Below are 144179 nucleotides of genomic sequence, written 5' to 3' on the forward strand. Positions count from 1 at the left end.
CTTCTATCACCAGTCACATCCACAACTGGGTATTGTTTTTGTTTTGACTCCATCCCTTCATTCTTTCTGGAGTTATTTCTCCACTCATCTCCAGTAGCATATTGGGCACCTAATGACCTGGGGAGTTCTTCTTTCGGTATCCTATCATTTTGCCTTTTCATACTGTTCATGGGGTTTTCAAGGCAAGAATACTGAAGTGGTTTGCCATTCCTTTCTCCTGTGGACCACATTCTGTCAGACCTCTCCGCCATGACCCACCTGTCTTGGGATGCCCCGCAGGCATGGCTTGGTTTCATGAGTTAGTTAGACAAGGCTGTGGTCCTAGTGTGATTAGATTGACTAGTTTTCTGTGAGTATGGTTTCAGTGTGTCTGCCCTCTAATGCCCTCTTACAACACCTACCATCTTACTTGGGTTCCTCTTACCTTGGGCGTGGGGTATCTCTTCATGGCTGCTCCAGCAAAGCACAGCCACTGCTCCTTACCTTGAACGAAGGGTATCTCCTTACCGCCGCCGGCTTCTGTTAACTTGGCTAGACATTGTGCTGGGTTTCATCTAGTTTTTTCTATTTTTTTTCCCTGGAACTTATCAAAGTTGACAGCTTTATGCCCTACCTTTTGAAGGCCTGCAATGAGGCAAGCAGTCATATGATTATGACTGGTCTCCCTGCCTGATAATCCCTGTTGGGATCATCTCCAGGGACAGCCCCTCCAGGGACAGCTCCAGGGACTTAGTGTTATCTGTCCTGTGTATCTCATCAGCATGCCTTGAGAGGCTTGCCATCCTCATTCCTTCTCTTCTGGGAGAAGAGTGGAGGAAGGTATGATGTAAATATCATGCCAGGTTAACTTGTAAGACTGGATAAGATACTTGAATTCTTTTAGATAATTATCAGGGTCTGAGGAAAAACAGCCAAGACGCTTTTCAATCTGAGATAGATCCATGAGGAAGAATGGGACATCAACCCAAACAATGCCTTCTGCTCCAGCTACTTCCCATAAAAGGAGCAGTGGAGCAGGGGGAGGAGCAGGATCTTGCAATGAGGTTTCCTGTTTTGTTAGGGGAGGGGATCGAGGGACCCTCAGGGTAGAGGGTGGGGCTGAGGTCTCAGAGCTTGCCTCAGGCACAGGCTGAGGATGGGGTTGGGAGCTGTGGCCTGCACTTGAGAAGGAGGGAGGGAGGATGGGGACTTAAGGTGGAGGCTGTGGAACTGGATCTGGAATGGGATTGGGAGTGATAGGGGGTGGGCTGTGGTCTCAAAGGTCAAGGAAGAAGAAAAGTCTGAACAGGGATCAGGAGGCATTGTATTAGGGGGATGTGACCCAGAGTGGGCTAAGAGAATTTGAAAAGTAGAACAGGACTCACAGAGAGAGGGCTGAAAGCAAAGAGGAAAGAAAGCCTGAACATAAGGGATCTCTAACCACTTGCTGTTGCAGCGGCATAAGTTACCGAGGTCCTGTAGAGTATTATAACCAAGAGCTCCGTTTTCTGGCCACTGGGACCTGTTATCAAGTCTGTATTGTGGCCAGAGTGTGTTAGAACAGTAAATAAGTCTTTTTGGTCTTAACTCTCCTTGAAAAACCAAGGTTTCGGAGAAGGCATCCTAGAGGAGTAGTAGATTTTGAGGGCTGGGATTGAGAATTTCCCATTGCAGCTGAATAGCGAAGTTAGACAAGGGTGAGAGAAAGGAGGAGAAAGGTCTGAGAGAAAAGGCGTCCCTGTTCTCAGACCTTTCTCAGAGTGTAATAATAGTCTGCTTTGAAATGGGGGTCCCTTACTTCAAAGTTAGACACGGGCACAAGGCCAAGGGCCCAAGCACCTTGGGGATCCTTCCGCCTAGCGCTAGGACTTGGAAATGAGGTGTGTGTGCCAGAGAGGATCCAAAAGAATGGGATTTCACTTGCCCTTCTAACTGATGGATGAAATGTGGGCCAGTGTGTGGGTGTCAGTCCAGCAAGGCAAGTGGATAGTCTTGTCCTGGAGCACAGTCAGTTTCTCGGCAAGGTCCAAGGGAGGGACCACTGGAGGTGGGCTCCTGAGAGGAGCCCACCCAGTTGTGGTGCTCTTCCTTCCCAGGTTTCAGCACCAGAATGTAAGGCGAGTGCAGAGAAAAGACAGCGAGCCCAGCAGTCTGGCAAGAAAAGGGAAATTTATTAAAGGGAAAAGAGAGGGTGACTGGCCCTTAAGAACCAGCACCCTCCCTTTCTGTTGGGGCCTTTCTTATATCCCATCAATGAAAAATTCTCTGAAGGGATGGTCACGTAGCCAGAGGTCTGGAATCTGGTGGTCTCACAGCTTTGAGAAGATAGGCACCAGTGAGAAAATATCATGCCATTTGGGCAATTTGGTCAGTCTCACAGATCACTGTGATTTTATTCTTTGTTTGTGAGGTTGACCTAATGAGCCAACTTATCAATGAGACCCCATGTGGGCCCTATCAGCATGGTAATGTTCAAAATTCCCCAAGCTAGGCTTCAAAAGTACATGAATCAAGAAATTCCACATGTTCAAGCTGGATTTAGAAAAGGCAGAAGAACCAGAGATCAAATTGCCAACATCCATTGGACCACAGGAAAAAACAAGAGAATTCCAGAAAAAACATCTACTTCTTCTTCACTGACTATGCTAAAGCCTTTGACAGTGTGGATCACAACAAATTGTGGAAAATTCTTAAAGAAATGGGAATACCAGACCACCTTATCTGCCTCCTGAGAAACCTGTATGCAGGTCAAGAAGCAACAGTTAGAACTGGACATGGAACAACAGACTGGTTCCAAATTGGGAAAGGAGTCCATCAAGGCTGTATATTGTCACCCTGCTTATTTAACTTATATGCAGAGTACATCATGTGAAACCAGGGTGGAAGAAGCAAAAGCTGGAATCAAGACTGCCAGGAGAAATATCAATAACCTCAGATATGCAAATGACACCACCCTTATGGCAGAAAGCAAAGATAAACTAGAGAGCCTCTTGATAAAAGTGAAAGAAGAGAGTGAAAAAGCTTGCTTAAAACTCAACATTCAAAAAATTAACATCATGGTATCCGGTCCCATCACTTCATGGCAAATAGATGGGGAAACAACAGAAACAGTGACAGACTTTCTTTTTTGGGCTCCAAAATCACTGCAGATGGTGACTGCAACCAAGAAAAGCTATGACCAACCTTGACAGCATATTAAAAAGTAGAGACATTACTTTGCCAACAAAGGTCTCTCTAGTCAAAGATATGGCTTTTCCAGTAGCCATGTACGGATGTGAGAGTTGAACCATAAGGCTGAGTGTTGAAGAATTGATGCTTTTGAACTGTGGTGTTGGAGAAGACTCTTGAGAGTCCTTTGGACTGCAAGGAGATCAAACCAGTCAATCCTAAAGGAAAACAGTCCTGAATATTCATTAGAAGGACTGATGCTGAAGCTGAAATTCCAATACTTGACCACTTGATGTGAAGAACTGACTCATTGGAAACCTTTCCCTGATTCTGGGAAAGATTGAAGGCAGGAGGAGAAGGAGATGATGGGGATGAGATGATTGGATGGCATCACCAACTCAATGGACATGAGCTTGAGCAAGCTCTGGGTGTTGGTGATGGACAGGAAAGCCTGGCATTCTGCAGTCCATGGGGTCACAAAGAGTCAGACATGACTGAGTGACTGAACTGAACTGAAGTTTTCAACAACATTGGGAAAATACTACAAAGGACAGATGCTGTATTATACAGAGTATGTTTGCAAGCATGCATACTCAGTTGTGTCTGACTCTTTGTGACTCCATAGACTGTAACCTGCCAGTCTCCTCTGTCCATGGGATTTCCCAGGCAAGAATATTGGAGTAAGTTGTCTTTTCTTTCTCCAGGGGATCTCCCCAACCTAGGGATCGAATGCACATCTCCTGCATTGGTAGGCAGATTCTTTACCAATGAGCCACCTGGGAAACCCAAAGAGAGTTCATACATGTGAACAAATCTCATCACCCCAGTAATATCTAGCTAGAGTTTTGGTTTTTGTCCGACTTAAGAGACTAATACAATTTCCATAAGTACATACTACTCAGCTGAAGCAACTGAGAAAGTTCAACAAAGGAAAAGAGCAGATGCACAGACAGCAAAAACATGAGGGGCTTAAACCGCAGCAAGGAACAAAAGAAAATAATGCAACACAGAATTAAACACACATTTCTTGACTTCATAGGAAGAGAATGAGAGCAAATAGTTTTCTTGGCTGAATTCTGTTTAATCATAAGGGAGAACGAAGTGTGATTCTTTTGCTTGTTTGTTTTTAAACTGTTTTTTATTTATTTATTTATTTTTGCCATACCATGAGGCACTGAACTGAACCCTGGCCATGACAGCAAGAGGACTGAGTCCTAACCACTGGACGACAGGGAATTCCCTGAATGTGATTCTTAAAGAAGAAATGGATGAGAAAATTAAAACTCTCAAATATCTATTTCTTTTTCTAACCGTGGGCACAAGCAGGCTGTAGGACCATCACCAACAGAACACCATGAAAATCAAAGGTTTGAAATACTCCCTTCATATTTGTATGGCATGTGGCTGGAGTTGGAAACAGGAAGGAAATTTCAAACCTTACACAGAGGCTGGTTACTTTGAAAGATAAAAAAAATTTTTTTTTTAAGATTATCACTGCTGTAGGATTTCTTGGTGATACTCAGAAGGGAGAGAGTAGAATAGTTGGAACCTCACACATTAATCCCACAGAATGCAATGGCACCCCACTCCAGTACTCTTGCCTGGATAATCCCATGGACAGAGGAGCTTGGTAGGCTGCAGTCCATGGGGTCTTGAAGAGTTGGACACAACTGAGTGACTTCACTTTCACTTTGCACTTTCATGCATTGGAGAAGGAAATGACAACCCACTCCAATGTTCTTGCCTGGAGAATCCCAGGGACAGGGGAGCCTGGTGGGCTGCCATCTATGGGCTTGCACAGAGTCAGACACGACTGAAGTGACTTAGCAGCACACTTTAATTTTGAGTGCTTCCCTGGTGGCTCAGCAGTGAAGTACTTGCTTGCTAATGTAGGAGACCTGGGTTTGAGCTCTGGGTTGGGAAGATCTCCTGGAGGAGGAAAATGACAACCCACTCCAGTATTCTTGTCTGGGAAATCCCATGGACAGAAGAGCCTAGAGGGTTACAGTCTGTTGGGTTGTTAAGAGTCAAACATGGCTTAGCAACCAAACCACTACACATTGTCTTAGGGACTTGGGTGTACACAAAGCTCCACCACTTGGTGACCACCCTCAAATGGATGGATTTCTTTTTTGAGACTCAGGTTTTTCATTTGTCAAATGGCTGAGTTATTATTTCATTTAACTGCCACATATTGTTAACACTGAACAAGCAAATGCCTCACAGAGTGAGTGCTCAGGGTATAAATTTTATATCATGATGAAGTGGCGGGGTTAATTTCAAGGGTGAATCAAGACTGTACATTCTGAGTTAAGAGATATCCAGGTGCCAACATCCCCTCCCTTCCTTAATGTTCCCTCTTGTGAGAAGACAACATTGGCCCTGTGGGGGAGTTTCTGGCACAGGCTTGAGGGCCATTCCCAGCCTCTGCCCCATGATTAATGAAGTGCTACTGGTACAGGAACACCAAGATCAAGTTGTGCCGGAAGGTATCCTTGTGGGTGAAAGTAAACTGCAGAATTTGAATGGGCAGACTCTAGAGATGGTATCACATCCTTTCCTGGTTTCAGAAGAAAGGCACAATGAATATCCAGCTATTTGAAATATTAATATGACCCTGGCTCCCAGTACTTGATGGTCCATGAATAGCTCCTAGTTCCAGGTGACTCTGGGGCTTTTAAGCCTTGGGTTAGCTATACCAGAGAGCCAAAGAAGCTCAAATTCAGGAAAACAGGAATTTTAGTAGAATATTTGTTCAGTTCTGATAAACTCGTATTTATCATCTGTAAATTAAGTGCAGCAATAATGTCATGATAAATTACAATCAGCTTCTTAAATTGCTATTTATTGAGTACTAACAACATACAAGCTCTGGTACTCTTAGACTCCACGGGGGACGTGTGAATGTTCACCAACGTCTCTGTTTTCAAAAGGCTCACACATACATCAGGAGATAAGGTGAAAATTATACTAGTGATCTCTATCATTGCAGATATTTGAGAGCAGTGATAGGCACAGGATAACTCAAACCTTGTCGTTGTTCTGTTGCTAAGTCATGTCTGACTCTGCCACCCATGGACTGCAACACACCAGGCTTCCCTGTCCTTCACCATCTCTCAGAGTTTGCTCACGCTCAAGTCCTTTGAGTCAATGATGCTATCTAACCATCTCATCCTCTGCCACCTTCTTCTCCTTTTGTCTTCAATCTTTCCAGCATCAGGATCTTTTCCAGTGAGTCAGCTCTTCACGTCAGATGACCAAAGTATTGGAGCTTCAGCATCAGTCCTTCCAATGAATATTCAGGGTTGATTTCCTTTAGGATTGATTGGTTTGGTCTCCTCACAGTGCAAGCAACTCTCAAGAGTCTTCTCCAGCACCACAATTCCAAAACATCAATTCTTAAACACTCAGCTTTCTTTATGGTCCAACTCTCATTTTACTTTATTAAGATATAAACAAGAAAGCTCACTCAATACTGCAGGCTCCATTATATTAAGTCTATTATAACAAGCAGAGAAGAAAGATTCACTCAAAGATGCTTACATACCAATATGCCAACTGTACACCAGAGCTAGGCAGGGTTTTAGGAATCACGGGAAGGAAGGACCAGTGTGTGCTATGGTGGCTAACAGAAATATCATGAAGAATATGTTACTAGATGGGTTGGGTTTGGGGAAGGTGGGCAGGGTGGCCCCTCACTGAGAGTTTTTATTATATTTGTCAAACTGGAGGCAAAGAATAGCATGAAATGAAGAATACGATGAAACCACAAAAGACTGACAAGTATACTCTGAGTTCTATTTAACCAACCTTGAAAAAGATGTTTCTGTAGGCAGATGAAAGGGTGGCCAACTGTACAGGAGAACTCACGCGGGCGTACCGATGAAAGGAGCAGGGGCACCAAGAACTGAACAGGCCAACCAACCGAACAATCACTCAAAGTAAAGTTCCACCTCTCTTTTAGCTGATGATCTTAAAATACTGTGCAAACAGTGGCTAGCTAGAATAACATATGTCTCCTTACATTTGACCATTCGTGCTACTAAGAAGGGCCTCCCAGGTAGCACTAGTGGTACAGTAACTGCCCGTCAATGCAGGAGACGTAAGGGAGTAACTTAAAGAGAGAATGAAGAATAAGAACAGGAATTATTGAAAACTCCTTGAGAGGATTTTGTTATAAAGGGATCAGAAAAAGATCGAGGTTGCTGGAAGGGCATGAGAGATCAAGAAAGTTACTATAATTTATTAAAACATGACTATTACAGTTTGTTGAGAAGTGAGGTGAATGTGTGTCACCGCTCTGTAGGAACTGGACTTATGGATAGGATCACGAATGCTGCCACTTATCCAGCTGGAGAAAACAATTACATTTCATTTCACACCTTGTCACCCATTGACTTTAAGTCTATGTTGTTTAAACATTTTGACCTCACTGAAGTTAAAGTATTTCCTCTACTGTTGTGAAGTAGAGTTAAATTGAAGGTGAGGAATAATGTCAACCCTTCAACGAAATTGCGAGTAGTATGTGTGCTATGTATTAGTACTCGTCATTAATGATCTTACTTAATCTACACAGTGACCTGGTATAGGAAGCACTATTACCTTTAATTTGCCATGAAGAAACCAAAACTCTAGGAATATTAAGTAATTTGTTCAATGTCATTAGCTAAGTAATTTGATTATCAAAATTAAAGGGTGAAATGTCTATGCACTCTTTTTATTCAGGATCTGCTATTCCCCACAAATAACTTTTTTTTTTTTTGCATGGCAAAGTAAGTCAATTTTTTTATCATTCTTGTGGCATCTATATCATGACATTTACTGTGTATATCAATTCATAGACAGTAGGATTCACTAGAAAATACCTTAATCCTGAGAAAGATTGAGGACAAGAGGAGAAGGGGGTGACATAGGATGAGATGGTTGGATGGCACAGCTGACTCAGTGGACATGAGTTTGAGCAAACTCTGGGAGATGGTGAAGGACAGGGAAGCCTGGCATGCTGCAGTTCATGGAGTCGCAGAAATATGACTTGGCAACTGAACAACAACAAAAAAGGATAGTGAGGAAAAAAAATTCAAACGTCGTTATTCTAACAAGTCAAAATTTCTATTTACAATGAAGAGGTCTTAGAAAAGGAAATTCAGTAAAAGCATGGAAACACAGCACCTTGATGTTTAAAAAAAAAAAAAAAAAAAGATCTTAGAGATCAAACAATCTAATATCCCTAACTTATACATGAAGCACTGGGGCCAAGAAAATAAATGATTTGCCAAAGAAAGAATAATTACTCACAGGTGAACATAGAGTTCTTTATTTTGAATCTAGTGTTCTTTTCAATGCACTGAAAAACAATTAATGGGCTGAAATTAGCTTCTACAAAAAGAATTGCAAGTTCCTTTTAATGAATGTGACTTTGGAGTACTTTATAATGATATTTCTTTTAAAGTCAGATAGAAAATGCTAATCTTTCATCCAGTATTTCTGTGCTTAGTTTTTGCCATTGCTATTGTAATTTGGATAAGATTTTCTTTATTCATTTAATTTATTGCCCCTTTTCCCATGCTTCTCTTTGCGAAGGATAGAAGACAATAAGCTGTTTGAGTCTGCATAGTGGACCGCCTCTTGTTTCTGACTTAGAGTGTATTCTTTATCACCTGTCACACTTCCTGGGCCTCCACGATTGTGAACTCACTCTAAGTCTTTAAGAAGGGTTGAGGACTTGCTCTCTAAGTTGCTAGCTCAGAGAGAGGGAGCAAGACTGAGGAAAAGAAAGGGAGAAGGAATCTCAAGGGGAAACCTGAAGGGGTACGTGGATTGTGACGGAGGTCAAAGGGAGAAAGCAGACATGCTCTTATCAAAGCTAGGAGGCCCCGAGACACATACTCCTGCCTAACTTAAAGGGTTGATCCTAGCATCCATAAGGATTGGACACAAGAATCTAAAATCTCAGGATTTCCCTGGTGGTCAAGTGGTTAAGACTCCATGCTTCCAATGCAGGGGACGTGGGTTCAATCCCTGGTCAGGGGACTAAGATCCCACAAGTCATGTGACACAGCCAAAAAACCAAATACAAATCATTGAAATAATAATAATAATAATAAAAGAACCTACAACCTCCAAAACCCTCACTGAAACCAAGATAGGAGCAGATTTGAGAACCTCCTATGAGAGGTTGCTCCACAAATTTGCAGCAGAGAAATAAGGAGGAAACAGAATATTCTCATATTTGTTTAATCCTTAAAATCTGCTTTTGTACGATAATTGGACTTCCCAGAGCCACTTTCATTGAAATCTGCTTCAGGGTTAATCGTTTGTTTGTTTTTAAAGCTTTATATACTTTAGTGATGCTGTTATTTTGAAAACAGAAAGCTGTGACTTGAGAGTGAAAAAAAAAAATAAACTAGCTATAATATTTCATTGTGCTACTCTAGTCACTTGGTAGGGTTCAGAATTGAAGTATAATATTCTCCAGGTTTGAATGCTTGATTATAGAGTGATTATGGGAAAGTAAAGCTTGTTTCTATGTCCAAAAAACCACTAGCATATAAAAAGAACATGGGGTCAGGAAGAAATTTTAATGCCTGCTTTCCCCTTATTGATTATGGGGCCTGATTAAGTTACAAAAATTTTTCTTCTTTGAAAGTTCTGGGTTGTTTCACCTGGATTAACTGTGGATAATGCCATATCTCTAATATTTTAGACATGCTGGAAAGTTAGCTCAGCCATAGCTAAAGGCATCAGACAAACGCCTTTAAGCCTTATCATTTAACATGACACCATAAATAATTAGGATTCAACAACTGGTATTTAATTTTTTTTTCTATTTTTACTGTAATAAAGGGAACTTCAATATGGTTCCTACTTATCACCCAATTTAAAATGCTGTCTGTAACCATCACTGTGAATGAAGCTGGTAAGTTCCATCTGATATGTGGATGAATATTTGTTTGATGACAGGTCGGATATATTAAGTATGCCCTTTGATCTTCAACTATCTCTTGTATTGACCTGAAACAAACTCTGCTGGTAGAAGTGATCACTTAAAGTTATTCCAATTACGTTCAACATTTCGAGAAACACATGAAGATGGAAGCAGATCCTATTCATACTGCAAATTAGTTTTATTGCATTCAACAAATTTATATTGAATACACTGTCTATATGCAAGACATTTTTACATTTATGGTTCCAGAGTAAGAAAAAGCAAGCAGAGTTTGCTTTCTGGAAGTTATATTTTGTTTCAGGAAACAGATAAGCAATTGGATGAATAAGTTTGTGATAAACTAACAACTTTTCAGAAAAGATAAGTGTATCTTGTTTCAACAAGAAGCTTGTTCTAGACCTTGAAGTTAGAGAAGTCTTTCTTGAGAGAGTGACCCTTGAACTAAGAATTGAAGCATGAGGAATTAATCTGGCCACAGAGAGGCAGAGAAACAAGTGTATCCAGAGGTTCTTGGATAGGAGAAAACAGCATGTTGGGGTAAAGAAAGGAAGCCAGAGCTCCTGAGTCTCAGGGAAGGAGAGGAAGATGAGAAGTGGATAAAATCAGTACAGAAAAAATAATAAAAGCAAAATTCAACATTTATGTAGTTCTTTAAAAAAAATCATCACTTATCTAGCCTTTAATATGTAGTAGGTACCGCTTTTAAGTGATTCAGTTAAATTAACCCCATTTAAACCTGGTTATTAACTCTACCCTCCTCTAGGGGATCTTTCCAACCTAGGGATTAGCTCCTGCATTGTAGGCAGATTCTTTACCATTTGAACTAGCAGAGAACCCCCAAGATACTGTTGTTATACTTATTTTGGGAGAAAAGAAAACTGAGGTATGGAGAGGTCAGACCTTGTCCATGGTTTGTAGGTAGGAAAAATAAGTGCTGAGAATAGAACCCAGGTGGTTTGGATCTAAATGTCTACTTTTATTTACTGTATTATAAAACCTCATCCTAGTTAAGTTAAATAATTATAGTCTACTTTTATTGGGTGATTACTATTACTGAGTATTTTTCCAAACTCTTCAATATGTGTGCTCAGTTGCTCAGTCATGTCTCTTTTGCGACCCCAGGAATGTAGCCTGCCAGGCTCCTCTGTCCATGGGATTCACCAGGCAAGAATACTGAAGTGGGTAGACATTCCCTTCTCCAGGGGATCTTCCTGACCCAGGAATTGAACCTGGGTCTCCTGCATTGCAGGCATTTTCTTTACCATCTGAACCACCAGGGAAGCCCATTAATTGGCTATACCCCAATACAAAATAAAGAGTTAAAGAAAACTTCCAGTTATGGTAGACTGGTTCAGTTTATGGGAATATTATGGGGATACTCAATAATGGAGATAGTGGAGGGATAGAATCCCAAGCAGATATGGGGTTATATTACAAAGGTATATCTCTTCTAATATAATGAGCAAACACCTGCATATAGAAGGGTTTGTACAGGTCCTTTGCATGTTTCCCCATTAATGTTTTCTTTTTGTATTGATTTGAAAGAGTTCTATATTATCAGGATCTATGCCCTCACATTTTATTATATATGTTGTATGTATTTTGGGAGTTTTTATTTGCCTTTTTTTGAAATTAATTTGTGATTTATAGCATAAATGAGTTTTCATAAATAAGTTTAGATGAAAGTGATCTATCCTAGCTATCAGACCAATAAGTACTAGGGATATAATGTACAACATGATGACTGTAGTGAACAGGGCTAGGTGGTATATTTAAAGTTGTTAAGACAATAGATCTTTAGAGTTCTCATCAAAAAGAGGAAAAAAAGGGGGGGTTGGTGTCTATATGACATGAACCATTTCATAATATATACTGTCAAATCTGTATGACATATACCTTAATCTGCTGTCAATTATATCTTAATAAAACCAGGGAGAAAAGGGAAAGTTATTTCCCTTCATCTCTCCCTCTTGCCCTAGTGACTGGATTCTTTTATCAAGGTGGGGATGAAATATGGATCCATATCTTTAGTTTCATTTAGTACCGTAAACATCATTATCCTCATGTCCTACATGGTCCAGGCCTTTATTTGGCTAAGAAAATAAAAGTTCTTGATATTGCTATCTACTTTATTTTATCAAATTTTCCTTGACAGTTCTTACATGTGGCTTTCAGCATAGATGACTTTCTTCCACCACAGTTTATATGAACATGTTTCAGTAATTTTTTCCAAGACAAATGTGATGTTTTCACTTTAAAAATAATTTAGTACATCTGGAGTCATATTTATAACAGGTATAATATAGGGATCTCTGCCCAGCCCACTTCTTCCACCACCACCCTCTCACTGGTTACTTTTAATTAGTACATGACGTCCACCCTCCAGGTTTTAGCCTAAAGCACCTCACAAATTGTGTAACACGATAAGGAACACTTCCTTGTGCTGGATCAAAACTGCCTGTCTGTCTGCTAGGGTCTTCATCCTCTCTGTGGCAGCAAGGACCAAGAACAGTGCACGTCTTTTCTCAAACACATGTACCCCAGTTTGCCAGAATCATTCAGAATGTTTCCCGGGACTTTATGTTTCATGATTTTACTCATTTTTCAGATTAAAGGTATGTGTTAATCTTTTTATGATAGTTTTCTTAGTATGCTATGAGGCAACATCTCTTTTGTCACCAAGTTTAAATTGTAAATGATAAAATATTAATATTCACTGATTTTGCTGAGAACATAGCATAGAATTTGGACTAGATTATGGTTAATCTTGAGATTCAATTGTTCTATAAAACGCTGTATTAATCTTAAGTACTCTGATAGATGGTGAGAAGGATTTTACTGAATATCTGCAAGGCAGTAAACACCATGTTTGAGCAAGCTCCGGGACTTGGTGATGGACAGGGAAGCCTGGTATGCTGTAGCCCATGGAGTCGCAAAGAATCGGACATGACTGAATGACTGAACTGGAACTGAGACAACATGTTAGCCATTAGCCACTTTGTGTATTAGCATGCTTAAAATTCTATATTATCTCCATTTAGCAGTAAGAAAATTGAGATTAATATCTGTAGATCAGAGAGATTAGACGTATTACTCATGGTCATGTATGTGTGTTCAGTTGCTCAGTCATGTCCAACTCTTTGCAATCCCATGGACTGTAGCCCACCAGGCTCCTCTGTCCATGGAATTTCCCAGAAAAATGGAGTGGGTTGCCATTTTCTCCTCTAGGATATCTTCCTAACCCAGAGATCAAACCCACATCTCTTATGTCTCCTGCATTGGCAGGCAGATTCTTTACCACTGCACCACTTGGGAAACCCCACTCATAGTCATACTGCTAATAAACCAGTAAAACTCTGGTTCCAATAAGAACAGATTCCAAAAGCCTATGCTCTTTCCTCTACATAGTGGGGTTGGCAGGGCTCACCTGACAGATGATTACCAATCTGATAGGTAATGTAGAGATTATTTTAGCACTGATTCAAACTATCTAAAATCCCTTTCACATAGGAAAGTCTTATATTTAACTATGAGAGTTGACTTCAAATACAAATGCCCCATAGAGATAAAATCAGTAATTTCCATTGAAACAAACTATTGCAGTGACTGGCTTCAATAGGAGGCAGGATCCAGAGACAGGCAGGAGAAGAAGACAAAGGTTACACCTGCAGAATAAAGTGAAAAGATGTAAGAAACTGAAGTACCCCAATCTGTTTGCCTACTTTCCAGTGGAATTCTCCAGGCAAGAATATTGGAGTGGGTAGCCATTCCCTTCTCCAGGGAGTCTTCTCAACCCAAGGATCGAACCTGGGTCTCTCACATTGCAAGCAGATTCTTTAGTGTCTGAGCCACCAAGGAAGTCCATATTTTCCTTAGATATATCAGTCTCAATTTCCATACTTGTAAAGTGGGGATGCTCTTCCACCTGGCTGCTAATTGGGAGCAAATGAACTCCATGAGAATAATTCTGTTATCCAATTACCATGGAGGGATGTTAATGCCAAATATATCTCCCCCCTTCCCTGCCCCGGCCCCCCACTTATGTTCCCTTTTAGGAAAGGTCATCCTTGGAGTAGAGGGTCAAGAACTGGTTCATCCTAAAAGGCTTCCTCTGATTCAGAAGCGAAATGTTTGGCACATCCATGAGGATGACATACAGGTATGGGCTTTGATTTAATAAATGAAATGCATTGTTTCACAGGTATGAAGAAAGCAAACAAGTGCTGTATCTTGTCTTTTCTGAGGATTCTTACTCCTCTTAACACATATGCTTGGGTGGAGAGTGGAGTAGAGGTTGGGTGGCGGGGGACGGGGGGGACCAAGCCTTTTATGGATTAGAAAACAAACAAACAAAAAAAGTTCAGGTTTGTTGGTGGGTGGGGGAGTATTTAAAATTCTCCAGTTTATGTGAGGAGTTCCACTAACAGTTTTCCAGGCTGATCCAAGACAGCCACATTTGTTCTGAGCTGATGGCCATGGAGTGTCACCCTTGAGCATTTTGCTCTCCCAGTGATCTGATCTGCAGGTTTATTGACCTCACAGAATCTACAGCATGGCTGAACAACTTTCACAGGAATACAAAGGCCTGCTGCTGAGAAGAGTGTTTAATTCAAGTGTTAAAATTTTAAAATATTTAAAATGTTAATCCTGAAAATAATAAATATTTATGTAGAAAATGCACAATACTCCTACTGGGGAGAAAGCTTCAAAATTAGGTTCTTTTCAATGCCCACTATTGTCAAAGAGGACTTCTCTGGTGGCTCAGACTATAAAGAAGGCTGAGTGCCAAAGAACTGATGCTTTTAAACTGTGGTGCTGGAGAAGACTCTTGAGAGTCCCTTGGACAGCAAGGACATCAAACCAGTCAATCCTAAAGGAAATCATCCCTGAATATTCAGTGGAAGGACTGATGCTGAAGTCAAAGCCCCAATACTTTTGCCTGATATGAAGAGCTGACTCATTGGAAAAGAAACTGATGCTGGGAAAGATTAAAGGCAGGAGGAGAAGGGAGTGACAGAGGATGCGATGGTTGGATGTCATCACCGACTCAATGGACATGAGTTTGAGCAAACTCTGGAGATGGTGAGAGACAGGGAAGCCTGGCTTGCTGCAGTCCATGGGGTTGTAAAGAGTTGGAGATGACTTAGCAACTCAGCAACACTGCATTGTCAAAGACATTCAATGATTGTTTTTATTTTTATTTTTAAATTATTTTGTTTAAATTTTTTTTTTTTTTTGTATTAGGGTATAGTTGATTAACAAACAATGTTGTGATAGTTTCAGGTGAACTGCAAAGTGACTCAGCCATACATATACATGTCAATGACTGGTTTTAGATACTTATTACAGGCATTTTCATTTTGAGACTTAGGTTTTTCATTTGACCCATGGAGCATCCCGACTGTCACTTTGCCCCTGCACTCCTTGAGAAAGCAGACTTTTCAAATGCAATGACTTGTTCTCCCTCCACCGTAACAGGAGCCAGCTTTCAAGGCTCTAACTTTTTAGGTTTCTCGGTCACAAGTAAGACACAGTTCAACTTTCCAAATCGTCCTATAAGGCCTCTCTCCCATGGCTTAAGATGATTAAAAAAGTATCTCTCCATCTACCGCCATATGGAAATAAAGTCTAACTATTTTTTTCTTTGATAATCTCCTTGCAAATAGTTTTTCTCTTGATCTTCAATTCTTTCCTCATCTTCTCAGACCTTTTAATGGTTGGATGTTGGTGCTTACCCAAGAGGTCAAAACCTGCTTTCTACTATCCGTTGTGCAAAAGCTGGTGGGCTCTTCAGGTATCTATTGTCTGAAGACTTAATCCAGAATAAGGTGAAAAGTTCCAGGATGAACCTACAAAACAAGCCTGGACAGGGCAGGAAATATGAGTTTGGAGCATCTTGCAGCTGTAGAAAGTAAGGAGGTTCCCAAACAAACCCAACCTCACATTGATGGGAATGTGTCAAGCAAACAGAGGGATCAACAGAAGCATCTCCCAGTTTCCAAAAGAAAAATTTGAGCAACAAAGTCAATAACGTGGTTTTAGACCATAGCAGAAAGTATCAGTTAATATCCAGAAGCCCATGTTTACGTAAAAAGTGATTGAACAAGGAAATTAATGCGGGAGAATAGACAAATCTCTCTTAAAGAAGAATCAGAAACTTGATGCAGAAATTCACCCCCCTCCCCAGGAGGTAGAGCATAGCACCCCACCTTTGAGCATGGGCTGTACTTCATGACTTTCTTCCCAAGAGTAGATAGAATAATATGGAAGAAAGAAAAAAAAAAATAACTTACAGTGAAGAAGGCTGAAAAATGTTTCCTCGGTGAGATGGTCCAGGTTAACATCAGTAATCAGTCATACTGACAGTATGTTCTTCTGATATGATGCTATGAAAAATGACATTTGATTTTGTTGTTTTCTATCAATTCTTCATAACTCCAGCCTAAACATGAGAAAAACATCAGATAAACCTAAACTGAGAGACATCCCACAAAAAATCTGACCAGTATTTTTGACCAGTACTCTTCAAAACTATCAAGGTCATCAGAAATAAGGGAAGTCTGAAAAATTATCACAATTTAGAGGAGCCTCAGAAGAAATGACAATCCCATGGACAGAGGAGCCTGACAGACTATAGCCCATGAGGTCACAAAGAGTCAGACACGACTTAGTGACTGAAAAACAACAACAAAAAAAGGATATAAATTGAAAAGTCATATACAAATAAAAGGAAAATATCAATTTCAAAAGTAATCAAAAAGAATAATTTATCACAATGTTATCATTTCATTATTCAAAAGACTTTTATTAGCAACAATATCTAAGGCAAGGAAACAAGAATGACTATAAATTTCTGTTGAAATTCTAATTTTGAACTTCCTTTATTCAAAGCTATCTGGTAATATTTACCAAAAGCTTTACCTCCCCCCCCCCACATTGTTAATAGTGAAATTCTAACAGTAGTGAATATCCCAAGTGAAATTTCTAACATAAATGTAGATTAAATAAGTTCCTTTTGTGTCTTCCAGGAAAAAAAATTAAAATATATACTGTAAAAGAAGATATATTAGAACAGGAAATGCTCATGGTCATGATTTATTTTTATGTGAAGATGTACAGTATAGGACAGTGTATACCAACTGTTAATAATACATAAACAGAAGATCCAGGGCAGTAAAACTATAAGGATATATAGTAACTTGTATACCTCTGAATAAGGGGAAAGAAGGGAAAGTATGCATTTTTTTCAATTAATTTCATTTTATAACTGGAGAAAAAGTCCACCAAAATTAAAAAAAAATAACTTGACAATTATCCTGCAATTAAAATAAATAAAATTTAAAAACTATACTCCAATATAAAATAAAATTAAAAAAATAACTTGAGGGGACTTCCCTGGCAGTCCAAGAAAGACTTCACTTTCCAGTGTGGGGAGGCTGGTTGGGTCCCTGGTTGGTGATCTAAGCTCCCGCAGGCCGAGATCTTTGGATCTTGGCCAAAAAAATAAAATACAAAACAGAAGCAATATTGTAATAAATTGAATAAAGATTGTTTAAATGGTCTATGTGAAAAAAAACTTGAAAAATAACTTGAAAGCAAAATTTTTCATAGAAATTCAGCTTTATCAGTATTTATTATTTTGCCTGAAAGGACTTTTGGGTTGCTGGGTAGAATGTGAAAGATCTGTAATTTTCCCCTCTACCTACCCCTCTACCCACCACCAACACACACTCAATGGGCACACATTTAAGTCACATGACGAATACTGTTTTTCAGGAAGCTTATGAAGAAGAATTGTTGTATCAACTAAACCTAAACAGAAAAATCTTAATAATTCACCTTCTAAAATCAAGGTAAGTTCTATGATAATTCAATACGTTATAGATGTATTAGTCTATAGTATCCTAGTTTTCATAAAAAACTTCTGGTAAAGTGCAGTCCTTAAGCCCTTCTTATGTATATGTAATCTGAATTCTAACTCTTCTAAAATAAGCTTGTATCATTTCAACAATTTAATAACATTTAACAACAATTATATACACTTCTCTCCTGTTCCTAAATTACTTCCTAGCTGGGGCACCTGGAGTATGCTCACTTGAAGAGCTCATATATTAATGCTTTGTGAATCAGTGGAACAAAAGAAACTTGAAAACTAAATTTTTTAAAGTGACTTTTAAATTGTTGAAAATAGACATTAAATAGAGTTCTGCTAGAGAGGACTCTAAGGGATGGGAAGAATTTAGTTTATCAAGTTACTTTGTGTACCTTAAATAATTCTAATGCATTAAACTTTCTTCATTAACTCTCTTCACAACTGTTGCTGCTGTTTTTGTTGAATTTCCACTTCTTTTCTGTTGGTCCTACACACAATAGCTCTTCCTCTCAGACTCAAACATTGAAATCATGAAGAACTGTCAAATGAGTAAAATATAACTCATGAAGAATTGTCAAATGAATAAAATATAAGGATAACTCCACTGAAGAATTGAGACTCTGGCCTATTAGCTAAAAAAATTAAGTAAATTAAATAAACAACAACAAAATCTCCTTCCACTTTGAGTCTCCCACTGGACAAATGTACAGAAATATGAACCTAATAACATACTTATATTGATAATTTGTTCAAACTCTGCATATTCTAACATCCTCAGGATGGAAGGAAGCTAACATTTATTGAGAAATTTCTATGTGCCTTTCCTCAAAGTTCTCTTTTAGTCCCCTAAAGTTCTGAAAGTGTTAACCTCTGCATCCATTGAAATGTCCACATGGTAATTTACACTGATTGATATTTGAATGTTAAACCATACTTGCATCCTTATGATAAAACCCTCTTTGCTGTATTCAGTTCACTTAGATTTTGTTAAAGGTTTTTGAAACCATGTTAATGACGAATATTATTAAGCATTTCTACATTTTTGTGGTTTGTCACTTTTTTATATTAACATTATGTTGGCCTCAAAAATGAGTTAGGAAGTATTCTCTCTTCCTATATTTCCCAAAAGATGTCAGTTTTAGAATGTTTGATGGAATTTATGAATGAAACTACCTGTGCCTTGAGGATTTGTGTATGTGGGGGGGGAGTGGTTTTATTATTACAAATTCAATTTTATTCAGAGAGGGTTATTCAAATTTTTTACTTCACTTTGTATCAGTTTTAAATTGTAATTCACAAGAAAAATGTACATTCATGTAAGATGTCAAATTTTTGGTATAAAGTGTTCTTTATAATATTCTTTTATTATTCCTTTAATATCTATAGTATCTGATAACACTTTTATAATTTCTAATGCTGGTAATCTGAGTTCCCCATCCTTTTCTCTTGACAAATATGAAGAGGTTTATCAATTAGTTCATCTTTTCAAATAGCCAAAATTTGGATTTGTTCATTATTGCTCTAATCTATTTATTTCACAGAATCCATCTATTATCTTTATTATTTAATTTTTCTACTTATCTAGGGTTTACTTTTCTCTTTTTATGGAAACATTTCATCTTTTATGTCATAAGCATTTAAACTATTTTAAGCCATAATATTTCCTTCAAGTATTAATTTACATGCATCTAAAAAACCTTGACATGTTTTATTTTTATTATCATTCTTTACAAAATATTTTCTAATTTCTTTTGAGACTTCTTCTTTGACTCATGGATTACTTAAGCGTGTGTTATTTACTTGATGCCAATATCTGATAGTCTATGGTATAACTTTTGTCAAGATTTGTATGATATCATTTTTTTAATAAAAATTTATTGCAATTTGTTTTATAGCCAAACCTATGTTCTAACTCGTTAAACATATCATATGCCCTTGGGAAAAAAAAATATTTTTCAGTTACTGGATGAAGAGTTTCTAGGTTAATAGAATTATTTAGATCTTTTATTTTTACTTACATTACTCTTTTATTTGTTCTGTCAATTGCCAAGGGATGAGTATTAAAACATCCAATTATGATTGGAATTTTTATTCTTTGAATTTTTTAAATAACTGCTCTATGTATTCTGAAGCTTAGCAGTTAGATTCATTCATACGTATTATTGTTTTTTCTTTATGGTGGACTGACTCTTTTCTCATTATGTCATTATAAAATGTCACTCTTGCTGGGAAGTGTATTTTACCTGATATTAATACAGTTTAGCTCTGTCTTCACATGTTTACTGTTTCCATAATGTACGGTTTTTCATCCATTTTCTTCAACCTACCTGTGCTTTAACATTTAAAATGTGTCTCCTGTAAGATGGCAAGTGGTTGATTGCTGCCTTTTAGTGACTTCTGACACTATTTCTAATTGGAAAGTCTGATTGCTAATTGGAAAGTTTAAGCCATTAACATTTAATGTAATGAATGATACATTATAATGTTATGAATCAATGATTTGGTTGTATTTAATTTCTGTTTGTCTCTGTTTTTGTTTCTCTGGCTTTCTTTTCCTACTCTTCTTTGGATCTTTGAATTATTTGACTTCTTTTTTACTTTATCTACTGGCTTTTTGTTTATCTATTGTCTTTTTAGCAATATCTCTCTGCTTTAACTTAAAGTTTTTATTTTAGAGATTAAAATATATATTTACAGTTAATATTGTATGAAAGTGAAGTGAAAGTCTCTCAGTTGTGTCTGACTCTTTGCGACCCCATGGACTGTAGTACATGGAATCCTCCAGGCCAGAATACTGGAGTGGGTAGCCTTTCCCTTCTCCAGGGGTTCTTCCTAACCCTGGGATCGAACCCAGGTCTCCCACATTGCAGGCGGATTCTTTACCTTCTTTATCAGCTGAGGAACAAGGGAATATTGCATGATTTTTTATAAAATGTAAAAACTGCAATCATTTTAAGTCCATGTGTCATATGTACATGATACATATATCTTAATGCACATTAACCCAACAAGTACATAATTTGATAAAATATATGCTATACATATACATGTATCGGAGAAGGCAATGGCACCCCACTCCAGTATTCTTGCCTGGAAAATCCCATGGATGGAGGAGACTGGTAGGCTGCAGTCCATGGGGTCGCTAAGAGTCAGACAGGACTGAGCAACTTCACTTTCACTTTTCACTTTCGTGCATTGGAGAGGGAAATGGCAACCCACTCCAGTGTTCTTGCCTGGAGAATCCCAGGGATGGTGGAGCCTGATGGGCTGCTGTCTATGGGGTCGCACAGAGTTGGACACGACTGAAGCGACTTAGCAGCAGCAGCAGCATATACATGTATATCATATATACATATATGATATATAATATCACAAATATTTTGCATTAATTTTGGCACTTAAGGCAAGAGATTTTTCCTTAGATAATATTTTTCCTAGGTTCTTCTCAAAATGATGCAGTTTTAGAACTTCCAGGATTGTTTCTGTTTCTTTTGCTGCCTGTACCACACCCTGAAATCTAGATAGAGAGTCTTCTCATGTGACTGGGATTGATTTTGCTTATCTTTAGCATAAGAGGATCTTGCTGAGAATTGAAAGCAGCCTAGAGGCATCCAGAAATGGTATAGACCTAACAGAAGCAGAAGATATTAAGAAGAGGTGGCAAGAATACACAGAAGAACTGTACAAAAAAGATCTTCACAACCCAGATAATCATGATGATGTGATCACTAATCTAGAGCCAGAGATCTTGGAATGTGAAGTCAAGTGGGCTTTACAAACAAAGCTAGTGGAAGTGATGGAATTCCAGTTGAGCTATTTCAAATCCTGAAAGATGATGCTGTGAAAGTGCCGCACTCAATATGCCAGCAAATTTGGAAAACTCAGCAATGGTCACAGGACTGGAAAAGGTCAGTTTTCATTCCAATTCCAAAGAAAGGCAATGCAAAAGAATACTCAAACTACTGCACAATTGCACTCATCTCACATGCTAGTAAAGTAATGCTCCAAATTCTCCAAGCCAGGCTTCAGCAATACGTGAACCATGAATTCCCTGATATTCAAGCTGGTTTTAGAAAAGGCAGAAGAACCAGAGATCAAATTGCCAACATCCACTGGATCATGGAAAAAGCAAGAGAATTCCAGAAAAACATCTATTTCTGCTTTATTGACTATGCCAAAGCCTTTGACTGTGTGGATCACAATAAACTGTGGAAAATTCTGAAAGAGATGGGAATACCAGACCACCTAACCTGCCTCTTGAGAAATCTGTATGCAGGTCAGGAAGCAACAGTTAGAACTGGACATGGAACAACAGACTGGTTCCAAATAGGAAAAGGAGTCCGTCAAGACTGTATATTGTCACCCAGCTTATTTAACTTCTATGCAGAGTACATCATGAGAAATGCTGGACTGGAAGAAACACAAGCTGGAATCAAGATTACCGGGAGAAATATCAATAACCTCAGATATGCAGATGATACCACCCTTATAGCAGAAAGTGAAGAGGAGCCAAAAAGCCTCTTGATGAAAGTGAAAGAGGAGAGTGAAAAAGTTGGCTTAAAGCTCAACATTCAGAAAACGAAGATCATGGCATCTGGTCCCATCACTTCATGGGAAATAGATGGGGAAACAGTGGAAACAGTGTCAGACTTTATTTTTTTGGGCTCCAAAATCACTGCAGATGGTGACTGCAGCCATGAAATTAAAAGACGCTTACTCCTTGGAAGAAAAGTTATGACCAATCTAGATAGTATATTCAATAGCAGAGACATTACTTTGCCGACTAAGGTCCATCTAGTCAAGGCTATGGTTTTCCTGTGGTCATGTATGGATGTGAGAGTTGGACTGTGAAGAAGGCTGAGCACCGAAAAATTGATGCTTTTGAACTGTGGTGTTGGAGAAGACTCTTGAGAGTCCCTTGGACGGCAAGGAGATCCAACCAGTCCATTCTGAAGGAGATCAACCCTGGGATTTCTTTGGAAGGAATGATGCTAAAGCTGAAGCTCCAGTACTTTGGCCACCTCATGCGAAAAGACTCATTGGAAAAGACACTGATGCTGGGAGGGATTAGGGGCAGGAGGAGAAGGGGACGACAGAGGATGAGATGGCTGGATGGCATCACAGACTCGATGGACATGAGTCTGAGTGAACTCCGGGAGATGGTGATGGACAGGGAGGCCTGGCGTGCTGCGATTCACGGGGTTGCAAAGAATCGGACACAACTGAGCGACTGTACTGAACTAGAGGCATCTCTCTCACATAGTAAGTTTTATCTGTTCTCTTATTAGAATAAATGAATCTCACCATCTCCCTGTCCTGTTTTCCAGGGAGCTTTTAGCCTTAAATTACAGTGAGACGTACTACTCCACAAAAGGAGAGGAAATCACCAAACATCCTCAGATCACGGTATCTTACAGGACCTTCCTCTATCTCTTCTTTGAAAATATTATTTCCTTGCATAACTTTGAAACCATTCTAGCTTTACAAGTAGTTGCAGAAAGTGTTACATCAGAATCAGAAAGTTGTGGGAAGTGTTAGTTAAGAAATAATAATCATAAATAATTTTTAAAAATTTTAAAAACTGAAGAGTTAATTTGGTTCTATCAGCTCATGAGATCTTCTAAGCATTACTGTTCACTTGCTCTTCCCACTAATACTGGTCAAAGAGTGTGGGAAATAAATACAGTAAGTATAAAATTTAAAAAAAGAAATTAATCTTGCCTTGGCTACCATCGCTGAATGATCCTAGAATAGAAGCTATGATCCTCTGAATGCTAAAGGAGGCTGATTACTGCCTAACAAGCAAATCAATGACTGCTAATGTATCTTATTGATTTTTCTGTACCCAAAATGGTGTTAACTCTGGAAGAAGGGTAAAGCAGGACACCAAAGAAGTATGAGGTACCCTGATGGAGTAGTAGTTAAGCTAAAGGATAAAACTTAAAGATCTGAAACTATTTTAAAACCTCCATCTATTTGACTCTTATGTAAATCCAATCCCCTTGCCTGGTGCTTCTGATGCACCAACACTGAGTCCTCTCTTTCATTCTCTAAATGAGTTTTGGTTCATTTATTATAGCATTATTTCAGTGGATACAACTTCTGTTTTTATATTTATTTTCCATTTCAGAAGATGCCCACTGCAGCCTTCTAGCCAAGAATGACTTTATTCTCTCTACCAAATGTATACTTTTTAAACCATATCACCTCTATTGAAGGCAGTTATCAGCTATGAAATCTAAGTCATCATGCACTCTTTGCAAAATAGAACAGTAAGAAAGCTGGGTTACATTCTTCTACAAAGGGAGTGGATATTAGTCTGTGAGGGTCTGAGGTCTAGGGCCATAAAAATTGTCACATATAGACAGGAAGTGAACAGAAGGAATTGATGGAAAGAGAAATTATCGGTGGAATCACCATGAATGGAGCACCAAGGACGAAGTAATAAAGATACCAAATGATCGAAGCAGAGAGGCAGGGAAGTCATGAAGGAACCTGGTTAGCGACTGAGACCTAATTTTTGTGATCATCAAAAACTTTGATTTGCTTTCATATGCAACAGGGGGAAATGGATAATGATAGCACAGGGAGGGTAGTTTGATAGAGGTATGAAGATGGATTAAGGGATAATATTTCTAAGGAAAAGGGTCACATTCTGAGGTTAGCATCAACTCATAGACTATTAAAATTGTGAGGGAAGAATTTATATACTCTTTTAAACAAAATAATCAAGCAATTAAAAGGATTCTAAAGTAGCTTTAAAATCTTCCAACACAAGAATGCAATGAACAAATGCATTCATGAAAATAAGTGTAATTTCTGAAAATAAAATAATGATTTTTGTGAATATAAATGTATTATGAATATAAAATGTGTAGATATTAATATTTATATAATACCCAAACATGTACTTATGTCAACAGCCTCTTCATCTCTTTTAGGACCACTGTTTTTACCAAGGATCTATCTTACATGAGTTTGATTCTGCTGTCAGCATCAGCACATGTCATGGTCTGAGGTATGCACCATATCTTTCTACTTAAATGAGTTATTCTACAAATTTTCAAAGACATTCTCTTTTATTTTTTTAAAGACACTTCATACAGAAATATTAATGGCAAAAAATACTGTATATTTTTGGCATGAATATCCAATCTAGCACATTATTTATGTTCATTTTAGACAAAAAGATACAACATGCTCTAAACAAGACTGATTTTTCAATATATGATCAAGGAATTCAGAGCTGGAAGATAACTGAGATTCATCCAGCCTGGCCTCTCATGTTATCGATCAGGATACTGACATCAGAGATTTGTTCCTGAACATTCATTTCGCTGGTGGTTGAACTCTGCCCAAAAATGGGCCTTCTACTTCCTAATCCTATACATTCCTAACACATCACAGCACAATGCTTCACAACTTTTTACTAAATTAGGCAGTGTTTCCAGTCTCTGGAAAATAAAAAAGTCAGAAGTAAAGCCGATATAAGTTGTCTCTAGATCTTGGGCTCAAGGACAAAGGAAGATGTTGGGAGGCAAAGTAGAAAAACAAGAAACTTGAGTCTTCATTAATGAGGATTTTATGTGTTCAGTTTTCAGTATTTCCAAGAATAAAAAACCCTTTAACAACACAAATAACACATAGCACTGTCTGTACCTTCATATATTTACTCTTTAATTAATACATACAAATTCACAAAATTTTTGCATGAACTCAGACTTGCCAGGGGTCCTCAACCATGAGTGGGAATTGCTACTCTACTCATGCTTCAGAGGAAAGATGGAGCTGTCAAACTTCTGAAATCCAGATGAGTTGTCTCTTAGCAAGGAGTCACATGCCATATCACCTCTTGTTGTTGTTCAGTCTCTGAGTCATGTCTGACTCTTTGGTGATCCCATGGACTACAGCATACCAGGCTTCCCTGTCCTTCACTTATCTTCAAGGATTTGCTCAAACTCATGTCCGTTGAGTCAGTGATGCCATCCAATCATCTCATCAGTATATCACCTCTTATTCACTCAGAATACCTGGCTACCTGCTGACATGAGGCCTTGACTCCACTGTTTCCCTTTCTTACTTTTTAAATTTTATTTAATTGGAGGATAATTGCTTTATAATATGTTTCCCTTTCTTAAAAAGGCAAACTCCATAAAGTGGAACAGAGAGATACTGTCCTAGAAATATCAATAACCTCAGATATGCAGATGACACCACCCTTATGGCACAAAGTGAAGAGGAACTAAAAAGCCTCTTGATGAAAGTGAAAGAGGAGAGTGAAAAAGTTGGCTTAAAGCTCAACATTCAGAAAACTAAGGTCATGGCATCCAGTCCCATCACTTCATGGGAAATAGATGTGGAAACAGTGGCTGATTTTATTTTGGGGGGATCCAAAACCACCACAGATGGTGCTGCAGGATGAAATTAAAAGACTCTTACTCCTTGGAAGTTATGACCAACATAGATAGCATATTGAAAAGCAGAGACATTACTTTGCCAACAAAGGTCTGTCTAGTCAAGGCTATGGTTTTTCCAGTGGTCATGTATGGATGTGAGAGTTGGACTGTGAAGAAAGCTGAGCACCAAAGAATTGATGCTTTTGAACTGTGGTGTTGGAGAAGACTCTTGAGAGTCCCTTGGACTGCAAGGAGATCCAACCAGTCCATCCTAAAGGAGATCAGTCCTGAATATTTATTGGAAGGACTGATGTTGGAGCTGAAACTCCAATACTTTGGCCACCTCATGCGAAAAGTTGACCCATTGGGAAAGGCCCTGATGCTGGGAGGGATTGGGGGCAAGAAGAGAAGGGGACGACAGAGGATGAGATGGCTGGATGGCATCACTGACTCGATGCACATGAGTCTGAGTGAACTCCGGAGTTGGTGATGAACAGGGAGGCCTGGCATTCTGTGATTCATGGGGTTGCAATGAGTCGGACACAACTGAGCGACTGAACTGAACTGAACTGAAAGTAGCAGTAAAATGAGAGAGATTGTAAATAGATATTGTATTCCCAATTTCCACAGGGGGTTCTTCAGGGTGAGAGATCAAAGATATCTCATTGAACCAGTGAAATATTCAGATGAGGGAGAACATTTGGTGTTCAAATATGACCCCTTGATTCAGCAGCCTGCCAATTATTCTTGTACAGAGCTCAACTTTACCAGGACAACTATTCCAAAGGATAATACTAAATCCCTGGAAGATTCCAAAATGGAAGTGAGTGCTTTATTTTAAAATCATTTTTATCCCACATCAAATGCCTCTTATTTTCCTTCTCATACAATGAAAGCAGTGTATATGCTACCTGAATCTGACTCTTCACTGTTTGAAATCTGAAATGTCAAATTTTGTTGTTCTTATCTTTATAGAAAGTGTTCATTTCCTATAGCAAATCTTAGTTTGTCTCACCAATTTCAAAGAAGGTGGATATCTACAACCCTAAATATATAGATTTATAGTATTAGAGCTAAACGTGGTTGGAAGGAATGAAATTTACATCTTGAAATCTTTCCTAAATATTCTTTTCTTTCCTTGTCTTTCTTGCCACAGTTTTTGGGGTAGGAGTTGTTGATGATAAATCAGATTATCTCCCTCACATCAAGCCAAATAGTCTAATTGTTAAGGTGGAATTTCTAGTGGAATGACACTACAATGATAGTCTTCTGTGTTTTAGGCTTTTCTATACTAGCTCATTGGAGAAGGTGATTTCACCCCACTCCAGTACTTTTGCCTGGAAAATCCCATGGGCGGAGGAGCCTGCTAGGCTGCAGTCCATGGGGTTGCGAAGAGTCGGACAAGACTGAGCGACTTCACTTTCACTTTTCACTTTCATGCATTGGAGAAGGAAATGGCAACCCACTCCAGTGTTCTTGCCTGGAGAATCCCAGGGACAGGGGAGCCTGGTGGCTGCCGTCTATGGGGTCACACAGAGTCGGACACGACTGAAGCAACTTAGCAGCAGCAGCAGTAGCAGCATCCTAGCTCATCTTAAATCTCCGCGAGGTGTTAGCCTTAAGATCTGTGAGTATTTGTCTTCTTCACATATCCATGGTTTAGGCTGTGTCTGAAACTTTCTAGATGCCTAAGAGGGGTTTTCTGATTAAATCAATCAATTAATAAATGATTAGTTAGCTCAGAAAAGAATAACTTAGTCAAATAGGTGAATGATATGCCTCTGGTTTATACTCAAGAGAATATGCATGTACCTAGCACCTGATACTGAAGGCTGAAAACTTAGAATTCCCTGGAACTGTGTTTTATAAAATAAAGATCTATAATTTGCAATGTTTTACAAGTTTCCTTGGAATTGAATTTCAACAAAGGGAGATTGGGAGACAGAGGAGTAGAAGGAATACAGTCAATCCTATTGACTGGTTACATGTCCTGCTCTCAACTATAGATGGCCTTTTTTTTTTTTTAATTAATTTTATTTTATTTTTTTTAAAATCTTTAATTCTTACATGCGTTCCCAACCATGAACCCCCCTCCCACCTCCCTCCCCACAACATCTCTCTGGGTCATCCCCATGCACCAGCCCCAAGCATGCTGCACCCTGCGTCAGACATAGACTGGCGATTCAATTCTTACATGACACTTAGTAAGTGTTTACTTTATAAAAGAAAAAAAAAACTAAATGTTGAAAACTGTATTCATGATTATTTACTTATAACTCTTATTTTACCTGAAAGACTAAACAAAGAAATGAAGGAAAATAAAATATGGAATGTTGTTTCAGTTTCACTAAAACCTGATGAATAGAGCCACATGTTTTAATAACATAATGGGTTTTATTTACCTAAATTTCTAGAATTATTCGATATACTCTTGGACCTCACCTTACATAATACCAACGTTTTTCACCTTGAAAATTTTAACTTAAAATGTTAAGATAAGAAATATTAACCATACTTCATTCAATTTTGCATTCATTTCCAGAGCAAGGAAAAAGAAAAGCATATTGAACTATTCATTGTTGCCGATGATAACGTGGTAAGTTTTCACTTAAACATTTGCTCTCTATTGTAGTTGTGATTTTTTAGCAAAGAGAAAGTAGTATTTTCATCAGAATTTAATTCCAGGTTCAAAGTTCTGTTTTTAGCTTCCCTGGACATATATAAGAGACTGCAAAGAGTTGACTCATTGGAAAAAAACTCTGATGCTGGGAGGGATTGGGGGCAGGAGAAGGGGACGACAGAGGATGAGATGGCTGGATGGCATCACCGACTCTATGGACGTGAGTCTGAGTGAACTCTGGGAGTTGGTGATGAACAGGGAGGCCTGGGGTGCTGTGGTTCATGGGGTCGCAAAGAGTTGGACACAACTGAGAGACTGAACTGAACTGAACTGATAAGGTCCTTTGGGTAAACAGCAGACTAAGCCAAAGTAGAACCCTCCCTCTTCATTATAAACATAAGGAAATGATAAACAACTTACAAAAAAATTGAAAACATGTTTACAGTCTGTACGTGGGTTTGTGCTCAATTGCTCTGTCGTGTTTGACTCTTTGCCACCCCATGGACTGTAGCCCGCCAGGCTCCTCTGTCCTTCCCAGGAAAGAATGTTGCAATGTGCTGCCATTTCCTTCTTCAAAGGCTCTTCTTGACCCAGAATTGAACCTGTGTGTCCTGCATTACTGGCAGTCTCCTGTATCACAAGCAGATTCTTTACTGCTAAGTCACCAGGGAAGCCCAAGTGGAAAGAAGTGGGGTGGACCAGTTTCCTGTCCTTCTCCATCATATCTCTGGCTCCAAAATCCTTGATTATATGCTCCTGAGCCTGTGGCCACCATGGATACAGGAGGGCTGATAAAGTTGTTGTTTTTTGCAATATAGTGGTTGCTATGCAGCTTTAATAAGTCTTGTTATAAATACGGACTCTAAAGCAGCAGTCCGCAACCCATTTTGGCACCAGGAATTGGTATCTTGGAAGACAGTTTTTCCATGGACCAGGAAATGGGGAGATGGTTTCAAGTGCATTACACTTATTGGGCACTTTATTTCTATTATTATTACTTTAGCTCCACCTCAGATCATCAGGCATTTGATCTCAGAGGTTGGGGACCCCTGCTTTAAAGAACAATTATCGGTTGGCTTAATAAATAAGTATAATGTTATATAATGTAATGTGAAGAGGGAACAGAGTTATAAAGAAACACCTTAAAATAGTGCCAAGTTAAAGCTGCCTTTAGAAACTGCTATATCTGGTTATTTTATATTAAAAGTGTATTTCTGCATAAGTTGTCTAGATTTTTCAGCTCATTGGAAGGAAAGCCAATGAATTTTTTCTTTGAAATATACTATGATGGGAATAATTTTGTTGAAATTGCATTCAGTTTCTATGATCGATGAATGTTAATTGAATGTCTATTTTTCCAGTATCGCAGAAATAGTCAACCTCACAGTAGACTGAGGAACCGAGTTTGGGGAATGGTCAATTTTGTCAACATGGTAAGATTTGACACAGTTTGAATCAAGCCAAAAACACAAATGAAAGAAACTTTTAGGCTAGATCTCTGCTGGATTTTTGTAGTAATCCTGATACTGATACAGCCCAAAATACAATTCACCAAGGCGGCTAATTAACAAAATTCCATTGGGGAAAAAAAAAATCAACTGCAAGTTTTAAGTTTTCTAAGTAAATGACATTTAATATTTAGATAAGTTTCAAACATTCATTACTAAGCACAAAATTTACAAGGCAGTGTACAAAGACTTGACTACCCACCGTGAATAATAAAACCCATTCTTTCAAATTACTGTTCCGTGACCATGCATTGTATAGCAAAAGGGCTTTCAAGCACTAATTTATAGTCCATCTTCAGACAGAGAGATCAGGGGAAATATTTCTATAAAAAGAAGCAGAATGATTACTTTGTCTAACTTAGAATGAACTAGAACCCTTTTAAATAAATAATACTGTGAGTTTTACACATCTTTTAAAAACTGACTCCTTCTGAGTTAGCCAGCTCCTTTACTAGGATAAAGAGGGCCCCCCCAAAAAACACTGTAGAAATCACCCCTTTTGGTCAGTGATTTTTTTCATTCATCAGCTGATCTGTTTCTAGTTTTTCACTAGAATGTTTGGGAACCTGAACCAGCCCTAACTGTGCACTGAATTCCCAGGTTAAGTGAGGCCACCAGTTTTGCTCTGCAGATAGGGGAAGTCATGAGCTGACCTCTATTCAAATTCTACTGGGCCTAGGGCTGTTGAATGGGCTATGAAGATTCCATGGTGAGGGTCCCTGGTCAGACAGATTGAAGTCTATATTTAGCAATGAGCGGGGCTGCAAATCAGATTCCCTGCTTGGGCACAGCAGGAGAAGCAGCTCTGAAACTGGTAAAGCTCTGTTGGCTGTCTTAAATCAAGTTGACCCCCTTTCCTAGCTGAACAGGATCACTGACTTGGCTTGAAGACTATTAGCTCTGTCTGCCCATCTCTTAGGCTGAGCACTGCTGGGATGCCCATCTTTCAGGGGTTTTCACCAGTCCAGAAGGGGCTTTGCTCTGGGGGAATGTCAAGGGCTGCTTCTCCTATTTCTTGCAGTTATCTTTATTACTCCCCTAACATGGATCCAAATATAACACAGATCTATCTCTCTCCTTGAGTTCCCATCCCTAAACTGTTGCACATTGCTGAATTTGTACTAAATATTCTCAGTTCAGTTCAGTGATATTTTCTTACTGGAAGAGAATATATCCAGAGAATGGCAAATATTGTTTCCATTTGCACTCGATTACAATTTTATGAACCTGAAGTCCACCCAAGAAGGTAGAGAGTCCAAAGAATCAGATTAAGAAAAAATCTTACGGGACCTAACTCATCAAGAAAGACAAAGGAGTGGACATCTAGTTAGGTTTGAGATCATGGTTTAGCTAAAGATCTAACTTTATAAGAGTTTATGAAAACCATAGTTCTTCATGGTTACGAAATGACCATGAATCATGATTATTGTGTCAGCACATGAAATTCTATATAGTCATATTATGCAGGTTAAAAAAAAGTGAAAAGTTAATACACAATTATTAGTATAGCAATGATGTGAATATTAAACTTATTAATAATCAGTTACATCTTCTATGAATATTATCAAGTTGACCTCTCTATTTCTGTTCTTAACTCAGTGTCTATAGTTTATCATCCACTCCTCCTTTCAACTGACTTGTACTGGCTATTTTGAGATATAAAATTAATTTATCACATAGTTCTTTGTCTCAAAATCTTCATAATATTTGCTTTAATTCTTTCTGTCCTGGCATCAAAGTATCTATCAACTATGTGTTTACAAAAGCAGATGGGAATAAGGGTGAGAAGGCTTGAGCTACAACTATTTTTGTCTGCTTTGAAGCTTTGAACAATTCCCAATAAGTTTTCTTACACAACAAAGTAATTCCAAAAATCAAACATGGAGCACAAACATGACACCTAGGTTACTATTTTTTTTTCTTTTTAATTTCTACAACTTTTTATTGGTGGAAAATTTTAATTATATACAAAGTAAGCAGAACAGTATAATGAACCTCTACATATCCATCATCCAATTTCAACAATTATCATCATTCTACTCTTTGTCAATATCACTAGCCAATGCCTACCACTTGCATTATTATTATTGTACTTTTACAAGTTTGGGGAGGTAAATTCAATACTTTGAAATACATAAGTCTGCATTCTTATTATTATTATTTTACAGGTTTGAGAGTGGTAAGTTCAATAGTTTGAAATGCACAAGTCTTAGCTATAAAAATTTGAATAATGAATCCACCTATGTGAGCCACACTCCTATGACCATAATAGAATCCATTTCCCACAAAATTCCTGTATCCCTAGGAGTAACCTGCTGGCTCTCCACACCACTTTTCTGAAAGATTTCACTGTAGATTAAGTCTAAGAGCTTCACACAAATGGAATTACACCATGTGTCCTCGTCTGTGTTTGACTTCTCTTGCTTAGCACAATGCCTGAGATGCATTCATGTTGCTGTGTGTGTATTGGTGGTATGTTCTCTGACATTTCCAGGTAGTTTTCTAGGGTATGCAAATCACAGTTTGTTCACTCATTTTCCCATTGATATTCATTTGAGTAGTTTCCAATCTAGGCTACTGTGAATGAAGCTGTTATGAACATTTTTGCACAAATCCCTTTGCAGACAATGCAATATCAACATTCTAGTCTACTTCCAAACCAACTCATGACCTCAGTAGAGAGATGGATAAGGAATATTCATTCCATTGTGTGCCAGGATTCATAAATTCATTTTTTCAATCCAGGTATTATCTCAGAGCTTTACTTATGTATTTATTTTAGACATATCCTGAGCCCAGTGCCTATCAGAATTATAATTCAAAGAGAATCTGATGTTTTTAGTCAAGTTTCTTGGTTGGCCATGGCGGTTCACCCAATATTCTGGATGACTCAACCTCATATTCTGTTTCAATACAACTATTTATAAACTGAGGCCTGAACTTTTGACTATGTACTTCACACATCAAAATTACTTTTTTAATATAAAGAAATATAGTCACAATAAAGGATCCTTCTGCAGTTTGACATTGTGAAAAATTGTTTCTCCTTTGAACAGATTTATAAAACCTTGAACATTCATGTGACATTAGCTGGCCTTGAAATATGGACAAATGGAGACAAAATAGAGGTAGATTCAAACATAGAAACTACCTTACTGCGTTTTTCAGCTTGGCAAGAAATAATCCTTAAAAAAAGGAAAAAATTTGATCACAGTATGTTACTCAGGTATGTAACTGCTCTATTTTTCTGCATATTAGATGGATTATTTTCAAAAAGAAAATAATACAAACAAAACTAAAATATTTTTAAAGCAGTTGACTTTTGGATAAAAGCCACAGGAATAAAATATTATGTGTGGTTATAGAAAATTTCCAAATGACCTTGTAAATGATCTTTTCCCTAATAATGGTCTTTCAGCATCTCTTTTGATGTCCTTACAGCTACTATGTAAGGGTGGTACCAGCTTTACCTATTCCATCTACCTGTAATCGCAGTATTTCTCTTAAGGCCTACAAAACAGCCCACAAATACACTTTCTAGAGATTTCTTCAAGAAAATTGGAGCTATCAAGGGAACATTTCATGAAAGGATAAGCATGATAAAGGACAGAAAACAATAAGGACCTAACAGAAGCAGCAGAGATTAAGAAGAGGTGGCAAGAATACACAGAAGAACTATGCAAAAAAGGTCTTCATAACCCAGATAACCATGATGGTGTGATCTCAACTAGAGTCAAGCGTCCTGGAGTGTGAAGTCAACTGGGCCTTAGGAAGCATTACTACAAACAAAGCTGGTGGAGGTGATGGAATTCCAGCTGAGCTATTTCAAATCCTAAAAGATGATGCTGTTGAAGTGTTGCACTCAATATGCCAGTAAATTTGGAAAACTCAGCAGTGGCCACAGGACTGGAAAAAGTCAGTTTTCATTCCAATCCCAAAGAGGCAATTTCAAAGAATGTTCAAATTACAGTACAGTTGTGCTCATTTCACATGCTGTTAAGATTATGCTCAAAATCCTTCATGCTAGGTTTTAGCAGTATATGAACAGAGAGCTTCCAGATGTATAAGCTGGATTTAGAAAAGGCAGAGGAACCAGAGATCAAATTATCAACACTCATTGGATCATAAAGAAAGCAAGGGAATTTGAGAAAAACATCTACTTCTTCTTCATTGAATATGCTGTATAGATCACAACAGACTCTGAAAAATTCTAAAAGAGATGGAAGTATCAGCCCACCTTGCCTGTCTCCTGTGAAACCTGTATGCAAGTCAAGAAGCAACAGTCAGAACCTTACATGGAACAACTGACTGGTTTAAAATTGGGAAAGAAGTACAACAAAGCTGTATATTGTCACCCTGCCTGTCACATGCAGAGTACATCATGCCAAATGCCAGGCTGGATGAATCACAAGCTGGAATCAAGATTTCCAGGAGAACTATCAACAACTTCAGATATGCAGATGTGTATGTGTGCTAAGTTGCTTCAGTTGTGTCCAGTTCTTTGCTACCTTGTGGACTGTAGCCCATCAGGCTCCTCCTCTATCCATGGGATTCTCCAGGCAAGGAGAGTGGAGTGGGTTGCTTTGCCCTCCTCGAGGTGATCTTCTTGATTCAGGGATAGAACCTACATCTCTTGGGTCTCCTGAATTGGCAAGTGGCTTCTGTACCACTCACACCACCTAGAAGCCCAGATATGCAGATGATACCACGCTAACGGCAGAAAGTGAAGAGAAACTAAAGAGCTTTTTGATGAGGGTGAAACAGGAGAGTTAAAATGCTGGCTTAAAACTCAACATTCAAAAAGTAAGATTATGGCATCTGGTCCTATCACTTCATGGCAAGTAGAGGGGAAAAAGTGAAAGCAGCAGCATATTTTCTTTTCTTGGATTCCCAAGTAACTGTGGACGGTGACTGCAGCCATGAAATTAAAAGACTTGTTCTCCTTGGAAGGAAAGCTATGACAAACTTAGACAGTGTATTAAAAACTATAGAGACATCATTTTTCCAACAAAGATGTGTATAGTCAAAGCTATGGTTTTTCCAGTAGTCATGTAAGGATGTGAGAGTTGGATCATGAAGAAGGCTGAGTGCCAAAGAATTGATGCTTTTGAATTGCAGTCTTGGAAAAGACTCTTGAGAGTCCCTTGGACTGAAAGAAGATCAAACCAGTCAATTCTAAAGGAAATTAACCCTGAATGTTGGAAGGACTGATGCTGAAGCTGAAGCTCCAATACTTTGGCCACCTGATGCAAAGAGTTGACTCATTGGAAAAGACCCTGATTCTGGGAGGACAGGAGGAGATGGGGGCAACAAAGGCTGAGATGATTGGATGGCATCATTGACTCAAAGGACATAAGTTTGAGCAAACTCCAGGAAATAGTGAAAGACAGGGAAGTCTAGCGTGCTCTAGTCCATGGGGTCACAAAGACTCAGACATGACTTGGTGACTGAACAACAATAACCACAGCATTATCTCAATGTTAACTTTCAGTCTGAGCTCAGAACTAGGAAGCTTGCAAGTTGCATAATCAGAGCTTAGGTCTAGTTATTTGGCAGATTGATGAGCAAACCAGAACTCCAGATATCATTTCTGGTATCACAATGACTGTAACACATAGTTCCAGGGGAATAACTGTATCTGGTTTAGTTTTACACATTCAGGTACTACTGTGTCCCAAAATCATGGGGGGTAAACTGAGATATCATCATGACCTTCATAGCAGGCAAGGACCATGCCTAATCCATTGATGTATGTCTTAAAATACTTAATAAGTTAGTCTAGGAATATTAATTTGTTTTATGTAGACAAATTTTTACTTCCACAAATGTCTCTTATTCTGAGCAGTAGCTTCACACACTAATAGTATGTCTACAAATAGGAATATGGGGAAGGGAATGCTAAATGTTTAACTGACCATCATATTTGGAACTTATATGTTGGGTTTCTTATATCTCTTCCTTCTATATTCACATAGATCTAGAAGTGATTGGATACCATCTATGACATTATCATCCTGTGACTTTTGGTTTTCAGTGACGATGAGCTAAGTTAGAATCCAGATGGTGCTTTCTCTGGTGGTTCATCTCCATAGCTGATATTCTCTCAAGATCCCCAGAGTCTGGAAAGATCAGAATCCTAAATTCTTCCAAGATGGATAGTCAAATACTAAGACTTTTAAATATAGGGAGAAAAATATTTCAGTAGTAAGACAGAAAAATAGTATCTCTTCTTGATGAAAAAATTTGAAGACTGAGAGTGATCACCTGACCTGACAACCTTTTTTGTATTTGAACTCTCCGTATTATACTCTGAGTTTCCTTGGTGGCTCAGACGGTAAAGAATCCGCCTGCGATTCAGGAAACCTGGGTTCAATCCCTGGGTTGGGAAGGATCCCTGGAGAGGTAACAGCTACCCACTCCAGTAATGTGGCCTAGAGAATTCCATGGACTGTATAGTCCATGGCATAGCAAACAGTTGGACATGACTGAGTGACTTTACTTTCACTTTATTACACGCTAAGAATGGCCCTCCAACCTATGATGGTTCTTTTTAGAGTGGTAAAACTCTAAATGTTCTTCTTGAAAGCATATGAGATTTGGGCCCCTTTAGAAAACGCATCTACATCTGTCTTTTTAGGCAATCCAGGAATAGGCCTTTTTTACATGACAAGTGTTTTTAAAATATCTGATAATAGTTATCAAATTCTCTATGAGTTTCTATGGTTAATTATTTTTGTTTTAATTTTCAAGCACAGCAAACTAACCATGATGCTGAGTGTGTTCATGATGCTACATTTTCCCCTCTGAACCCTTTTAAATATTTCTGTCTTTTAAGTGACCTTATCCAAAGTTGAGTGTAGGGCAAACTAAAGTTAAGTCAAATGCACTCTGACCTTATTATTATTTTTTTTGGAAAGGGCATTTTTATAATTTAATTTCAAGATTACATTGACTTTCTCAATGCCTCTAAAATGCCACAGGTTTAAAATGAGCTTGATATCAACTAAGGTCATCCTCCATTCCAGAACTCCAGGAAAAAGAAAAGGCACTTTTCATGTACCAGGGTACTAGCACTGGGGGGTTCACTTCACTTCAGTCTTTGTGTTAATTGAACTACGAGTTTATTTGTATCTTGTTCATAGTGGAAAGTGGCTCTACGCACAGGCGCATGGAACTTCTTATCCAGGGGGGATGTGCCTGCCCTATTATTCCTCCAGTGTTGTTAAGGTGAGCTGTGTTTTATTTATGTTACATTACTTAATTAGAACGTTTACCTTAAATTACTGTAATTTTCTGTATTCAATTGAAAGGAACCACGTATGCATCTTATCATATATTCCCATCAAAATATGTCATGATGAAGCTGTCTTGTTTCTTTCTTAAGTGGGAAATGTATTATAAAAACTATAGATACATAATGAAGATAAACCAGTGCTTTTCAGAATCTAAAAGAACATTGGATTTTGGATGATTCTTCCTGCCTTTGAAACCTTCTCTAGCATGATAAAAATAATCACACTGATAGAGTTTTGGTATATATTTCTATTTTTTTACAAAGTCAAATATGAAATCTGAAGATTTCAGTAGCAACTTTCTGTCAAACTCCTATTAATGGTATAAGCCTACTTAAAGGTTCTTACATATGAAATGAGTATTCAATACTTATGTTAATATATGAATTAACATACAAAAACTAGGGAAGCTCTTTTGCCTATTACATATAGTTATTTATAAAGACGTGATGTACATAAAACTTGATGGCTGGTTTAGCAAGTCAACATAATTGCTTTTATTCAGGAAATGTATAAACTACTTCAAATATCATATCTAGATGGCCTTACCGTTCAATTTTAGCAAGCCTACCACCTACAAACTGCCAACACCTCTTGTTTACCTGATCCCTTCCCAAGTCACTAGGCTTCCAGTAAATTCTGTCCAAGTAACCCTAAGATAAGCTTTAAAATATCAAAGTTGATTTCCTTTAGTGTCTTTACCTAGTTGTTGCTATGCTCAAGACAGTCTTGTAAGACCTTGAACTTAAAAGCTAGTACTTATTAAGATGACTATCTGATTTTTCATTCCCATGGTTCTTTTAATGATTATGATTTTGCCTATAGTATTTCAGAAATAAAATTTTGTATAATGGAGTCAAATTAATCTAATATAGGCTGTGCACTCCAATTATGACATTATAACCCATCCAGGATACATTTAAATGTCATATGAGTACGATGAAATTACCAAATTAGGGGTGTTTCTCCTTTATAGTAACCTGATTCCCACCCCTCTTCAGAAATTAAAATTTTCCACTAACATAGAAATTAAAATATAAAATAGAACTAAGAAATGTGATAGTAATCAATGCTGCCTTTGACTTTCCATTACTGATCTTCTGACTTTTTTCACAGTAGTAACTCTCTCCTCATGATTGTATCACATTATTGCTTAATGTGAGATTATAAATGGAAAACCCTAAACTCACATATTTTTATTTTTATGCCCTTTGAATATCTAGTAATAGGAGATAATCAATAATGTTTATTTTATTGTTAGGATGTTAATTAATAAGTTTGAGCTATTTGTAAGAATGAGTCTATATAAAATCAATAATGACTATTGCTTCACACACACAAAAAATACAAATGTTAGAGTTAGAGACCATAAAAAGGTTTTGTCCAACTTCATTATATAAGTGAGGATATTAAGGTGCAAGAATGGAAGATAATTAAGTTCTTAATCTCTCAGATAAGATACTAATTAGCCAGAAGCTAGAAACCAGATCTTAGTGACTACTTCAAAGCTTATGTACTGTAGTGTGCTATTTTCTAGAAGCTTTTAATGTAAGATTTTTTTGGCCTCAGGATCTTTTACCTGACGTCAGTGCAATTGCAAGCAGAATGGCGCACCAGTTGGGACATAACCTTGGGATGAGTCATGATGATTACCCGTGTACCTGTGCTTTGGAAAAATGTGTGATGAACAGTGGTGGAAGGTGAGATTCCAACAATATAGAGAAAATATTTCGATATCGGAGGAATGACTTTGATTAAAACTCAGTGTTATAGGGCTATATGGTTATTATAAGGCTATGGTTTCCCTGGTGGCTTAGAGGGTAAAGAATCTGCCTACAATGCAGGCGGCCCAGGTTTGATCCCTGGGTCAGTAAGGTCCTCTGGAAAAGGGAATGGCAACCCACTCTAGTATTGCCTGGAGAATCCCATGGACAGGAGGAGCATGATGGGCTATAGTCTATGGGGTCACAACGAGTCTGACACAACTGAATGACTAGCACTATGGTTATTATCTGGAATTTTCCTAATATATCCTGGGTAAGAACTTAGTAACTGATATCTAATTTTACATCATTATCTACATAATTAGTAATACTTGGGAGGGAAACACACCATCTCCCTCAAATGTCTTCAAGACTTTAAAAATCCATCTATAGTTAATCATTGTATCAATAACAATGAGCAGGGAGTCAAAACCAGAGGAAGATAGAAGGGAGGTGAGTTTCAATTTAAAAAGAAGTATATCGCATTCCTAGGATGTTTATGAAAATAAGTTGCTTCAAGAAACGTTATGGAGAACAGTTTTCGCCAGGTATCCTGTTAGCTAGTGCTTACTTTTTAAAAACTTGAACATGATTCAGTTCCTCTATTGAGAAGCTAGTAATCTTGCACACGTGATAGACAAAAATATAGATTATTTCAAGTGGAACAATAAGAAGTGACATGGAAACAGCAGGTACAGTTGGCCTAGATGTAGGCTTCAGGGGGCTTCCCAGGTAGGACTAATGGTAAAGAGCCTGTCTACCATTGCAGCAAACACGAGAGACGTGGGTTCAATACCCGGGTTGGGAAAATTCCCTGGAGGAAGGCATGGTGACCCACTCCAGTATTCTTGCCTGGAAAATTCCATGGACAGAGAAGCCTGGTGGGCTACAGTCCATAGGGTCGCAGAGGTGAACAGGGCTGAGGTGACTTAGCACGTACACACACAGGCTTCAGGAAGCATATTCTGGAAGATACATAGTCTGAATGTTTTCACTAAACTAGCCAGTGTTGGCTGTATTTCAAAAAGACATTTCATATAATAAAGAGCCCAGTTCCTGCTCTGCTGTAACAGTAAGGCAAGAATAAGAAAGGTAAATGGACTTTGAGTCCATCATTTCTATTTGTTTTGTTTTGGCTGCTCTGGGTCTTTGTTGCTGCCTGGGGGCTTTTCTCTAGCTGAGACGAGCGGGGACTACTCTCTAGGTGTGGTGCATGGGCTTCTCATTGCAGTGGCTTCTCTTCTTGTGGGGTACGGGCTCTAGAGCATGAGTTCAGTAGTTGTGGCACATGGACTTTGTTGGCCTGAGGTATGTGGACTATTCCTGGATCAGGAATCGAACCCACGTCCCCTGCATTGGCAGGCAGACTCCCAACTATTGGACCAACAGAGAAGTCCTCTCTTTGTTTTTTGTTCTCATTTCTTCATAGAATTTTCACAGCTGTTCTACCACTATGCATTGATATAATTAATCTTTATTTTCAACTTGTCCTATCTCTAGCATTCCTGCACTGAAATTCAGTAAATGCAGCAAAACCCAGTACCAGCAATTTCTCAAGGACTACAGGCCAACGTGCATGTTCAATGTTCCATTTTCTGACAAGTTTTCTGATTACCCATATTGTGGAAACAACAGGTTGGATGATGGAGAGGAGTGTGATTGTGGCCTTGTTCAGGTATTTGCCAACAATGCTGTCTTTCAATTTACAAAGTGTCAACTCAGCTAGAACCTAGGCAGGGATGTAGCCATTAATCAACCATGGTAATCCTTGTAAAGCTTTAATAAGTATGATTAAAAAAAAAAAAAAGAATTGGAAACATGCTGTTGGGTAGCCTCTTTGCAAACTTCTTCCCAAGTCATGAATTGTGTGCAGTGATCTTGCCTCAGGTCCAAAGCATCTCATTAGCCTGGTTTATATGCTAATTGGCTCTTCTAGTGTGAAGGGCCCATAGGTCTCCTTAAGTCCGATCTGTCTTGCACTGTAGGATTTGTTCTACAAAATCCCTCACAGTCAGTTGAGTTTGACTCAGGGCCTTATGATGCTAGTCTATATCCCTGTTGACCAGTTGACATTATTAGAAAATTTAATTGAGCAGAAACCTTCCAAATGTACACAGATTTATAGCAGTCTTTGGAACATTTAGAATAAGCCTTGCAGGCATATTTTAAATTAATTCTTAATCTGCTTTTCTCCTACATAGAAGCTCTTTCTTTCAAGAGCTCATCACATAGGTATGTGTCCTAGATAACGACTTCTCACATTATCAAGTGCTCATCATCATGTTGTTAGAATGTGGACTCTGATTCAGTGTGTCTGGAGTAGAACTGAGATCCTATTCCTACCAACCTGTGACATTGTGATGATGCTGGAAGTCCAAGGACCACATTTTTAGTAGCTATGCTGTAGACGTTGCACAATTCAAAAGAAGTGTAGTAAGATGGCCACAAAGAGATTCCATGATCAGAGTGGAGACTGTGACAGGTCCAGAGGTTACAGCTTCTAGTTTTCAAATGTCTAGGATTAAATGTGAAGAAAATCTTAACTTCGGAAACAGATGCTTTTGCCCGTGTGCATTGCTTGGAATACTGCTACAGCTTCATTCTAACACTTGAAATACCTTACTTCGGGGTTCCTAATTCAGGCCATGGACCAGTCTGTAGCCTGTTAGGAACTGGTCTGCACATCAGCAGGTGAGAAGTGCGAGAGTGAGCAAAGCTTCATCTGTATTTACAGCCGCTCCCATTGTTCACATTACCACCTGAGCTCCGCCTCCCATCGTATCATTGGAGGTATAATAAATATAATGCACTTAAATCATCCTGAAACCATCCCTCAAACTCTCAGTCCATAAAAAAAGTGTCTTCTATAAAACTGGCCCCTGGTGCCAAAAAGGTCACAAACTTTGGGCTTGTGAGAATTCACTAGCTGTGGAGTACTGAACAGCTCCAAGGGAAGGAAACGAAATAAAAGTCCCAGACACTAGTTGTAAGCAGTAGCCTTTATACACATATCATAGTCAAGGACCATGCATTTAAATTGAACTCTGAAAAACAACTAAGGCTAAGTTCCACAGAAACACAGTGAATGAACTCTTTAAACAGGAGCCAAAGTACAAAACACTTCTGATCTTTCATTTCTGATGATTGCCAGGACTGCACTAATCCTTGCTGTGATGCACGCAAATGTATGTTGAAGCCAGGGTTTACTTGTGCTGAAGGAGAATGCTGTGAATATTGCCAGGTAAGAGACTCTGCTAGGACTGGTTTCTCTATTTTCAGTTTATTAAGTATACATAGAACCAAAGAGTTGTCTGATCACTGAGTGACCTTACATTACCAATCCCAGATTGCAGCCAGATATGCTGGTACTCAATAGAGCCTCTTCTGAAATGCTCTGAGTTTTAAACCCTGATCTGTGCTGTGGTTTGGGAAGTGGAGAAGTGGGTAAGCAGTGCTTAGAATTTTAGAAGTGGAGTCATACAACCAACATTATTTTTGGTCTTTTTTCAATGACCACTAGCTGATTTCACCTTAGCTGAGGGGGGAAATGGCACCCCAACTGCAGTGAACTAACAGGGAAAACAGTTATACTGGAAGCCAGCAGCAGCAGTAACTAGTACCTAGAGATAGATCCCTAAGAAAGATTATCAGAAACCCAAATGCTTCTGTCCAAGGTTTCACTGACTCTTCCTTAATGCCACTGGATCATGAACTAAAAAAGGAAAGAAAGTGTGTTTAATTCATCTTCAAATCTCTGAAAACCCCAGCAAAATCAAATACATATTGATTTCTTGGGAGTGGAGATTTCTCATTATAGTCAGGGGTTCCCAGTCTTGTGTGTATGGTGGGCTGGGGGAGAGGGACGAAGGAATGGAGAAGGCAAGATGAGAAGAACACAAGCTCATTTCCCCATTTTATAACCATTCCAACTCTGCCCCAAGGCTGTTCTAATACCAAATTTCATTACCACCAGCTTGTCATTCCTAAAATTATATACAAGCCAAAAAAGAGTAATTCTCAGTGGAAAGGAGAAGGAAGTCATGATCTCATGACCCATCCTTAAAACTTCTTTTAGTTAAATTAAATGGGTCAACCTACTTACTTCCTCCTACCAACTGACCCTTCCTTGCCTGCCTAAGGTTGCCCAAGAATTAATCTCTTCATTTTTCTTCCACAGATGAAAAAAGCAGGGTCTATATGCAGACCAGCAAAAACTGAATGTGATTTCCCTGAGAGGTGCACTGGCCACTCTTCGGGGTGTCCTAAGGACCAATTCCAAGTAAATGGATTTCCTTGCAAGAATGCAAAAGGCTACTGCTTCATGGGGAACTGTCCCACCCATGATGATCAGTGCTCTGAATTGTTTGATCATGGTAAGAGACAATAACAGTGAACGATAGATAAAGATAATAGCCGCTATTTCCCTGTTACTGTCCTTTAGGAATTTGGGGGCAAGATTGGAGATAATGTCATTTATGGCAGATATGGCCTGGCACCTTTATAAATAATACCTTTAACATTCATTGATTTTACCTCTAATATTAATTGACTGGCTTCCCAGGTGGCTCAGTGGTAAAGAACCCACCTGTCAATGCAGGAGATGTAGGAGACACAGGTTCAATCCCTGGGTTGGGAAGATACCCTGGAGGAGGAAATGGCAATCCACTCCAGTATTCTTGCCTGGAGAATCCCATGGACAGAGGAGCCTGGCAGGCTATGGTCCATGGAGTCACAAAGTGTCAGACACAATTGAGCAACTGAGAACACACACACACATTAATTGACTATCTAAGTATGTGGGTTAAGGTATGTTTGTTTCTTTTTTATACTCATATTCCTTCCTAAAATATCCTCCTGAGGCAATAAGACAGTTTTAAAATTATTTATTTATCCCATCTGTTTCACTACTATGTAAGTGATAATGAAATTTCAATGATACTAGAAAAGTAAAGCATTTATGATTTTTCACATTCACGTTGTCATTGTTTTGCTTTCACCATACTGCTTTGGATCCCAGAAGCGAAATCCAGTTCTGATATTTGCTATAAGATGAATACAATTGGAAATAAATTTGGATACTGCAAAAACAAGGGACGCATATTAATTCCTTGTGAAGAAAAGTAAGTACCTTGTAAAGAAAAGCATGTGCCCTCTCAAAGCATTTTGCAAAATCAGAACAGCTTTTACTCTGACAGCTGATAGTCTCTCTTTTTCACTCAGGAGATTAGGAAGACAGGGCTTCCCTGGTGGCTCAAGTGGTAAAGAATCTGCAAGCAATGCAGGTGACCTGGGTTTGATCCCTGGGTCGGAAAGATCCTGTGGAGTAGGGATGGTGACCTACTTTAGAATTATTGCCTGGAGAATTCCACAGACAGAGGAGACTGGTGGGCTACAGTCCACGGTGGCAAAGAGTTGGACATGACTGAGCGACTAAAACTTTTGCTTTTTAGAAAGAAAGGGGAGCAAGAAGGGAGAGAGCACACATCCCTGATGGAATTAACTGGTTTTATGTTCTGTATTTTGTAACTGAAAATCATGGAATGCAGGAAAGAAGGATGGGAAAGATGTAAGATTCTTAGAAAGAAAAGGAGGTGAAGAAACAGCAGAAAAAGAAAGAGATAGAAGGAAAGAGGAGGAGGAAATAGGTAGAAAAGAGGAAAAGAAAAAGAAAGGAAAGTCATCAGAAGAAAGAATGATAGACGCTGACATTGAAGACAGAATGGGAGAATTGAATATTAGACCCAATTTCTATAACACATGTGCTAAACCCATCTTATGGGTTTGTTACTGATGTATGACATGGTTTCTGTGTTCTCCCAAACAGGATCTGTACTGAATGCAATGATAAAAACCTAGAGTCAAGTTCAACTTTGCTTCTAAATATACTTCTAAATATGGGCAGTCACTTAATTTGCTTTATTTCCAACTATTGTGTCATCTGTGAAAAGGGGGTTATGATAATAGCAATCTCATATAATTTTTTAAATGAGAATCATCTGATGTGCTCTATGCAAGCAAGAAAAAAATTTACTGTCCTGACTCACATTTAATCAGTTCAGTTCAGTCACTCGGTCATGTCCCACTTTTTGCAACCCCATAAAGGGCTGCAGCATGCCAGGCTTCCCTGTCCAACACCATCTCCCAGAGTTTACGCAAACTCATGTCCATTGAGTCAGTGATGCCATCAAACCATCTCATCCTCTGTCGTTCCCTTCTCCTCCTGCCTTTAATCTTTCCCAGCATCAGGGTCTTTTCAAATGAGTCAGTTTTTCGCATTAGGTGGCCAAAGTATTGGAGTTTCAGCTTCAGCATCAGTCCTTCCAATGAATATTCAGGACTGATTTCCTTTAGGATGGACTAGATGGATCTCCTACCTGTCTAAGGGACTCTCAAGAGTCTTCTCCAATACCACAGTTAAAAAGCATCGATTCTTTGGCACTCAGCTTTCTTTATAGTCCAAATCTCACATCCACACATGACTACTGGAAAAACCATAGCCTTGACTAGACAGACCTTTGTTGGCAAAATAATGTCTCTGCTTTTCAACATGCTGTCTAGGTTGGTCATAACTTTCCTTCCAAGGAGTATGCGTCTTTTAATTTCATGGCTGCAGTCACCATCTGCAGTGATTTTGGAGTCCCTAAAAATAAAGTCCGCCACTTTTTCCATTGTTTCCCCATCTATTTGCCTTGAAATGATGGGACCAGATACCATGATCTTAGTTTTCTGAATATTGAGCTTTAAGCCAACTTTTTCACTCTCCTCTTTCACTTTCATCAAGAAACATTTTAGTTCCTCTTCACTATCTGCCATAAGGGTGGTGTCATCTGCGTATCTGAGGTTATTGATATTTCTCCCAGCAATCTTGATTCCAGCTTGTGCTTCATCCAGCCCAGCATTTCTCATGATGTACTCTGCATATAAGTTAAGTAAGCAGAGTGATAATATAGAGCCTTGACATACCCCTTTCCTGATTTGGAACCAGTCTATTGTTCCATGTCGAGTTCTAACTATCGCTTCCTGACCTGCACACGTATTTCTCAGGAGGCAGGTCAGGTAATCTGGTATTCTCATCTCTTGAAGAATTGTCCACAGTTCGTTGAGATCCACACAGTCAAAGGCTTTGGCACAGTCAATAAAGAAGAAGTAGATGTTTTTCTGGAACTCCCTTGCTTTGTCAATGATCCAATGGATGTTGGCAATTTGATCTCTGGTTCCTCTACCTTTTCTAAATCCAGCTTGAACATCTGGAAGTTCACAGTTCACATCCTGTTGAAGCCTTGCTTAGAGAATTTTGAGCATTACTTTACTAGTGTGTGAGATGAGTACAATTGTGTGCTAGTTTGGACATTCTTTGGCATTGCCTTTCTTTGGAATTGGAATGAAAACTGACCTTTTCCAGTTCTGTGGCCACTGCTGAGTTTTCCAAATTTGCTGGCATATAGAGTGCACCACTTTCACAGCATCATCTTTTAGATTTGAGATAGCTCAACTGGAATTCCATCACCTCCACTAACTTTGTTCCTAGTGATGCTTCCTAAGGCCCACTTGACTTCTCATTCCAGAATGTCTGGCTCTAGGTGAGTGATCATACCATTGTGATTATCTGGGTCATGAAGATCTTTTTTGCACAGTTCTGTGTATTCTTGCCACCTCTTAATATTCTTGCCGCCTCTTCTGCTTCTGTTAGGTCCATACAATTTCTGTCCTTTATCGAGCCCATCTTTGCATGAAATGTTCCCTTGTTTCTTTAGTTTTCTTGAAGAGATCTCTATTCTTTCCCATTCTGTTGTTTTCCTCTATTTCTTTGCACTGATCTTTTCCTCTATTTCTTTACGCTGATCACTGAGGAAGGTTTCCTTATCTCTCCTTGCTATTCTTTGCAACTCTGCATTAAAATGGGTATATATTTCCTCTTCTTTGCTTTTCACTTCCCTTCTTTTCACAGCTGTTTGTAAGGCCTCCTCAGACAGCCATTTTGCTTTTTTGCCTTTCTTTTTCTTGGGGATGGTCTTGATCCCTGTCTTCTGTACAATGTCATGAACCTCCATCCTTAGTTCCTCAGGCACTCTGTCTATCAGATCTAATTCCATGAATCCATTTGTCACTTCTACTGTATAATCATAAGGGATTTGATTTAGGTCATACTTGAATTGTCTAGTGGTTTTCCCTACTTTCTTCAATTTAAGTCTGAATTTGGTAATAAGGAGTTCATGATCTGAGCCACAGTCAGCTCCCAGTCTTGTTTTTGCTGACTGTATAGAGCATCTCCATCTTTGGCTGCAAAGAATATAATCAATCTGATTTCGGTGTTAACCATCTGATGATGTCCATGTGTAGAGTCTTCTCTTGTGTTGTTGGAAGAGGGTGTTTGCTATGACAAGTGTGTTCTCTTGGCAAAATTCTATCAGCCTTTGCCCTGCTTCATTCTGTACTCCAAGGCCAAATTTGCCTGTTACTCCAGGTGTTTCTTGACTTCCTACTTTTGCATTCCAGTCCCCTCTAATGAAAAGGACATCTTTTTTGGGTGTTAGTTCTATAAGGTCTTGTAGGTCTTTATAGAACTATTCAACTTCAGCATTCTTGGTCAGGGAATAGACTTAGATTACTGTGATATTGAATGGTTTGCCTTGGAAATGAATAGAGATCATTCTGTCTTTTTTGAGATTGCATCCAAGTACTGCATTTCAGACTCTTTTGTTGACCATGATGGCTACTCCATTTCTTCTGAGGGATTCTTGCCCACAGTAGTAGATATAATGGTCATCTGAGTTAAATTCACCCATTCCACTCCATTTTAGCTCACAGATTCCTAAAACATCACCGTTCACTCTTGCCATCTCCTGTTGGAGAAAGGAACAGTGATCCCACAAGAGACTGACCCAGAGTTGCCCGAGAGTGTCCAGGAGTCTCCAGTGGAGGTGTGGGTTGGTGGTGGCCAGCTGCAGGGTTGTGGGCACTGAGTGTAGCTGTACGTGCATTGGATCTTTTGAAGGAAGTCATCATTATCTTCATTACCTCCACCATAGTTTGGCCCCAGGTAAATAACAGGAAGGCAACACAGCTCCACTGGTCAACAAAAAATTGGATTAAAGATTTACTGAGCATATCCCCACCTATCAGACCAAGACCCAGTTTCCCCCTCAGTCAGTCTCTCCCATCAGGAAGCTTCCATAAGCCTCTTATCCTTCTCTATCAGAAGGCAGACAGACTGAAAACCACAATCACAGAAAACTAACCAATCTTATCACATAGACCACAGCCTTGTCTAACTCAATGAAACTATGAGCCATGCCAAATAGGGCCACCCAAGACAGACGAGTCATGGTGGACAGTTCTGACAAAATGTAATCCACTGGAAAAGGGACTGGCAAACCACTTCAGTATTCTTGCCTTGAGAAACCATGAACAGTATGAAAAGGCAAAAAGATAGGACACTGAAAGATGAACTCCCTAGGTTGATAGGTGCCCAGTATGCTACTGATTCAAGTTATGCTCATCCAAGTTACTATTAATATTCTCCTGTAATGTTGAGCTAATATTGCTTTATGAGAATTACCTAGGTATCATAAAGAAATATAGTCATTTAGCATCTTTGTCTGCTCATCTCAGTTTTCAGGGTCAAGACTTTGTCCAGAGGCTTACCTGGCCTCTCCTAGGCTCTAACAAGCCTAGGTTTAGAAAAAAAAAAAGCAGGCCACTCCACTGCCAGCCTAGTTTCTAAAGTTCTATTTCTTGTCCCAAGTGTGAGAATATATTCTTGCTTCCCTTCAGAGATATCAAATGCGGAAAGATATTTTGCACAGGTGGGCATCACTCTTCTGTCCTTGGAGAAGAGAAGATCTACCACCTGAAGAAACATCTGAAACAGAATACCAGTGAATGCAAAACCTTCTATTTATACCATGATTCTAAGGACTTTGGCCTGGTGGCACCTGGCACAAAATGTGGTGATGGAATGGTAAGATGAATGCCCTTTGTTTTATTAAAACTTCTTGTTCAGTCACTTAAAACTTCATTGGATCCTGTAATTGGCCCCAGAGGGCCCATCTATGGGAACACAGAAAAAAATATGGAACATTTTTTAAATGAGCAGAGTAGCAATAACACTATAGTAAATATTCATCTTAATATTTTTATACCAATTATGTAAATGTTACAAATGTGCTTAATTAGTGTCTTACAGTAGATGCTTAATGAAATTATAGACTTAATGTTTTGAATTTAATTGACTATGAAGTAGCCATACAGTCTTCATTTATTTTATTCATTCAGATGTATTTACTGGGCATGCACTACGATACCAGTATCTGTGCAGGACACAGATGATGTAAAGATGTGTGTACTTGAGAATTTCTTAGATTAAATCGAGTGTATCACTACAATTCAACTCAGTTGCTTTCACTGTGACATAATCAATGTGTGTGAGTCCAAAGGAAGTGACTGACGTTTCTTAGAGAACATGGAATGGCATCTCCTGATGCCATTAAATGAGAGACATTTCAGTTTCAACTTTACAAACATTTTTCAACATGCAGAGGAAGAGAAAAGACATGTTTCTATGTTTTAACTAACTTTTATTGGCGTATAGTTGCTTTATAATGTTGCATTAGCTTCTACTGTACAGTAAAATGAATCAGCTGTATGTCTACATATATCCCCTCTATTTTGGATTCCCTTCCCATTTATATCACCACAGAGCACCGAGTAGAGGTCCCTGCGCTATACAGTGGGCTCTCATCAGTTATCTATTTTATATATTGTATCAATATTGTATCAATATTGTATACACGTCAATCCCAATCTCCCAATTCATTCCACTCCTTCCTTTCCCCCTTGGTGTCCATGTGTTTGAGCTCTACATCTGTGTCTGCTTCTGCTTTGCAAATAAGATCATTTTTCTCAATTCTACATATATGCATTAATATATATTTGTCTTCCTTTTTCTGACTTGCTTCACTCTGTATGGTAGACCCCTGGTCTATCCACATCTCTACAAATGACCCAATTTTGTTCCTTTTAAATATTATTCTGAATAATATTTCATTGTATATATGTATCACATCTTCTTTATCCATTCTTCTGTCTATGAACATTCAGGTTGATTCCATGTCCTGGCTATTGTAAATAGTGCTGTTATAAATATTGGAGTGCATGTGTCTTTTTGAATTATGGTTTTCTCTGTGTATATACCCAGTAGTAGGATTGCTGGACCATGTGATAGCTCTATTTTTAGTTTTTTTATGGAATCTACATACAGTTCTCTATAGTGACTGTATCAATTTACATTCCCACCAATAGTGCAAGAAGGTTCCCTTTTCTCCACACCCTCTCCAGCATTTATTATTTGTATGTATTTAGGTGATATCATTGTAATTTTGATTTGCTTTTCCCTAATAATTAGTGATGATGCGCATATTTTCATGTGTATGTTGGTCATCTGTATGTCCTCTTTGGAAAAATGTCGGTTTAGGTCTTCTGCTCTTTTTTTAAATTGGGTGCTTGTTTTTTGATATTTGAATAGCATGAGTTGTTGATATATTTTGACGATTAATCCCTTGTCCATTGCTTCATTTGCAAATATTTTCTCCTATACTGAGGGTTGTTTTTTCATCTTATTCATGGTTTGAGGAAATACTTTTTTTTTTAAAGGCATACCTACATAACATACAAAGGTACAAAGCATAATATATGGCATATCCAGGTAACTGACAGTTTTAGTGTGATTGGAGTTTTGGTGAAATGGTAGAAAACTAAGTTGAACAGGTAGAATGAAGCTAGATTTGGAAAGTTTTTATCACTCTGAGATGAAAACTTGAGAATGTATACTAAAAACAATAACCAGTGCATCAAGGTTTATAAGCACCAGAGTATTTGAAAAATATAATACTATATTAAAATCAGCAACTTTGAAACTGAAAAGTATCTATGATATGGCTCCCCCTCTCTACACCACCACCCACAAACATTACAGTATCATTCGTATAATGAGATAGAAAAATTAATTGGAAAGTAAAAATTCAGCATATAAAAAAGGAATCAGAAGTTAATAATTTCATAGAGATCTATATTTCAAGTGCATAATTTTAACTACAGAGGGACAGAGGAGCCTGGCAGGCTACAGTCCGTGGGTCACAGAGTCGGACACAAGTGAGCTACACACCTCATGAAAATGACTAAATAAATATAAAAATGGTGAGGAGTCAATAGTTATGAAAATTTGTTTGTGTACCAACCACAATCTAGAAAGGTGGAGAGCTTTCAATAACAGAGTGTGTGAGGCATCGGTTCAAAGAAACTACCAAATAATTTTCTGTTCATTTCAGGTAAGGAAAATCAGCCAGAGGTATCAAGCAAAAGTATGAGGTCCCCTTCATAGAGTGACTGGGATTAAACAGAGGTTGAAAGGGGAGCAATGGTTAAGGAACATTTGGTGACGGTGCAAACACACTGTGACTAGGCACCAGCACCGCACAGAGTACCTGCTTCCGTCAAGAGAAAGCTTAGTGCAGAAGCGCACTGCTCATAACGCTGTCGGTTCTTAAACCAGTTCCTCATAAGGGAAGCCGTGCATAGCAAACGCCAGTCTATAGAGATACCACAAAGACACTACCTACAGAATTTGCCATTTTCATATTTATACTGAGTTACTAGTTTTTGAGACATGAGGAACTTTAAATGCCTTAAAAGCGTTTTAGTTTCTCTTAGCAGTTATTCTTTCTTGGTCAATTTAAATACCTAAGTGCCCTTTTCCTTAGTCATACTACAGAATTTACAACATAGATAAGAAAAAAAAACACAAAAAAATTAAAGGGAAGAGAAGGTAAGATAGAAAGATAGTAGACTGCAGAGAGAACAAGAGAAAAGAGGAAATTCGTTGGTTCATTCTCTCATACAGAATTGCTCAAAATTGGTCTCTGTAGCTATCTCTTTAGTAAACATTCAGAATTGTAAAATAAAAATAAGGAACATCTCAGTATTTTCCTTTGGTTGAGCCTGAAATCCTTGAAAAGAGGTCAGCATGGGTTTTAAGACAAAGTTTCTCAGTGTTTAATCATGTATATAGAAAACCCATTCCGTAAACATAGGAAAGAAGACTAGAAAACAGCCATGAAAGAAACCAGCATGGTGAACAAAGGAGACAGTCTGAGCAATCAGAGATGATAGTTCCTATGGAACGGACACACTTTTAGAAAGAGGAAAATCCTTTAGAAATAAATTAAATGTATATTTTAATGGCTATATAACATTATACAGCAACATAGAAGAAACATAACATATATATTATATATAACATATAATAAATATAACACTATAAAGCAACTATGTGCCACTAAAGTTAATTAAAAAAAAAAGATGCTATTATTTAAAAATTTTTAAAAGGGTACTAAATTTACAAAAATGATACAATTTGAAATCCAGAAGCACTGCCTTCAGAGTACAAAATGAATCACAATTGCTTTTATGCAATTTATGCCGTAAGCCATGGAATCAAAATTATAAAAAATCAGTAAATTGAAAGCTATTCTTCTTAAAAAAGAAAATTAAGATGAAGTTTCTAAAAAGAAAAGAAAGTGAATTAAAGTAAGAAATGCAGTTCTAAGAAATCTGAGACAGATTTAATAGGAATTCTAGATAGAGAAACTGTTTGTTTAGTCCCTTAATCGTGTCTGACTCTTTGCAAATAAATGAGCTAAGATGAGCCAGGTAATAACCAAGAGCAATAGCAGTAATTTGGTCATAAAACTTACCCCCCCAAAAGCATAATTTAAAACAAAATAATAAGTATAAATCATAATGATAAGATTAATGGATATTGACAAAATGCCCAGCTAGCAACTATGATATAACAAACATGGATCCTTATCAAATTAGAAGAATATGTGGTAGAAATAATAGAAGAAATTGCTGCAATTACAATGGTAGAATCGTTGATAGGTTAACATTTGAAGAAGTCATGAGGACATAGACATTATAATGATTAATGTATTTGTATAAAACAATATTTGACTGTACAGTGGTTTTTTTTCAAATACCCACTTAACATTTATAGATTTCCTCTTCAACAGAAGACTCTACATTTGGTTTTTCATTAGGACAAATAATGCAAATTCTGAGTGAGTAATTCTAATTGATCTTGGTGACTTCATTTCTAGGTGTGCAGCAATGGTGAATGCGTGACTATTGAAAAGGCCTACAATTCAACTGATTGCTCTGCTCAGTGCAATGAAAATTCTGTAAGGTTTGACTCCTTTTTAAATTGATGTCTTACCAGTCACTTGTTTGCACAAGACTTCATTCCCAAGCCTGTGTATAAGTACAGGTGCACCCATGAGTGTGTGTATATATATGTATATATGTATGCTTGGTGATTTTTAAATCAAATATGCATTTGGGGTCCATACTTTTTGATGCATTAATAATACTGAACCAAAGAGCCAAACCAAGTGTTATACATAGATAATGCCAATACTGCACGTATATGTCTTATTGGACTGGTAATCTAGAAACCCAGTAATTTATGTATGTATGAAGTTTAAACCAAAAGTTTAAAGTTGGGTCTATTGGGACTTCCTTGGCAGCCTATGGCTAAGACCTTAAGACGTCACCTTCCAATACAAGAGATGCAGGTTCAATCCCTCATCAGGGAACTGAGATCCCACATGCCTCTTGGCCCAAAACCCAAAACATAAAACAGAAGCAATATTGTAACAAATTCTTTTTTTTTTTTTCAATAAAGACTTTAAAAATGATCTACTTCCGAAAAAATCTTTTTAAAAAGTTGTATCTATCATAATTTCTCTTACAGTTAAATTATACCAGTATTAACGTTCAGTTCAGTTCAGTTCAGTAGCTCAGTCGTGTCCGACTCTTTGCGACCCCATGAATCGCAGCACGCCAGGCCTCCCTGTCCATCACCAAACATTAGCCCAAAGCTTTTGAGAAAAACAGACAAACAACAAACAAAAAAAGCAACAATTTTTTCACTCATTTTGATGCTGTTCAATATTAGCAGTATCTAGCAGTTTGCTTTTGTGGGTAACATCTTTCCTAAATCAAATTAATCAGTAACGCTTATATAGAACTGTACTCTTTCAAGAGTTTTATGTATATATTAAATTTTAAAAGTTTCATAATCACATTAAAAGATAAGTACTATTCCTATGCCCTCTTTTAGAGATTGTGAAGCAATCACACTGATATTCTATGAAAGGAAAAGCTCAGCTTTCAGTATAGAAACAGTGTATGTCCTTAACCATTACACGATGCTTTTGGATGAAGTAAACATTTATGCCACTGCTTTTTTTTTTTCTTACATTAATGTCATCTCACTAAATCTAGTTGAAGTCTTCTTTTTGTCTATGATATGCCCAACTTTAGCAAGAGCTATTCATTCAATAGGACTGATGGCTTCTGGAAAGATAAGCCAAACCATCTGGTTCATTCAGTTTCAAATTTGTCAGAATCCTTCTCTTGCTCCAAGGCCATCTTCAAAGATAGCTGCTCCTTGTATTTTATTGTCTTATTTTTCCCAACCTTGATTTTGGATTAGTTAATTAATAAAAAGTTCATGAGTGTGTGGGTGTGTGTATTTTGGGTGTGTGAACACTAAGCTGAATGAGGTGGAAAATACAAGTTTTATGTCAGTCATGTGATGAATTATTTGATTGATGGCTCTTCCAGGTGGATGATGGTGAACTTGAGTGTCAGTGCGAGGGAATTCAGGCATCTACGGAATGGGAGGAAACCTTAAATATTACCAGTGAGTATCCCGGAATAATATACTATCTTAGAACGTCCTGGTGGTCCTGTGGCTAAGACTCTGTGCTTCCACTGAAAGGGGCATAGGTTCGATCCTTGGTCAGGGAAGTTCTGCATTCTGTGAACTGTGACCAAAAAATAAATAAATAATAATCATTCAAAAATATATAGAGGCTTGCCTGGTGGCTGGGTGGTAAAGATTTCACCTGCCAATGCAGGAGACATGGGTTTGATCCCTGCATTGGGAAGATCCCCTGGGGTAGGAAATGGCAACTGACTCCAGTATTTTTGCCTGGGAAATCCCATGCACAGAGGAGCCTGGCAGGCTACAGTCCATGGGGTCACAAAGGGTTGGACACGACTTAGCGACTAAACAATAAAACAACAAAGTATGTATTCATAATATCTTGCATATATCAGAAACCTCACCAGTGAAAATACTTTCTGCTTATATACCAGGTCTGCTACACATGTGTTGTATTTCTGTATGGATTTGTATGATATTTTTCTTATTGTTAATGTTTAAATACCCAAGTTTGAATTTACTACAATTGATCTGGAATAAATGTATCTTCTTCCACTTAAATGTGGATTAGTTCCTCTAAGAACCCTTAACCCAGTAAGGCCTTTTCTATAGTCAGTTAATCACTGATAACCCAAGTTTTCCCACTAACTGGGATTCTCTTAAACATAATGGAATCTTGGGTGGAGTGTCCATTCCTAATACAGATAATAATTTGTACAATGTCCTGGTCTTTGACTTTATTTAAAAAAAAAAGAGGAGGGTAGAATTAAAGTCCTTCAAGGAAGACAGAAACATAACTGTAACTTCTCAGTTAAATGTTAAGATTCCATTGTTCCAAGGTTGATGTCTTGGTTGAAGCTCATGTGTTTTAATGTTACAGATATCTCCATCCTGGTGGTCGTGCTTGTCCTGGTTATTTTTGGTGTTGTGGTTGTCATATTACTAATTCGTTACAAAAAATGTATTAGGTTGAAGCAAGTTCAAAGGTAGGTCTGTATTCTTCATGTGTTGAAGGGGACCATTACCAAGACAATATAAACTTTGTGGCCACAAAGAATATTTGATGGGAAGAAGGTATAAGCCTCTTACTGAAGACCAAGTAAAAGTGTAACAAGTTGAGCCTTTACCCACTTCATTCTCATTCAGATGTTAGCCCCATGGTTCCCAACTTCTCTGCACATCAGAATTACAAGTTGTTGTTGTTGTTGTTTTTAACACTAGATTTGGTTCCTCCTTCAGATGTAATTGTTATAGAGTGGCACATGAGTATGAATCAGTCTTTTAAAAATCTCCTAGATGATTTACTATTAACCACAGGCTTATCCCATACTATAGCTGGTATCAATATTCAGTTCCTTCTTGACAGCCCACCTCGAGAAACCCTAGGAGTGGAGAATAAAGGATACTTTGGTGATGAGCAGCAGACAAGGAATGAGCCAATCTTACCTGATATTCATCCTCTACATGTAAGAAAATACTGATTGCAGTAGTTTTAATCAATTACAAAAGTAGCTATATGTATGTTTGAAGTGAACTATCCCTAAGCTAAGTGAAGTGGGAAATGTTGAAGAATAGCTAACATGATTCCACATCAATGATCTTCTATTGACACGTAGGGAAAGAAAGAATGGCAAGACTCAAATAAATCAAGACATTATTTCTGAACAGAATATATTGGTTAAATAAAATACTAATTTGTGCACAGCTGGAAAATATTACAAATATAAACCACCACTGAGATATAAGACAAGTCTTAATAAATCTGAAAGAGTTGATATCATACAAAATATGTCCTCAAAATAAAATTCTGTTAGAAATCAGTGGCAGAAAAACATTGGGAAAAGTCTTTTTCTCATAAAAATTAAAAATGTACAGTGTATAGTGTTGAGAGATAAATATTCAGGTGTAAAAGTATAATTGTATGCAAGGAGGAGGTCATTACTTTAAGTTTGGAAAGTGGTTAATTTAGAGGGGTAGGAAGTGAGTGGCAGTAACAATGGGAAACTTGAAATTTCTTAATCAGTTTAGTAATTACAAGGGTATTTACCTTAAATGTTTCATTAAGCCATGAATCTGTTTTGCGTATGTTTCTTAATCTGTATTGTATTTTCTCATGAAATGACTAGAGATGAATAAGGATGATAATGCCAATTATTAGTGGGGATATATAGAGTGTATGGCCTAAAACTGATCATGCACATTCCCTGTAATCTAGCAGTTTCGGTCATATGAATACACTCAACAGAAAGCGGTACATGTGCATATCAGAAAACATCAACAATAATGTTCCAACAGCATTATTTGCAAAAATCAAAAATAATACAAATATCTAGTAACAAAAAATAGTTCACTATACATTCATACAATGGAACACTACAGAGAAGGAAAAATGGGCAAACTACTGATGTTTACAACATATTATTGTAGGTGATGTATTACTACCACAAACATACTGCTGGACAACATGTTAAACTCAAAGGCAAACTGTACAATTCAACTTATATAAGTTCGAACTGACAAAACCACTCTGTGATATTAGATGTCAGGGTTGTTGTTATCACAGGGAAGAGTGGATTGGGGGGAGGGGTAAGGGGTGGCAATAAAGTTCTTTTTTTGATCTTGGTGGGGCTTGGTTACCCAGATGTGATCATTTGTGAAAATTCACCCATCTCAACACTTTCTATTCATATATTTCTTTGTGTATCTTTTTACTTTAAAGGGAAAGCTTATTAAAATAATACCCATGGGGGGTGGGGGGGAGAAGATGACAATCCTGGAGAAATCCCAGCAAGTCATGGCTTGTTTAGTACCTTTAACAATAGTTATGATTACCAATGTACTTGGCTCAGTAGGGGAAAACAAGTGTGAGTGCTGATTAGGAAGCTACAAAAGCATTCTTAAAAAAAATAAAATAAAATAACCAATGAAGAAAACTTGGTGACAAGATTATACCAATGAAACTGCCCACAAGGACCTATTTCTTGAAGGAAGTATGAACTGATTATTGATAGATGCAAATGCCAATGAAAATATAATGGTGTTAGTGTTTTAAAATTAGGAATTTTTTTTTGGTTAGTGATCTTGCCCCAACTCTCCCTTTCCCATAAGTCCTGTGTATTATAGAACAAGCTCCCACCATACCCCAGGGACATATCTATGACATAGCAGAAAGGCTTTTACTGAACTTCTCTTACTTAGAATTGTATATTCCTTCTGTGGTAATAAGATGATTTATCATTTTTATCCATTCTTACTTTTTATTATGATAAGAGTGACCCCAAGAAACAAGTCTTCATTGTCCACTCAGATGAAGAGAAAATATTGTGTGGTAATTTTTTAAGCTTACACTGAGATTTTCTGATATGGAAACACAGGATGCCAATGTCAGGGTTAAATAAGAAACTGTATGTAACTGCACTTAGCCCCGTGTTTGTATATATTTAGCACTAATGTCTGTTAATTATCTACTATGCTCATGCACCGTTGCAGTAACTTTCCCAATTGCATTTGCTTTAAATTAACATGCAAACCAGTTTCACTCTCAGAGAAGGTAGTTGGGAGAAGGTAGTCTGACTATATGTTGCTGTTGTTCAGTCACTATGCCATGTCTGATTCTTTGCAGTCCCATGGACTGCAGCACATCAGTTTCCTCTGTCTTTCACTAACTCCTGTTGTTAGTGTTAGTCACTCAGTTGTGTCCAAATTTTGCAGTCCCATGGACTATAGCCCACCAGTGTCCTCTCTCCATGGAATTCTCCAGGCAAGAATACTGGAGTGGGTAGCCATTCCCTTCTCTAGGGGATCTTCCCGACCCAGGAATTGAACCAGGGTCTCTGCATTACAGGCAGATTCTTTGCTATCTGAGCCACCAGGGAAGCTCCTATCTCCCAGAGTTTGCTCAGATTCATGTCCATTGAGTCGGTGATGCTATCCAACCATCTCATCCTCTGACCACATGATCAATGATAAATAGTTACCAGAGGTTCAGATAGAGCCTGGGGCATATTTGTTGCACTTCTAGAATACAAAATCCCTAAGAGCTATCCAAAATTTTAGTTAAACGGGGGAACTTAGAAGAAGAGCTTAATAAATATTTGATTGAATTTAACCATATAGAATAATATGAGGCTTCCCAGGTAGCACAGTGGTAAAGAATCTTCTTGCCAGTGAAACAGACTTAAGAGACGCAGGTTCGATCCATGATTCATGCAGATCCCCAGGAGGAAGAAATGACAACCCCTCCAGTGTTCTTGCCTGGAGAATCCCATGGACAGAGAAGCCTGGCGGGCTACAGTCCATGGCGTCACAAAGAGTCAGATATGATTAAGCGACTGAGCACACACATGCACATAGCATGATACATTTAAGTGTAGATTGTACAGGACTGGAGAAGGCAATGGCAACCCACTCTGGTCCTCTTGCCTGGAAAATTCCATGGACCGAGGAGCCAGGTGGGCTGCAGTCCATGGGGTCGCTAAGAGTTGGACATGACTGAACAACTTCACTTTCACTTTTCACTTTCACTTTTTACTTTCATGCATTGGAGAAGGAAATGGCAACCCACTCCAGTGTTCTTGCCTGGAGAATCCCAGGGGACAGAGGTATCTGTCGGGCTGCCGTTTATGGAGTCGCACAGAGTCGGACATGACTGAAGCGACTTAGCAGCAGCAGCAGCAGATTTTATAGGACAGTTTGAGTCCTTGCATCTCTTGTTTAGGCTTTATTATCTGTCATAAAATTATATAAATAATAATGATTCAACTGATGCCTGTTTGATACATTAGTTACCCATCAAAAGGCTAGTTCTTAGGAAAACTGTGATTTGGGGAAAGATGGTGTTTGGGATCCTTTTTCAGTTACATTAATGATGCTTGGTTAGATTTTTGGGACCCAGGGCCTCTCCCTAGTTCTGTTTCCACTGAACCATTCTTTCTGATTGTATTATAAAAACCACTGAGGGTTAAGAGACAGCACTTAACAAAGGGTAACTTAGGCCAGAACGTAAAGAAACTCCTGGGCTTCCCAGGTGGCACTAGTGGTAAAGAACCTGCCTGCAATGCAGGAGACATACAGAGATATGGGTTCAATCCCTGGGTCGGGGAGATCCCCTGGAGGAAGGCATGGCAACGCATTCTAGTTAAACTTGTCTGGAGAATCTCACGGACAGAGGAGCCTGGTGGGCTGCAGTCCATGGGGTCTCAAAGAGTCTGAAATAACTTCGCACTAACACATGCAAAGAAACTCCCACTCTTTAAAGTATGATTGCTTTATAGGTAGGTTCTTAGACTCATCCTTCACAAGAGAACAACAGATGCAAGAATGTTATCTCTATGCTTCAACGTTTGTACATTTACTAAGACTATATTCTAGGGAGGACTCGAAAATTGATTTTGTAGGCATGGGAAATAGTCCTATTTGAGCATTAACTGAAGGCTTAAGAGTATCTCTTTTCAGCAGCAGCGAAGAACCACAGAGTCCTTGGAGAAACTTCCAACCAGCTTCTCCAGTCCGCACTACATCACTTTGGTATGTCCCCCCTCTCTATTAGTTGTGCTAATCTGTGTCCATGTCACTAATTATCTTGGTGCCACTTAACCACTCATCAGTCCCTTGAAAAGGTCCAGTGATATAACACAGCCCTCTGACTCTGGGCAGAAATAGGAACTTCTTGGCAAGGCTGGGATTACGGTGATAGGAGTACAATGACTCCTGTTAAGTACACAGATGCTGTCTTTATTTAAAACACTGACTGTCTTATCATGAATTCTTGGGAATTAGTTCTGATTTTTTTGTGAAAAAACACAGTAACATGTTATTTACTGTGATCACAGAGTTTGTCTGTAGCCCTTAAATGTTATTCCCGGGACAAACGCCTTGCTCACCCTGCTCCAGACCCAGCCCTGCTTCTCAGGGGTCAAGTTGAATGATGGCTTCCAGAGAGGCCCTGAGCAGCAGAGGGCTTTCCACTAACTGAGGAGGTGTATTTCCCGAATCAGTATTGATGACAGAGAAACCAGTTAGCTAAATCAGCACACACGTGCATGAGAGACATGGAGCCAAAACAGAGACATTACTTTCCTCAAGTAGGAAAGCAGAGAAGTAAAATACATCTTTCTTTAAGATAAATGAGCCCAGATATTTTTCCTTAGCTCAGATTTATAGGTTTCCATTATAATTTTTACCACCTTATTGTTACTCAGTCGCTCAGCCGTGTCTGACTCTTTGCTACTCCATGGATTGCAGCATGCCAGTCTTCCCTGTTCTTCGCTATCTCCCGGAGCTTGCTCAAACTCATGTCCATTAAGTCAGTGATGCCATCTTACCATCTCACCCTCTTCTTCCCCTTCTCATTATGCCCTCAGTCTTTCCCAGCATCAGGGTCTTTTCCGGTGAGTCAGCTCTGTGCATCAGGTGTCCAAAGTATTGGAGCTTCAGCATCAGTCTTTCCAATGTTCAGGGTTGATTTCCTTTAGGATTGACTGGTTGGATCTCCTTGCAGTTCAAGGGACTCTCAAGAATCTTCTCCAGCACCACAGTTCAAAAGCATCAATTCTTCAGTGCTAAGCCTTCTTTAGGAGATGATTATTCATGACAGGAAATTTGAGTGAATCATGCAGTCTCTGAATATGCACCAATATCTCATAATCTCCAGTGTCTTTGATGGGCTTACTTCCTGAAGTCATCATTTACTTAGATTCAAAAAGAAGAGAGAGATTACAGGGTCTCTAAGATCACCTGAACCACTGGAGTCTTTATCTGCACCTGTATCCTCAAGTACACATAAACATGTATTATTTAGAGCTGGGTGCTAATCACCAAGATGCTCAACTATATCTCTATAAAATCAGCAATTCTCATTATACATTCTTTAATGGATAGAAGGGGGTGACCAAGATAGTGTTCAGTCTGTGGCTTCACAGAATCCTCATATCACACAAAAGGGTCTCAGAGAGTGCTGGACAGGCAGGGTGGCACTGTCTGTTGGAGCTACAGCAAGGCTAAGAAGAAAACATGGTTTCTGATAAAACGTCACTTAACCAGTACTACCCCCACCCTCACCCACTTTTGCCCACTTCATTCCTACACAGGCTTAGTTTTCCATGGATCAAAAAGGGGTGGTCTGAGTGTGTATGTGTTTCTGTGCATGATATCTTCTGGTTCAGTTCCTGACACAACAAAATGTTTATTATAGAAATCTGCAAATAAAGAGCACAGAGGAATGGCAAATTCCAATTCAAGCGCCCAAATGGTAAGTTCCCACATCAAATCGTCCCCTCCTTTTCAAATGCTAGCTTATTTTTGTGGGTTTTTTTTTATTTTTATTTTTTGCCTACTCATTGATTGGAGAGATTCTCTGTTCTTATCAAAAGATTGAGGTGATTAAAATTGTTTTCCGTGATGTGCTTAAATGTCTCACAGATAATTCAGCAGTGCTCATTTTAGTCCAGGAGTTTTCAACCTTACCAAAGGAGCAAGCTAGAATTTAACAATGTCAGAGTCTAAATACATTTTGGAAATAATAACAAAAACAAAATAAAGATATGATAGTACTGGTAATCATAGAAAATGGGCTCCCCTGGTGGTTCAGTGGTAAAGAATCTGCCTGCCAACACAGGAGATGAGAGTTTGATCCCTGGTTCAAGAAGATCCCCTGGAGGAGGAAATGGCAACCCACTCCAGTATTCTTGCCTGGGAAATCTCATGGACAGAGGAGCCTGGTGGACTACTGTCCATGGGGTTGCAAAGAGTCCAACATGACTGAGCAACTAAACAATTATAGAAAAGTTATCCTTTCTAATGCAACAGTTTGCTTCATGATTGCTTTGCTAAAGCTTTCACTTAAAAATCAATAATTCACTAAACCTGATGGATAATTTTATTTTGAATGACTATGTCTAATGATAGAAAATTAATCAAAAATTTGTATTTTTTGCCAAAGGGAGACAAAAGAGCATTGTGTGACTGACTACATTTTAGAGTTTTTGTTTTCATTCCCTCATTCATCCATTCATTGACTTTTCTTGAGTCTCTACTGGGTTAATAAGAGGGTTTTCCCTAGAAAGCATTCTTACTGGAAATCCTGCCCATTACACTTTCCCTTTTGGGATGGAGAAGGAAATGCTTTTTAGAAATTTGCTCTTTTTTTAAATATAATTTTATTTATTTTAATTTTGGCTGTGCTAGGTCTTTGAGGCTGTGCAGGCTTTTCTCTAGCTGCGGCTAGCGGGGGCTCCTCTCTAGTTGGGGTGTGTGGGCTTCTCATTGCAGTGACTTCTCTTGTTGCAGAGCATGGGCTCTAGAGCACGGGCTCAGTAGTTGAGGTGCACAGTCTTAGTTGCCCCGCTGCATGTGGGATCTTCCCTGGGCCAGGGATCAAACCCATGTCTCCTGCATTGGCAGGCAGATTCTTTACCACTGAGCCACCAGAAATGTTTTCAAGCGGTCCTTCCACTCCACAAAGATGAAGCGGCCTCATATTGGAGAGCGGAGAGAGACGGTCCTTAGGGCAAGCAGACTGTTTGCCTTTCTGTATTAAAAAACAAAATGGCTTTCTTTCTTCTGTGACAGACTGATCAATTTTACAATAACTGCTTAATCAGCCATGGCTAAGGAGATCTGGGAAAGCAGGATAAATGTAGTACAAACAGAATGTGAAAAGGTTACTGTAATTAGCAGATATAAATGAGTCACTGAAATATAACATGCTTATAGATTTTGCAGAAAATAATTCATTTTTAACCATCTCTTTTTATTTAGAGCTTGAAATTGGATATCCAAAATGGCTGTGCGAGGCTAGGCTGAGGATCCTGGAAGCAAGATCTTCTTAACCTTCCCTAGATATTTGCTACACAAATTCTGATAGTTTCTCAGCTGTTCTTTATCCAGACAGAACACGCTAAAGAGAAACCGCATCTTTCTATAACATTTACTTGTAGAATTCACAACCTGTGGCTTAGACATATGCTAATATACAAAAAAAATCTATCCTTTTTCACATGCTCCTTTAGCTTCATACAGCAATAAGTACTCTTCTTGCGCTAGTATGTTCTTACAAAATATTAATCTAATTACTTAAAACATGAGTCAAAACTTGGAAGTAAATTACAATGTTGAGTCTAAGAAGGAAAACATCTTTTATTACAGGTTATTTCTTTGGGAACATAAAAGTACTTCATAATTACCACTAATTATGGTTTAAATAAAGTTCTCTCCTGCAGAGATGCCAAGGAAATCCATGCAGGAAGCATCAGATTCCACTACCTAATTAAAAGGTCAATGGCTGTTCTGATCATTCCCTATCGGTGAAGGAGGAAAAAGAATAGTCACTTCAGCTACCATATCTTTCTTAAACTTGTGAGGGTGGCCAAAGAGAACATGAAGCTCTCCTGGTCATTCAAAAAGCCAAGAAGTCAATTCTAACTTCCTTAATATTTTAGACTTCTTTAAGAACTAGCCAGAAAACTCATAGACGTACAAAATTTTCAAAAAATTGACTCCAGCAGAGAGCAAATACAATTTCCCTTGAAGGCTTTTGAGATCCTTGCAATATATGGGTTTGAGCACTCCAGTGTGGCATTTCTGTGCTGTTTCCATTTGATTTTGGTATGTGGGATTGTCCTGGGAATGATTTCAGCTCTTTCTTATAAGGGTGCATCTCATCATTTTCTCCTATGTTCTCTATTTTCTTTTTTCTTAACTGCTCAAGCTATCTACAATCATTTTTTCATTTACTGAAATAAAGTTTTTAAGTGCTAAATGCAAATTTTCCGATTCAATGAAATAAAAGCTGCAAATGAAAGAAGAAAGCTGGTTGTTCCTGGTGAATTTCTGTTGCAATGTTGACTGGTTGATGGGAGGAGCTAGTTAAATCAGCAAAGGATAGCAGTGATTCAGCACTTTATACCTAGTGTGCTTTCAGTGAGCATCTGTTCTTATTAAAGCCATTCCTTGAGACAGAATACTGATAAATGCATGCTTAAAGCAAAACATGCTAATTGAAACATTTTATGTAAATTTTTGAAAAAAAGAAAAATTCTGTATCATATACACTAGCCTCATTAAAGCAAGCAATAATCTTTATGTCCAAGACAAATATCATGTGATACTGCTTATATGTGAAGTCTAAAAAAATGGTATAAATGAGCTTATTTACAGAAATAGATTCACAGATGTAGAAAACAAACATGGTTACGGGGCTGGGGGGAAGGATAAATCGGGAGATTGGAATTGACATATACACACATATCTATATAAAAATTGATAACTGTTCAATACTCTGTAATGACTTATATGGGAAAAATATAAAAAAGTGGATATATGTATATGTACAACTGATTCACTTTGCTGTACATCTGAAACTAACACAACATTTGTATATCAACTATAAATTTTTTTTTTTTCATGGACAAAATGGAGAGATGTTCACATATTCCAGTCCCTTGAACAATGCATGTGTTGATGAACAATATACATTTTGGTGATATCTTATTCTCCCTTTAAAATAATCATATTTTGTTTTTGATTTGTTACTTCCCTTATTGTTCCCACATCTCTTTCAGGAAACTCTCCATCATCACTCATTTCCTCTGTCCTGGGCTCCACATTCAACTAACTACCAATTTCTAGTGATTTTTTTTTTTTTTTTTTTCAAATTTCTCTCTCTCTCCAATTATAAATGTTTGGAATTCTTTAAGTCCTCCCACTTCATTGCTTCCTGCCTAGATAATCATTCTAGACTTCTAATCTGCTGCCCTGTTTCTCAAACAACCCCAGGAGCCTTCTGACAATTAAGCTTCTTTTTAATTTTAAGTAATATTCATCATGCTCGTCCGTATCACTCACCCTAGGCCTTCAAGACTTTACATTCGTTTCAAATGCCTCTCTCTGCTCTATTTCCTAGGGATCTTCTTCTAATACTGTCTACAGACTCAGAAGCATTTTCACAGCTACCTCTAACCAGTGGTCCCCTTGTAGACAGCGTTCTGTCTCTGGCTGCGGATCAGTTACTATTTTATAGCCCTAATATTTCTGGCTCTTGTCATTTCCCCAGAGTTTGAATCCTATCCCTTGAATCCACAAGCACTGTCAAGGCTCCTTCTTGGAATGGACACACCTACTATCTTAGCAACTCTGCCCTTCACTTCAGCCCCCTGAAGATCTTGCTGTCCAGTCATGAATAAACAACCCTTATTAATGCCTCAGCTTAGACTGAACTTGCTACCAGCTTGGAATGTTGTGTCTTGAGATGCTGGACTGGTTCTCTGCACTTAGGTCAAGTGCCCTCTGCCCTGGACAGAGGTGGATTTATCTGGAAGCTAATGAATCTGGGGCTCTTCAGGGCCCATCACATGTGCCGCTAAGACCTTTTATCTAATTTTGCATTTATATTTTTTTAAATGACATTCAGTGGGCCATTGTGGGTTGGGAAGAAGAAATTCAAACCATATATCAGCCATGAGAACCTATTGTATAACACAGGGAACACACTCCTCAGTGTGTGTATATAGCACAGTACTCTACTCAGTGCTCTGTGGTGACTTAATGGGAAGGAAATCCCCCAAAGGAGGGATATGTGTATGCATATGGCTGATTCACTTTGTTGTACAGCAGAAACTGACACAGCCATGTAAAGCAACTATATTCCACTTATAAGACTTAATTAATTATTAATTAATTTTTCATTAATTAATTTTTAAAAGTGTCAATAGGAAACAAACAGGACAAAGATGCACCTTAGTTAGACTGAAGTTGTAATCACGAGGAGGGTGAGAGTGGACCAGCCTGAAATGGTACAAAAAGGATGTGGGCATAGGAGAAGCATGGTAGGTTTGATGATCCTCCCACATCCTCCCAGATAACTGGGGAAAGACCTGCCTGGGCATTGAGTACTCAGGAGAACACCACAAAGAGGAAACTCCAAGACTGGAGCGAAACCCAGCTGAACCCTGACTATGCTCCCCAGCCCACATGCAGATCAGTGGCTGAGGGCCAAAGGTTTATAGGCTCCCAGCGTTTGGACAAAACCAGTGCCCAAATCTCCAGCCCCTGAGTGATGCAGGATCAGGGAACCCCATAGGAAAAACAATATAAAATATAAAAAGAAGTCAAATTGATGAGAGATACTAGCGGCTGTACATCTCAAAGGGTGAAGGATGGGCAGGGGATGAATTCTGCAATGTAAGTTTCTGCAAGTCATTTTAAAATATCCTCTGAAAAAATAAATTAAAATCTATATTTGTTACACTATATTATCTAAATGTTATGGTGCCAAGGAATATCAAGTATATTTTTACATCAGTCCTGCCAGGACTGCAGTGAGCAATTCCCTTCTCCAGGGGACCTTCCCAACTCAGGTATAGAGCCCAGGTCTCCTGAATTGCACACAGATTTTTTACCTTCTAAGCCACCAGGGAAGTCTAGGACTGCAGTGATAACAACACAAACTAAAACAAATGCAACATTCCCAGTAGCATCCATTACAGTCCTCCTTGGGTATCAACGGACGATTAGTTCCAGGCTCCCCCGGGAGACTAACCTCCTCCCAAGCTCAAGTAGCTTACGTAAAATGGTGAAGTTGTTCCTTTTTTTTTTTTTTTTCTATTATTTGCATGCAACCTATGGGCTTCCCTGGTGGTTCAGATGGTAAAGAATTCACCTGCTATGCAGGACACTTGGGTTCCAGCTCTGGATCTGGAAGATCCCATAGAAAAGGGAATAGCTACCCACTCCAGTATTCCTGCCTGGGAAATTCCATGGACAGAGGCTCCTGGCAGGCTACAGTCTGTAGGGTCGCAAAGGATCAGACAAGACTAAGCAACTAACAAGACTGAGCGACTAACAAGACTGAGCGACTAACAAGACTGAGCGTCTAAGACTTATGCAATGCAAATGTATACTTTAAATCATTTCTATGTTACTTATAATACTTAATGCAAAGAAAATAATACCTTTGTTAATAGTTATAAATACAATGTAAATGCTATATAAATAATAGCTGAGATGTGGCAAATTCAATTTTTGCCTTTTGGAACTTTCGAATTTATTTTTTCAATGTTTTTTCATCCACAGTTGGTTGAATTCCTGGATGCGAACTGTGATTACAGAGAATTGACTGACTGTCTTCTCAAATATCAATCAGATATAGAGCCACTCTGCCTCTTTATCAATGCATCTGGACTGATAGGTGATTGTGGAATTTAGAAAATGGACTTTGGATGTGCTAAAATTGTGAAATCATTCTGAGGAAAGCGAAACATTTCCCTGCCACTTCTGTGGCAGGTCTCTCGGTACCTGATAACCCATCAATGAAGTTCCTAGAAAGGGTCACTAGGAGGCGACATAGAAAACTAAATCGAGCAGGTAGCCTGATTCCATTCCTTTGTTAGACACCAGTCGTAGGAAACAGTGACTTTAAACTAACTCACTAAGAATTTTGTTAAAGTCCTCTTCCTGATTATTAAGGAAGTAGCTCTTGGTGAATTTTGACAGACAAAACTTCCCTGTCTGCCAGGATCGTGGGTTGAGGGAGAAAATACAGAGCATTTCGCTGAAAAGAAAGGAGAGCCGGGTTGGCAGCCTGAAAGGTTTGATTGGAGATTCTAACTGGAAAGACAAATCCTATTTGCTCTGTTTTGAAGTCCAGTCTTCTTGAAGCTGACTTGTCAATAGCCCCAAATAACCCAGTGTCCTGAAGACTCTTGTGAGTTTTGCTTTTGTTTTTAAATTTTGTAGTATCTTGTTTACTTATTTTTTGGAGTCCATCAGATTGGCCACTGAGGCCAGGGATGCTTGAAGGTACTACCCCCCTCCCCCAACCAGGTACACCTAATGCATTTTAAATGTCAGGAGAAGCCACAGCCTGTGTGACTGTGGGACTCAATGGTGGACCCTCGATGACAATGGATCATCACCAAAGACTGAGAAATAATTGGAAGACTGAGCTGATTGGCAGCTTCCTGATCACTTTCTGACTGAAGGTCAGGCTTTTAGGAAACTCAGAAGCCATTATGTAAGGAAGTGGCTGCCTCAAGGCTTTGACAGAATGCATTAACATCTTTCTCCAGGAAAAGCTATCCTGAGCTATACATAATGGATATCGATTGCTCAGAAAAGAAGATATAACTTTAAACCTTCGGGGGTCTCCAGAGACGAAAGACATAGAAAAAAGAGGGCTAGTTTGGAAGAAACCATGCCAGAGCTATCTTAGAGAATCCTAGATAAGTGACTGCAAAAGCCACGGGCACCAGCGATTTGCTACCAGGAGAGCAAAGACGGCGTTTACGGAGGGCATGCTCTTTGTTAAGCATTAAGCTAAGCACTTAATAGCATAATTTCATTTTTAAATTGAAACAACTCTGTGAGTATTGTTCAGTCAGTAAGTCGAGTCCAATTCTTTGTGATCTCATGGACTGTATTCTATGTGATCTCATGGAGTCCTCTGTCTTCCACTATCTCTTGCAGGTTGCTCAAATTCATGTCCATCGTGGTGGTAATGCTATCTAACCACCCCATCCTGTCGTCCCCTTCTCCTCCCACCCTCAGTCTTTCCCAGGACCAAGGTCTTTTCCAATGAGTCAGCTCTTCGCATCAGGTGGCCAAAATATTGGAGCTTCAGCTTCAGCATCAGTCCTTCCAATGACTATTCAGGGTTGCTTTCCTTTAGGATTGACTGGTTTGATCTCATTGCTGTCCAAGAGATTCTCAAGAGTCTTCTTCAGCACCACAATTCAAAAACACCAGTTGTTCAGTGCTCATCTTTATTTATGGTCTCACTCTTACATTCATACATATGAGCTAATATTATCCTCATTTTACAGTTTGAGAAAAATTAAGATCAAGGGTCAAATAATCCACTGAGAGAGAGCTAGCTGATTAAATATCATAGTCAGGACATCAACCCAGGAAGTCTAACTCCAAAGAGTATGCTTTCAATCACTCCCATGCTTCTCGGGTAAATATAATTTTGACAAGGAAAAGGCAGACTCCTTCAATTTCAGACTCCTAGAAAGGAAATGAATATATCTCACTCCCACTTTCATTTTCCATCCAGCAAACTTCCTAACCTTTGGAGCCACAGGGACAATGATTCATAGGTTTACACAGCCAGGAAAGACAAGAGAATCCACCCAGTAGTGACCCCCCGATTTAGGCAATCGCTAGTTGAGATGCTGTTGTTCACAGAGGGCTGTGTTTGGGGATACAGCTGAGGCTTCAATTCCTTTTACCATTCTGTTGGCCACTCCCTAGGGGGTGCTTGTGATCCTGGAATCTTTTCTGTGTTTTACAACTACTTTAGGTTCTGGCTTCCCTGGGGGCTCAGATGGTAAGGAATCTGCCTGCAGTGCGGGAAACCTGGGTTCTATCACTGTGTCAGGAAGATCCCCTGGAAAAGGCAATGAAAATCCACTCCAATATTCTAGCCTAGAGAAACCCATGGGCGGAAATGCCTAGCAGGCTACATTTCATGGGATCACAAAGAGTCCAACACTCTGAGCAACTAACACTTTCACTTCCTAGGTTCTGGAAGATGCTTTCTCAACAGGACAGGGCTCTCTCTGGGTGATGTTTTACTTCAGTTTAGCATGCCTAGGAAAGCTGTCTGATGCTGCCCCACCATCTGTGCAGAGAAGGAAGACCAGCAGAATTATTGACACTCGAAAGGAGGCAATGCAAGGGGGGATGGTAGGCATCAATACAGAGGCAGAGTCTCTAATGAAAGCTTCTTCCTTGCTTGAATAAAGAATGCACCAGATGAATGGTCATGTTTAATAGGTAACGAAAGAGAGGACATTTGTACTGCACCCTTTTAGACTCCAGGTCTAAACTTCCAGACTTTTATACACTCACTGTGGGATGTCCACTGCAAAGCTTTGTGACCAGTATTATTTTACAGATGAGAAAACTAAGCATAACCGGTCCCCATATATGCAGCTTTAAATGGCAAAACAAAAAAATCTGATCATATGCTTCAGACCAAAGCCACAATCTGAACTCTTCTCCACTCCAGTTTTGAGGCTGACTGGTCATGCCAGGTGGCTCAGTGGTAAAGAATCTGCCTGCCAATGCAGGAGATGCGGGTTCCATCCCTGGGTCAGGAAGAGCCCCTGCAGGAGGAAATAGTAACACACTCTAGTGTCAGACTTTATTTTTTGGGGCTACAAAATCACTGCAGATGGTGACTGCAGCCATGAAATTAACAGATGCTTACTCCTTGAAAGAAAAGTTATGACCAACCTAGATAGCATATTCAAAAGCAGAGACATTACTTTGCCAACAAAGGTCCATCTAGTCAAGGCTATGGTTTTTCCAGTGGTCATGTATGGATATGAGAGTTGGACTCTGAAGAAAGCTGAGCACCGAAGAATTGATTCTTTTGAGCTGTGGTGTTGGAGAAGACTGTTGAGAGTCCCTTGGACTGCAAGGAGATCCAACTAGTCCATTCTGAAGGAGATCAGCCCTGGGATTTCTTTGGAAGGAATGATGCTAAAGCTGAAACTCCAGTACTTTGGCCACCTCATGCGAAGAGTTGACTCATTGGAAAAGACTCTGATGCTGGGAGGGATTGGGGGCAGGAGGAGAAGGGGACGACAGAGGATGAGATGGCTGGATGGCATCACTGACTCGATGGGTGTGAGTCTGAGTGAACTCCGGGAGTTGGTGATGGACAGGGAGGCCCGGTGTGCTAAGATGCATGGGGTCATAAAGAGTCGGACATGACTGAGCAACTGAACTGAACTGAACTGAACTAGTATTCTTGACTGGGAAATCCCATGGACTGGGGAGCCTGGTGGGCTACAGTCCATGGGGTTTCAAAGAACTAGACACAACTTAGTTACTGACTGCTGAGTCATGCCCCAAGATGACAACAGCATCACAGGTGGTCACAGAATGACTTAAGAGTTTATTCTTGGAGAAGGCAACATTGATCTAGAAAGTGGTTTGCCACCCAGGTGCAGTGAGTGGGCCTGTGTCTTTGCCATAAAGCAGCAGATATCAATTTCATTTTCACATCTTCTGCAGGTTCTTCAAGCTAATGATTAGAGGGAAGGAAACGTTCAAAGGTCTGTCATCATTCCAGCTGGACTCAAAAAAGGTTCATTGGATAGAAAAACAAATGATTTTAGGCAAATCATCCAGCATTTAAAAATCATTCTTGGGACTTCCCTGGAACTCTGGTTGTTAAGACTCTGAGCTTCCCCTTCAGGGGGCAAGCGTTTGATTCCTGATCAGGGAACTGAGATTCTGCATGCTGCGTGGCACAGCCAAAATATATATTTTTAATATTTTTTAAAAAGATAACAATGTCCCATTTATTTCAATAAATAAAGAAATAATAAAAATTATTCTCATCTCATATTTAAACTCTTCTATTCTCTTACCTTATCAGCATCAGGCTTTTGATATAATAGCTTATACTGATGACCCAGGAATGGTGAAATTAAAAAAATTTTTTTAAAAACCTGAGGTCCTGACTCAGGGACATGCTCATTCAGGTCCAGGGAAAGTAAATGGAGATGAGTTTGATCTCAGAAATGTGTGTGGTGCTCTCTCTGAAGAGACACTTGGATTTAGATATTGTTACCTACTAGAGTGTTTATGCTACTGAAGGAATGACAGAAATATCTTCCAAGTAGCACACAGAGCACATTTGATGCCACAGTACTGAGGCCGTGCTGGTCAATCCAGAGTAGAAATCAATTCATTCCATCTCATTAATGCTGCCTTGGTGGCGTAACAGGTTCTATGCTGAAAATAACACCAGCTGGACACTTGACACACAATATCCCACCTTCAGAAATGAATTAGCAGTCATAAGTCCAGTGTAATGCCAGTTGCACCCTGGGTTCACTTGGATATTCAACTCTCAGAAGAAGAGTGAGAGATCTAAAAGGGAGAGAATATATGTACACATACAGGGCTGCCCCTGTAGCTCAGCAGGTAAAAAAAATATCCACCTGCAAAGCAGGAGACCCAGGAGATGAGAGTTCAATCCCTGGGTCGGGAAGATCCCCTGGAGGAGGAAATGGCAACCCACTCCAGTATTCTTGCCTGGGAAATCCCACTGAACAGAAGAGCCTGTCAGACTACAGTCCAAAGCATCCCAAAGAGTCAGACAGGACTGAGCGACTGACTGAGAATGCATGTATACAATACATACAGCTGATTCACTTTGCTGTACAGTAGAAACCAATGCAACATTGTAAAGCAGCTATACTCCAATAAAAGTTAATTTAAAAAAGAGAGTGTTACAATGAAAATCATTCCCAGGATCACAGAATAGCCAAAACATGATCTTTTTCACTAGGAACTCCCTCACTTAAAGTAACTCTTTAAGCAAACAAGAAAAACCTAGAAATAGAGACCAATAATCCTTATACATTTCAGAGGGGAAAAATGGCTTAAAATAACTAAATATATAGCAAATATGGATCAATACCATTTAGGTTCTGCTTCTTTAATTATCCATTTACTCCATTATTCAGCATGGATTCATTGCATACTTGCTGTATTGGAGGTTATTATTCTAGGTACAGCAGATGTCACCACCCTAATGGCAGAAAGTGAAGAACTAAAGAGCCTCTTGATGAAGGTGAAAGAGGAGAGTGAAAAAGCTGGCTTAAAACTCAATGTTCAAAAAACAAAGATCATGGCATAACCAGTCCCATCACATCTGGCAAACAGATGGGGAAACAGTGGCAGACTTTATTTTCTTGGGCTCCAAAGTCACTGCAGATGATGATGACAGCCATGAAATTAAGAGGTTTGCTCCTTGAAACAAAAGCTATGACCAACAGAGGCAGAATATTAAAGAGCAGAGACAATACTTTGCCAACAAATTCCATATAGTCAAAGCTATGGTTTTTCCATTAGTCATGTACAGATGTGAGAGTTGGACCATAAAGAAGGCTGAGCACCAAAGAATTGATGCTTTTGAACTGTGGTGTTGGAAAAGACTCTTGAGAGTCCCTTGGACTGCAAGGAGATCCAACCTGTCAATCCTAAAGGAAATCAGTCCTGAATATTCATTGGAATGACTGATGCTAAAGCTGAAACTCCAATACTTTGGCCACCTGATGTGAAAAGCCAACTTATTAGAAAAGACCCTGATGCTGGGAAAGATTGAAGGCAGGAGGAGAAGAAAATGACAGATGATGAGATGGTTGGATGGCATCACCCACTCGATGGACATGAGTTTGAGCAAGCTGTGGGTGATGGTGAAGGACAGGGAAGCCTGGCGTGCTGCAGTCCATGGAGTCGCAAAGAGTTAGACACAATTGAGTGACTGAACAACAATGAAAATTCAAAGTGAAAGTGTGAAGGTGTCAGTTGCTCAGTAATGCCCAACTCTTTGAGAAACCATGGGCTGTAGCCCACCAGGGTGCTCTGTCCATCATTTTTCCCAGGCAAAAATGCTGGAATGGATTGCCATTCCCTTCTCCAGGAGATCTTCCTGACCCAGGGATTGAACCTGAGCGTCCTGCATTGCAGATTCTCTACCATCTGAGCCACCAGGAAAGCCCAAGGAACCCAAGCCTCATGGAAAGGCAAAACAGGTGATGAAAGGCACAAAGGGGGAAGGTAATAGACGGGGTTGCCCAGGTTAATGAAGAGGAGGTGTACACTTTGTTAGAGTGGAGGAGCCTTCAAGAAGGCACATTTTCATTAAGATCTTAGCAAATGTGCAAAGGTTTACCAAGCAGAAAATGAGGACTACAAGGAAAACTGGGAAGTCCGTGGACACCAGGGTTTAATGGGTCCATTCATAGTGAGTAGTTACTGTAGCTGAATTATAATGTGTATAGGAAAACATGTATTATCAGCACATGTTGAAGGTGACTGTAGAGGGTATTCTATGTGAGTTTACCTTAAAGGATGTGAGACTTATTAAAGGTATTTCAGGGACAGCAGCATGATCAAACTTGTCTTTAAAGGAAAAAAAAGACACTAATTAATATGGATTAGAGAGAAACTCATGAATTGTCCAGATTAGAAGATGCCATGCTTTATAGAGACCGAGGATGATAAAGACAGACAGAAGAGGGTGGCTTCACAAAGCTTGTTTTCTGAGTGAGGAGAGAGGAATGGGGCAGAGGGGAAGTTGATATTGGCTTCTAGGGTTCTGTTTTATATAGACAAGGCTTCATCAGGTCTTTCACCAAGAGAGAGGATGAGTCAGCTTAGACTAGAGGCAATAGTAAGTTGGAGGTATTTTAAATTGACTTTTATGTAGATAGTGTAGTGAATTAATATGATAGCAAAGTAAAACTAGGGAAAATTACTCAGAAAAGTTTTATTACTTTTTTTTAAAAGGTGACTTGAAAATATTTATTCCGTTCCCTCTTTAGCTCAGATGGTAAAGAATCCACGTGCAATACAGGAAATCCGGGTTAGATCCCTGGGTCGGGAAGATACCCTAGAGAAAGAAATGATAACCCTCTCCAGTATTTTTGCCCAGAGAATTCCATGGACAGAGGAGCCTGGGGGCTACAGTTCATAAGATCACAAAGAGTCAGACACGACTGAGCAACTAACACTTTTCACTTTTTCTTCACTTCCTCAATTATTGTGCTAAAAGCTGACTACCTCCAGCAGATCCTTGGATCAGTGGCACAGGGTTGAATACAAGATGGGTTCATTACCTACTGTTTAGATTTAAAATAAATGTGTTACTTTTTAAAATAATTAAAATAAAGCCCAATGAAGTCAGATACTTAGTGGAAAATAACTGAGATATTGATAATTCTTGGCATAGGACTCAATTCCCCTAGATGTTGGTACAGTACATAGTTCCTCCCCATCCTCAGATTGATGGCTGGATCGGGTGAGACAGACTGGGACCTGGGACCTGAGACCTTTGCTGCAGTGTTTGCACCTGGACAAATACTTCCTCAAGCAACAAAACACCAAGTAACTATTAATACAAGGGACTAAAAATAAATGTGTGCATGTGCAGCTGTGGCAAATTATGGACAGCAAGATACATAAAGACCAAAACCCAGCTGCCATTTCCAAGGAGCCAGAAACAAAAGCAGGTTCACAGCTAGAGAGAAATTTCATCTTAGGTTGAGTGATACATTGAGTCTCACCCATACCTGATTTAGAGCATATTTAGATGAAAGTTTGGGCTTTTAGAATGAGTTAAGACATTTAGGGCTGTTGTGATAGGGTGAATGTGTTCTGCATGCATGAAGGACATGAATATGGAGAAGCCAGAGGGAGGTGTGTTATGGGCTGCATTGATTCCCCATCTGCAAATTCATATGCTGAAGTCCTAATAGCTAGTACCTCAGAATTTTACTGTATTTGGAGATTATGCTTCTAAAGATATAATTAAGTTAAATGAGGTCATTAGGGTGGGCTCTTCTACAGTAAGTCCCCTAAATACAAGTTTCATTCCAAGAGCCTGTTCATAAATCCAGTTTGTTTGTAAGTCCAACGAAGTTAACCTTGGTACCCAACTAACACAATTGGCTATATAGTAGTGTACTGTCATAGTTTATAAAACTTTTCACACAAATAATGCATGAAAAATAAAAGCAAAAAAAAAAAACAAACATTTTTAATCTTGCTGTGCAGTACCTTGAAAAGTACAGTAGTACAGTACAACAGCTGGCATATAGGGGCTGGCGTTGAGTGAACAGGCAAGAAGAGTTACTGACTGGAGGAGAGAGAGGAGGAGCTGAAGGAAAGGGGAAGTTTTAGTTGCTTAGTCATGTCTGACTCTTTGCAATCCTGTGGACTGTAGCCTCTGTCCCTGGAATTCTCCAGGCCAGAATACTGAAGTGGGTAGCCATTCCTTTCTTCAAGGCATCTTCCCAACCCAGGGACTGAACCCGATTCTTCTTCATTGCAAGCAGATTCTTTACAGTCTGAGCCACCAGAGAAGCAAAGGAAATTCTGTGAATTCAGAAACCATGGGAAACATGAATTCAGAGATGCAAGCTAAATAAATGCCACTTTAATCACAATTTCAATTTTTATCTCATAGTAAGGATTAAATGAACAGCATACTACATTTTAGAAAATTTCAAAGCAGAATTGAAATGAAATCATTAGAAGTGAGAATTAGTAGGGAAAAAACAACAGACTAAAATTCACAAATATAATTAACGTTGGAATTAGCAGTTTCAAAGATAAGAAATGAGTACATAATTACTTTTAAAGAGTTAAAAGTTGACCAGAAAAAGAAATAAGGAATAAAAATAACTTGTAGATTAAAAAATAGATAAAATATAATTAAAAATTAAAATGCAATGGATGTGCTGAGCAGCATGTTAGACATAGCCAAAGAGAGAACTAATTTTTATGACAGGTCTAAAGAAGGTATCTAGTTATGTAGCATTGTGAGATATAGCTGAAGGGAAGCATAGGAGACTTATTTAGAAATATTGAGATAGTGGAAATAACTTATAGTATTGATTGCTTGGTGTATAGTGGGTGGAAACCAGGAATGAGGAAGTATGCTGCAGAAGCCCTTATCTTTCATTATAAATCTTGAATATTATTGGATATTTTAAACTATATGTATTTCATGAAAAATTATTTTATTTATTTTTAAAAATTTTATTCTATATTGGTTTATAGTTGATCAATAATGTGTTAGTTTCAGGTGTACAGCAAAGTGTTTTGGTGTTACATATGCATGCATCTATTCTTTAAAAAAAAAAAACTTTTAAAAGAGATAAGACAGCTGTCCTTTATGAGACTCAGTAATTAATTTAGACATCAAAGTTCTGGTTCGCATAAATAAGAAAATAATGTAGGCAATTGTGATGAAAATTTAATATATTTATTTTCTGGATGAAAATCAAAAGATGTCATTTTCTGATCTTCACAATCATTTTTCCCCTATATTACAAGTTGATTTCCCCTATTACTCTTGCCTGGAAAATCCCATGGGCGGAGGAGCCTGCTAGGCTGCAGTCCATGGGGTCGCTAAGAGTCAGACACGACTGAGTGACTTCACTTTCACTTTCACTTTTCACTTTCATGCATTGGAGAAGGAAATGGCAACCCACTCCAGTGTTCTTGCCTGGAGAATCCCAGGGACAGGGGAGCCTGGTGGGCTGCTGTCTCTAGGGCTGCATAGAGTCGGACATGACTGAAGCGACTTAGCAGCCGCAGCAGCAGCAGCAGTGGAGAGTTTAGGCAGGGCAGACTAAATCCCGGCGTTGATTCAACAAGCACCACGACTGTGCCATCATCATTCTGCCAGAGAGACAATGTAAAACTGACTAATAGATAAAACTGAGGCTGATCTAAAGAGACATGTACAAAGTGGGTCCTTAAAATGCAGTAGAAAAAGTGTCAAGAAATTGCATATTGAAAATTAACTGGAATTGGAGAGCTAGGCAATTTATGGAAAATTTGTTGGAATGAGTAGAATAGGAGGTGGTCTGGAATAATTAGAGAGATGGGAGTCTGTGCCTGCCACTAGGCTTGTGTGAATTCCTCATATACATTGGCATCTGTGAGTTCAACCAATAAAGAGGATAGAGGGGACAAGAAATCAGACTGTCCTATGAAGTTAATGAGTGAGTGATAGTTGCTCAGTCATGTCCAACTCTTTGCGACTCCATGGACTGTAGCCTGTCAGGCTCCTCTGTCCATGGATTTCTCCAGGACAGAATTCCTGGAGAGGTTTGCTGTTTCCTTCTCCAGGGAATCTTCCCAACCCAGGGATCAAACCCAGGTCTCCTGCATTGCAGGTAGATTCTTTACTATTTGAGCCACCAGGGAAGCTCAGTCCTAGGAAAAGACTCATAAATTAAACAAACACACGTAAGAATACAAAGGGTAAATGGCTCTCTTGTGAAATTCAATGCATGTCTCCTGTAAATCAATGAGGTTACCAGTCTTTGAGTGATCAAGACGGAATCCAGCTTGGCTGTAATGCTAAAACAGCATCATAAGATGTCAGTGCCACTAGAAATCTGACTGACTTGACAAAGCATCCTGCTTTTGACTAAGGAGTCTGGCACTGAGGGCTGATATCTTCTGGGTAATGGGTTTACTTAACCTCTTTAAGGGGCACTGCTAATATAGGACTGTTGTAATCAAATCTTCATAATACAGAAGGATTTTAAAAAGTGATTTACTATTTTAATTAGATGTGGTGGTGATCAGACTGCCTTACATTACACTATAGTACTTAGCAGATGATAGTGCAATTTTCTTCTTATCACTGAGAAAAAATTTTATTAGCAGAGTCAGAGAATGCCCACTTGTATGAGATAACTAAAAATGGTTTTCAGAAGAGGAATAGCTATGTCACAAGAAAAATGTGACATTCTAAGCCAATGATGCTAATACTTGCAGTCCTATGGTTAAAATCCTCCCCTTTTTCATACCAAAATTTTGATCTATGTATAAGTTGTATGTACTTAGCCATGATTGACTCTGTGATCCCATGGACAGAGGAGCCTGGTGGGCTACAGTCCATGGCATTCTCCAGGCAAGAATACTGGAGTAGGTAGCCATTCCCTTGGAATCAGAGGATCTTCTCAACCCAGGGATTGAATCTGGGTTTCCTGCATTGCAAGCAACTTCTTTACTGTGTGAGCCATCAGGGAAGCCCATGCATATTGTTAAATATATATTTTTTCCCTTAATTACAAGAGGTACAAAGTTCCTCCTTAAGGCACTTGCATTTTGACAGCATATTAGAAACAGGACTACAAGATTTGCTTTAGTTAGCTAGCTTTTTTAATAAAGCCAATGATAACCAAGGAAACTTTGGTATTTCTAATGGCAACCAGAGTATGGTAGGAAGCCCAAGACATGGTCTTCAGTGCACCTTGGTGCTGTGTGTGGGTTTGGTTGGTTTGGGAGGTAAGGATTTATCTGATAGGACACAAAAGATACTTTATGTTTCCAAAGATTTTTTTGATGTGGACCATTTTTAAAGACTTTCTGTATTGAATTTGTTACAATATTGCTTCTGTTTTTATGTTTTGACTTTCTGGTCCAAGGCATATAGGATCTTAGCTCCCTGACCAGGGATTGAATTTGCACCCCTGCACCAGAAACAGAGTCTTGACCACTGGACTGCCAGGGAAGTCTCCAAAAGATACTTTAAATCATCCTGTTTTCAAGGCACTTACTTATATCAGCTTGGGGGAAAAAGGTTAATTTTTTAAGAAAAAAATCTCATGTTAAGTGGCAAGCACTCATCCAGATAGAAAAGGAACACAGAGTAAACTACTTCATATGTGAGTGTGGATGGATTTGAACCCCAGAGACTTTCTGACAGGCCATCTTTCAGGCTCAAAACTTTGGTCATTGTAGAGAAAAGGAAATAAAGGAGGCAAGAAGATTATTAAACTTTTCTTTGTGTGTTTGCATAATTTACTAGTTAGAAGCCAATGGAGATTACTTTTGTAATTTAGAAAGAAATATTGTGTTTTTAACTTAGAAAAATGAGTCATGCTTGATTTCCCATCTCCATTCTCAGCATAGAAAATGGCTTGTCGATGTCCTAAAACAGTCAGAACAAGAACAAATAATCTTCTATAACAAGGGCATCCCATGCTCAGCCTCTGCTACCACTGAAGGCAGATTGTTAACTTGCATTTTCAGCCTCACTGCCCACCCCTCTCCTAAGTAAGAAGCTATTTAGAGTTCCCTACCCACCCAGTGTGCTACTGGGGGATAAGCACTTAGGATGAAGACATTTGGCCACTGTTTACTTAAATGTGGCTTTTGTGCTGAATATTTAGTATGAGAGAGAAATCCTAGTTTAAAAAAAAAAACAAAAACTCGGGAAGACACTGAGTAGATGTGAGATGCTTTACCATCTTTTTTGACTCTCCTAAAACCCTAATCACATCTTTTTCCAAAACAGCAAATTCTCTTCTTGCTATTCTTTTCATGCATACTCATCAATTATCCTCAGCTGTGGCCTCTGTGACCTTCCTAGACCCCACTGACTACAAGTCAAAATTCTGCTTAGTTTCATGCAGAGGCGGGAAGAACATTCATCCTTTTTCCTCATTTGGTGCTGCATGCAATTGCATGGACTCTAAAACAAATCGGCTTTTATCTAGCTAAGTCATTAAAATATTATGAAACTCAGTTCTCTATAATCTCAGGAAACATGCAAAAAAAAAAAAAAAAAACTTTAAACTACCCTCTCCATCCTTTGCATTAGGCCCTGCTCCTATTCACATCACCTCTTTTAAGCATAAAGTATGGACACAAAGAGACATGGCTGGTAGGATTATGAGGAGGAAGACTTGGCATAGAGCAGGAGTCCCCAACCTCCAGGATTTAATGCCTGATGACCTGGGGTCCAGCTGATGTAATAATGATAGAAATAAAGTACACAATAAATGTAATGCGCCTGAATCATCCCCAAACCATCCCTCCTTCCCCCCCTTGTCGGTGGAAAAATTGTCTTCCACAAAACCAGTCCCTGGTGCCAAAAATGTTTGGGGGCCACTGTTGGAGGCCATTAACTTATCTAAGCAAAGCATTCACAGTTCCAAGACAGAATTGTCCACATTGGTGGGGGGATGGTGAGGATGTTAGTGGAAGAGTGAGAAATTCATAATTACAAAAGTTGGACTAATCAGAAAAGCTTTATGGACAAGATGAGACCAACTTAATCTTGGAGAAAAAGGATTTGGGACTAGGGAGCTTGGAGTGCATTTCAGGAAAGAGGTGATGTTTATGTCAAATAGGTGTCATGGCAGTCCAAACACAGGGTGGAAAATAATTTCAAGATATAGAGCATTTCAGAATGGAGTGAGTTTGTTAAGAACAAAGAGCAGAGATAAAGTGGGCACTGCGAGTGCAGTGTGCAGACCTCCTGAGCTGGCCAGGGAGAGTCATTGGAAGGGAGAGTTTTATTTTATTATTATTATATTTATTATATTATTACTTATTTTATTATTTGAGTGGGAGATGTTGTTATAACAGTGGGCTGGCTCAAGGTGAACTGGATGCTTTTCATGGGTTGGTAGCAATTTTCTCAAGACCAAGAAAATTCCTGCTGGAAAGCTGGCATTAGGTGATTGCTTAGGGTGCTATAGGGTGAACACTGGGGTGGGTATTTTTTGCCTAATTTGGAGTCAGAAAGCTGGCTAGTGATGATCAGGAGGGCTTTTGACAACAGTTACAAAAGGACTCAGTCAGTTTCCAAGATGATCTTGGTTCTGGGCTCTGCTTCTGTGGTCTAGGTGCAAGGCCTTGCAGCTGTGACCTTGGGGCAGGACTCCATAATAACCCAGTATAACATTAACAGCTTGTGGGCAGCAGGTGCTGGGGAGCAAAGGGAAGATGGTATTTAATGAGTAGATGAAGCTCTTCAGTAGAAGAGCTTGAGAGCTAGGTAGAAATATTTAAATTAGATGTTAGATTTAAATTAGCAATAGAAAAACGTTGATGTTATAAGCTAAACATGATGAGACCACTGGGAGAAATTGTTTCAGGGATTTTGTTTAATTTAATAGGGTTTTGGATCTGTGCTGGTCTCTGTTGGAAAGATCTCCTGAAGAAAGGAATGGCTACCCACTCCAGTAGTCTTGCCTGGATAATTCCAAGGACAGAGGAACCTGGCAGGCTATAGTTCATGGGAGCTCAAAGAGTGGGACATAACTGAGCAACTAACATTTTCACTTTTTTCATTTTCCCCTCAGAAGCACCGCATTAGACTTTCAGGAAGATGCAGGACCCAATAGAAGCCAAGCCAATTCTTCTATCATGGCCCATTTGGAAATCTTGAAGTCTTTAGTTAAAAGAGTTATGGTGCTTTGCTAAATCTTTGCTTGGTAGAGGAGAGGTGACAGATAAATAGACCTAGGACACAATTCTGAGCTCAGAAACTGCAAAGCTGTCAAAATGTCTAGAAACTCATCCAAAAATGATGGCTGCACAGGGAAGTTTCCCTAATTTCCATTTCTGAAAAAATGAGTCAATAATTCTTTAGCCTCATGCTACATGTATCATGACACATGTTTGATTTGCAATCTAAAAGAAGCACTAATATCGAAAAGGGCAAAGAGATGAAAGTGACCCAGAAATGGTTGCAAGCAAAGCTCATTCACAGTGGACCCCAGAAGATTACAGGTCATAAATCAGTGTATGCCTTTTGATCATCTAAATGACTGCCCATGACTTTTTCTTTATTATCTCATAGAGAATAAGAAATACAGAATCAGCAGAGAGGAAAAATACTAACATGGTTTTGAACATTTAAGAAGGGCTGGGACATCCCTGGTGGTCCAGTGGTTAAACTTTGCCTTCCAATGCAGGGAGGATGGGTGTGATCCTTGGTCAGGAAGCTAAGAATACCACATACCTTCTGGCCAAAAATCCGCAACATATATCAGTAGCAATATTGTAACAAATTAAATAAAGACTTAAAAAAAAACAAGGATGGAGCTCTGTGCTGTTCTGTGCATTTCCTCCTTTAATATCAGTTTTCTTAAGCTCAGGGTTGTTAAGGAATTTGTCCAGGATCACACAGCTGCTGCTACTAAGTTGCTTCAGTGGTGTCCGACTCTGCGTGACCCCGTAGATGGCAGCCCACCAGGCTCCCCCATCCCTGGGATTCTCCAGGCAAGAACACTGGAGTGGGTTGCCATTTCCTTCACCAATGCATGAAAGTGAAAAGTGAAAGTGAAGTCACACAGTCATGTCTGACTCTTAGTGACCCCATGGACTGCAGCCTACCAGGCTCCTCCATGCATGGGATTTTCCAGGCAAGAGTACTGGAGTGGGTGCCATTGCCTTCTCCAGATCACACAGCACCAGGTCATAAATTAGGAAGCATCATCTTGAACAGTCAATGATTTTCATGTGCTTCTCATCTGGTATAACTGACTGAGCAGAAATAGTTTGTTCAAATCTATATATGTTCAACCCAATAGATCTGATTGTTTCTTCCAAGTATTTTCAACAGGTTCACTGCCAAGCTAAGACTGCCTGCTTGCAATCAGTCCTTTATCTCTCTGATCTAAATTAAGAAAGAAAAGGAAGTGAAGTCACTCAGCCCTGAATGACTGTTTGCGATCCCATGGACTGTAGCTTACCAGCCTCTGCCATCCATGGGATTTTCCAGGCAAGAATAGTGGAGTGGGCTGCCATTTCCTTCTCCAGGGGATCTTCACGACCCAGGATCAAACCCAAGTCTCCCGTATTGCAGGCAGACTCTTTACCGTCTGAACCACCAGGCTTAACTATTAAGGCTCGAGTTAAAGAAGATCCACTCTCTATTCCTTCCCTGACACTTTCATTGTTGTTTTTGTTGTTTAGTTGCTCACTCATGTCCGACTCTTTGCAACCCCCTGGACTGTAGCCCGCCAGGCTCTGCCGCCCATGGGATTCTCCAGGCAAGAATACTGGAGTGGGTTACCATCTCCTCCTCCAGGGGATCTTTCCAATCCAGGGATCAAACTTGCATCTCCTGCATTTACATGTGAATTCTTTACCACTGAGCCATCGGGGAAGACAGTTTCATTGGGTTTCCTTAATTATTTTGCTCCTTCATATTGTGTTTGAGAAAAAAGACGTGATGTTTATTCTTTTATATTTTCATATATTTTATCACCACCTATATGCAAGGTATTCTCAAGGACTACTGGAAAAATTATACTGCAATCCCTTACTTACAGAGTTTTTACAAAGAAAGGCAATTTTAAATGTATATTGAATAATGTATGTTGAAAGAAACCCTGGAAAACAGATCACGTTGAAGCAATAGATTGTATGTGGTGAAGGATCTGAATGCCTGCTTTCGGGATCTTTAAATTTATTTAGGCACTGAAGAGTCATTTTATATTTCTGAGCAGAAAAGTCATTTTAGCATTCCTTAAATCTGTGTCATTTCCAAATACAACTGTGAGATTATTAAGAACTCCATTATGTATGTAGAATAAAAATAGAAAATTTAGAAATGGAAGATGCTTTTAAAATCACTTTGTCTCACTCTCAATGTTCAAGTTGAGAGGTTTTTCTTACCTTTCTTTTATTTATTTATTTGCTTTCTCACTTTCTTGTAAAATCCTCAAGGTCTGGGACAACTCTATTAATGATAGTGGTGAGAAAAATGCTGCATTTACAGGTGACATTTCCAACTTGGAATAAAGTCATTTGTGCTTTACTCCTCAGTGATGGAACTCATGTCTTTGCCAACAGCCAGTGCTCCAGAGACAGCGGAAGCTAAATTCCCATCCTGGAAATAATAGAGATTGGTTTCTTTCCTGCTCTAAAAACCTTATAGCTCTTCTTAGCAGCCAGCCTATTTGCTGAGCTGTGGAAAATCTCTTTTCCATGAAGGAATTTCATTTCACAGATTCAAAATGCAGTTCAAGGCTATCTACAGGTTATTGGGCCATTTTCCACATTTTTTTTTCAGGTGAGGAAACTGCCACCCATGAAGACTGGAGGGCTGGCTAGCTGGCAACCGGGTGGAACCAGATTCCTCCACAGCTGGCACATGTCCAGGATTGCTTCCTCTGCACCGTGTTTCTTTGGTACATTCTCCAACATCAACATCATTCCCCCATCATTGATGAACTTGCAATGACCTGTTATTGGGTAGTTTCAGGAAGAGTTCTACCTATTCATTCAATGTCATTCCAGGTCCACATGGATTTTTATTCCAAGCAGAGCCATTAGGATGAGAAAGAATGAGACACCATTAGGGTTTCCTCCTCCTCTGCGATAACTTTACTGGATGCGCCATGTGCGTATTTGTCTTCTATTGAACGCCATTTGCTCTAGTGATTTAGCATCAAAAACATTAGGAAAACTGTCAGATAGACATTCTGCTGGGCACTTTGCCTGTTATCTCATGTAGCTCTCACAAATCTGAGGGGTGTGTGTGTGTGTGTGTGTGTGTGTGTGTGTGTGTGTGTGTGTGTGTGTGTCTGTGTTCATGGGTACCTGTGATTATTATAATATTTATTTTTATATAGAAAACTGAAGCTCTGAGAGATTAATCTGTCCATATCCTCTACCAGTAGTGCCAAAGCTGAAAGTAAAATTCTTGTCTCTTAGAACCCAAATCTACGCTTTTCACACTGCACCAGTTTCCTCACTGAACACATCAATTCTCCTCCTAAATTAAGCCAGTCATATTTGTTTTCATGCAAGTTTTACAAGAAACAGAACTGCTCTTAAATTTATGTAGCATTTTGCATTTCCCAAATGCTTTGCATCCTTTTTTATTGCTTGCTTGATGGGGAAAATCTTTATGAGTGATTTTTGCAAGTCATTGTGGCTAACAAAAAAGAAAAAGCAAGGACTAGGGGCCTGAGCAGTGATGGCTCTGGCATTCTAGGGCCTTAGAAGTAGGGAAGGATGACAACTTGTAAAGTTCCCTGAGTTCTGTTAATGTCTTAGGTTGATAAGCCCATAGGTTTTTAAGTCTAGATTTAGCATAGGATTGATTGCCTCATGAAGAACTAAAGTATCAGATCTCGCTATTAAAAAGCAAAATGAAAAATATTACAGAGACAGACCTGGGAGTCACAGAAGCTCGTGGTTGTGATTTGTGGAAGTCCTGTTACTGCCACTGATATATCAATAACTTATGTAATCCAGTGAGCCATCAGCCTTAAACCACCTAACATGATCAATCCACTGGGGTAGGGGAGCAGGAAACTATGTTACTGTGTAATACAGTTTCTTTCCTATCCATTTCCTTTGGCTCTATCGATTAGGCTGCATGAATTTACATAAATACCACAAAGATGCTAGTTTGGTTTATACTGCAGTGACCTCTACTAAGAAACACCGATCCTCCAAAAACTCTAGCCTCATGTTTCCCAGAACTGAATCCTTGAGAACAGTACATTTAAGCAAAATCGAGGTACTGTGAGGTTGAACTAAGATGTGGGAGTTAGTCTTCCCTCCTACCTCCAGATACAGAAATAGACCATGCAAAATGATTTAGATCCTAAGCAGAAAGAAAACCAAGAAATGCAGTAGTGATAAAGGACTTTTACCAGCAGGTTTGAAAACATTGCAGGAACAAATCCCTCTGTGAAATATTGTGGCTGAAATCTATGAGGATGCAACTCAAGTCTAAGACAGGTGCTGTAAAAATCTGAACTTGCTTCTCGTTCTGCTCTGATTTTTTTTTTTTTTAGTAATATTAGACACAGAATCTGAATATGGGTACCTTTTCCCACATCTGTAGTTTGTGTCATGTATCTTTTTGACCTACTGACAAAATGTGTTATTACTCATCTACAGCATGTGTTGAACAGTGAAAGTGTTAGTCGCTCAGTCATATCTGACCCTGTGAACTATGGCCCACCGGGCTCCTCTGTCCATGGAATTCTCTGGGCAAGAATACCTGAATGGGTAGCCATTCCCTTACCCAGTGGATTTACCCAACCCAGGGAATGAACCCAGGCTTCCCTTGTGGCTCAGCTAGTAAAGAATCCGCCTGCAATGCAAAAGACCTGGGTTTGATCCCTGGGTTGGGAAGATCCCCTGGAGAAGGAAAGATTACCCACTCAAGTATTCTGGCCTGGAGAATTTTATGGACTATATAGACCATGGGGTCACAAAGAGTAGGACACAAATGAGCGACCTTCACTTTCACTTCAATTAATTCCTGCATTGCAGGCAGATTTTTTTTTTACCATCTGGTCCTAATATCTAATTCATAGATGATACTAAAGTTAAGCTTATTAAATAGGTCTTCTGATCGCTGATAGCATCCAACATCTTTAAGAAGCAGAAGAGTTTGGTGGTTAAGTGTATAGAAGGGACTCATACTAATAAATCCTATGTTTGATTCTTAACTACACCACTTACACATGTAAACCTGGTCAAATTTGGTAAGCTTTCCATGTCTGATTTTCCTCAAGTGTAAAATGTAACAATATCCATCTCATAAGGTTGTTATAAGGATCAAAGGAGCTAATATATGTAAAGAAATTAGGACAGAAACACAGGAAATGTTCGTGTCAGCAATATCACTATGCTGAAAATATCTTCATTAACTCTGAGTCCTTATTCTATTTATAATTTCTATGACAGGTATTTATGAACACTGAAATACCTGGTGAAGAGCAAGGGAAAGTGAAGGCAATGATTAATAATCAGAGAGCAAAAATAAACATCTTACACATCCCAGATCCCCCAGTTGGTTTTATATCCTAGAGTACAAACAAATCAAAACATCTTAATAAAGCAATTTCGTAAAACACAATGCATGACTCTAATTCAGGAATGTGAAAATGAAAGGCATCTTCTTCCAACTGGTAAAGAGGACCAGAGGGCAGGTTTGCTATCTAATTCCCCTGTTTTGAATTCAGTATTATTGCTTGCATTCTTTTTGACTAGAATATCACAGGCATAAGATGTTTATTGTAAACCTTTGTCTTTGAGGTTGTTAATTTCCTGGCTCTACCTCTTCATGTAATCTCATTAAGTCCCAATGGAGAAGCACTATTTCAGATTCTGTATCTCGTGCATGACTTAAAGGTTTACACATTCCACTGAGAAAAAGGGATTGTTACCTGAGGAATAAGGCAATACAATTTCTAATTTTGTCTTTAAAACAGACAAACTACAGTGAGACCTCACTGAATGCGTAGAATTGAAACCTTTTACAGGATCACCACCCTGAGCCCCTTCCAGCCCTAGTCATGCAGGCCTGACAATAGTTTGTGAGCCCATCATGTGAAGACTCATCTCTGAGTCAAGTTAGATAAAACCAAAGAGATCCAGAAAGAAACTGGCTGCCATTTTGAGGGTCAAGTGCTGGTTTTACTTCTTCAAGCCCAAGGTCTATTCTGCTGTAGTTATTTACAGGCAGCTGTTTGTAAATTGTGTTGCAGTCTTGCATTAATTTCTACTATTAGTTTCCAGACTACAGATCTGGGCTTCTGTCTCCATTTACTGATTTGCTCTCCAGGTCTTGATGGCATTGGAAATTTGAAGCTGGAGTCCAACTGAAGTGTACAGGACTCTGACACACACTGAAGCCTCAGTGGCATTTATTAATACTTTGGGGATTTGCAAACCTGTATGTAGATATATGGGCTTCTCTGGTGGTTCAGCTGGTAAATAATCTGCCTGCAATGCTGGAGACCTGGGTTCAATCCCTAGGTTGGGAAGATCCCCTGGAGAAGGGAACAGCAACACACTCTAGTATTACAGCCTGGTGAATTCCGTTGGACTCATAGGGTCACAGATGGTCGGACATGACTGACTGACTTTCTTTCACTCATATATAGATATATGAGCTTCCCAGGTGGCGATAGTGGCTATGAACCCACCTGCCAGTGCAGGAGAAATAAGATAAGGGATTCAATCCCTGGGTCGAGAAGATCCCCTGGATGAGGACATGGTAAGCCTCTCCAGTGTTCTTGCCTGGAGAATTCCATGGATAAAGGAGCCTGATGGGCTGCAGTCCCTGGGGTCACGGAGAGTTGGACATGACTGAAGCAATTTAACACGCATGCATGCATATAGATATATACATATAAAAATGTATATTAAGTACTACTGATGATGTTTTTGTCCTACTGCTGGATAAGTTATTTTCCAAGTTATTCTTGCCAGCTACTGTCAGGAGACTATCGTAATGACTTAGAACAGTAATCATACAGTTAGTGTACTTTTTCAGCTACATGTTTTCATTATGTCTGCTTATCCAGTTCTTACTTTTAAAAAAAGTATGGATTTCTTCTAATAAAAAATTTGTTTTCTCTACTTCTTTTATTGATTTCCATTTTATTTGAAGCCAAATGAACCTCCTGCAATCATATGTTGATTTCACTTGACTAGATGTATCTCCACTATCTAGACATTCTCTTTACTTTGCACCATCCATCAGATCACACCCTTTTGTGTTTAAATGATAACCCAGATCAAGAAATAATTAACATTGCTTGTGGATAAACTCATTCAGGTTTACGTACGCTCTTAGAGATGAGCACTACATTTGGGTCTGTTAGTTTTGACCCAGCTTGTGTCTGTTTACTCTGCTTCTTGCTGAGCATCTGGAGATGATTTATGAAGCCTCATGGCAAAGCCGCTTATAGTCATGCTCAACTAAACACTAGAATTAGATATACACACATGTATATGCACGTGAGTGTGGAAGTGTTAGTTGCTCTGTCATGTCCTACTCTGTGCAACCCTATGGACTGGGACCCCGCCCCCCCATGTCCTCTGTCCAAATCCACTTTTAAGTCATTTACTTATTCAATATTACTTGAGCAACTGCATTTTGCCAGGTACTGGAAAACAGAGGAAGGAACAAAGATTAAAGAGAAATGGTCCAACACAAGAAGAAATAGAATATCTAGATAATTTTTAAATTTATTTTTGGCTCTGCAAGGCTGCGAGTTCCTAGAAGATGCAGTTTGTGATTTACTCATTTTTATTCCCTTAGCCCAAGTATAGTGCCTTGTATTCTATACTTTCCCAGGAAACATTTGTTCTTTAAGTAAATCATGCAAAAGAATTGTATATTGACAGGACAGTATCTTACTTAGAGGGTTAGGCAAGCAAGGAATTTGACTGGGAATGGTCAAAAATGCATTAATCAATGAAAACATTAGAATCTGGTCTTCCCAGATGGCTTAGTGGGTAAAGAATCCTCTGCAATGCAGGAAATGCAGGAGATGCGGGTTCAATCCCTGGGAAGATGCCCTGCAGGAGAGCATGGCAACCCACTCCAGTATTCTTGCCTGGAGACTCCCATGGACAGAGGAGCTTGGCAGACTACAGGTTGTAAAGAGTCAGACATGACAGAAGTGATTTAGCAAGCAAGTGAAATTAGAATCTAAACCCAAGGGTCATATCTCAGAGTCTGAGATGATACTAATTTGATATTCCATCCAATCACAGATAAAATAATGAAAGGAACCCTAGTGATAATCTAACTCAAGCACGTCAGTTTATACATGAGTTCCCTCAAGTGCAGAAATGCTTCCCCTACTTAAAGAAGCCAGAAAACTACAGCTAGAAGCAAGGTTTCCTCTCTTCTCTAGAGATTTCTTCAGCGCGTCACATTGCTTACCTCTGAAAGCTCTGTTGCTAGGCAACCGTGGGCTCTTTCAACCACTTAAGTTTTAAGTGCATTTTATAAAATTTCTCTGCTTGACAGATTTGAATGATGGTTGGGGTTTAGTAGTCAGAAAGAACAAACCTGGAAATGGCCAGTTTGTGAGCTTAGTGCAGTTAAACCCAATCCATTTCCCCAGTGAGAAAATGGGACTATTCTGACTGTTGGGAATGATAAACGGGATAATGGCATTACAGTATCAAGTACTCAGTGTTCACACGTGCCCTGGGAAAGCCGACTGAAGCACTCACATCTCTTTCAAAGGTAGCGAATATTAATTTGAGTATGTCCTTCTGGAATACAGCTTTTACATCAAATTACATTTTTTAATTATTTTCTTTCACAGGATTCTCACCTGGGATGTTCTGCATTTAATCTGATTTTTATAGCAACTCAGTGCAGCATAGAGTCTTTTCCCTTTTCCCTGATTTCTTTTAAACTTTCCCTGGAAAATTGCCTCAGTCCCTTCTGGCCCACTGCTGAACTCTGGTTCTTTCCCTTTCCTTAGCTGATTGACCAAGGCAGCAAGTGGAAACTGAAGCTGATTCCAGGACTGGACTTAGCAGTGCAGCTGCTGTTTATCTGCAATGCACCACAAAATCTCTTCCAAGCAGAGCTAGCCTTAATGCTGGTGATGTTTTCATTCCTGTATTTTTTAATGTATAATGTACTTCCAGTTTGGAACATGGACCACATATATAAGAGGATACAGTCTGTTGTTCTCCAAAGCCTTGGCAGTGAGGCACAGATTGTACCCAGCTGCTGGTCTCCTGACAACTCTTTTGCCCGTGAGGCAAACTCTGGACATAGGGCTCTTTCCCTCCAAACTGATAATTGTGAGTTTTCTTAACAGCTTAATCCAATCCTGCCAATGTTAAGTCATCAGTTAAGTTACAAGTGATAAAAGAGCTTAGACTAGTTTTTTTAAACTTTTTATTTTGTATTGGGGTTTGGCTGATTAACAATGTCATGATAATTTCAGATGAACAGTGAAGGGACTCAGCCATACATATACAAGTGTCCATTCTCCCCCAAACTCCTTTCCCACCCAGGCTGCCAGAGCTAAGGCTGCTTTTATACTTGAAAATATTTGAAAGTGTCCAAGTGCCATATGCATTTTATTGAATAAATTCTTGAATTATTTGTAATAAAACATGTTAGAAGACAACATATAATCATTTAGTTTTATACAGTGCCTTTCAGATGATTAAATATTTTATTTTTAAAGTTCATAATGATCCTGTGAGGTAGTCTGCTCTGTAAAGAGAAGCTTTAGCCATTTATACAGATGGGAGAACTGAGCCTTAGAGAGGTAACACAACTTGCCCAAAAGCATTCCATGGAAAAGCTGGAACCTGAAACCAAGGCTTGCAACTTCAAATCCACTGCACTACTAATGCTTCTTTTTGTCAACAGCCAGTAAACTATACTTACTGAGCTATTTATCCCATCCTCTGCTTGGTAGAAATAAATGGTAGTTCTAACTATCTAATACTAATATGAAAAATAGCAAATGCTTTCGGAAGCCTATCACACAGGCCCTGTGACTGAAACAGAGCAGGACTTTATGGTTCTTGCTACCACCATCCCTCCCTGCCTCTGCCCACCATGTCCTCTGCCTTCCTTTTGTCTGTGGAAAACTTTAGTCAAAAGATAAGTTTAATCAGAGAAGTGAGGAATGCTGAAACAGAGGAAAACAGTCAAAGGAGACTAAATAATAATAATGCAGTCAGTAAAGATAGTCAAGGACCTTTAGTTCTTTCTCAAGTACTATAGACAATATTCTGAGTCCTATCCTGTGAGCTGTCTTACAGATACTGAAACACCAGGTGGAGAGGTTACCTACATGATGACCAGACTGTACCCAGGACACGAGCTGCCCGATTCCAAGAACTGGCCACAAAGAAATGGGAACAAACGGACCCTGGAACTGAAGATTAACTGTACCTAAAACAACCGAGATGATGCTGGTCAGACCACCATGGACCAATCTGAAGATGACTCTTAGAGCTGACTGTGCTGTTTCTGTATGTAATTCCCTCCCCACTCTGTCTATAGAAGCTCTTGCCCCACTGGTTGCCAGTGGGAGTGGGGGGAGTTGGCCTTTGAACAGATGCCTGACACCCTCCTCCTCTCAGCTGCCAGCATCTGAAGTAAAGCAAACTTCCCTTTCCACCAGCCTGGCCTGTTTATTGGCTTTTGAGTGGTGAGCAGCCAGACCTAACATGTACCTTTCGGTAACACTTTGACTATGAATATGTTGATGAATTTGTTTATTAATTGATCTTACTGAAATATTTAAGCATTGATAAGATACAATAGTATAACGGAATCAATATTAATACTGGAAAGTCATTCATTTAATAGAAGAGAAAACTGACACCCAAAGAAGAACAAATTTTACTCTCTTGGGCAGAAGCAAGCCAATTCTGATGGTGATGATGCTTTTTCATCTTACTAGTATATCCTTTATCAAGCAACTATAAAAGTATTTCACATGGGTGTGATGCACTGAAGTGTTTTCCCATGTATTATCTCTTTTTGATTCTTAACACTAATTATTTCTGTTTGGCACATGAGAAAGTAGTGCATACCTCATTAAGGAAGTTTAAAGTGTAACATTGCCTTGGAATGAATCAGGTTCTCTGTTAGAGATTACAAGTTCCTTAAAGAAACAGTGCATTATATCTTAAGGCACTGACATGGTTTAACTACAGAAAAAGTCAGTTTCAAATCCAAATTTCCATAAATATTTATTTGCAGAGATCTTTGTAGCCAAATGGGCTTCCTTGGTGGCTCAGATTGTAAAGAATCTACCTACAATGCAGGAGACCCAGGTTCAGTCCCTGAGTTGGGAAGATCCCTTGGGGAGGGGAATGGCAAACTACTCTAGGATTCTTGCCTGGAGAATCCCATGGACAGAGGAGCCTGGCGGGGGACAGCTCATGGCGGTGGAGAGTCGGACACAGCTGAGCAAGTAATACACTTTTTTTGCACCTGCAGCCCACTGGGCTGATATGCATTGAATTCTGGGACTTCTGCTTGTAGAGCTGGGAGGAAGAATAAGGCGCGGTGGCTGGCTTGCAGCTAAATGCCAAAGCCCTGCTAGAAGGAGCTGACCTTGCAACTGAGGTCAGCTGAAGAGATAACCAGGTAGCTCTGAGCATAGTGAAATAGTGGAACAAGACTCAGTTATGAGTATCTAAGTGATCAGTGTTAAGGAGTAGAATCAGGTAGGCAGGACATGGTATGGAGAAATTGAAAGGGAGAGCAGCAGGACTCTTGTCAATCAAGTAAACTGTTGTTAAGATTCTAGGAAATTTCCTCACTGAGCAGATTCAAAATTGAGCCCCTTGAGGAGATAGGTATTATACTTCTCCTATTAACACTCATTGTATTTTAAAGTAATGTCTTGTTACATACCTATCACTTCAATAGACTCTAAATTCTCTGGAGATAGGGAAAATCTCACCTTGTTACTGCTATAATACAGTACCTGGCTGGCACATTGTAATTGTTCAATAAATATTTGTTTCAAAAATGAATGTATTGAAAAGTTACAGAGGACAAGAGAATCTTAATCATTGAGACTACATTGTTGTTGCTGTTATTTAGTCGCTAAGTTATGCCCAACTCTTTGAGACCCCATGGACTGTCACTTGCCAGGCTCCTTTGTCCATGGGATTCTCCAGGCAATAATACTGGAGTAGGTTGCCATTTCCTCCTCCAGGGGATCTTCCTGACCCAAGGATGGATCCCACATCTCCTGGATCTCCTACATGGCAGGAGGATTCTTTATCTTGGAGCCACCAGGGAGATTTGATAGGAGCAAATTTAAAAACAACAACAACAACAACCTTCAGATGGGAACTAACAATTCAGGGAGAGAAACCCTAACATGGAAATCAACTTGAGGTTCTAGGGCCAGCTAGAAATTCTGGCTGTGCTATGCCCTTATTTCCACATACAAAATCCAAGGTCAACTTGACATGAAAAGAGATTCCATGTGACCACTGAAATTCAGACTGAAGTATGCGACTTAATCCCAAGATCAACCAGAGAAAAGCAACTGCCAATCACAACCACTGTTCCTATAAGGAGTGGCTCAGAGAACGCAAGTCTGGCTGCCAGTGGATCAAGCGTTGGGGCCACGAAAGCATTAGGGTATTTGTCCTTGTGTTAGGTCATTTTAAACAGACATTTCTGGCAGACTCTGTAAAGTCCACATATTGGCTTCACTCTTTATTACAATTTGATGGAAAGCTGGGTATTGATTTTTTAAATAAAAGCAAGAAATACTTGGAAAGATTTTGATCATTTCCATTAACTTAATTAGAACTGTAACAAATCAACCACTAGGAAGATTAGAGAATTCGTGTAGAGAAGACAGAGTTCTGTATGAAATATGTTTTGTCCCATGCTCTGCCTCTCCCTAGGAAAGTGCAGTAGGTTACCTAAAAACACTTCTAAAGATGTTGCTGTTTCTAACTTATTTTGTTTTTAATGTAAATAATTCTACTTGGAAAGGACTATTTGCTTATTTGTCTTCAGGTGAATTAAAGACTTCAGGAAATATCCAAACTATTCAATATGCATTTGGATCTGTTAATGGCATTTTCATTTCCCATTTGAACATCTTTTCCTATAAATAGTAAAAAGGTAGCATTTAAGGATATGTCGGGCTCAGCTATAAGTCATGTTGGGATAAATGCTGCATGAGGTGAAGCTGAGACATGGTCAGATTGAGAACAATGGAACTAACTCGAATGTATTTTACTTTGCATCCTAGAACGTAGGGAAGGGTCTGAAGTAGAGTTTACATGCTCAGAAAATGAATGAAGGAATGAACGAAAAAATGAAACAGAGAATGATTGAACTAATCTTGAAGGATGTATGCCAATTGTCTGCCCAGCAATGTAAAGCCCAGGACTTCTCTGGTAATCCAACTGTTAAGAATCTACCTGCCAAGGCAGGGGACATGGGTTCGATCCCTGGTCCAGGAAGATCCCCACATACCATTGAGCAACTAAGTCCATGCACCACAACTACTGAGGCAGCGCACTAGAGCCCCTGATCTGCAACAAGAGAAGCCCCACAATGAGAAGCCCTTGCATCACAACTAGACAATCGGCCCTTCTGGCTGCAACTAGAGAAAGCCTGCACACAGCAATGAAGACCCAGCACAGGCAAAAATCAACTAGTTTAAAAAACTAAAGCCCAAAAAGATCAAGACAACTAGGTTACTACGAGTAGTTATAGCATAGAATTAGGTCAAGCCCGTGGCTCGTGAAAAGAGTCCCCATACTTTGAGAGGCCAGCATGACTCATTCTTGAGGAAAGGTAGGTGCCACCAACAATGGCTAGGTCAAAGGTTAAGACTTATTTTATCCTGAAACTGAATAGTTGAACAGGAAAATAAGACACAGCCGTTCAGAACAAAGAAGTACACTTCAGAGGTAAATCTTAAGGCTGTACCCTTGTGACATTCAGATGTTCAAGGTAAAGCAATATCCATTAATTTGGGAGCTGGATGCTGTTTATTTACTTCTTTCTGTTTTGATGGAGATTGGCTAGAGATTCAGAAAGTAGTTAAGCCATGAGTAAAATGTTTCAGCATCTCATGATGGGACAGGAATGAGTAAAGTGGGAGGTGACACCAGAAAATTCCTGCTAAGAACAAAGTAGGCTTCCTGGGTGGCTCAGTGGTAAAGAATCCGCCTGCCAGTGCAGGAGACACAAGAGATGCAGATTCGATCCCTGGGCTGGGAAGATCCTCTGGAGGAGGAAATGGCAACCTGTTCTCCTTCCACTGTTCTTGCCTGGAAAATTCCATGGACAGAGGAGTCTGGCAGGCTACGGTCCATGGGGTCATAAAGAGTCGGACATGACTGAGCAACTAATACAAATAAAATATCATCCAGAATGACAAAATTTCACCCAGAATAAAGGGAAGACAGTAAAGAAGATGGCAAGAGGGAAGAATCTATGCAACTTTTTGTAATCCCTACAACTTGTTTCCATTTCTCCTAGTTTTGTAGACAAGGAAAGTAAAGCTCAGGTAATTCAAATAGCTTGTCAGAAATTACAATTCAGAAAGTGATAGAGCGAGGTGTCAAATCTAGAGCTTTTCCAAGATCATGACACTTTCAACCACCTTAAAACTCAGAGAAACTAGGTCTGTGAACTGTAAAAGAGACAGAAGACTCAGATCTTCTCTTCTGGAATAAACTTTCATCATCCTATTTTTTAGTTACTAAGAATTACGGTCATTTTGGGGGCTTCCCTGGTGGCTTCCCTGGAGACCTGGGTTCAATTCCTGGGTTGGGAAGATCCCCTGGAGAAGGAAATGGCAATCTACTTCAGTATTCTTATCTGGAAAATCCCATAGACAGAGGATCATGGTGGGCTACTGTCCATGGGGTCACAAAGAGTTGGACACAATTTAGTGACTAAACAACAACAAATTCCTTAACTGGATTCATCATTTTTTCACGCATAAATAGATTCATACTTCCTTCTCCAGCACATAAACCAATAGCAACCCCCAACTTGCCAAAGACAAATGAATGAGAAAGTATAATCCATGGAAAATACTGGATATTTCAGAAGCTGTGGGATTTTGTACACATAGCAGGCCATAGTTTGTGATTCTTTTTGCTCTTTTAGTTCAAGTATGATACATTTCTAACATGCAAATACAGATATTATGATTCAGCAGAAAAGAAAATTAAGGTTTCTTTTTAAAAATCAAATAGATCTTTGGCATTATACTATGTTTTTAATGGCAATAAGTGGCATTTGCTTCCTTAATCTAACCATATATTATGTGTATATCACATAGAATGTCTTTAGTATTAAGAGTTTGCTCTAACACTGCATCATGTAGGATTTACAAAAGGGTTAAAGTATTAGAAACTATTTTTAAGCAACTTGGAAAGTGAACAGCCAATGAAACATTCTTTGGGTGAGGTAATGCTATTTGCCTGTGCTTCATTGGTTGAATTTAAAATTCTTGTCTCCAGGAGTTGAAGGATAAGTTTCTCTGCAACCAGAAAGAACTGGATAGTCTCCAATTGCTTATATAAGATATTTTATGATCATTCAATAAAAGCAAGTCCCTCCTCAACTTGACAATAACTTCCTCTGAATTATATCTCAGCAACACTCGTACATAAACTCGTACATAAACACTGCAGGGATCCTTGCTGGGTCCAAAAGAAAACCTACATAAGAAATTAAGAAACACAGAGTTAAATGCTCAGTGATTATATTTGTGTACTGTGTAGTAAAGAATACTGCACCAGAAGTTAAGACACCTTTCCCTCCTCTCAGCTCTGATAAAATCATCTTTGTAACTTTGTGCTGCTACTGCTTCTAGAATGTAATTTATCACTTTAAAATTTGATTTTATTAACATTTAAAAATTTTATTATTGGAGTATGATTGCTTTACAATGTTGTGTTAGCTATATGTGTACATACAGCCCCTCCTTCTTGGGTTTCCCTCCCACCTTGCGTCCTACCCGTCTAGGTCAACACAGAGCACTGAGCTGAGCCCCCTGTGCTATAGAGCAGGTTCCCACTAGCTGTCTATTTTACACACAGCAGTGTATACAGGTAGGTACTATTCTCCCAATTCATCCCACCTTCCACCCCCACCATGTTTCTTCTATTCTCCTTTTCTTTTGGGGGGGGGGACTTTGGATTTCTTAGCTCACAATGATAATAAATGTGCTGCTGTTGCTGCTGCTGCTGCTGCTGCTGCTAAGTCACTTCAGTCGTGTCCGACTCTGTGCAACCCCATAAACGGCAGCCCACCAGGCTCCCCCGTCCCTGGGATTCTCCAGGCAAGAACACTGGAGTTGGTTGCCATTTTCTTCTTCAATGCATGAAAGCGAAAAGTGAAAGTGAAGTTGCTCAATCATGTCCGACTCTTCGCAACCCCATAGACTGCAGCCTACCAGGCTCCTCCATCCATGGATTTGCCAGGCAAGAGTACTGGAGCGGGGTGCCATCGTCTTCAAATAACTGTGCTAGTCCAACCTATTTCATAGAGTTTTGCATGCAAGGACATCTAATTACATACTGTATATGTAAGAGTTATAATAGACATAAATGTCTACCTCAAATTCCAGACCTGCCTATAATTTTAAGAAAGACAACATTGATGATTTCTTATTTTTGAGATAACATGGCACCCTTAATAAGCAAGCACAGAAAGCCTCTTGGCTAGAAGTGGTGCTTTCATATGCTGCAGAGTCCCTGAAGCTGAGAAAGCTGTCTGTGCTTTAACGCTAGAGAGAAAGATGCAGGGTTTCTCTGGACAGAGTTCTATCCAAGCTACTTTGATGCTTAATAATCTAATTAGAAGACCACTTCTATCTTTGTGAAATATGGAAATACTGTTGGTGACTTTGGGACACTTAACTTCCATCTTCATACCCGTAGGTTTTGAGGCAAGTAATCCACCTTCACGTTACAATGTCTGACCATCTATGTGTACATAGGCAGAACTACAGCTTTAAGTCTCTTGCTATCTTGGCAAGAAGAAATGCAACATATTTCTTTTCTAAGAGACAGCACTAGTTATAGATTTTTAACACATTCAAAAGCAAACTCCTGATCTCCTCACCACTCAACTCCCTCCTTCCAAAATCACCACTCCTCTGATCTTAGTAGGTAGTAATCTTAGTCTTCATGTTGTTAAGAGAAAACACCGTGGAAGCATCTGTCTTCCATTTTTTCCTCCTTCATCCAACTGTGACTCTATCAGCAAATCCTGCAGGCCTGTCTCCAAAAATAGATCCACAAACCAGCCCAGTGTTTGACTACACTGCTGGTCAAAACTGCTGTCATTTTCCTCTGCATTATTACACTCACCTCTTAACTACTCTCTTTGCTTATGACTTTGTCCTCATAAAGTCTGTGGTTCACACAGTGATTTGAGTGATTATTTTAAAAACAAAGCTATATCACTCCTCTCTTCCCAACCCTCCAATTGTCCCATCTTTCTTAAAATTAAAATCCAGAGGCCTTACAATGATCTGGCTCTATCATTTCTGGTGTACCGCCTCTCTCTTATCACCAACCCCTTCCTTCTGCTCCTCGAATAATTCAACACTCCAACCTCACCTTTGCACTGGGTGTCCATATGGAATTTGTACAGAATGGTTCTCTCTCTCTCTCTCTCTGGATTTTTCCTCGATTATTACCTTCTCAGAGATCTTTCTCAGATCACTCCATATAAAACAACATCCTCTATATAAACTCCATCTCTTTTACATTGTTATATTTTTTATATTGCTATTTTTTTGCACTGCTATATTTTCCCCCATGTTTCTTACTGTCATTTTCTTGCACTACAAAATAAACTCTATGAGGATGAGAACTTGCTCTGGATTTTTCTCCATATTCTCAGCCTCTAGTAGTAGGTGCTGAAAAAATATTTAACAAAGTACTCAGGAAAGGTACTGTTTAATATGTCTTTTGAGGTAGGCATGAGGCATTTTAATATTTAAGAAACACTGAAGTGCAATTATGAAGTACTGACTTTCCTAAAATACTGCAATTCATATGCTCCTGGAAGAGATTTTTAGCATTTAATCAGTGTCAATATCATTGGAATAAGTGTACAATTGCTTAAGGATATTATATTGATTAGGCAAATATGGAAAAGTAGCACATAACAAATGCTGAGACTTCCTTAGACACTGAGTGATTTTCTTTGGTTAGCATTTTTATCTCATTTAGAGAATCTCAGTCGTGTCCGACTCTTTGCAACCCCATGGACTGTAGCCTACTATGCTCCTCCGTCCATGGGATTTTCCAGGCAAGAGTACTGGAGTGGGTTGCCATTTCCTTCTCCAGAGAATATTCCTGACCCAGGGATCAAACCCAGGTCTCCCGCACTGTAGGCGAACACTTTACTGTCTGAGCCACCAGGGAGGTCCTTAGAGAATCTCAGTGGTCAATAATTATTTAGATGTACGTATACTTTTGTGTTATTTTATAAAACTAGTTTTTTAAGTGTAAAACTAGTTTCTTATATATGTATTAATGTGATATTAAAATGAGATGGTTGGATGACATCATCGACTCAATGGACGTGGGTTTAGATGAACTCCAGGAGTTGGTGATGGACAGGGAGGCCTGGAGCGCTGTGGTTCATGGGGTCCCAAAGAGTTGGACATGACTGAATGACTGAACTGAACTGAACTGAACTAAAAATGGTATTAGCCTGAATATAGATAGTCAAGTTATGACATACAAGTAAGTTAGTCTTCAAACACAAATTAACCATCATGTAGGTTGGGAAGAACATCAGTTCTGTAGAATTTTTAAAAGTGGTCTGGAAGAATCAGTGTACCTCTCAGAGATTCTCATTTATGTTCCTCAAAGGGAACAACATGGCATTCTGTTAAAGAAAAATTATTTATTCTGACTTTAGCTAAAATGTTAAGGAATATTTTCTCAGGACTATTGCAAAAGGTTTCAAGACTATCACAACAGAAGAGATGTGCATACTAAGTCACTTCATGCCCGACTCTTTGTGACCTCATGGACTATAGCCCACCAGGCTCCTCCATCCTTGGGATTCTCCAGGCAAGAGTACTGGATTGGGTCGCTATGCCTGCCAATAGAGGAGATAGATAAGGTTTAATTCTGAATACAGAAAGACAGCTGGGGATTCATAGCCAAAGAGCTGATCAAAAGGTCAGTGAGTAGAAAATTACTAAGAGAAAACATAAAGGACAGGGAGAGTTTTGCTAAACTTAACAGAATTTTTGCTAAAACTGAACTAAACAGACCAAAGGACCCAAGGGCAATGTGAAGTCACAAAGAGAGCTCAGAAAAACATGACTGAAGTTTGGGGAGAGGGTCTTTGTCACATAAAAGGTCTTCTCAAGAGCCCATCTGAAGTCCCTTTGCTTCCAGCTATCAATAATTAAAATAAGAACCACTTATTGTTTAATTCAACAGTATTCATTCACCCAGCTTGCTCTAGGCCCTGCACTAATCAAGGAGGGAATACATCTGAATACGATGCATTCCTGATGTGGGAGCTCCCATCTAGTGAGGAAATCAAGGGGTAAGTTAATAATTGCAGTGTAATAACGCATATGCTTTATTAAAGGTATAAAGCATTCCTACTATAGAAACACAGGGATGGAGAGGGAGTTAGTGCTAAGTAGGAGAGAAAAGAACAGGGGTGGAGAAGATTCTTTGGGATTGGATGCAGAAAGAAGAGGAGGCATTAAACAGAAAAATAAGATTGCCCTTTTCAAGGCAAAAGCAGCAACAGTTACACAGGTACACAAAGAAACATAAAACATCGAATGTGACAACTTACTGAGAAATGTAGAAAGAAGCTGCGCAAATATTGGGAATCTGGAGGAAAACAGAAATAGTTAAGTCTGATAGTCACCTGGAGCCAGAGAGTGAAAGACATTGTATTTGAATACTTCATGGACTTGGGCTTGACCTTCAATGGGAGAAGAAAGTAAGATTTGTCATCTAGAAAGATTTCTCTGGCATGAATGGAAAAGGATAGATTGTGATGTGCATGTGTGCTCAGCCGTGTCCGACTCTTTTGCAATACCATGGACCGTAGCCCACCAGGCTCCTCTTGTCCATGGGATTTCCCAGGCAAGAATACTGAAGTGGGTTGCCATTTCCTCCTCCAGGAGACCTTCCTGACCCAGAGAGTGAACTTCTATCTCCTGCACTGGCAGGTGGATTCTTTACCACTGAGCCACCGGGGAAGCCTTAGATTGTAAAAGGAACAGGCCAAATGGACGTAGGCTAACTTAGTATTTCCAGAGCCTAGGAGAAAAAAAAAATATTGAAGGTCTCAAGGACAGCTAACACCCCTGGCAAGAAAATTACAGATTTTAGAGGAGAGAGATTTCTATTAGTAATACAAAATGAAGTATAAGGAAAAGTTAGAACTTAATAATGGCTCCCAGATTTCTGGGTTGGGTGTTTGTGAAGACAGTGCTGGTATCAACAAACACAGGAGTACAGAAAAGAATAGGTTGTCTGTGGGGATGCAAAGAGCTTTGCTTTGAATATGCTCAGTTTAAGGTGCTTGAGGGACTTCCAAATCTAGACGTCCAGTATGCAGATCTGTGTGTGGGTCTGCTGCACAGGAGAAGGTGAATGTTGAGAAGGGAATTTGCAAATCACTTCAATAGAAACTGAAGTCTGAAGCACTGGAGAAGCAAAGGGGATCCAGGAAGAATATTAGGTAAGGAGGTAAGTCAAAAATGGAACCCTGAGGTACCAACGCTTAAGAAAAGGCCGTGTGTGTCTAATAAGAAAACATGTTTTATATTATATAGTCCCAACTGTTCTTTTTTAAATTAATTTATTTTAATTGGAGAATAATTACTTTACAATATTGTGATGGTTTTTGCCATACATTAACATGAATCGATCACAGGTACACAGGTGTTGCCCCTATCCTGAACCTCCTCCAACCTCCCTCCCCACCCATCCCTCTGGGTTGTTCCCAAGCTCTGGCTTTGGGTGCCCTGCTTCATGCATTGAGCTTGCACTGGTCATCTATTTCCCATATGGTAATATACATGTTTCAATCCTATTCTCTCAAATTGTCCCATCCTCGCCTTTAAAGAGGATACATTAAAGAGAAATGCCTTGTTTTGAGAGCAGATTGATAGGTTAGGGTAAGCAACTTTGAGCTAGGCAAGTTTGCTGAGTTACTCTGCATATTAAAAAGAACTGAAATTCCTTACAGAAAAAAATATGGGAAGAAAGAACACAAAAGAAAGGCAGGATGCTTAGCGAGATCAGAGGGATACACCTTGGCAGGAACTTTAGGAAAGAAATAGTCTGTTAAGGAGACATTCTGTGTTCAGCTTTAAGTTCTCGCTTTCAAATGAAAACTTCACTAAGTCTTCAGTCCACTGATGTCTTTATGCCTGTGGATTCACTGGCACTGGATGTGGGGGTTGGTAGTCAGTTCTCAAAAATCTATTGCTCTCCACTTTTGCTGTTTAATACAGCAGAAAAAAACACAACATTGTAAAGCAACTGTACTCCAAAAAACATTTTAAAAAATGAAAGAGATTAAAAGACAATATTCAAAATTAATTCAGTTCAATCACTCAGTCATGTCCGACTCTTTGTGACCCCATGAACAACAGCATGCCAAGCCTCCCTGTCCATCATCAACTCCCGGAGTGTACCCAAACTCATGTCCATCCAGTCAGTGATACCATCCAGCCATCTCATCCTCTGTCATCCCTTTCTCCTTCTGCCTTCAATCTTTCCCAGCATCAGGATCTTTTCCAATGAGTCAGTTCTTCACATCAGATGGCCAAAGTATTGGAATTTCAGCTTCAACATCAGTCCTTCCAACGAATATTCAGGACTGATTTCCTTTAGGATTGACTGGCTGGATCTCCTTACTGTCCAAGGGACTCTCAAGAGTCTTCTCCAACACCACAGTTCAAAAGCATCAATTCTTTGGCACTCAGCTTTCTTTATAGTCCAACTGTCACATCCATACATGACTACTGGAAAAACCATAGCTTTGACTAGATGGATTTTTAATATGCTTTTTAAATATGCTGTCTGATTTTTAATATTCTGTCTAGGTTGGTCATATCTTTTCTTCCAAGGAGTAAGCATCTTTTAATTTCATGGCTGCAGTAACCATCTACAGTGATTTTTTGGAGCTCCCCCCAACTACCGCCCCCACCCTCCAAAAAAAATAAAGTCTCACTGTTTCCATTATTTCCCCATCTATTTCCCATGAAGTGATGGGACCGGATGTCATGAGCTTAGTTTTCTGAATGTTGCACTTTGAGTCAACTTTTTCACTCTCCTTTTCCTCTTTCATCAAGAGGCTCTTTAATTCTTCACTTTCTGCCATAAGGGTGGTGTCATCTGCATATCTAAGGTGATTGATATTTCTCCCAGCAACCTTGATTCCAGCTTGTGCCTCTTCCAGCCCAGTGTTTCTCATGATGTACTCTGCATAGAAGTTAAATAAACAAGGTGACAATATATAGCCTTGATGTACTCCTTTTCCATTTTTGAACCAGTCCATTGGTCCATGTCCAGTTCTACCTGTTGCTTCTTGACCTGCATACAGGTTTCTCAAGAGGCAGATCAGGTGGTCTGGTATTCCCATCTCTTTAAGAATTTTCCAGTTTGTTGTGATCCATACAGTCAAATGCTTTGGTGCAGATGTTTTTCTGGAACGCCCTTGCTTTTTCTATGATCCAGCAGGTGTTGACAATTTGATCTCTGGTTCCTCTGCCTTTATTACATTCAAAATAGAGGGGGCTATGACAGACTAAGCCATATGGGCTGATCAAAAAGTACTGTGTCGAGGACTTCTTACTTCCCATAGGGACGGGAAGGTCCCAGTTAACGTTTATGTTCCATAGTATTTGTCATTATTGTTGTTGTTGTTTAGTCCCTAAATCATGTCCAGCTCTTGCAACCTTATGGACTATAGCCAACCAGGCTCCTCTGTCCATAGGATTTTCCAGGCAAGAATACTGGAGTGGACTGCCATTTCCTTCTACAGGGGATCTTCCTGCCTCAGTGATCAAACCCACATCTCCTGCTTTGGCAGGCAGATTCTTTAACACTGAGCCACCAGAGCAGCATGTTACACAGCATGCTGCTATGCTGCTAAGTCGCTTCAGTCGTGTCTGACTCTGTGCAACCCCATAGACGACAGCCCACTAGGCTCCCCCATTCCTGGGATTCTCCAGGCAAGAATACTGGAGTGGGTTGCTATTTCCTTCTCCAGTTACACAGTATAGACATACATAAATAATACCTATGAATAAGTCATATACACTGGCTTTAGCTAACTAGCTATGTGATTTCAGGCAAGTTGCCAATCTTTTCCCATAGATCAGCTTTTTCATATATGCCTCCATATTCATATATCAAACTCAAATTCAAAATGATAGTCTCATTGAGATGCATAGCATGAACCATCATATTTAGTTATATATTTAACCATATTGTCTATATATTTAACCACCTTTCTACATTCATTACCATGTTTATATGCAAAATGTCACTTCATTGTACATCCCAAAATAATACAGAAAGAATACAGAAAGAATATATATATACTCTTTTTAAAGCTACATTATCAATCTCTGATTTTAGAAAATGACTTTTAATTTAATGAGGGTTTTGTGATTAGGCAGATCATGCACAACAGATAAAAAAACTGAAAAACATTTCCAAGAGATCAAAAAGTTCATCAGAAAGGCTTTTCTATGCAGGTCAGTGCAGCAAAGCAAACCTCATCTCATTGTGCAGGCAGACTGCAGTCAGGTTTTCATGCTGCCCCGTGAGTCCCCAAGGACGCCCTTGATCTTGCTGCAGATACTGCGGAGATGTGGGTGTGGTTTCTAATACAGAAGCTGACTGTCTATGAATATTCATAGACACACTCTAGCTAAAACCCTCTGATGGTTTTCTGGGAACAGTTAAAATAGAAACAGTAAATTTTCTATAGCTCACCAGATACAGTTAGTTAAGGAGGAAGATTGCTAAACTCTTGGGAAATGAATGTATACAGCACCCCACTCCCAAGAGCAAATCTCCTCTGAATCAGCCTCCCCTGAGCTATGGGAGCATGTGACTCTAAATAAATTGGTAAGAAACAAGGAGCACAATTCAGCCAGCTACAAAACAAAACAGACTCATCTTCTTTCTTAAGATAGTGTCTATAACTGGATATTTTTTGGATCCCCAGAATGGGTCCCAAAACTCAGATAGACTCAAACCTATTTATTTTGGCAAAACTGTCCACCTACAGGGTGTCATTTTCCCCTTTAGGGAAATCAGCTGATCTTTGTAAGATCTGGGAAAAATACAAAGCTGTAAAAATAAGCCAAAATGCTTTTAATCCCCTACACAAAATTAAAATTATAATAAAAGTGAACACAATAGACTAGTATTTATTCATCATATATACATTCCCTTATGCAAATTTTAAACCTGTATACTTATGTGTCTAACCTGTTAATATATAATACTTACTTTTCTCTTTCTGACTTACTTCACTCTATATGACATGCTCTAGGATGGACTTAATATTTTTAAAACTTTTTAAAGAGCAGTTTTAGGTTCACAGCAAAATTGAGGTGAAGGTACAGAGGTTTCCCATATACTTGCTGCATAGCCTCCCCCATTATCAACATCCCCACCAGAGTGGTACATTTGTTTAAACTGATGAGCCTACGTTGATATATCCTAAGCATCCGAAGTCCATAGCTTACGTTGGAGTTCACTCTTGCTGTTGTACATTTTGTGCATTTGGTCAACTGTATAATAACATGTATCCATCATTACAGGATCATACAGAATATTTTCACTGGCCTAAAGATCCCTTGTGCTTCATCTCTTCCTCTCTCCATACTCACAACCCCTGGAAACCACAAATCCTTTTACTTTCCACATAGTTTTGCCTTGTCTAGAACATCATATAGTTGGAATCACACAGTAAGAAGCCTTTTCAGATTGACTTCTTTCACTCCGTAATGTGCATTTAAGTTTCTTCCCTGCCACTTTATTCTTGATATCTCATTTCCTTTTAGTACTGAATAATATTCCATTGTCTGGATGTACCCCTATACATTTAACCATTTATCTACTGAAGAACATCTTGGATGCTTCCCAAAGTTTGTAATGATTAATTAGCTTCTACAAAACTTTGTGTGCGGGTTTTTGCATAAACATGTTTCAACTTCTTTGGGCAAGGAGTACGAAAGAGTGCGGTTGCTGAATCCTATGCAGAGGATGTTTAGTTTTGTGTTTTCTTTAAAAAAAAAAAAAAGCCATCAAACTATTTTCCAAAGTAGCTGCACTATTTTATGTTGCCACCAGTGACAAATGAGAGATCCTATCACTTCACATTCCTCACCAGCATTTGGGATTGTCAATGTTCCGGATTTTGGCCATTCTAATAGATATGCAATGGTACTTTGTTATTTTTTTAAATTTGAATTTCTCTCATCAGATATGATGTGGAGTATCTTTTCATATGTTTGCTTTCCATCTGTACCTCTTTTTTTGAGAGGTGTCTGTTTAGTTCTTTGACCCATTTTTTAATTGGGTTATTTTCTTATGTTAAGTTTTAAGAATTTTTTGTATATTTGGGATAACAGTCTTTAATCAGATATGTTTTCTGTAAATATTTTGTCCTAATATGTGTCCTGTCTTATTATTCTCTGGACTTTGTCTTTCTGATAGCAAAAGTGTTTAATTTTAATGAAATCCAGCTTATCAATTATTTCTTTCATGGGTTATGCCTTTAGTGTTATATCTAAAAAGTCACCATCATACTCAAGATCATCCATATCTTGTCTTATGTTATCTTCTAGAAGTTTTGTAGTTTTATATTTTACAGTTAGATCTGTTATCCATTTTAAATTAATTTTTGCACTAATAACTTTTATTACATATGCTGCTTTTTAATTACTCCTCTAAATGTATTATAGAATGACTATCACATCCATTCCCTGAAATAACATTATTCAGAGTTAATATTTTTAATTTTTACTTTATATTGGAGTACCATTGATTAACAATGTTGTGTTAGTTTCAAGTGTACAACAGAATGATTCAGTTATACATATACATGCATCTATTCTTTTTCAAGTTATTTTCTGAATTAGATTTAGCTCAGTTCAGTTCAGTCATTCAATTGTGTCTAACTCTTTGTGACCCAATGGACTATAGCATGACAGGCTTCCCTCTCTATCAACAATTGCTGGAGCTTGCTCAAACTTATGTCCATTGAGTTGGTGATGCCAGCCAATCATCTAATGCTCTGTGGTCCCCTTCTCCTCTTGCCAATTAGGTTCGTTACAGAATATTGAGCAGAGTTCCCCATGCTATACAGAACATCCTTGTTGGTTATTCATTTTAAATATATTAATAGCAGCATGTACATGTCAATCCCAAACTTACTAACTATCCCTCCAGAATACTTCCCCCCTGGTAACTATAAGATTTAATTTTTATGAAGAATGTAAGTTCCACGTCTAGATTTCATTCTTTTGCAGGTAAATGTCCAGTTGCTCCAGCACTATTTGTTAAACAAATTATCTTTGTTCTGTTGTATTGCCTTTTCTCCTTTGTCAAATATCAGTTGACTACATATATGGGTCTATTTGTGGGCTCTCTACTCTCTTCCATTGATCTATTTGTCCATTCTTTTGCCAATAACACACTGTCTTGATTACTGCAGTTTTAGAGTATGTCTTGAACTGGGGGTAGTGTCAGTCCCCCAACCTAGTTCTTCTCTTTCATATTGTGTTGGCTATTCTGGCACAATATAATTAAATGTATATTTTATATATCTAAAAATATTAGTATCTTACTATATATAGCTGGTTTTAGAAAAGGCAGAGGAAGCAGAGATCAAATTGCCAACATCTGCTGGATCATCAAAAAAGCAAGAGAGTTCCAGAAAAACATCTACTTCTGCTTTATTGACTATGCCAGAGTCTTTAACTGTGTGAATCACAATAAACTGTGGAAAATTCTGAAAGAGATGGGAATACAAGTCCACCTGATCTGCCTCTTGAGAAACCTATATGCAGGTCAGGAAGCAACAGTTAGAACTGGACGTGGAACAACAAACTGGTTCCAACTAGGAAAAGGAGTACGTCAAGGCTGTATATTGTCACCCTGTTTAACTTATATGTAGAGTACATCATGAGAAACGCTGGGCTGGAGGAAGCATAGGCTGGAATCAAGATTGCCAGGACAAATCTCAATAACTTCAGATATGCAGATGACACTACCCCTATAGCAGAAAGTGAAGAAGAACTAAAGAGCCTCTTGATGAAAGTGAAAGAGGAGAGTGAAAAAGTTGGCTTAAAGTTCAACATTCAGGAAACTAAGATCATGACATCAGGTCCCATCACTTCATGGGAAATAGATGGGGAAACAGTGGAAACAGTGAATGATTTTATTTTTCTGGGCCTCAAAATCACTGCAGATGGTGATTGCAGCCATGAAATTAAAAGACGCTTACTCCTTGGAAGGAACGTTATCACCAACCTAGACAGCACATTAAAAAGCAGAGACATTACTTTGCCAACAAAGGTCTATCTAGTCAAGGCTATGGTTTTCCAGTAGTCATGTATGGATGTGAGAGTTGGACTATAAAGAAAGCTGAGTGCAGAAGAATTGATGTTTTTGAACTGTGGTGTTGGAGAAGACTCTTGAGAGTACCTTGGACTGCAAGGAGATCCAACCAGTCCATCCTAAAGGAAATCAGTCCTGGGTGTTCATTGGAGGGACTGATGCTGAATCTGAGACTCCAATACTTTGGCCACCTGATGCACAGAGCTGACTCATTGGAAAAGACCCTGATGCTGGGAAAGATTGAGGGCAGGAGGAGAAGGGGATGACAGAGGATGAGATGGTTGAATGGCATCACCAACACAATGGCCATGGGTTTTGGTGGACTCCGGGAGTTGGCGATGGACAGGGAGGCCTGGTGTGCTGCGGTTCACAGCGTCTCAAAGAGTCAGAAACAACCGAGCAACTGAACTGAATACTATATACTGTTGATAACTTTTTTCATGTTATATCAAGATCATGCTCCCAGAGGAATTCCCTGGCAGTCCAGTGGTTAAAACACCTTCCAATGATTCGATCCCTGGTTGGGGAGAAGGGATCCCGCAAATCTTGAGGCCAAAAAGCAAAACATAAAACAGGAGCAATATTATAACAAATTCAATAAAGACTTTAAACACCTGGTCCACATTAAAAAAAAAATCTTAAAAAAGGAGATTTTTCTCCCAAATCTTTAGCAATGATCTCAAAATTCCACATTATGGATATACTATCAGTTATTTGGAGAAGGCAATGGCACCCCACTCCAGTACTCTTCAGTTCAGTTCAGTTCAGTTCAGTCGCTCAGTCGTGTCCAACTCTTTGCAACCCCATAAATCGCAGCACACCAGGCCTCCCTGTTCATCACCATCTCCCGGAGTTCACTCAGACTCTCGTCCATTGAGTTAGTGATGCCAGCCAGACATCTCATCCTCGGTTGTCCCCTTCTCTTCCTGCCCCCAATCCCTCCCAGCATCAGAGTCTTTTCCAATGAGTCAACTCTTTGCATGAAGTGGCCAAAGTACTGGAGTTTCAGCTTTAGCATCATTCCTTCCAAAGAAATCTCAGGGTTGATCTCCTTCAGAATGGACTGGTTGGATCTCCTTGCAGTCCAAGGGACTCTCAAGAGTCTTCTCCAACACCACAGTTCAAAAGCATCAATTCTTCAGCGCTCAGCCTTCTTCACAGTCCAACTCTCACATCCATACATGACCATAGGAGAAGCCATAGCCTTGACTAGACGGACATTAGTCGGCAAAGTAATGTCTCTGCTATTGAATATACTATCTAGGTTGGTCATAACTTTCCTTCCAAGCAGTAAGCGTCTTTTAATTTCGTGGCTGCAGTCACCATCTGCAGTGATTTTGGAGCCCCCCAAAATAAAGTCTGACACTGTTTCCACTGTTTCCCCATCTATTTGCCATGAAGTGATGGGACCAGATGCCATGATCTTCGTTTTCTGAATGTTGAGCTTTAAGCCAACTTTTTCACTCTCCTCTTTCACTTTCATCAAGAGGCTTTTTAGTTCCTCTTCACTTTCTGCCATAAGGGTGGTATCATCTGCATTATCTGAGGTGATTGATATTTCTCCCGGCAATCTTGATTCCAGCTTGTGCTTCTTCCAGTCCAGCGTTTCTCATAATGTACTCTGCATAGAAGTTAAATAAGCAGGGTGACAATATACAGCCTTGACGTACTCCTTTTCCTATTTGGAACCAGTCTGTTGTTCCATGTCCAGTTCTAACTGTTGCTTCCTGACCTGCGTTATAGGTTTCTCAAGAGACAGATCAGGTGGTCTGGTATTCCCATCTCTCTCAGAATTTTCCACAGTTTATTGTGATCCACACAGTCAAAGGCTTTGGCATAGTCAATAAAGCAGAAGTAGATGTTTTTCTGGAACTCTCTTGCTTTTTCCATGATCCAGTGGGTGTTGGCAATTTGATCTCTGGCTCCTCTGCCTTTTCTAAAACCAGCTTGAACATCAGGGAGTCCACAGTTCATGTATTGCTGAAGCCTGGCTTGGAGAATTTTGAGCATTACTTTACTAGCATGTGAGATGAGTGCAATTGTGAGGTAGTTTGAGCATTCTTTGGCATTACTCTTACCCAGTGTTTTTTAGATATTAAGTACTTTCCAGTTTTTGCTATCATAAATAAGAATATAGCAAACACTCTTGTATATAAATCCTGTGGACCTCTTTAGATAATGTCTTATGAATAAAGTTCTTGATTAGAATCTTAGCCAGGATAATCTTCACAAAATTTTGGAAAATTTATCAGAATTTTCACTCAGAAATGAACACTTCTTCTTTCCCTACATTTTCATCTTCATTAATCATGAAAATTATGGTCATGTTCATGAAGGCAAAAAGCTTTAATCTGCATTCTTTGATTGCTAGGGAAGTCAAAATCCTTTCTGATTATTTCCTCTTTCCTCCCTCTTTCCTTCCTCCTCTCTTGCCTCCTCTCTTTTTTCCTTCTTTTTTTTTTTTTTTTTGTATTTTGATAATGGTTGCATTATATCTTCACTCTATCATTATCAGATACGTTTTTTAGGCATGTGCATTTTTTTGTTAAATGAACTGGAAAACTTATCATCCTTGTTTTTCCTTCTAATCTGACATAATTTGTCATGGACATTAAATCTTGAAAGCTCACAGTAAAAATGGGTTTGGAATTAGTTGGAACTACAGTATTTTTCAGATGAAATTTTTCTAACCGAGAAAAAAAATTCTCTTTTGCCATATCCATGGTCACCTCATTTCTTCTATTTTAAGCCCATTGAAGTAAAAAGAAAAAAAAAAAAGTGAGATAACTGTACATTTCTTTTCTCAAGACAAAATATGTCAAGAGTTCTACATATTAGATTATTTACTAAAAACACTCCTTTTGTTTCATCAGTCATGTACCTTTCATTTTACAATAATAAATCTTCTAACCTTATTTTATTTTTTTTATTTTTTTTAAGATAATTCAACCATGGACTTTATTAGATTATATTTCAAATTAATTTTTTTACAGAAATTGAAAATGATTTCTAATTATTAAATGTTTCTTTCTTTATTCTAACCTTATTTTAGAATAAAGAAGTTGAAATTAAAAACTTAAAATGTTTGATTTTCTTAAAACAAAATACACATTGAGTACATGTGGAAAATATTAATGTTCATGTCCACTTCTGAGCAGTATGAGTCAGTACTCTGTGTTTGCATTTGAAGTCCAGTGTGATTTCTATCTTCATATACATTTGGAAAATTCTACTTTGTGACCAAGAGAAAGTCATGCAAACATGAATGACTAAAATCCAAGAAAATAGCACCATAAGCATAGAAAATAGAAAATAATGTATTCCCCTCTTACATGAAAGACAGTTAATATTTTTGTATTCCTAATTATTATAGAGTTGGACATAACTGAGCAACTGAACACCAACAAAGATAATTTTAAAAGTTTGAGCAAACCACACATGACATGCAAAAATAGATGTGTTTCCCAAATTATTAGAGAAAGCCAAAGCAAATAAGAAAACTTAGCTTAAAAAGAAAAACAAAGAAAAGATAAAATGGGGTAAAGAAGACCAAACATGAGTTATGGTAAAATATTTAATCAAAATACTCCAATTATTCCTACAGAGTGGTTAGCAAAAGCAAAGAACAGCACTGTTATTAATTCTTAATCACTGGAAATCGTAAAGACAAAATCAAAATTCATTCTAACATATTTTTATTGACTAAATGGCTATATTTTCATATAGTTATTTTCTATATGAATTATTTAAATTACATACTCAAAATTTCTCTATTTGCTCATTAAAAAAAATAAAATGTATCACCTACAAGACACTGTTCTTGGAACTTACAACACAGTAATACATTTACTCTACCATTGAAATACTCATTTTACTTATCTGTAATAGATTTCATTTGGTAGTAATATTGAATCCTTATCTTTAACGTGAAAATGATTTCTCCAGTTTGTTTTTAGTTTTATTTTTAACTTTTTCACGATTGCTATTTGCTAACATGATGATTCCTCCCCACCCTCTACCCCGTCTCCAACCTCCACCCTCCCGCCATGGTCAAAATTGTCATCACTTTTCCATAAAGTTTTTCCCATAGTGCCACACTGAGACATTATGCAGCTGCTGCTGCTGCTGCTGCATCGCTTCAGTCGTGTCCGACTCTGTGCAACCCCATAGACGGCAGCCCACCAGGCTCTGCCATCCCTGGGATTCTCCAGGCAAGAACAGAGTGGGTTGCCATTTCCTTCCCGTAATATTTATCAAAGCACTATTTTATTCTAGTTACATTTCATTTTTAATCAACTTCAATTTATTTTTATAAGAAGGAGGGAATCAACTTTATTTTGTTGAAATTCCTAGTCATTTACCCAAATAACATTAATTGATTAATCAATCTTTTGCTAAATGACTTGGAAAGGCCATCCCAAAATATACTTGTATAAGAGAGATATGCAGTCAAAATATTTTGCAAAATAAATTTTATAGTGTACTTATATATCTTTTAGAGGTTAAAAAACATGGAGTACAGATAAGTAGTTACATCTTCCCACAAAACTCAGCTTATTTAATGGCATCTATCTAGTAATCTCAGATCTCTAGACTGCAACCAAGAACCTGCTGAAGGAAAAGAAGCCTGTAGTCATCTATATTCCACATGATAAAGAGTATGCATTAAATTTCAGCCTCTTACTAAGAATCCACATTTTCTCAGTCAAGTGACCATGGTTATAGAACTCCTGATTCACTAAGATCAGAAGGTATGAAAGGCATTAAAAGAAGGCTTATAGAGAGCAGTAAGAAAATATGCTAAACCCTGACAGTAATGTGAAAGAGAAAGACAGAGAAAAAAAGATTCTGAGGAATAAAGAACACAATTGTTGAAGGTCATTTAATACAGTGATAAATAATTCTACTTACTTCAAGATGTTATAAAAATTGATTCTTGTGCCATTAATAATGAGTCATAAGTAAACAACAGATTTTTACATGATACTCAGCTAGAAGAGGCAAAAATCAGATAATTCATCTTTTAAAACTGTCTACTGTATAAAAAAGATCTTCACAACCCAGATAGTCAGGATGGTGTGATCACTCACCTAGAACCAGACATCCTGGAATGTGAAGTCAAGTGGGCCTTAGAAAGCATCACTATGAACAAAGCTAGTGGAGGTGATGGAATTCCAGTAGAGCTATTTCAAATCCTGAAAGATGATGCTATGAAAGTGCTGCATTCAATATGCCAACAAATCTGGAAAACTCAGCAGTGGCCACAGGACTGGAAAGGTCAGTTTACATTCCAATCCCAAAGAAAGGCAATGCCAAAGAATGCTTAAACTACCTCACAACTGCACTCATCTCACACACTAGTAAAGTAATCCTCAAAATTCTCCAAGCCAGGCTTCAGCAATACGTGAACCATGAACTTCCAGATGTTCAAGCTGGTTTTAGAAAAGGCAGAGGAACCAGAGATCAAATTGCCAACATCCACTGGATCATCAAAAAAGCAAGAGAGTTCCAGAAAAACGTCTATTTCTGCTTTATTGACTATGCCAAAACCTTTGACTGTGTGGATCACAATAAACTGTGGAAAATTCTGAGAGAGATGGGAATACCAGACCACCTGACCTGTCTCTTGAGAAACCTATAACGCAGGTCAGGAAGCAACAGTTAGAACTGGACATGGAACAACAGACTGGTTCCAAATAGGAAAAGGAGTACGTCAAGGCTGTATATTGTCACCCTGCTTATTTAACTTCTATGCAGAGTACATCATGAGAAACGCTGGACTGGAAGAAGCACAGGCTGGAATCAAGATTGCTGGGAGAAATATCAATAACCTCAGATATGCAGATGATACCATCCTTATGGCAGAAAGTGAAGAGGAACTAAAAAGCTTCCTGATGAAAGTGAAAGAGGAGAGTGAGAAAGTTGGCTTAAAGCTCAACATTCAGAAAACGAAGATTATGGCATCTGGTCCCATCACTTCACGGCAAACAGATGGAGAAACACTCAAAACAGTGTCAGACTTTATTTTTGGGGGCTCCCAAATCACTGCAGATAGTGACTGCAGCCACGAAATTAAAAGACGTTTACTCCTTGGAAGAAAAGTTATGACCAACCTAGATAACATATTAAAAAGCAGAGACATTACTTTGCCAACAATGGTCCGTCTAGTCAAGGCTATAGTTTTTCCAGTGGTCATGTATGGATGTGAGAGTTGGACTGTGAAGAAGGCTGAGCGCCGAAGAATTGATGCTTTTGGACTGTGGTGTTGGAGAAGACTGTTGAGAGTCCCTTGGACTGCAAGGAGATCCAACCAGTCCATCCTAAAGGAGATCAGTCCTAGGTGTTCATTGGAAGGACTGATGCTGAAGCTGAAACTCCAATACTTTGGCCACCTTGTGCGAAGAGTTGACTCATTGGAAAATACTTTGATGCTGGGAGGGATTAGGGGCAGGAGGAGAAGGGGACGACAGAGGATGAGGTGGCTCAATGGCATCACTGTCTCAATGGACGAGAGTCTGAGTGAACTCTGGGAGCTGGTGATGAACAGGGAGGCCTGGCATGCTGCGATTCATGGGATCCCAGAGAGTTGGACATGGCTGAGCGACTGAAGTGAAGTGAACTGAGCTGAGACTATGAGAGTTTCCTATTGTTTGATGAGGATACAGTTCTATTGCTATGCAGTCAAGGGTTAATTTGGGGGCTTCCTGGGTAGCTTACTGGTAAAGAATCCACCTGCCAATGCAGGAAACATGAGTTCAATCCCTGGTTTGTGAAAATCCTCTGGAGGGAATGCAACCCATTCCAGTATTCTTGCCTGGAGAATCCCATGGACAGAGGAGCCACGGGGTTGCAAAGAGTTGGACACGGCTAGCGACTAACAAAGGGTTAATTTAGTAGGCTTGGGTTCCTAAACCCGGCACATTCCAAAGAAATGTGCAAGTTTGTGTGAGAGAACCTCTAAGTCTCTGTAATTTTCTGTTTGATAAGAGTATCTTTACATACCTGGGGACTTGAGACAAATTAGATTTATAACAATAATGTGATTTATGATGAGCACATATTCTTATTTGCTTGGGGTCTTGGTGTTGGTATATCAGTGTGACCTCTGGGCGGTTGGAGAAGGGAAAGAGGCTGAGCAGCTAAGGTTGGTTTTGCAGGCACTCTATGCCTATAGGACTGACCTATGAGAAAATAAAAACCCTAAACTCCAAAGCACAGGTGAACTTTTCCATTAGCAATATTTTGGATGTACTGTCCCATATCATTGCTGGGAGAGGTAGGTGCTGTCTGTATGATTCTACTGGGAGAGCACAATAGGAAAGTTAAGCCTGGTTTCTCCTGGACTACTGCACTATGCACCTTTTTCCTTCACTTATTTTAATCTGTATGATTTCATTTTGTAATAAGTGTTCACCATGAGGATGACAGTTTTACTGAGTTCTGTGAGTCCTTCTAGAAAATCACTAAATCTGAAGGTGGTCTTGAAATCCTTGACACAGTTGCTGAGACAACTAAAAATCTTCAATAAGTACATTAAGTGTCACAGGAGGTACTGAAATATAAGTTTGGAAATGGCTACCATGGAAATCTGAGCAACAGCTGGAGCTGGATCTTGACTTCTGGATTTCATGTGTATCACTAACTGAGAGAGGAAGCTGCATGCCAGAAGCATTATAGCCAAGGAACAGACCTAGTCCGGGTGTGGAATAAACCAGGAAGATTCAGAGAGGTCCAGAGGGGTCCAGCCTAGTGCTCAGGGCTAGAGATGAGGACACATGCATGGATGCTAAGTCACGTCACTCCTGTCTGTCCATGGGATTTCCCAGGCAAGAATACTGGAGTAGGTTGCTATTTTCTCCTCCAGGGGATCTTCCCAACCCAGGGACCAAATCTGTATCTCTTACGTCTCCTGCATTGGTAAGCGGGTTCTTTATCACTTGAGCCACCTGGGAGGATACAGTTTAAGCCAGATATTTGGGTTTATAACTACACCCTTCTTTTTCTGATGAAAAGGGTTAAGTTAACCTTCCTGTGCCTCCATCTCTCACCTGTTAGATGGGAGTAACTGTAGGTTGTTTGAACACTGGTTTAAGACATGAAAATGTTAGAACAGTGTGTACCTAAAAGCTCAACAATTGTTAGTTACTAATATTATTGTGATTATATTGTTTTGTGGCTAGAAATCTAAGAATCCTATCTCAGAAATGAAGATGAAGTTATTTAGTTAATTTAGGAAAGAAAAGTTCCTTGGTCACTTAAAAAGGATAGACTAGTCTTGAGGTATACTTAAAATATATTAAAACAATATTTCTAAATAAATATGTTAAAACATAGAAAATTTTAAGAAGCAATCATCAACAATATTAATCTAGAGATTACCTGTTTGTCTTTCTTCTGAATATTCACATTCAGGATTTATCTTTTTCAAAAAATTTAAATAAAAGTTTTTATTGGAACATGGCTTTTTTACGATGTTGTGTTAGTTTCTACTCTACAGCAAAGTGAATCATCTATACGTATACATATATCCCCTCTTTTTTGGATTTCCTTCCCACTTAGGTCACCAAAGAGCATTGAGTAGAGTTCCCTGTGCCATCTAATAGGTTCTCATTAGTTACCTATTTTATATATAGTATCAATATTATATATGTCAATCCCAAATTCCCATATTCTGGCTTTTTTCTTTTACAGAATTATTTTATCAGCTATATTGCCAGGGTGAGATTACTGCTATAAAAAAAATTAATGTTTTTATGATTGTGTTATTCCTTGGTGGCTCAGACAGTAAAGCATCTGCTTGCAATGCAGCAGACCCAGGTCCAATCCCTGGGTCAGAGATATTCTCTGGAGAAGGAAATAACTACCCACTTCAATATTCTTGCCCAGAGAATTCCACTGATAAAGGAGCCTGGCAGGCTACAGTCCACGGGGTTGCAAAAAGTCACACATGACTGAGTAACTAAAATTTAATTTATAATAATGTTTTATAACAAACTACACTCCACAATTCAGTGCCAGCTAAGCCGAATGTGCTAGGTGAAATTCTAGGATCCTTGAATCATTTGATTTGATGGAAGTAACCACCTCTGCCACCTACAAGCTCTGTGACATGGCACTCGTCACTGAAGTTCCTTGGCACTACATACCTCTATAGAATTGCAATGATGACAACAGCAAGATCATATGCATTTTGGAAAATTGAATGAGAAAATTCACAAAAGGTGGTCAGATTTAGCTCCAAGAGTAGATACTCCAAAAATATGTTGTATATGCTAATATTTGTTCTGAGTAGGTACTATATGCTTTATGTAGAGATTCAGGCAGAAGTCTAGAGATTCAAGGATTTAACAAATACTGAGATATGGGTAAGTGTAGGTACATAAGCATGAAATTACATGTGTCCCAAGATCCTTATGGGTCAGTAAGGAGACAGACATATATAAAGATGCAATACAACAGAGACAAATGCGTTGTTGTTCAGTTGCTCAGTCGTGTCTGACTGAGCAATGTGTCTGACTCTGCAACCCCACGGACTGCAGCACACCAGGCTTCCCTGTCCTTCACCATCTCCTGGAATTTGCTCAAACTCATGTCCATTGAGTGAATGATGCCTACAACCATCTCCTCCTCTGCAACTGTGTTGCAGGGCATTTCAGGTAGAGGACACAGTCAGTCCCAGTTTGTGCAAAGGTGTGATGAGCATATTTAAGGGACAGTGAAAATTAAAGTTTCCAGAAGCTGTAAACTAGGCTGTGTGGGTGGAGATGAAGTGGGCCAGAGAGGGCACCCAGGTACTGGAACTGAATCTATTTCCCCTCAATTTCATCATTTCCTTAGTTGCTTTCCTAAAGGCAGAGACTGTACAGGCATTTTGAGTCTCTGCCTTTAAGCTTTCCCCTTAGACTGTGCAGTCTGTTCCTTCAGAAGCTAAAACAAATTACCCTTATTGGCAGATGGCTGAGACAACTGCAGCTAAGGCTGTCTGGTATGCCTGCATTTCCAATGAGATCCTTCTGATTTATTTCATCTGCAGTAATTAAACTTGCCTTTCCTTGCAGCAATGACTTCAAAATGCCAGGAGCTCTGGGCCTCATTGAAGAAGTTTTTCGTTGTGACTATCAGGTTACCCAGGGACAATTCCTGCTGTGGCCATTTCAGATTGTCACCTGAAAACCCTAGGAAAGAGGCCCTCAGTTGTCATACTGAGGTGCATCTCACAGCCATTCCATCCATCAGAATCAAAGGCTGAAAATTCTCTCATCTCTCTCTTTGTATTACAACAAAAATTGACTCCATCCTAAGATATGCTTGTCAGGGTTCCCTAGGATAATAACAAGGGGACAGAGCTCTGTCAAGCTATAGAGAAAAGAACCATTTGGTAACATTTTATTCACCTAAAGGATGCAAGGGGCTTCCTGGGTGAGTCAGTGATAAAGAATCTGCCTGCTAATGCAGGAAACACAGGTTCAGTCCCTGGGTTGAGAAGATCCCCTGGAGAAGGAAATGGCAACCCACTCCTGTATTCTTGCTTGGGAAACCCCATGGAAAGAGGAGCTTAGCTACAGTCCATGGGGTCACAAAGATTCAGACATGACTGAGCAACTGAGCAAAGGATGAAAAATATAGAGACTTAAAACCATAAATAAATAAATAAACTTCTTTAGCATAAAAGAAGAAGGCAATTAGTGCTAGATTTCCACTCAAGAAATCCACAGATGGGATTTCTATGGTGGCCCAGTGGTTAAAACTTTACCTTTCAAAGCAGGGGGTGCAGGTTTGATCCTTGGTCAAGAAGCTAAGATCCTACATGCCTGCAGCCAAAAAAAAAAAACCTAAACATAAAACATAAGTAATATTGTAACAAATTCAATTAAAGTGAAAGTTCCTTAGTCGTGTCTGACTCTTTGTGACTGTACAGTCCATGGAATTCTCCAGGCCAGAATACTGGTGTAGATAGTCATTCCCTACTCCAGATCTTCCCAACCCAGGGATTGAACCCAGGTCTCCCACATCGCAGGCAGATTCTTTACTAGCTGAGCCACCAGGGAAGCCCAAGAATACTGGAGCAGGTAGCCTATCCCTTCTCCAGTGAATCTTGCCAACCCAGAAATCAAACCAGGGTCTCTTGCATTGCAGGCAGATTCTTTACCAGCTGAGCTACCAGTGAAGCCCAAAACAAATTCAATGAAGACTTTAAAAATGGTCCACGTCAAAAAAAAAAAAAAAAAAAACCGAAAAGAAATCCACAGACATTTGAATTAAGTTTCTATCTCCCCACCTTTAATAACATGCTTTGATTGTCTCATTGAAGACTGCAAGCATAGCAAGAATGGTGCAGAAAAGACAAAGAAAGCCAAGTGAAAGGTATATGCAATAGAAACACTCTGTACAATGTTACTGGAACAGATCGTTCTGAGCAGGTCATTCTTCAGATAAAACTCAAAGGAGATAGCCAGGTATAATACTGTGATTTATAATAAATACCTATTTTGTCTTAGGTCACTGTTGTTCCTAGCACAGAGCTTGTAAAACCTTTGGTATTTCCTGTAATGGGCACAATAAAGATGTTTTTCTTTATGATTATGAGCTGACTTTTGGAAAACCCCTAAGGATGGAGACTGGTTGCCAGTAGAACTAACCTTGGGATTAGAGGATTGGAACTTTCAGTACCACGCTCCTGACCTCACAGGGAGGGAGGGGGGCTGCAAACACTCATGGCCAATGACTTAATCAATTGCCAAGGGCAGGGTTCAGAGAGCTTCCAGGTTGGTGAGTACCTGGAGGTGATGCACCCTAACTCCATGGGGACAGAAGCTCCCATGCTCAGGACCCTCCCAGATCTCACCCTACGGATGTCTTCATCTGGCTGTTACCTTCAACATTCTTTGTAAGAATTCTGTAATCTGGTGCGTAAACTGATTTCCTGAGTTCTGTGAGCCTTTCTTGCAGATAAATCAACCAAGGAGGGGAGTCATGAGAACCTTTCATTTATACGCAGCCAGAGGAACAGATATGAACCTGCACTTAAGATGGCATTCTGAAGCGGAAGCAGACTTGCAGGACTGAACCCAGCTTAACCTGTGGAATCTGATGTTAAGTCCAGGCAGATAGTATCAGAATTGAGTTAAATTTATGGGACATTTGGTGAATGTCCCAAGGAAATCAATGTGTAAAAAAATGAAACACATAGATTGGAATTGGTGTCTGAATTGTACCAAGTTAAACGGCTAGGTGCAGGAGAATGAAAGAAGCACTTGATGTGGCAACCAGTAAGGTTTGTTAAGACTGGAAGGAGAGTGTGTGGTGGAAGTGGTTGGAGATAACAATTATAATTGCTGCTCTTCTTGTTGTTTAGTTGCTAAGTTGTGTCCAACCCCATGGACAGTAGCCTTCCAGGCTCCTGTCTGTGGGATTTCTCAGGCAAGAATACAGGAGTGGGTTGCCATTTCCTTCTCCAGGGCAACTTTCTGACCCAGGGATCAAAGCTGCATCTCCTTTATTGGCAGGCAAGGTCTTTACACTGAGCCACCTGGGAAGCCCAGCCATTAAAATTACTGTTATACAATTACAGTTATATGACCAACATCTTTCTCACTTACTCCATTCAGGGCACTGAGCAAAGTCTGTTAAATGTCCTATTTCATTTAATCCTCACCAGGGCCCTGTGAGGTAGAACCTTCATTATCCATTATCCCAGTTTTGAAGAGGAGCGAACTGAGATGCAGAGGCTATGATGCACTGGTCAAGGTCATTCAGCTCGATAGCTAGGCAAAGTCCAAGTGATGAAATGTCTTATATTCCAAGTTAGACTTCAAGTTTTCCTCTGAAAGCAATGGGGATATATGGAAGGATTTTAACTAAAAGAGTGGCATGCTCAGATCTGCATTTTATAAAGATAGACTTGGAGATGAAGGTGGAGGAGGAAAAGGGGAGTCAGAGGCAAAGAAAAGCAAATTAGGACCAATTAGAAAGCCTTAGCCCATATTGAGATAAAGGATGAGCAGAAACTGGGAAAGGAATCACTTTGAATGATGTAATGAACAAACTTTTTTTGTTTGTTTGGACCATCATCGGCAATTCAAGGGTCACAGCAATGTTCTAAAGCAGATATTAACAACATTTTATTACTTTATATTTCCCAAAGGATGATGGAAATCTGTACAATTAGACAGGATTCGCACACTGGTAAATATTTATTTGGCAATTTGGAAAATCTGCTTAGTGATTAGAAGACAAAGTTATTTTAAACTCATGGGCCAGGGTCATGAAGAACAAGAAAATTGCCTCTCTTGTTGCATTATATGTATGTTAATTCCAAGCAGGAAGATTTATTTAGCAGCCTTTGTCGTAGAGCTTATAAACAACAGTTTTAAAAAGTGAGACAACATAAACAGCTTCATTCTGATGCTACATGAGTCAGCCTCTGCAAAAGAGGACAGATTTCTACAGCCCCAGACCAATAGCCTGTTCATGAGGGGTCAAAACTCATTCTCTATCACCACCTCTTAGCTCATGCCCTTGAAATACAAAGTTACAGATCTCTGTGTGTGTGCATGCTAAGTCACTTCAGTTGTGTCCAACTCTTTGCAACCCTGTGAATGCAGCCTGCTAGGTTTCTCTGTCCATTGGATTCTCCAGGAAAGAATACTGGAGTGGGTTGCCATTTCCTCCTCCAGGGGATCTTCCTGACCCAGGGATGCAGGTCTGTTGTGTGCCCTGCATTAGCAGGCAGGTTGGTTTTTTTTTTTTCTTTTTTTTTACCACTAGTATCACCTGGAAAGCCCTTCAGATTTCTAGGGGTATTGCAATTAAAACCATTTGGTTAGCATCCCCAGAAACAGATTCCCTTCATTTCTCTCTCATATATTCATGAATACAGGTCAAGGACAAATTTGCACTAGTCTTGGCTCTCCTCCTAAAAAAACCCAAAAAAACAGTAAAAGCAGTAGCTACTTATGATTTTCCAGGGAAACCAGGATAAGGAAAGTACCAGAACTTGAGCCCCATTTACCTGTCTTCCAAGTACCTTTCCCCACAATACTAATAGCACCCTGGGGACTCAAGACATGAAATAGAATGATTCAGAATTCTGTAGGAAGGCCAACAAGAAATAAAGTTCTTGCTAAATTTTTTTCTATATTTTTAATTACCTGCATTTCACCAACATAGTATACATGTGCTTTATATACACGTATCTTAAACTTCATTTTCAATTTTTGACAATCCAAATACACAATATATTATCATCTTAAAAATACAAAGCACACAACACACAGGAAAATTGAGAAAATAGTTTCCCAGCAGTTAGTCACTAGTAATTGCATAGACTTGCCTTCTAATGTTTTCTATTGAAAATTTTAAATGTCCTGCCACAGCTCTGTAAGAATAGAGCTGCAGGGAATGGGAAGCAATAAAAACAAAATGGATCCAAAGTTAAAAAGAGTCACGAAGGAAATCCAATCCAATTCTGTATTTTAAATCTTAAAAATTGTAATTTGTAAATAGATTTGTCGTTTGTGTTGAATTTTCATAAATCATGTTCAAAAAAGGCTTCATATTTAGAAGACTGGACAACTTTTTGAGAAATGCTAAGTAAAACCTAGGATAGGAAAAGTGATTGAAATCCATATAGATTACCTTGACCAGTTCCCTAAGTCTTAAAAGGGGCAAGAGCCATAAAGTTATAATATATACAAGAAGGACCTCATGTAAAGTTTCTGAGCACTTTTTAAAAAACATAACATATACACCAAAATGTGCACAAACTTTAAGTGTATAAATTGTTGTATTTTTACAGTGATCCCATCCATTAAAACAGTGACCAATTCAATAATCAGAACTTGGCCATCACTTCAATCACTACTTTCTCTTGAATGATGATGCTGTGGATAATGTTTGTACCTTCTCAAAATTCATTTGTTGAAGCTCTTGCCTTTAATGTGATGGCATTTGGAGATGGGATTTAGGGAGATAATTAGGGTTAGATGAGACCATGAGGGTGGGGCCCCCATGATGGGATTAGTGCCCTTAAAGAAGAGATACATGAGACCCTGATCTCTCCCTATACATGCACAAAAAGAAAATCCTGTGCACAGACAGCAAGATGGCAGTCACCTACAAGCCAAGAGGAGAGGCCTCAAAATGAAAACTGACACCTGGATCTTGGACTCCCCAGCCTCCAGAGAAGAACAAATTTATGTTGAAAAGCCACCCAGTTCACAATATTTTGCCATGTCAGCCCAAGCAGACTGAGAAAAATAGTAACCACTGTTCTGACCTCTAATAGCATACATTATTCTTCCTTGGTTTTTAATTTTGTATAACTAGAATTACACAGTATGCATTCTGCATATTTGGTTTTTTGACTTGATACAATGAGAAATTGATCCATATTTACCAGAATAAGGGAATGCTTTTTGTATTTTTAGTCTACAGAAAGGTTTCTTTCTTTCTTTCTTTCTTTCTTTTTTTAACTCTGAACGGTGTTGAAATTTCTCCAATGTTTTTCTGCACCAAGAGAAAAGATAATTTGATTTCCCTCACACACTTCATTTTCCTGCTAATATGGAGAATTGCTGCATTAGTTGATTTTCAAATATAAGCTTACTCATATTCATGAGATTAGTCAAGATGTATTATCATATATAATTATAATATATATATGTATGTATGTATGTTTGTGTAGCTGAATTCACTATGCTAAATTTTTGTTAAGAATTTTTGCATCTATGTCCATGAGAAAGATTGCTGTGCAATGTCATTATCAGGTTCTTAATTCTAGGTTATATTGGCCTCAAAAAGAATAGGGAATTATTCCTTTTATTTTCATTCATTGATAATATTTTTAAATTGGTGGGATTTGCTTCCTTAAATATTTGGAAACATTCACTGGCATAATTACATGAAGATGTTTTTGGGTTTTGTTGTTATTTTTGTATATGGAAAGTATTTAATAATGAGTTCAATTTCTTTGCTATCTATTTAAGCAAGAGAATTTTGTTCCCATTACTTTCAGTTTGAGTAGTTTTTTCTTAAGAAATTTATTTCATCCAAAAAGTCAGACTTATTGGCAGAAAGTTGTTTCTAACATCCTCATCACTTTTATGTGTATAGAATATGTGCTGATGTTCATTCTTTCTATTGATAATTTGTGTTTCCTCTGCCTTGCTGCCTTTCTTCTTTCTTTCCTTCCATCCCTCTGTTTCATTTCTTTTCTTTCCTTTTTTTTTGATCACTCTTTCTAGGTTTTTATCAATGTTAATTTTAGAAGAATCAACTTTTGTCATTGTATTCTTTTATAATTTATTAATATTTATACTTTGACTGTGTGGATCACAATAAACTGTGGAAAATTCTGAAAGAGATGGGAATACCAGACCACCTGACCTGCCTCTTGAGAAACCTATATGCAGGTCAGGAAGCAACAGTTAGAACTGGACATGGAACAACAGACTGGTTCCAAATAGGAAAAGGAGTACATCAAGGCTGTATATTGTCACCCTGCTTATTTAACTTCTATGCAGAGTACATCATGAGAAACGCTGGACTAGAAGAAGCACAAGGTGTAATCAAGATTGCCAGGAGAAATATCAATAACCTCAGATATGCAGATGACACCACCCTTATGGCAGAAAGTGAAGAGGAGCTAAAAAGTCTCTTGATGAAAGTGAAAGAGGAGAGTGAAAAAGTTGGCTTAAAGCTCAACATTCAGAAAATGAAGATCATGGCATTTGGTCCCATTACTTCATGGGGAAACACTCGAAACAGTGCCAGACTTTGTTTTGGGGGGCTCCAAAATCACTGCAGATGGTGATTGCAGCCATGAAATTAAAAGACGCTTACCATTTGGAAGGAAAGTTATGACCAATCTAGATTGCATATTCAAAAGCAGAGACATTACTTTGCCAACAAACGTCCATCTAGTCAAGGCTATGGTTTTTCCAGTGGTCATGTATGGATGTGAGAGTTGGACTGTGAAGAAAGCTGAGCACCGAAAAAGTGATGTTTTTGAACTGTGGTGTTGGAGAAGACTCTTGAGAGTCCCTTGGACTGCAAGGAGATCCAACCAGTCCATTCTAAAAGAGATCAGCCCTGGGATTTCTTTGGAAGGAATGATGCTAAAGCTGAAACTCCAGTACTTTGGCCACCTCGTGTGAAGAGTTGACTCATTGGAAAAAACTCTGATCCTAGGAGGGATTGGGGGCAGGAGGAAGGAGGAGGGGACGACAGAGGATGAGATGGCTGGATGGCATCACGGACTTGATGGACATGAGTCTGAGTGAACTCCAGGAGTTGGTGATAGACAGGGAGGCCTGGCGTGCTGCAATTCATGGGGTCACAAAGAGTCGGACACGACTGAGCGACTGAACTGAACAGTTAACTTTATTATTTTCCTTCTCTCATATGTAATTTCATTTTCCTGCTTTTAAAAAAATGTACCAGTTTGTTTTCTAATACATACATATAAAATTAAAAATTTGCCTGAGTCCTACTTTAGCTGAATCTCATGAGTTGCTGTCTAAGTTGTATCTTTGCTATAATTCCATTCAAAATATCCTCTAATTTCCATTGTAGTTTCTTCTTTGACCTACTAATTACTTAGGAGCATGTTGTTTAATTTCTAAACTATTGGAAATGTTCAAGTTATCTTTTTGTCATTTATTTCTGGCTTAATTCCACTTGGGAGGAGATCATAACTAAATTTTATTAATTATTTGAGTTTGTAAATCTTCCTTCACAGTCCAGCATATGATAATTTTAGTAAATTTTTAAACTCTTTTTTTATCTCTCTGTGCTTCTCTTTGGATATTTTTCACTGTGTTTCCTAGTCTCTGTTCTACTCAGTTGGTAAAGAATCTGCCTACAGTGCAAGAGACCCACGTTCAAACTCTGGGTCAGGAAGATGCCCTGGAGAAGGAAATGGCAACCCACTCCAGTATTCTTGCCTGGAGAATCCCATGGACAGAGGAGCCTGGCAGGCTACAGTCCATGGGGTCGCAAAGAGTCAGGTACAACTTACCCTTACGTTCAACTTGCTATTAAAATCACCAATTCAGAGACTGTTATTTTTCAGCTCCGTAATGTCCATTTGACTTTTTATATGTATTCCAACTCCATGTTAAAGTTGCACAATATTCCTATTTTCCCTCGTTTCCTCTGTTTTCTAGAACATTCTAATCAAATTTATTTTTAAAGAACTTGTCTGCTAACTCCAGTATCTGGACTACTGACTGCGTTACCTCTAGTGTCTGTTTTGTGTCTTAGCATTTGGTCCTATATTCTGTCTGTTCACATGCTTAGTAATTTTTTATTGAATGCCATATATTTGGGCAAAAAAATGTGCAGATGATTCCAATTATTTTATCTACCATAAAAAGGTTTCCCATATCCTTTGCTAAATAGTTAGCAGGAGACCAGCTCATTAATCTAACCAAGGCTTCTCTGGGCCAATCTGAGGTGCAGTGTGGTAAGACTCAGTCAACTTCCTTTTTGACCCTGTTCCTAGGGCATGGCCTCTCATGGTTTTCCACTGAGATCTTTGTAAATCTCTGTCTCCTCAGCAATGAAAAACTCCAGAAATTTCTGCTCTAATTTCAGGGGGTTTCAGTTTAGCTCTTTAGCCTCCCATCCCACACAACATCACAGCTTGACAACTGTCTTGAGAAGGAGGCCAGCTGTGATTAAAGTCCCACCAAGTTTCCAATTTTATCACTCCAATTCTGAGTAAATCACAAAAGCTCTGCTGGTTTCTCTGTCTACAACAATGGTCCTCTTTCAGAAGTCAAACCTGTATTCTCAGATTATAGCTGTGCCTCCAGGGGAAAAGTTGGAAGTTCGCATCTGTGTCAGCTCACCAGTCCTAAAAGAGTTTTCAGTTCTCACCTCTTGCTTTCAAGTTTCCTGCCTCTTGCAAGTATGTGTTTTCTAAATAGCAGGAAACTGTGGAAAATTCCACTCAGCTCTTCTGAGATTTGGGCTTAGTTCTTGTCTCCCATTCTGTGTAGATTTGTAGTTCAGCTCATGTATTAAAGGGAAATTGGCCATCTGTTTAAAAACATCCACATCTCCAAATCTGTTACTCCCCAGGTGGCTGTAGTGGTAAAGAACCCACTTGCCAATGCAGGAGACTTAAGAGACATGCGTTCCACCCCTGGGTGGGGTACCCCTGGAGTAGGAAATGGCAACCTGTTCCAGTATTCTTGCCTGGAAAATTCCATGGACAGAGAAGCCTGACAGGCTACAGAACATGGGGAGTCAGACATAACTGAGCACACACCAGCCCTTCATGACTGCTCCAATCTCTGGTGCTTGTTTTATACTCTAGAAGTAGCTTGCAACCTAGGCTGAGCCCAGACTCTCAGCGCATGCCCTGAATCAGATAATGTCAGCAGTGAGAGCTGAATGTCTGGATTTCACCACCTAAAAGCTTTCCTCTCCCTAGAATTTTACTCTCTAGCCCCCACAATTCTGTTGTTCTCAGGCACATTAAATCTTAAAAAAAATTTATTTTATCTGACTTCTCCAGTTAGTTTGGGCAGGAACATTGGTCTCCTTGCTCTTATCCCAGTGCAGAAATCCTGACTTGGCCTTTTACATAAAATTAACTAAATGTCATTCCTCTTTTTTTTTTTTTTTTCACTTCTACATGGGAGTTACATTCAGATTTTCTAGACACATATCAAATCACTTTTACTCAGGGCTTCTCAGCATACAAATGGAGACTGACAAAATTTTATTTCAAAGGAAGGAAAATCCATACATCATAATTTAGTTCATCTTTTCCCAAAGTTGCTGGATATTTTTTAATCTACAACCACTGAAAAGAGAAACCATCAAAACCAGGTTGCCTGCAATTGTTAGCTTTTAGATAATATCTATATTTGTGATTTCTGAATAGGAATTTCTTTACTCATAAATTTTATAGAAGAGTGTTTTCTAATTATTCATTTAAAGATTGATAAAATCAAGCTTTAATGGGCTTCCCTGGTGGCTCAGCAGTAAAGAATCTGCCTGCCAATGCAGGAGACACAAGAGATGTGGGTTTGATCCCTAGGTAGGGAAGATATCCTGGAGAATGAAATGAAACTAGCTTCAGTATTCTTACCTAGGAAAACCCATGGACTGGAGGGCTATAGTCCATATGGTTGCAAAGAGTAGGACATAACTTAGTGACTAACAACAACAAAATTCAAGTTCTACTTCACGATTTTTTTGTCCCCTATTTCCTCTTCCGTGGCTTATTGGCAGATTAACCCCACTCATGCCCCACACTTGACTTCAAGCATTCAAACATGATCATCTCCCTCAGTGTTGTTTATCAGGAGTTTTGATACTTCTGAGTTTCATAATAGAATTTTAGTTGGGAAACATGTTTGTAGAGGGATTTGATACTTTTTAAATGGAAAGGCATTTGATATCAGCATTTGTCTGGTATAATGAGATGGCAGAGTTATGACACCTCTTTCCTTTTGTAGAATAATAATGGTAATATTAGGGTAGAGTGTTTTTGCTTACAAAGTAGCTTTACAAAATTTCACATTTACCTCTCAAAAATCATATAACGAAGTTATTATTATCCCCATTGGAGAGTTTTATTGATTTCCCCAAAGTGAAATGGCTAGAAGTAAACTGAACTGGGACTCAAATTCAGGTCTTCCAATTATGCTGTTTCCTTTTACTTCATTGCTTTATTGAGGATAACTGGTCTAGTAGGTATTGTGTGAGAAGCTAGGAAAACATAATTATATAAGGACCTTCCCTAATGTTTATGCAGTCCATGTGAAACACAAACTAGTGACCCTCAATTTTCACATAGTGTAAAAAGCATCATACTGTGCAGATGGGAACATGGAGACTTAATATCTAAATAAAAAATTACATTAGCAAAGGTTTATCTGTGGAATGACATATGCTGAGGTTTCAAGGTGCAAAGTTGGGCTAAGAATAAAGGAAAAACATTTCTCAGAGGCAACTGTAAATGAAAAGATGCATATTCTAATATTCTAAGAACAATATTTCATGTAAGGAATGGTTCAGATATCAATGACTAATGTATGGTCTATTATTAGAGCTAGAATTGTTCTCCAGAGTCTACCTAGCCAGTCTATTTGTTAGTTGCCTCATAGCATCTTTTTTAAAACTTTTATTTTTAATTTAAAATTAATTTTTATTGTAGTATAGTTGCTTTACAATGCTGTTACTTTCTGCTGTACAGCAAAGTGAATCAGCTCTATATATACATATATCCCCTCTTTCTGTATTTTCTTTCCATTTAGATAACCACAGAGCATTGAGTAGACTTCCATGTGCTGTACAGTAGGTTCTTATTAGTTATCTATTTTATAGATACAGTGGTATATATATGTTATACTAACATATAGTAGTGTGTATACTAACATATTAATATGTTATAACTAACATCAGTTAAGTTCAGTCCATCAGTTGTGTCCGACTCTTTGCGACCCCATAAATCGCAGCACGCAAGCCTCCCTGTCCATCACCAACTCCCGGAGTTCACTCAGACTCACGTCCATTGAGTCAGTGAGCCATCCAGCCATCTCATCCTCTGTCATCCCCTTCTCCTCCTGCCCCCAATCCCTCCCAGCATCAGAGTCTTTTCCAATGAGTCAACTCTTCGCATGAGGTGGCCAAAGTACTGGAGTTTCAGCTTCAGCATCATTCCTGCCAAGAAAATCCCAGGGCTGATCTCCTTCAGAATGGACTGGTTGGATCTCCTTGCAGTCCAAGGGACTCTCAAGAGTCTTCTCCAACACCACACTTCAAAAGCATCAATTCTTCGGTGCTCAGCCTTCTTCACAGTCCAACTCTCACATCCATACATGACCACTGGAAAAACCATAGCCTTGACTAGATGGACCTTTGTTGGTAAAGTAATGTCTCTGCTATTGAATATACTATCTAGGTTGGTCATAACTTTCCTTCCAAATGGTAAGTGTCTTTTAATTTCATGGCTGCAGTCACCATCTGCAGTAATTTTGGAGCCCCCCAAAATAAAGTCTGACACGGTTTCCACTGTTTCCCCATCTATTTCCCATGAAGTGATGGGACCGGATGCCATGATCTTTGTTTTCTGAATGTTGAGCTTTAAGCTAACTTTTTCACTCTCCTCTTTCACTTTCATCAAGAGGCTTTTTAGTTCCTCTTCACGTTCTGCCATAAGAGTGGTGTCATCTGCATAGATGAGGTTATTGATATTTCTCCCGGCCATCTTGATTCCAGCTTGTGCTTCTTCCAGTCCAGCGTTTCTCATGATGTTTGCTGCATATAAGTTAAATAAGCAGGGTGACAATATACAGCCTTGACGTACTCCTTTTCCTATTTGGAACCAGTCTGTTGTTCCATGTCCACTTCTAACTGTTGCTTCCTGACCTGCATACAGATTTCTCAAGAGGCAGGTCAGGTGGCCTGGTATTCCCATCTCTTTCAGAATTTTCCACAGTTTGTTGTGATCCACACAGTCAAAGGCTTTGGCATAGTCAATAAAGCAGAAATCAATGTTTTTCTGGAACTGTCTTGCTTTTTCCATGATTCAGCGGATGTTGGCAATTTGATCTCTGGTTCCTCTGCCTTTTCTAAAACCAGCTTGAACATCAGGAACTTTAACTAACATATATATATATATATATATATATAAAATAGCATATAGTAGTGTCTATACGTTAATCCGTTTCCCAATTCATTCCATCCTTCTGTTCTCCCCTTGGAATCCGTAAGTTTGTTCTCTACATCTGTATCTTTATTTCTGCCTTGCCAGGAAGTTCACCTGTACCATTTTTCTAGATTCCACACATAAACAATTTATAGAATATTTGTTTTTCTCTAACTTATTTCACTCTGTATGACAGTTTCTAGGTTCATCCATGTCTCTGCAAATGGCACAACTTTGTTTCTTTTTATGACTAATTAATATTCCATTTTATATATCTACAACATCTTCTTTATCCATTCCTCTGCTGATGGGCATTTAGGTTGTTTCCATGTCCTGGCTAATGTAAATAGTGCCACATAGCATCTTACTGATGCCAGCAAGTAGGCGTCAGTACATAAAGGAATCCTTTATAGATTTCTAATAATATTTTCCATTTGCTAACAAGATTTCTTTTATTTCTGAATTCTTTCAATAAATAATCTTAGAGGCATATACTATCTTTTTCTGCTGTGGGTGGGACTAATGGCCATAGACAAATGATAACACAAAGAACGTAAAATTAATGTTTCAATGTGTTAAACTCACCATATATTTTACCAACCATGCTAGAAAAAGTCATCACAGCCTTTGAGGACATCAATTTCCTTGCATGCGGGGCAGGTCATCATAAATTCTCAGCTAAATCTCCTTATGTTTAATGGACCAAAATTTATATAGTTTTTAATGTATTTTTATGTTTTTTATGTATTTTGAGGTCCTTACTTTCATTGAGTGACAGTTTTCTAACGTGAAAAAAATTATAAAGAAAATGTAATTTTTATTATAATAAAATGCAATTAAAATGTATCATTGATCCTACTGTAAATTGAAATCGTTTGCGAGTGATAAGATTTATTAAATTTATAAAAAGTATACTTCTTCAAGATGTCACATACTTTATTTCATGCTTGCATTTAATGACAGGCTTATGAGCCACAACAGACATCACATCTGCCTGGCCCTTGGTCACAAGTACTGAACCAAAATGAAACTCCATTTCAAATCCAGTGATTTTCCTCTTATTCTACGCTACCTGACCACTGTTATCCCTCTCTTCCTCTCTCTTCTTTTCTCTTATAGCCTCTACTTCTAAAATTTTTTATACCTTATAAATTCTACAGTGAACAGACTGGAGTTACCATCCCTTGAGTTTATGCTGTTGATTAGAGTGCCTGAATTCCATAACCAACTGACAAATGACTTTGACTTTGGGGAGCTCTCTCTTTGTGTCAATTACTGAATATTCCCTTTCTGAATCTTAGACTCATTTTTTATTCCTGACACAGATGCAGGACTTGACCTACTTTCTAAATTTATGTTACATTGAACTTTACCCTCACTTCTAACAACCCAATTTATCTCACTGCTTTAAAGGAAAAAAAAATGGTGTGAATGTACTTCTTGGTAAATGTGATATTGTGGTCTATAAGAAATACATATTTGTCCATTCAGATAAAATACATTTCTCATATATATTTCATCTTTGTCCATAGTTCCTGGCTCACAGGTCTCAGAATTTCTCTAAGTGTTGAAAGTGATAATGGTATCTTACATTATGTTAATAGACTTCCCTGGTGGCTCAGATGATAAGGAACCCACCTGCCAATACAAGAGACTCAAGAGATTCCTGTTAGATCCCTGGCTCAGGAAGATACCCTGGAGTCAGAAATAACAGCCTGCTCCAGTATTTTTGCCTGGGAAATCCCATGGACTCTGGAACCTAGCAGGCTACAGTCCATGGGGTTGCAAAATAGTCAGACATGACTTAACTACTGAACAGCAATTATGTCATAATACGATGATTTTGTAAAGCACTTAAGGATGGGAGCTGGTTGCCAAAGGAGCCAACTAGGTGGTTTATTATTACTGTTTTAGTCACTAAGCTGTGTCCAACTCCTTTGCAATCCCATAGACTATAGCCCGTGAGGCTCCTCTGTCCATGGGATTTGCCCTGCAAGAATACTGGAATGAGTTACCATTCCCTTCTCCAGCAGATCTTCCTCACCCAGGGATCGAACCCAAGTCTCTTGCATTGACAGGTGGATTCTTTATCACTAGCACCACCTATAATAACCCCATAATTAGGGGGCTGGAAATTTCAGTCCCACCCCCTCACCTCTGCAGCCGGGGAAGAGGCTAGCAGCCGAATTAATGGCCAATGGCCAATGATTCAGTTAATCGTGCCTATGAAATGAAGCCTCCATAAAAACCCAGTAATTCTGTGAACCACTCTAGCAAATTAATTGAACTAGAGGAGGGGTTTATGGGAACCTCTGATTTAAAGCCTGTTGGTCAGAACTAAGGTAAACCTTTGGGCCTGTGATTGGCATCTGAATTCGGGCAGTGTGCAGTCTTTTAAGACTGAGCCCTCAACCTGTGTAATCTGATACTATCTCTGAGTAGAATGTCAGAGGTGAATTAGATTTAAGATAGAAGGAGAACCATTTGGTGAGAGTGGGGAAACCTCCATATATTTGGGGACCAGAATTGAAGTGTTCTTGAGAAGGTAATGGAGACACACAATGAAGAGAAACATATCATAGAGAAGAACTGGGTTTTTCCTTACACAGGAGAAGGACTGTGAGTTTTCTATCAGTGACTTTATAACTTAAACTCTTAGCAAACCTATCAGTGCAAGGTGAGATGTGTGAAACTACTGAAGAGATAGCAGGGGGAAAAATGAAAACTAATCCTAGTTCATCACGTAACAGAAAAGTTAAGCATGTCAAAATAGATTTTGAGGTCAAGCTCATTAAAACCATAATCTTTGTAAGCAAGTTTGAGAAACAACGTTCTGGTAAATCATTTCCATCTCCCAGTGAAAAACTGCAAAATGGAAATTAAGATTAAAATGTAAGAAAGCCAGAGGATCTATCCAGAAAAATTTAAGAACAAAGAAAAAAGGGAGAATCTTATAAAAACAGTAACAGAATAAATTTTCCAGAGATGAAGAAATGAATTCCAGATTTAAAAGTTATAATACGTGAAGAAAATTTCAAGAGCTTCCACAAGAAAGAAAATCACATGAAGAATATTTGGGATTTGAATGTTTTCAAATTTCTAGTGAACTACTGTTTCACACTTCCCTGGTGCCTCAGTTGGTAAAGAATCCACCTGCAATGTGGGAGACCTGAGTTCAATCCCTGGGTTGGGAAGATCCCCTGCAGAAGGGAAAGGCTACGTATTCCAGTATTCTTGTCTGGAGAATTCCATGGACTATATAGTTACAAAGGGTCAGACATGACTGAGCGACTTTCATTTTCACTTTTCTCACAGAGAAGTGACATAATAATATTTATAATTTATATATAATGAGTCCAGATGCTGGTAAATAAATGAATTGGAATGAGAGCAGGGAGGACAGTTATGTGGCTACCACTACTATCCGTTGACCTAAAACACAGAACCTGTCAGTTATTTCTCCAGCAAAAACAAATGTATGCAGTATCAGCAGAGAATTGCAACTGGAGTTCTGCAGCCATGGCAAACTACATGCAAATCCCTGCAAAGCAAAGGATAGAAAGCTCTTCTATAAAGAAGGGAAAGGGTAATTGGGAGGGCTATCATAAACAGAGTCAATGGCTTTTCATTGACTGGGTTATTGCCAGAAAAGAAATAGGAGTTTCTTTCTTCCTTCTTTTGAGTGCTGCCACCATCATAGAACCTGAGAACTCCCCCTCTGATCTCAACTCTTTAATTCAGGTTTGTGTTTACTAATGTTTTTACACATTCAACCAATATGATGCTGATAATGAGGATGGAGAGTTGTCAGAGATGTGAGATAGAACAATAAGAGTGTGAAAATAAAGAATCCTAGGGGAGGGAGACTTACTAATTTCCAAAGTCCCATAGATACTGCCTATATAGTTTCAGTGTGACTGAAAATGATACAAAGATTGTATCTGCAGATAAGCATAGTCTGAAGATTTGGAATTCTTTTCATGACATCAAATAATCTTTTCTTTTCTATCTCTACATTATATACATACATCTTTTTGGCTGAACATGTTTTTTAAAGACGGTGGTTTTCCAGTCAGTTTCTTTTTTTTCTCTACAATACTCAAGAGAACAAGAAAAAAAAAATTATAAAAGTTGGTGACCTGAAGTCTCTGCTCTCAACATAAATTCTAAATAACATAGCAAGCTAAGTTCTTTTATGAGAAATACATTAAGATGTAAAAAGTAGCATGACAACAATGTTCTTTAGGTGTTTAGAGGGAGATGTTGTCTTTATACTGGTCATAGAAGTGGAGACTTGGGCAGATATATCAAGTATGGATGTTTGACAAGTGGAGAATAGATAAGAGACATTGCAAAAAGGATAACATAAATAATAGGGAAGGCATAATATTTGTGCTTTGTATGTAGCAGGTAGAAGGGCCTGGTTCGAGGCATGTTTAGTTCTATCCATAACAAACATTTTTTGTGCTTGAGTAGTGTCTTCCATTGACAATTTCGGCGTCCACCCACACGATTCTATTCCTATTGTTAAACTCACTCCTGCCCGCATACATCCCATACATGCAGGGGCTTCCCAGGTTGCGCTAGTGGTAAAGAATACTCCTGCCAATGCAGGAGATGCAGGTTCAATCCCTGGGTCATGAAGATCCCCTGGAGGAGGAAATGGCCACTCCCTCTAGTATTCATGCTTGGAAAATATCACAGACAGAGGAGCCTCGCAGGCTATAGTCTGTGGGGTTGCCAAGAGCTGGACATGAATGAGCACACCCACATGTGCATAGCTAGCCTTGGGTCTGATTGCATTAATATGACCAACTCAAAAATAATTTGGCCCTTCTAATTTTGAGCACTTATTTTATTTTACAGCCCCTGTTTATGGTAGGATAGGGTTAATTCACTCAGAATTCTCTTCAATAGAAGCTGATGTAGGGAGTATTGTTTGTTGTTGTTCAGTCGTTAAGTCCTGTCTGACTCTCTGCGACCCCATGGACACCAGGCTTCCCTGTTCTTCACTATCTCCCGGAGTTTGCTCAAACCTCCTGGTGCCTCACTGTGAGACACATCTTTGTATTCGTGCAAAAATACACTTTACCTAGGCAGCTCCCAGCCAGTAAATGAGCATAGCAGAGATATTTGAACTGGGTCCCTTCTATATACTGGACATGCCAGTATATAAACTGGCCAGAACTGCACTGAGATCCGATGCTCTCTCTACCCAAAGCCTTCCATCCCTTTCCCCACCCCACCCCACCCCCACCCCCCACAGGTATCTAAGCAGCATTACAGATTTAAAGCTTTCCTTATCTGCACAGATATTTCTTATGAATCCCTTGTACACTGAATTCCACTCTGGTGTCTGCTTATTAGAGAAACAAATGGACACACCTAGACATTCTCGTTAAGAATTAAAATCAACGATTATTCCTGTCAGAGGCACTGCAGAGTATACATCTTTTAGGAAACCACAGTTCTGAGACAAAAGAATCATGAATTTCTTTCAAGTGTGATTAAGTTTCTGTCCCAGGGTTGGAACAAACTATAGTGGTCATTTAATTCAATCCCTCATTCTGATATGTGATTACTAAAGTAGATGGATTACAAAAAATTGTCTCATTCTCCACCTCTGCCTATATCCACACTCTCTGCAGTATAACTGTAGCTTCTGCCATCAAGAAGTGACAACCATTCACTCCTCCACCTCTTACATCTAGGCTAGCCTCATGACTGGCTTGCTTTGGCCAAAAGAATGTAATGGAAGAGACTGAGCCATTTCCAAACTTAGACCCCAAGAGACCTTGTACACATCCACTTTTCTCCTGGTCCTCTGCCTTCACCAACAGAACAAGACTAAGCCCACCTGCTGGAGGGCGAGAGGCCTCAAAAAAACAGAGCTGACAATCTAAAAAGCAAAGACTTTTCTCACACGCTTCAGAGAACTGAAGACATAGAACAAAACACCAGACCCCAAATCTGGAAAGACAGTGGTATCCAGTAAGATACACAGGGGGCATTTGCTTACTGGAAGAGGCAAAATGGAAGCCATCAAATGACAGGAAAATTTACAATTTAGATTTATTGTTGGAAACTGAGTGTCAGCTAGCATGAAAGTAAGAAGAAACTCCTGGGAACTCAGTCTAAGAGGAGCCCACACGTTTTTGGAATTTTCTGCCAGGAAACTTACAGGGTTTTTTTCACAATGAGGGTCGAGGAAAGAACTGCAAAGCAGCAAAAAAAAAAAAAAAAAAAAAAAAAAAGACAAAGTGCCAACAGTAAGTTTTTACTTATTAATAGTTAATTGTAAGTGGATTAAACTCTCCAAAAAATGGATTAAAAATAATACACACAACTACATGTTACCTATAAGAGACACACTATAGATTTAAGAATGTACACAAGTGGAAAGTGAAGGGATAGAAAAAGATATCCCATGTAAATGGAAATCAGAATATAATGAGAATAGCTATGTTAACGTAAGATAAAGTAGACTTTAAGACAGATACTGTAACAAGAGACAAAGAAGGTCATTTGATAATGGCAAAGGAGTCAATTCATAAAAGGATACAATTATAAACATTGTTGCTCTTGTTCAATTGCTCAGTTGTGTCCAACTCTTTGTGACTCCAAGGACTGCAGCACACTGGGCTTCCTTGTTCTTCAACATCTTCCAGACCTTGCTTAAATTCAGGTTCATTGAGTCAGTGATGCTGGCCATCTCATCCTCTGTCATCCCCTTCTCCTCCTGCCTTCAATTTTTTCCAGTATCAGGGTCTTTTCTAATGAGTCGGCTCTTCGCTTCAGGTGGCCAAAGTATTGGAGCTTCCATTTCAGCATTAGTCCTTCCAATGAATATTCAGGGTTGATTTCCTTTAGGATTGACTGGTTTGATCTCCCTGCATGACCTTACTAGGGGATTGTCAGGGGCTCAGTGGTAAGGAATCTGCCTGCCAACCCAAGAGCCATACGAAACATGGGTTTGATCCCTGGATCAGGAAGATCCCCTGGAGGAGGACGTGGCAACCCACTTCAGTATTCTTGCCTGGGAAATCCCATGGACAGAGGAGCCTAGCAGGCTACAGTCCATGGGGTCCTGAAAGAGTCAGACTCAGGGACTAATCAACAACGATTATTCAGCCTTAAGGAAAAAAGAAAATTCCTCCATTTGCAACAAGATGTATGATATTGGGAGAACACCTTATGTCAAATAAGCTAAACACAGAAAGATAAATACTGCCTGACCTCAGTTACATGTGAAATTTTTAAGAAGTCAAACTTGCAGAAACAGAAAAGTAGAATGATGATTACCCAGTCTGGTGGTGGGAAATGGGGAGTTCTTAACCACGAGTAAAACTTTTCAGTCATAAGATAAATAAGCTATAGAAACCTAATGTGCAGCACACATTATAATATACACAAACATAACTATAGTCATATAGTTAATAATAACATATATTTAAAGTGGTGAGAGAAAGGAAAACACCAAATTAGAATTCAGCTTCGGTGGCATTATTCTTAAAAAGCAAAGGACAAATAAACTTTCTCAGACAAATAAAAATGGATAGAATTTACAGCCAGAAAAACTGTCCTACAAAGGCTTCAGTGAGAAGTGAAAGGATATATGTCAGAAACTTTGACATATTTACATAAAGAAATGAAGAAAATCAGAAAAAGAATAGATGAAGGTTAAATAAAACTTTTAATTTTTTATTCTTAACTAATCTAAAATACAACTCTATTTATATCAATAATAGTAAAATATTGGGCAATGATAGCATATAAATAAATTAAATGAATGACAGCAATGCTAAGACATATGAGAGGAATTAGGAATCCAATTGGCAGTCCATATGTGTGTGTTCCATATATGTGGAGTCAATGAATCACATATCAAAAATGTATGAAAAAAGTCCCAGAAAGTTTAAAAATCAAAACTTGAATTTGCCAGATGCTGGTAATTATTTACATATAATTTACATTGAATTTACAACTATTAACATAGCATTTACGTTGTATTAGGTATTATAAGTAACCTGGAGATGATTTAAAGTATATGCGAGGATATGAATAGGATATATTCAATATTATGTCATTTCATACAAGAAACTTCAGAATCCATGGATTTTGGTTTCTGTGGGGGACCATGGAACCAAGCCCCCCATGGATACTAAGAGATGATTGTACTCTGTTATAAAATGCATGCATTGTAGATAATGTGCTATAGTTATTTGAAAGTGAAAGTGAAGTCACTCAGTTGTGCCCGACTCTTAGCGACCCTATGGACTGCAGCCTACCAGGCTCCTCCATCCATGGAATTTTCCAGGCAAGAGTACTGGAGTGGGTTGTCATTGCCTTCTCTGATAGTTATTTGCAGGTGGATTTAAATTAGCTTAAAAATACTGCAAACTCTAGGGTAACAACCATTTATTTAAAAGAGAATAGATAAAATAAAATTATTTAAATGTTCAATTAAAACTGGAGAAGCCCCCCAAAAGGGGGAAAACAAAAAAAAACAAAGAACAAACATAATGCATAAAAAGCATTGCAAACATGATGGAGTTACATTTCAATACTGTTTCAATAATCACTTTAAATATGGTCAAAGTAAAACATACCAATTAAAACAGAGAACATCACAATGGATTAAAAAAAAAGTCTTTCACCTTCAATATAAAAATTCTAATAGGCTAGAAGTAAAGAAGTGGAAAAGATTTATCTTACTGATATTAATCAAAGAAAGTTGAAGTAGTTACATTAATTTTAGATCAAGGAAAGTAGAATTTAGATCAAAGAAAAGTATCTAGTTATAAAAAAAGACATTACATAGTGGTAAAGGGGTCAATTTTTCAATAAAACAATTCTTCAAGAATCCTGAAGTTGTCAAACAATAGATTACCAGAATACGTGATTTAAAAACAGAAAGAAGAAATATTAATAAATATGTTGTTTTGGATGGAGACTTTAACACCCTATCCCCATCAATAATTAATAGATCAAGTGAGCAGAAAATCAGTAAAACTATAATGGATTTGAACAGCACTATCAATTAACTTGATCTGGTATTTTTTGAACACTCCACTCAGTAACAACAGAATAGGCATTCTTTTCAAGCTCACATAGTACATTTACCAAGATAGACCACAAGTTGGCTCACAAAATACACTTTAATGAATGTAAAACAATATAAATTATACAAATCATATTTGCAGATAGTACTGGATTTAAAATGAAAATCAGTAACAACTGTAGCTGGAAAATCCTCAGATGTTTGAAAAGTAAAAAAATATACTTCAACATAACACATAGGCCCAAAGGGAAGTTTCAAGATAAATTTTAAAATGTTATCAATGAAATGAAATGAAAATATGTTATCAAAATTTGTGAGATGAAATAAAAGCTATAATTAGGGAAATTATAGAACACTAAAAGCATATATCCAAAAGAAGAAATATTTAAAATCAATAACCTAGCTTCCACCTCAGGAAACTAGATGTTAAAAAAAAAAAAAGTTTAAACATAAGCAAGGAAAGGAAAAGAAATTTAACAATTAGAACAGAAATTAAGGAGATAGAAAACAAGAAAACAGCAGAGAAAAATCAATGAAACGCAAAGCTAGTTCCTGAAAAGGTCAAGAAACTGATAAATCTCTAGCCAGCCTAACCAAGGAAAAAGGAGAAAAGTTACAAATAATATGCCGCATGGTCTGTGACACTAGTCTTCAGTACTTTTTTGTCTCTCTCTCCCCAGACAAGGGAAACAAAAGCAAAAATAAACATATGTGACAACAAACTAAAGAGCTTTAGCACAGCAAAAGAAACTTTCAATAAAATGGAAAGGCTGTGTATTGAACAACAGAGGTTACTTGCAAATGGTGGATCCAACAAAGGGTCAATATCCCAAATGTACAGAAAACTCATATAACTCAACATCAAAAAATAAATAAAGAGCAGATGAACTAAACTGTTACTTTTTTCTCAAGAAGACATAAAGGTAGTCACGAGGCATGTGAAAAGATTCTCAACAGTAATCATCAGGGAAATTCCAATCAAAACCTTGAGATGTCACTTCACACCTGTCAGAATGGATGTTATCCAAAAGAAAAGAAACAGTTGATGAGGATGTATAGAAGATGGACTCTTATGCACTGTCAATGGGAATGTAAGATGTATAGCTGCTGTGTAGAACAATATAAAGGTTTTTCAAAGAATTAAAACTAGAACTACCATACAATCCAGCAATTCCATGTCTGGGTATTTTTCCAAAGGAAACAAAAATACTAACTCAAAAAGATATATGGATCCTCTGTTTCAATGCAGTATTATTTACAATAGCAAAGATGTGGAAGAAATCTTAGTGCCCACTGATAGGTGAATGGATAAAGAATATGCGAGAAATATATATATATATATATACATATATATACATCAGTTCATTTCAGTTCACTCACTCAGTCATGTCCGACTCTTTGCAACTCCATGAATCACAGCACACCAGGCCTCCCTGTCCATCACCAACTCCAGGAGTTCACCCAAACCCATGTCCATTGAGTCGGTAATGCCATCCAACCATCTTATCCTCTGTTGTCCCCTTCTCCTCCTGCCCTCAATCTTTTCCAGAATCAGGATCTTTTCAAATGAGTCAGCTATTTGCATCAGGTGGCCAAATTATTGGAGTTTCAGCTTCAGCATCAGTCCTTCCAATGAACTCCCAGGACTGACCTCCTTTAGGATGAACTGGTTGGATTTCCTTGCAGTCCAAGGGACTCTCAAGAGTCTTCTCCAACACCATAGTTCAAAAGCATCAATACATACACATACTGTTCAGACATTTTTTAAAAAGTACTGAAATCTTGACATTTGCAATGACATGGATGGATCTAGAAGATACTATGCTAAGTGAAATAAGTCAGAGACAGAAATATATATATTGTATGATATGTATGTACATATTGCATGATTTCACTTATATGTGTAATTAAAAAACAAAACAA

General features: G+C 38.8%; 1 protein-coding gene across 1 annotated transcript; it reads left to right on the forward strand.

The window, feature by feature from the left end:
* Window positions 12657-68532, forward strand: ADAM7 (ADAM metallopeptidase domain 7). The gene is made up of 22 exons (XM_005684211.2): window positions 12657-12708; window positions 14149-14252; window positions 17870-17946; window positions 23294-23372; window positions 24908-24984; window positions 26993-27185; window positions 28905-28958; window positions 30344-30415; window positions 33547-33716; window positions 37633-37717; window positions 39352-39482; window positions 41046-41220; window positions 42697-42786; window positions 43723-43918; window positions 44563-44665; window positions 49320-49506; window positions 53702-53782; window positions 55230-55308; window positions 56213-56318; window positions 56699-56798; window positions 62525-62581; window positions 68401-68532. The coding sequence occupies exons 1-22, from the start codon at window positions 12657-12659 to the stop codon at window positions 68530-68532; spliced, it is 2400 nt and encodes a 799-aa protein (XP_005684268.2).

This window comes from Capra hircus, chromosome 8, assembly GCF_001704415.2.
Source record: "Capra hircus breed San Clemente chromosome 8, ASM170441v1, whole genome shotgun sequence".
Taxonomy (NCBI): domain Eukaryota; kingdom Metazoa; phylum Chordata; class Mammalia; order Artiodactyla; family Bovidae; genus Capra; species Capra hircus.

Coding starts and splice junctions, on each gene's coding strand:
- ADAM7 (XM_005684211.2), top strand. CDS start 12,657: ATGTTTCCCGGGACTTTATGTTTCATGATTTTACTCATTTTTCAGATT. Junction 24,985..26,992: donor AGCACATGTCATGGTCTGAG/GTATGCACCATA, acceptor CAATTTCCACAG/GGGGTTCTTCAGGGTGAGAG. Junction 55,309..56,212: donor GGAAACCTTAAATATTACCA/GTGAGTATCCCG, acceptor TTAATGTTACAG/ATATCTCCATCCTGGTGGTC.